The 144,179-nt window shown below is 43.3% G+C and overlaps 2 protein-coding genes and 1 long non-coding RNA gene across 3 annotated transcripts; 1 reads left to right on the plus strand and 2 right to left on the minus strand.

Annotated features, from left to right (window-relative positions):
* Positions 1-24,668: 24,668 nt before the first annotated feature.
* On the plus strand, positions 24,669-115,277 carry PDGFRB (platelet derived growth factor receptor beta). Its single transcript, XM_072145598.1, has 23 exons — positions 24,669-25,138; positions 70,601-70,660; positions 71,552-71,848; positions 74,733-74,999; positions 76,368-76,498; positions 78,059-78,224; positions 78,747-78,936; positions 79,804-79,919; positions 80,563-80,686; positions 81,310-81,530; positions 82,431-82,525; positions 82,663-82,795; positions 96,633-96,737; positions 96,819-96,929; positions 98,332-98,485; positions 98,782-98,945; positions 100,189-100,307; positions 101,603-101,725; positions 104,630-104,741; positions 106,254-106,353; positions 109,822-109,927; positions 110,480-110,709; positions 112,486-115,277. The coding sequence occupies exons 2-23, from the start codon at positions 70,639-70,641 to the stop codon at positions 112,628-112,630; spliced, it is 3,231 nt and encodes a 1,076-aa protein (XP_072001699.1). The 5' UTR covers positions 24,669-25,138; positions 70,601-70,638; the 3' UTR covers positions 112,631-115,277.
* On the minus strand, positions 31,177-36,786 carry LOC140128921 (uncharacterized). Its single transcript, XR_011855188.1, has 3 exons — positions 36,701-36,786; positions 35,898-35,979; positions 31,177-31,313 (listed from the first exon to the last, which is right to left on the minus strand). It is a non-coding gene; the product is annotated as an uncharacterized lncRNA (long non-coding RNA).
* Positions 115,278-137,780: 22,503 nt separating the features above from the next.
* LOC140128922 (uncharacterized) lies at positions 137,781-141,379 on the minus strand. The gene is made up of 2 exons (XM_072150611.1): positions 140,725-141,379; positions 137,781-139,368 (listed from the first exon to the last, which is right to left on the minus strand). Exons 1-2 carry the CDS (start codon positions 141,362-141,364, stop codon positions 138,005-138,007), a joined length of 2,004 nt encoding a protein of 667 aa, XP_072006712.1. The 5' UTR covers positions 141,365-141,379; the 3' UTR covers positions 137,781-138,004.
* Between the last annotated feature and the right edge of the window lie 2,800 nt (positions 141,380-144,179).

Below are 144,179 nucleotides of genomic sequence, written 5' to 3' on the forward strand. Positions count from 1 at the left end.
AAATTCCTTAATACTCGATTCAGATCACAAATATCTTGATGCTTTTCTGGGGTGTCTGTGTAGCTCTTACCACGTAGTTGTACACCAATCATTGGGACTTAATTACTTAGAAGGGGATTGTGTCGCACGCGATTGGATTTGGGCGGGCCGTCGGACGATCCGACTGATTCGGATTGAGCACGGGATTTAACATTCAAATTGTGTCGCATCCAATGCACTTACATGCCCCAGAAAGAAGAAGGTGAACTCCGTAGGACCTGAGCAGGGAAGCGACCCATGCAGGATATCGGGCGCATGATCCTAGTGAATCACGGCACAGTGCATTGTCGTCGGACAATGCACTTTCGGGAACTCAGAGGGACCGGGTAAGTAAACATGCCCCATTGTCTCTAAAATGATGTCTTCTCTTTACCCAAAACTTCCAAAACGGAACTTCTTGTTTCCTTTTCAGTCAGTGGTTACCATGCCTCTAGGGCAGCGGATCAACCCATCTTGGAGTTATGTTTGCTTAGATGTCTCCTTTGACCCCTCTTTGCAATCACTTGTCCTCGCAAGTAATCCGAACCTAAGAAATTTCTTCTGAATCATCCCTTTCCTGAGCATGGAAGCTTCTAAGAACCCTAATTGTCCCTTTATGGCCCATGGCCAATACATCCCTCTACCAACTCTAAGACTTCTCCTGAGTTTCACTAATTATCTGGGATGTGCTACCTAGGACAATTCAGTTAATATATATCCTAAAAATCCATTCGTTTAGTGAGACAAATCCTAATCTCCTTAATGTGTACTATCACTGACCTATCCCTGCGACCCTGATGCCATCATCCAAAATTCAAACCAGCATGTCCACCAGATGGTGACTGGCTCATGCAGCTTCAGATATTTGTGTCACCTGGGGCATTTTACAAGCCCATGTACCCTGTCGCCTTTTCTTCCTAATAGATTAGTGAGGTGAGGGCTGAGGGTAGAAGTGATGGCTATGTTCTTAAGAGCTTATCTTGATTTAAAGGGCACCGGTCATGTGATTTGGGACACTAAACCAGCACTAGATCTACATGGACCCCGAACTACCCTATAAAATCTCGATGACCTTAATGTAGCATTAAGGTCGTCCATCGAGATTTGCATTAAAGGGGTATTACATTAAAGATTTGCATTATAGGGGTGATACATTATTAGCAGAATCCTAGTGAAGTGATAAAGCTTCACTCCAAACTAATATTGTTCCATATGACTGTTATTACTCTCTGTTATTACTCTGTAATGTAATATTATCCGTGGCGTAACTTGAAGCTGATGGGCCCCCGACTATAATGTATGTATATAGAACTAGTCTTCTCATATGAGAAATAGACACCTTATGGGCCCCCTAAACCTCTTGGGCCCGATTGCGACCGCACCCTCTGCACCCCCTCAAGTTATGCCCCTGAATATTATATTTGTATATTTCCCCTATGATGTGTAAAGCTACGGAATATGATGGCGCTACATAAATGATGATTTGTATTATTATAGTAATTTCTTACAAAGTGCTAAACATAGTGCTGACAGCGAGCCAATCCCTGGATAATGGCAGGAAACACACAATGGATAAGTATGGGGAGCTTTGTGTTTCGCTACTACTGTGCTGATGTGAGGGAAACAATATGCACGCTTGGTTTCGTTTTAAAGGTGAAAGTTGTTGTCGTTTATTTTGTGCATGTGACTCATTGATCTGATGTATTAAACTGAACAGCAAATGGATAAACCTTAATTATTTTAAATTTTTACTAATCTGTTCTTATAGAACGTTTAAAAGAAATCTACCACCAAAATCCTCATGATAAACCAGGGGCACTTACTTATAGATCCAGGCACCGGGACTGTGGTAATCTTCTTATAAGAGGTTATCCATGGCCTCCTTCCTTCTAAGATCAACTTTTAAAAGTATGCTAATTATACCCCTCCATAGCTTCATAGGCCGTTACAATGTGCAGGAGCACTTCCCCCCCTCCCACTGTTTGAGATTACAGCAGGCAGAGGGAGGGGGGAAGTTCACAGTGTAACAGCATGTGAAGATACAGCACAGAGAGGCTCTGGTAACACCCTTGAGAGCCCTACTGGCTAACTTGCATAATTTTAAAAGTAGCTTTTAGAAGGATGGAGGCCATGGATAACAAATATAAGAAGAATTACCACAGTCACTATGCCTGGGTCTATGAGTAAGTGCACCTGGTTTATCATGATGGATATCGATGGTAGATTTAGACACTTGTAGCAACCTCCACTTTGTGTAAAATGTCGGTCCTACAGCTATGGCAATATACTGTGTATATACCTTTAATTGTTTTATAATTAATAAAGAAAGGGGCCGGCCTACCAAAGTGAGAGAGTAGCGAAGGATTGTGGGAAGAAGAAGGGAGGAGTTAAGAGTCAGTGTGAGTGGGAGTGGTGTGAGACAGTCTGCAGTGGCAGCCAGAGCGTGTGGATTGAAAGAGCCAGTCAGAAGTCTGCAGTGAGAGGCAGAGGAGTGAACAGCAGCCGCTGAAGCATGTCTCAGAGGAGCTAAGCAGCACAGCAAGCAGAGGTTGTGCCTGTAATAAGCAGAGTGCAGTGCAACTGAGGAACAAGCAAGGAACATATTGAGGAGCATGTGGAGAATCATATTAAGGAGGATAGCTCACCAAAGTGTGAAAGTGTTTATTTGGCGTCGCCATCATCACAAAGCAAGTGACAAACACCTCCTCCTTCATCCATCCCCTGGGAGCCAGCCCTAGTCAGGAAGGGTTCATAACATCACACTGACCTCCAACACCTATCTCCCAGGGCTGAAGTCAGCAACCATTATCCTGACTGGCGTCACCAACATTTCCCTACCAGTACTTTCCTACCCGTCCCTTTACCAGGAGGAGGCCAGTGGCGGCCCTCCATGGTTCCCCGTCAGAACCCTCAGCCTAAGGGGATGGGGCGCCACACAATGCTCCTGTTTTGGTACAAACATAAAAGACAATTCTGTGGCACAAAATAAAAAAAATAAAATATAGAAAGTGTCAAATAAAAGTTACAAACCATTGGAATCCTTTATTTAAAGTAAGAATTGTTAATGTAGTGATCACTGCAGTCCTTAGTAATTAAAGGGGTAAATGAATACAAGTTTAAATTTGCTAAATTAGGAAATGAGAGTCAAGTGGGTGGTCCTATTAGGTATACATAATTACACAGGTAAAGCTGATGATCACTAAGAAGGCTTGCCCACTGTACTAGTAATCCTTACTAATCCTTAAAGGAATTCTACCAAGCGGATCAAAGACTGTAAATCAAGCGCACTGACATACTGGTGTGTGCCCCATCTGGCAGGATCTGCTCTTCTATTAGCTTCTTATGTCCTGATTTTTAGAAAGGTTTTTAAAATTATGCAAATGAGCCTGAAGGGCTTCAGGCCCCATAGGTGTTTATGGAGCCTGGAGCCCCCTAGGCTCATTTGCAGAATTTTTAGAGCCTTTTTTCTTAAAAACAAGGGCACAGGAAGCTTAAAGTAAATCTACCCTTTGATTTCATGCATTATGAACCAAACATACCTTGAGAATGCTGTAGCTACACTGATGCAGAAACATATCTTGTTTTATCCCTTAGCTGAGTGGTTTTGCTGAAAAAATAATTATAAAATTTAGGATAATGAGTCTCTGTCGCTCTTTTGCCTGGCTCAGTGCTTCTCCTCTTACACTGCTCAGGAGAATGATGTAATCCCTGACAGGCAGAAGTAATCAATTGCTGCACCATCCCCCAGCTGCTGTGTATGAGTCATCCAGGTCAGGTTGATTAGTCCTGTCTGGAAAGTGCAGATAGCTAGTGTAATGAATTTATGTACTGCACGAAGCATGCATACTTGAATGTCATCATTGATTTTTCAGCAAAACCACTCAAGACCAAAACCAAACAAGATATGTTTCTGCATCAGTTTAGCTACAGCATTCTCAAGGTAGGTTTGGTTTATAATGCATGAAATAAAATGGTAGATTTCCTTTAAAGAAGAGTAGATCATGACAGAGGGAGCAATGACCAGTATGTCAGTGTGCTTGGTTTACAATCCTTCATGCTGGTGTTAGATGTCTTTACAGGAAATCTACTATAAAAATCCATCATGATAAACCAGGGACACTCATAGATCCAGGCACCGTGACTGTGGTAATCTTCTTATATTTATTATCCAAGGCCTCTCTTCTTATAAAATCAACTTTACTATTATGCTAATAAGCCAGAAGGGCTCTGGGGGTTGTTACCAGAGCTCCAAAGTGATTTCTTTTCACATCAGTTACATTGAGCAGATCATGTCTACTTTGAACATATTTTTTCCACAAATGCCTAAAACTTTTGCACAGGACTCAGTAAAATAGATGTTCTAGTATTATCCACTAATAATATAATAATTATTGTAAAAAAAAAAAATAATAATAATAAATAAAATTATTATAAAAATGATTATATACATTATAAATAATAAATATAGTAAAATAATAATTGATAAACATCATAAATACTGAAAACCAAAAAATAATCAATAATGAATACAATAATAATGAAATAATAATAAAACAAAAAAGGAAATACAAAATGTAATTAAACAGAAAAAAATAATAATAAGCACTTAATTAATAATTCATTGATAATGAATCAATAATTAATATAATAATAATGAAATAATAATAAAACAAAAAGTTAAATACAAAATTAATTAAACAAAAAATAATAATAATGAAATAATAAAACAAAGTTAAATACAAAAATTAATTCAACACAAAAAAAATTATAATAATAAAACAAAAAATTTTATACAAAAATTAATTCAACAAACAATTTTAGGATATGGACTATAAATTCTGCCACTGTATTTGCATGGATTTCAGGATTCTCAGCCTTTCCCTACATCTGTCCTGTTCAGTGTCACAATCCTCTTTCACCTTCTTTATAGGCCTAAGGTTACGTCTGGGTTCCTTCTCTCTAATCTCCCTTCAGAAGAATCTTGTTTTCTGGCTTTGTGAATTCCATGTGTGCTCCTTATCTCTCCCACACTTCTCATCTCCGAAACTCTAAGAAACGCAAGTCCTCAAAGGATGCGGCTGCCACTCTCCTGCCAGGGGTTAACTGTTTTCACCATAAATGAATCCAGATGTGCCAGGAGCGGTGGTGAGAGCGGATGTCACTGTTGTTCTTATTCAGTGTGAAGTTTGCTGCAGAATTATTTAAAAAAAAAAAAGTCTTGGTTCTCATAGATTTTTCGGGAGAAGGTTCTCATGGAAAAGGTCAGAACTGTAGCACTTATAGGTTCCATATCCACTGCCTTTGGGACTTTGCTCTATGGGAAAATACATTATTGGCAACGTTATGCTAAGACTAAAGTGACATTTTTAACTCATCCGGCTAAAGCCGTAGCTTAAAGTTTAATTGGTTCACATGTCTCTGACTTCTATCTACCAGTAATACATCCAACGTGAAGATTTCTGGGGCAGAACGTGAAGCCTCGGAGTCAAGCGGCGGTAACAGTCAGTGGCTTTATACCCCTTATTATATTGCAGCCCTCAGGATCCGGTACCAAAACCACCTCTTCTTTTTCTTATTAGAAATCTTATAAAGTATATTCCCCTCTGAAAAAAATTTTGGGCAACTCTGTGCCTAAAATCATATGGAAAAACCATACGGAGGCTCTCTAAAACAATGGTTTAAAAAAATATTTTATTATGTTTTTTTCTGTTAATTACTTACATTCGTCCTTGGTCAGTTGGTGTCCTGTGGTCGAGCAGCTTCTCCCCATTCGACCCTCCTGCCACTCAATTTTCCAGCTGCCCTCCCAGAAGCCAGAGGGCTCCTTTTCACTGTGAAGTGCCAAGTTAGAGTAGGGAGCAACCCACCAATTTTGCATTTGTGTCTGCCGAGACTGCACACAAGGGCGTCACCACTGATACTTGTGAGATATTTTGGCACAGAAGATGTTTTTTTTTAATACATTAATGGGCAGAGGAAGCAGAGTTTCCCAAGTCACTCTGCTACTACTGGTTTTTGGCTCTTTGTGCAGCCAGTAAATCCAGAGGGGTCACAAGACCTGCTTTGCCCAATAAGTGGCCTTCTCTGACCATAGTACAGCACTTCCTCTGACCACAGGATGTCATTTCTTTTATTGTCCCGAGGTGGGAGATAGCCATTCATTTGCTGAAGGTTGTCCTGTGAACCTCTCAGAACTACTGGCCGTACACTGGTCAGAGGTAACCAGTCATTAGCTGAAATGGTTACTGTGCCCCTCCCAGGACTCCAAGATGAACACAGGGACAAAAGCTAGAAGTACCAGACTGATATAGGAACTGGGGCAAGGGTGGCAGAAAGAAGAATGGCAACTTACCCTGCTCTGTTTCCCCCGCCACTCTGCTGCTACTGGTTTTTGGCTCTATGTGCACCCGTTAAATCCATAGGGGTCACAAGACCTGCCTTGGGGTTGGGGGTAGGCATTCATTAGCTGAAGTGGGTCCTGTGAGCCTTCCAGAACTACCGGCTTTACACAGGTTTTAGGTAGCCACTCAGTAGCTGAAATGGTTCCAGTGCACCTCCCAGAACTACTGGCTGGACACAGGGCCAAAAACTAGAAGTAACAGAGCGATGTAGGAACTGGGGCAGGGGTGGCAGGAAAAAAAGGCCACTTATCCAGCTCTGTTTCCCACATCACTGTGCTGCTTCTGGTTTTTGGCCCTGCATCTAGCAGGTAGATCCAGGGGCATCAAAGAACCTGCTTTGGCCACTTGACAGCTTTCATCTGATCATGGGATGTCACTTCCTTTATTGTCCCCAGATTGGAGGTAGCCACTCATTAGCTGAAGTTGGTTCTCTCACCGTCCCAGAAGTATTGGCTGGACACAGGGCCAAAAACTACAAGTATCAGAGCACGTGGAAACTAAGAACCAGAGCAGGGAAAGTGAGTGTTCTTTTCCATTGCCACCCCAAAACCTCATTCTTTAATGTCACCAAAAAACTTATTACAAATTTTCTTCAAGCTCATAGAACCTGTTAGACTATAACTGAAATTGATTGGTTTATGATGCAAGTACTAATGGTCGAATTTACTAAGAGGTCGTTGCAGTGTGCCGGTGGGGGGAATATTAAGGTCAGCCCACTATACAGCGACAATAAATTCCCTACAATGTTTTATTGAAATGGGTTGCACTTCTAGAACTGAGACTATGATGATATTGAGAACTGGGGACATCTATCCCACAGATGCTGTGAGTGGAGAGAGGCAAAAACACAAGTTTTACTTGACTGGTCTGGAAAAAATACATGCATGTAATTCCACCTCTCTAGTTATAAAAAAAGGACCCCCAACTATTGTTTTCAAATTAGTTGAAGCCCCATATATAAGTTATAACCTGAATTCAGCCCTATCACTGCCCTCCTTCAATGATGCTGTGAGTAGAGGACAGTAGAGCCCAGGACTAAAACTCATAAACCCCCGATGATGAATTGAATTTGGTTCCGTTGATGTGACCATTCCCCATGCTACATTTATTACTACACTTTCTTTAAGATTGCAAGGAAAAGCCATAAAGCACAATATATAAAGAGTCATTTCAAGTCTACCCATGCTACATTTTTCTTCCTTTCATCTCAAGGGAATTGCTATCTAGATGGTCCCTGAGAGGACACATATGCGAGCAATGCACATTAACACCTAACCTGTTGATGTACATGAGCCATTGACGTGATTGATGGCAGAGTCACGAGAAGCCAGAGACATTTCCATCTTGTCAATGAACTATTTAGAGTAGAGTCTATGTAGAAGGACCCGAGGTCAGGACGATAGAGGTCAACCTTCCCATATCTCCACACACCAAGCATGCGCTACATTCACAATAGAATTTTTCTAAAGGCATCCAATATTTTTTGGTTTTTTTTGTGTTCAAAAATTTCCATTCCAAAGTATTGTCTGAGCCAGGGGAGTATTTGTGACGACCATGGCTGGACGGGCTCATGGTGACCCAAGTCTTTTGTCCAGGCCAACACTAAAACACAATTGGGTGGGTTTTGGGCTGAGAGTTTACAAGTTATTGAAGAGGGGTGAGTTTTTTAATTTTTTTTTTTTAGTGCTTTGTTACTAAACAGATGACTAATACTTCTGATGGTGGTTCTGTGGTTATTCACCCCTTCATACTGCATATAGATTTTATAGATACATTACATAGTGAGTAATAATGCCTGGAAAACCACATCCCCCAAATTCCCCTGTGATGTGACCACTGGATGTGATCACGTCGGACAGGTCAATGGTAGGACAACTCATCCTACTCATCCTCCCAAGAAACTTTACTTGTCCTCATTCATGTTCCCCCTAACAAATATCCAAATACATTTTTAAAGACCTCTTGTTACCCAATGCAAATATAACAATATACCCTCACTGGCCACTTTATTAGGTACACCATGCTAGTAAGGGGTTGGACCCCCTTTTGCCTTCAGAACTGCCTCAATTCCTCGTGGCATAGATTCAACAAGGTGCTGGAAGCTCCTCAGAGATTTTGGTCCATATTGACATGATGGCATCACACAGTTGCCGCAGATTTGTCGGCTGCACATCCATGATGCGAATGAGACTGGCAGCAGAAGTCAAGCAAAGTTCTTTGTCAGTCTCATAAAATTAAGCAGAGGGGATCAAGTATACATGCTAATGCCATTCAAACAGGGGATTTGGGACACCCCATTGCCATGATGCTGGTTGTACCCCATTAATGACAACCAATGTCCCTTTATGTGTCCACTAAAACAAATTATGCTAAATAGTGACTGACTACATTGGAAAGTTCATCATGTTCTCTTTCTTGGCCACTGGTAGTGGTCACCTTGACACAATAGGGGAGATTCATTATGCCATCTCTTCTAGTTTTCTTGTGCACAAGTCACATAAATTTCTCCCTTCCCACCAGTTTCCTAAATTTTTCGAATCAAAGCCCACTTTGGCCGTGTCAACGTGGAGAGCTGGGTGGGCAGGGGGTCAGCAGGGGTATATACACCCATCCCTTTAGATTTACTAAAGTCTCTGCTGGCAGAGACTAAAGCAGAAAACTCTACAGATCAAAACAGGTGAAGTGTTCACTCAAACTGGCATTTAAAATGCTATGTAAAAACGATCCGACGGTCCAGCCAGATTCCAAAATGTATTCAAAGTTTATTCAGTTCAATCTTTACACCCACAGTGTAATTGTAATCTCCACCAAGATACAGGAATTACACTGTGGATGTAAAGATTGAACTGAATAAACTTTGAATACATTTTTGAATCTGGCTGGACCATCGGATCATTTTTTACATTGCATTGCCTTTTCAAACGAGGTGGGTTCCGTGCCGGTTCCGAACATAAGAAAGGCTGGAGGTGAGCTGGAATCCTTTTTTCTGCATTTAAAATCCTAGTCTTAAAGGGAATATGTGATCAAGAAGGTAATTTTCACAAGACGACAGGTTCCAATAGCCTAGGACACGTTGATTTCAAAGATGCCTTTTCTGTGCATCAGAATAACTCCCCTGCTTTTTAATTCTTTCTTTATCATTACCTGCTCCCTGCCAGCATTATGGGGTGAGTCCTGGGAAGGGTTTAAGGGGCAGTTCATATGAGAATTGTTTGTGAGAGTGAACTGACATAAGCTGGGGAGGAAGCAGGGGAGAGGCTGAGGGAGGGCGATGAGTGAGGAGGAGAGAGAAGCCATTGAGGAGAAGATGACTCGTACCATTTGAACTGCCAATCCCCGGGTCACACCCCTGCTGGCAGGGAGCAGGTAATGTTAAAGAAACTATTAAGAAGCAGTTCAGTTATTCAGATGCACAGCCTACACTCTGTGTTCTCCTTGAGGTTGAATTTGTCATAAGTGCTTTGAACATGCGGTTAACACAGAGTATTGCTCACTGCCTATTAATAAATTACTGCTAACACATAGGATTACAACTGCACATCCTAATGTAGGCCGCAGCCTCTAACTTTTTCCACTCATCATCAGAATTTCCACTGTCAATACATAGCTCCCAACCGTCCCGATTTTGACGGGACTTTCCCGTTTTTCGTACCTCTGCCCCGCGTCACGGGCAGCTATGAGATTGTCACGGATTCTCCCCCCAGGTCCCGCTTTGTCCCGGCGCTGTGTCCGCATAGTAAATACTTTGAAAGTCTGAACTCACAGTACAGAATGGCTTCTACAGACATCGGGAGGGAATCCTTTTCAGAGAAGTGTTGGGCTTAGCGGAGAGAGCAGGGACCACGTCATCAGCTTCAGATCAGCATCTGTCCATATATGGTCACTGCATCTCCTAGGATTCCCCAGAGCAGACATTGGGCAGGGAATCCTTTTCAGAGAAGTGTCGGCTTAGCAGAGAGAGCAGGGACCACGTCATCAGGTCAGATCAGCATCTGTCCATATATGGTCACTGCATCTCCTAGGGTTCCCCAGAGCAGACATTGGGAGGGAATCCTTTTCAGAGAAGTTTCGGCTTAGCAGAGAGAGCAGGGACCACGTCATCAGGTCAGATCAGTATCTGTCCATATATGGTCACTGCATCTCCTAGGGTTCCCCAGAGCAGACATCGGGCAGGGAATCCTTTTCAGAGAAGTGTCGGCTTAGCTGAGAGAGCAGGGACCACGTCATCAGGTCAGATCAGCATCTGTCCATATATGGTCACTGCATCTCCTAGGGTTCCCCAGAGCAGACATCGGGAGGGAATCCTTTTCAGAGAAGTGTCAGGCTTAGCGGAGAGAGCAGAGACCACGTCATCAGCTTCAGATCTCTATCCATATATGGTCACTGCATCTCCTAGGGTTCCCCAGAGCAGACATCGGGCAGGAAATCCTTTTCAGAGAAGTGTCGGCTTAGCAGAGAGAGCAGGGACCACGTCATCAGGTCAGATCAGTATCTGTCCATATATGGTCTCCAGGGCTTCCCCAGACACAAGCTCTTTATATAATTAAATTACATAAAGTTTTGGCCAGGCTGAGATTCGAACCTGCACCATAGACAGGAGCTTAACTAACTGAGCTATAAGCCCAGTGATACAGAGCTGAGGATTTCTTGTAACTAAGAAGTGTTATCTGCCATGTACACTGTGATACAGACTAATGCACTGATATATAGAGAGTGATCTTCTCAGAGATTATTATTGTAATTATTGAGACTATTATTATTATTATTATTATAAATTTTATTATTTTTATTATTATGGAGATAATTATTAATAATGGTAAAAATAATAATAATCATCTCAATAATAATAATAATAATAATAATAATAATAATAATAATAATAATAATAATAGTCTCAATAATTACAATAATCTGAGAAGATCCCTCCCTATATACCAAGGCAGTATATAGTCATAGTTCTTAGTTACCAAAATTCTCCACCTTGTTAATCACAGAGGTTATAGCTCAGTTGGTTGAGGCACTGTGTTATTATTGTACATGGACACTGCAGGTTCTGGGTTCAAATCCCAATGAGGATAATTTATTTATTTATTTTTTTAAATGATGATTTTTATTATTTTAATATGGCTAAAATTTGGGGCGTGGCCAGGGAGTGATTGGGGGTGTGGCTTAGGGGGATCGCTGCGGCACGCTACGCGTGCCGCCATTTTGTCCCTCTTTCCTTTTCCCAAATGTTGGGAGGTATGCCCATGGCTGAACACTGAGAACTTACATCAAGAAGAACTAGTGTTAGTATATACAGTTCTCCCGCCAGCACCCGGCATACTTGAACAAGTTAGGACCCCAGTATGCTCTGAAGGAGAGGGGAGAGTAGGGGAGCCTTGCAGGACTACAAGTGCTTAGAGGAGAGGAGGTTTAAAGAGGAGATCTGGAGGCCTAGTTCATTCAGGACTACAACTTACAGCATGTCCAGGATGAGAGTGGGAGGCCCTGTTCATGCAGGACTACAACTCTCAGCATGTCCTGGAGGAGGGTGGGGCTGGTTCATGCAGGACTACAACTCCCAGCATATCCTGGAGGTTGGGAACTGGTTCATGCAGGACTACAACTTCCAGCATGTCAAAGATGAGGGTGGGAGGCCTGGTTCATACAGGACTACAACTCCCAGCATGTACTGCATACCTCCCAACTTTTATTGAGGAGAAAGAGGGACAAAATTGCGGCGCGCGTAGCGCGCCGCGGCGATTTTTTTACCCACAGAAGCCACACCCTGGCCACGCCCCCTAACCACACCCGCTGACCACGCCACTGCTTATACCTCCAACGCATCCACTGACACCAATGTATATATAGCAGCAATATACATATATATATATATATGCTGATTAACCCCACTGGCACCAAAGTATATTTATGTATATAATTGGGGGGCATATTCCACTCCCCCTAGACAACGAGCATGTCCCCCCTAGACAACGAGCATATCCCCCCCCCCTAGACAACGAGCATATCCCCCCCCCCTAGACAACGAGCATGTCCCCCCCCAGACAACGAGCATGCCTCCCCCCTAGACAACGAGCATGCCCCCCTCTAGACGAGCATGCCCCCCACTAGACAACGAGCATATCCCCCCCCCTAGACAACGAGCATGTCCCCCCCCAGACAACGAGCATGCCTCCCCCCTAGACAACGAGCATGCCCCCTCCTAGACAACGAGCATGCCCCCCTCTAGACGAGCATGCCCCCCACTAGACGACGAGCATGTCCTCCCCTAGACAACGAGCATATTTCCCCCCTAGACAACGAGCATGTCCCCCCCCCCCCTAGACAACGAGCATGCCCCCCCCCCCCCCCCCCATGGCTGCGTGCCCTTTTTTGTGTGTTTGTGTTATTTGTGTCTTCCAGGACCGTGCCTGCTGTGGACTGCTTCGGATTCGAAGGATTACATCGATGACCGACATTTCTAACAAATAAAATGGTCAACGAGGGTGTGTCTGCGTTCTTTGTTCAATTAAACTTAGATTTGTTAAAAACGGTGTGATTTCTTTTTTTGCGACACTCTTCATAGTTTGCCATAGTAGTGGTGCCGGCTAGATGACGGTGCTCATTACTAAGGGCTGGCCTTAGTGTTTGCTTTAATTTTTTTGGCAAATTCACACTAACGCCCTTACCATTACCCCGCTACCCACCGCCACCAGGGGTGCCGGGAAGAGCTGGGTACAAACCAGTACCTGACCGTCTATAGATGGTCAGGTAGTGGGGCGGCTGCAGGCTGTTATTGTTGCGCTGGAATAGCCCCCTAACAGTGGCCTATCCCAGCGCAGTAATGGCAGGCTGCTGCTGCTTTTTTGTATCTGGCTGATTTGAAAAATAGGGGCACCCCATGCCGTTTTTTCTTCAAATTTTTGACAAAAATATGCGTGGGGTTCCCCCTTTAAAGGGGGCTCCCAGGCTGTTTCCCCCATTTTTACAAAAAAATGGGGTGAAAAACGGCATGGGGTGCCCCCTATTGTTCAAATCAGCCTGATACAAAAAAGCAGCAGCAGCCTGCCATTACTGAGCTGGGATAGGCCACTGTTAGGGGGCTATCCCAGCGCAACAATAACAGCCTGCAGCCGCCCCACTACCTGACCATCTATAGACGGTCAGGTACTGGTTTGTACCCGGCTCTTCCCGGCACCCCTGGTGGCGGTGGGTACCGGGGTAATGGTATGGGCGTTAGTGTGAATTTGCCAAAAAAATTAAGGCAAACACTAAGGCCAGCCCTTAGTAATGAGCACCGTCATCTAGCCGGCACCACTACTACGGCAAACTATGAGTTTGTCGCAAAAAAAGAAATCACACCGTTTTTAACAAATATAAATTTAATTGAACAAAGAACGCAGACACACCCTCGTTGACCATTTTATTTGTTAGAAATGCCAGTCATCGACGTAATCCTTCGCATCCGAAGCAGTCCACAGCAGGCACGGTCCTGGAAGACACAAATAACACACACTGTGGCAGATGCACTGAATTATTGTGACATGTCCCCAAAATGGTATTAATTTAAGTGTCATCTCATACCGCATAAATGACACCTTAAAGAGGACCTGTCACCCAGAAATTCGCCACTAGATGTTACTAAAGTAATCAGCTCCTAGTGCTAAAACAAACGCAGCGGTGTTACACAGAAACCTCTGATAACGCTGATTAACACTGCTGCGCTGTACACTACAAACGCCGGACCGCTCTCAAAGTGGCGTATTCATGAGGGGGTGGGATTGTGGGCATGACACGCGGCAGTCACTGCCGGCCTATGGAACGAGCGGGGCAGTCAGGGGAAGAGGGACCGCCCCCTCATGAATACGTCGGACCCCTTTGAGAGCGGTCTGGCGTTTCTAGGATACAGCGCAGCGGTGTTTGTTAGTGTTATCGGAGGTTTCCGGTAACGCTATCAGTATAGCACCGCTGCGTCTGTCTTAGCACTAGGAGTAGCTTACTTTAGTAACATCGCTGGGCGCGATCACACGGTGCGTATTGCCTGCGTTTTCATTGCGTTTGAAATGCATTACAACAGCTGAGAGGCGATTTAATTACTAATTAAATTACTGTTTACGCTTGTTAACGCATGCGTTGACATTGCGTTTAGAGTGCATTCTGTAAATGGAAACGTTAACAGTAATGTAATTAGGCAAATCGCCTCCTCAGCTGATGTAATGCGTTTCAAACGCAATGAAAACGCAGGACATAACGCACCGTGTGAACGCGCCCTCCTAGTGTTGTTTTTCAGGGTGACAGCTCCTCTTTCCACAGCTCCGCACACCGAAGTATAGAAAAGGTTTTGGTCTCAAAGTATGGCAAAATGAAGAATTTTTTTTCTACAAAAGATTTACATTTTTTAAAAAATCTAAGACACAATAATTCTTTTCAATGTTACCATTTTTAGGACAGTATGGCCTTTTAAACTATTTTTTTACATGTTTTATATTTTTTGCAAGAAGAGTTGTTCTTTTTAGTGTCTTATTTTAGAGTGCAGAACTTTTTTTTTATCACTCTTTAGGAAATTTTTTTTTAAAGGTATTTATTAAAAATGATCTTTTTTCAGAAAGTTTTTTCCTTTTTTTTCCCTGGCGTTTACCGTGCGGGTCCAGTAATGATTCTGTATTATTATACAGATTGTTACGGACACGGCAATACCAAATATGTGGCGTTTTTTTGTGTGTTTGTGTGTTTTATACTTTATTAAGTGTTTTTGTAGGAAAGTGACATTTTAGGGGCTTATATTTTTATGTATTTATTTTTTATTTATTCTAATGTGTAGTGTTCAGTGTTTTTACATGTTTTTACTTTTCCATACTTGAACCAGCGATGCTCTGATACACTGCTCTACAATACTTCTTCATTGTAGAGCAGTGTAAACTGTCTGAGCGTGCAGACTGGCAGGGACATCGGGCAGCTCCGGGGCACATGCCAGTCCTCGGAGCTGCCCAGAAGAGGATCGAATCCCCCGGTAAGCGGCGCGGGGGATCCGATCCATAGCGGGAACCCCCTCACACGCCGCGGTCATGCTTGACCGCGACGTGTAAGGGGTTAACACCCGCGATCGGAGTCGGCTCCGATCGTGGGTGTTAGAGCGCGGTGACATTGCGATTATTGCAGGGCTTGTACGTCACAATGCTGACATACAAGTCCTGATAGATGTCTCCTGTCACACAGCTACAGGTTACTGTGGGGGTCAGGCTGTGTCCTACCTCATCCCATGCTGGACGTCTGCAGCTCCTTTGGGGGGTAAGCACATCACACAAGGTGCTGCTCCCTGCACCTCCACAGCTTCAGGAGAAGGAGCAGAGGAGTGTGCAGGGTCCATGGCCGGGGCACACAGCAGCCGCTCTGCAGGTGACCCCCCCCCCTCCTCCTCACACATCCCTCGGCACAGATCACACAGGGGGAGGAGGGGTGGCCGGGGGAGGATAGGGGCCGTGCTGTGAGCTCATACTTCACAGCAGCCGCTCTGCAGGTGACCACCCCCCCCTCCTCACACATCCCTCGGCACAGCTCACACAGGGGGAGGAGGGGTGGCCGGGGGAGGACAGGGGCCGTGCTGTGAGCGCACACTTCACAGCAGCCGCGTTGTCTCCTCTGTCTCTGCAGCCGATGTGTCCCGGGACCAGGAGACGGGACTCAGTCTCTTGGCCCGGGACAATGCAGAGCAGAGCGTGACATTCTCTTAACCTCCCGGGGCGGCGGGACACGGCTAAAAAACCGTGACAGTCCCGCCGAAAGCGGGACGGTTGGGAGGTATGGTACTGGAGGAGAGGGAAGTCTGGCTCATGCTGGATTACAACTACCAGCATGCCCTGGAGGATATGGGGGGGCTGGTTCCTACAGGACTACAACTCTCAGCATATCCTACAAAACAAGGGGAGGCCTGACTCCTGAAGAACTCCTTTCAGGTTCTGGAAAAGAGGGGCAGAGCATAGGAAAAACTACCCCACTATGCTGCAGGAGCTCTAGTTGGAGCTGAAGTTATGCTGCAAAGCTCTTACCATCACCTAGTATGTGGGCAAGTTGCAGGGCAGGTCTGTGTGCAGCACTTCCTCGCTGACATCCTCCTCCACACATTGTTCTCATCCCAGTGCAGGCTGCAGCTCCAGAGCTCCAGCACATGGTTCGCTGATCTCCTGGAGGCTGTGGCTGGAGGCTGTGGAGGATGCAAAGCGGGAGCCATGGAGGCTTTCTAGTTCTGGGGGATTCAAACCCCTTTACAGCACCAGAACCTGCAGGAAATCACTTTACTAAACTGCTCCTCTCCCAGGCTGTAGTCTGCCTGCTGTGTTGCTCCCATCCCTGAGAGCTGGCGCCAGCACCTGTCCTGCTGCAGCGCACATGAGAAGAAGTGAGAAGTATGAGTGCGGTGGGCCCCCGTGACATTGCAGGGCCCAGGCACTTGCCCAGGTATGCCGGGTGCTGGCGCCGGCCATGACTGGAGGACATTGAGGTCTATAGAGGTATTATGTCCTATAATAATGCTATAGGTTATGTCTGTGTTGTAATTGAGGTGACATCCCAGGACTGGGTTAAGTCCCCTAGGCTGCATTTTACTGAACTTGGATATCGCTATCAATAAGTAGTTTCTAAGACATAATAAAAAAATTTATGAAGCTCTTTTTGGAGGGATTTTTCATACCTCTGTCTTTCCTGCTCTGTAGCCGGTGTCTGCATTCTTTCCTAACTGGTCATCTGACATATTATCCAAAACTTAAGTAAAATCACAGTAATGTTGGGAAAGGTGTCCTCCAGACCTTCTCCAAATGTTCCAGTCCAGTCAGAAGAGACATTTCTGGAAAAACCCATCTTGTAAAATGTTCCTTTATGATAAAGAACACTTCGTTCTTATAGCAAATACAGAGAAACTCCCATCAGTAAGGAAAGATATGCATGTTTTATGCTACTCTTAACATACCAGGATCGCAACCTTCTCCATATGAAACTACAAAAGGTCATAATGTGGAACCTTCTATTTTACTCTTTTTCATGTTTGTGTTGACAACGGACGTTGGTTGTGAACATATCTACATGTTCAACGCTACAAGTCACATGATTAGTCTTGAAAAAGTGTATGTCCACTAGAATGCTTTGTCCACTAATAAGAAATTTTACCAGGGTAAGTACAAGACCCAAATAAGGTCATCCATATGATACTCTGTAGTCAGCAGGAGCTGGCAGCAGGACATGGGACTTCCTGTGTTGACCTGTATCCACTTCCGGCAGATGTCCTCGGCACACCCCTACAACCATCGATATGGGAGAAGTTATCAAGGAGGGGGTGTGTATAGACTAAAGACCGCACAGCATTCTTTATCCACCAGAAGCCACACAATGGGGGTCATTTACTAAGGGCCCGATTCGCGTTTTCCCGACGTGTTACCGGAATATTTCCGATTTGCGCCGATTTTCCCTGAATTGCCCCGGGATTTTGGTGCACGCGATAGGTTTGTGGCGCATCGGCGCTGGCATGCACAAGATGGAAATCTGGGGGTGTGGCCAAACGGTAACCCGACGGATTCGGAAAAAGCGCCGCATTTTTTTTTAAAAAATTGGTTGCACGGGCCATACTCCCATGCACCACGATGAAGACGATGAACTCCGGGGCCACCTGGTGGACATCGGGCGCAGGACCTTCCTGAATCGCCGGAAGACCCGAACGCTCGTCAGAGAAGCCGCCGCTGGAACGCGAATGGACCGGGTAAGTAAATGTGCCCCAATGGGGCACATTTATGAAGAAAAGGGCAAACTGTCAGATCTGACACCAGATCTGACACCCGTTCTCCATGAATCTGGCGCTCCCTGCACTGTCCCGACAGAGTGCACCAACTTTTTTTGGATGCACCTTTAACATGGGGCATGCAATACAATTCTATTGGACTTTGCATGATAAATCTGGCGCATGGTTGGACTGAGCACCGGAACGTCCCCTAATTTGTGTTGCATAATGCCTAGTGCAGCCGCACCATAAAAGGGTTATGTGTGACACAAATGTGGCAAAGACACTTCCTAAATACCTGTACAAGCAGTTTGCACTAAAAAGAATGTGCAAAATCTGACAGAAAACGGGCGCAAAGCCCTTAGTTAATGTGCCCCAATATGTTCAAAGTCCTGCTGCTGGCTGGCCATGTGACCCACAGCTCCAATGGACTACTGAGGTAAGTATTTACCTTTAACAGGGTAAGTATGACATCCGTAACCCTATTAGGTAAAATTTCTCATCAGTGGCCAAACCCTTTAACGATTCTTAGTTTATTGTGGATGGTTTGCACATTCTTTGAGGTCCTTGGGGTTGCACTAAGGTCCTTCTTCTATGTCCTTTGTAATAGGTGAAATAACGCTAACATAAAAGAAAAAAAAACTTTTTTTTTACCTTCTTTTTTTTTAACTTTACCTAAACATCCATGCCAAATCAAATTGATGAGAAAACCGGCACAATTACCATACAACGTCTGGATATTTCATCATGGACACAGAAGGATATCTCCTCATGGAAGAATGAAACAGTAAAACCAGTGAGTATAAAAGTCCGGTGGCATGTGTCCAGATGTGACAGGTGTGGCACTGTTTCTGGAAGGAAGCAGCCATGTTTTCTTAATCTCGTACAACCTCTTCGACACACACCCTATCGGCCGTCACGTGCTTCAATTATTCCAACGCGTTATAACGAAACAATAAGTAAAAGTCCAGAACTGAGAAGAAAAGAAAGTGGAAATGAAGTCTCGTAGAGTAAATGTGAAAGGACTTCATACATGAACAAGAAAAGAATGTAAAATGCACATCAAAATGTTAAAAAACAAAAAAAGTTAAGGACCACGGTGAGAAAACAAACTGTCTAGTCTAACCTTACACCTCTTATTCATTGACTTACTTTTCTGAAACCTTACACAGAAATATGGCCCATCTTACTACAGATAGTGTACCTTTTCCAACCAATAAAAAGTTATTTGCATATTACTTACCCAGAATTCCCAGCAGAGAATGCCTCATCTTCCAGACACTGTACCCCTAAAAAAGTGAACTACAAAGACAATCTCCATTAGAAGAATAAATTCTGACCCTCTCGACCTACGTCACCTAGGCAAACCAGTTTGCTATACTGTACTGCGGAGATAGAATGTCATCAAAACTTTGTTGTCTACAGTTGATATTCTCTTCATTTTGGAAAAGACTAACTGGTTTGGCTATTATCCTATCGAAAGTCAGTCATTGATGCAGAGGGAGCTGCCTTATTTAAGGCATAGTTTTTCCTCCTAAACCATAGAAAACTTATTTCCATATTCCTTACCCAGAATCCCCGCTAGAACATGCTTGGCCTTTGAGACTCCGCACAACTGAAAAGGTGTCTCTGCAAAGAACGAATCCTAGCACATTTATCTTAATAATCATAATTCTTTATTTATATAGCACCTACAGAATACACAGCGCTGCACAAAGCATGTCAAATTGGTCTCTGTCCCCATGGGGCTCACAATCTAATCAACCTACCAGTATGTTTTGGAGTGTGGGAGGAAACCAGAGGACCCAGAGGAAACCCACGCAAACACGGAGTGAACATATAAACTCTTTGCAGTTGTTGACCTGGGTGGGATTAGAACCCAGGACCCCATCACTGCAAGGCAGAAGTACTACCCACTCAGCCACCGTTAGTTTATTGTGCAATGGGTAGTTTTATATGTGTTCTTCTAGCCTCTAGTGTGATTTCCCTGAAATATTCAGGAGGGGATAGGGGTTGCCTTTTTGTTACACCAAAAATATGTTTGTGTATTGGTGGTTAATAGGGATGAGAAGATCCTTTCAGGTTCGGTTTTGCCAAGTTCGAGGGTACCTAAACCCAAACACTCACCCCCAACGGTAACACCCGCAATCAGAGAGCAATGATCCTAAGGCAGCAGTTAAACTGGTGGGAGGGTTAAGCCAGAATCCAAACTTGAGGTTGAAGTTCTGGTATCAATATAGGTTGAATATTCATCACGGACCGAAACAATGTGGCTTCATGTGATTACCAATAAAATATTCTGTAATTTACATAACTTTTTTTTTTGTTTAACTTCCTCTTTATACTCCTCTTCCCTTTTAAAGGAAAACCACCACTTTGGTAGCCATGATATATACTAAATATACTTACGGTTGGGCTTCTCTTCTATATAACAGAACGTGTCTTTATTATGCTTTAGATGCCGGTATTGCTAATTAGCGTCGGTGCTCCTTCCCATACCAATTATCACCTGCTTTGTGCTTTCATTTCCATCCACTCACTCTCATTTCTCTGTCCGAGAGCCAGTGATGTCACCTTTCCGTCTGGAGGTCTTGCGCATGTGCCGTTCTCATCCATATCAAACAGCCACATCAGCCAGCTTGCATGTGCGGGACTTCCCGAGAGCTGGTGATGTCAACCTGCCCTCTGGAGGTCTTGCACATGCGTCGTCCTCATCCATGTCCAGCAGCCACAATAGTCATCTTACATGTGCAGGACTCCCCGAGAGTCATTGATGTCAACCTGCCCTCTGGAGGTTTTGCGCATGCGCCGTCCTCATCCATATCAAGCATCCATATCAGCCAGCTTGCATGCACAGGACTTCCCAAAAGCTGGGTGATGTCATCAGCTCTAGGGCAGAAAGGCGGGAAGAAGTGGGTGTAAATGAAAGTACAAGTGAGGTGTGCATAATTGGGAGGCAAAGGAACGCTGGGCACCTCGTTTTACATGCATAGGAGCCCTCGGTGCTAATTATTATATTTGTAAAAGTCTTTTTTATCCATGATAGCGGCATTTATAATTTTCTGTTATACACAGACCGTCCAGTAAGTATATTTAGTCAATATCATGGCTACCCACGTCGTAGTTTCCCTTTAATTTCTTTATAATTTTGCTGTGTGGCACCTTTCTAATTTGTGCCCATTTATTTGTATATATTTTATATATTTTTAATGTTAAAAAAGGGGGTGACATTAGCCAAAAAAATAAAACAAACAACAAACAAAAAATTAGGAACGGTCAAAGCGTCTCACTGGTGTTTGTTAGAGAGAAATGATACCCGCACATAGTTTTAGCCTTGGTCTTTGTTCTTTATTTAGCACATATCTGAATAACAATGCGACCACGCACCAGTCATGGCACATGCCTGCTATTCTGAGGTTGGTGTAAGCCGTCATTAATCTGTGCCCCTCGTGACAATACAATGGATCGCTCCTCATATAATATACTATTACTCCTCTCCGACATTTGACTCCATGTCATTTACTGTGGATGTGTAAAGCTAATGAGGCCGCAGATACGAGTTCCTGTAAAACCACGGAACAAGTTACCCTCTGTGCCACCCAGAACAATGTGCCACTGAGTCAGCATTGTGATTGTTGAACTCTACTGTACAGAACATATTTTCACCTCAACAAAGCCGCTCTTGTTCCCCAGATGCTAACAAATAAAGCTGCATAATTCCTGAACTTGTCATCTGAACACACTATGGACATTTTCTCAACAGATGACATGACACGCCGATCATTCCAACATCTCAAGTAACCAAGAGGATAAGTATCACCATTATAACATATAGAGTAGATTAGTACAGTAGAGTCAGGACGGCTCTATATATTTTATTCTGTTGATGAACTGGGATCATCAGCCAAATCCAAGAGTCGGTTGGTTGTAGCCTATAAACATAGGATATGGGTCATAATAATTAATAATAATTCCTTTAATTATATAGCGCATTATGTAGTGCTGCATAGAGTTTTGCCAAATCAGTCCCTGTCCCCAATGGGGCTCACAATCTAATCAACCTACCAGTATGTTTTTAAGTGTCGGAGGAAACCGGAGGACCTGGAGGAAATCCAAGCAAACACGGAGAGAACATACAAACTCTATGCAGATGTTGACCTTTGGACTTGAATCCAGGTCCCCAGCACGGCGCGGCTGTAATGCTAACCAATAAGCCACCGTGCTGCCCTTATGTGGGTCATAGACTACTCCAAGCTCTCATGGGTATCTTGTGGTGTTGTAAGTCACAGATTATTGATTCAACTGACCTGGATCAGGTATAGCACAGTATATCAAGCTTTCCGCTTCTGGCCACAAGTTTTTCGTGAACTGCACAAATATCATTCGAGCAATAGTAAGGGAAGCTCAACAATATTGAAATAATGGATAACCCTTTTAAAGCAAACTGGAGGCAGAGAGGAGCTTAATAGTGATGGGAAGTCCGGCTCTTCTTAGGGATCAGGATCATTAGGCTCCTCTCACTAAGAAGAGCCGGCTCTTCTGGCTCCTGAATTGCTACCTATTAAATTTATAATAGGGAGCCTCAGGCCAGTAAGTCACCCACACCACTCCACTTTTAACCCGATTTCAGGTTAAAGGAGGCTTGGTAAGCCAATTAGGGGCGGGGTTACTGTGGGAGTCGACTCTAGTTAAAAAAAAATACATATTCTTTATTGAAACATCTTCTTAAAAAAGTATGCAGGCCGTCAGGTAGAGCAGGAGGGGAGAGAAAAGCTGCACCGCGAGGAGCAGTCCGTTATGTGCTCCACAAGCGCTTATCCACCTCAAATTATAATGCGTCCGCACCTGTCTTTAAGTAGAAGGTGGTGGACTTTACTAGAGTAACCAAAGGACGCTCGGGTACCAGACATTGTAAGCCCACCCCATTCATTTGCGTCATAAGCGCATCATTACCGAGAGAGGAGCCAAAATCGGGGAAACCTGATACAACTATATATCAGAGTTACTCATGCTCATCCCCTCTCAAGCATGTGTGGCTTATAAAAAGTTAAAATGGGAATACAGTATTAGTTATTACAGCAAATAGTTTATTGGTGGGGGGGGAGGTATAAATGGGAAGGGAACATGATATCAAATATGTCAAACATGTCCAATCCTACTTTTGTTGCTTTAAGTTGCTCTAAGTGTTCCCAAATTTTGTGCCCAAAAACAGAACAAGTCATGAGTGTTGGAAAAACCACCAAAATAAGGCCCAAGAGGCGCAGCAAGGTAAAAAAAAAAATTACCTGCCGTTTAAAAGTTGATAATAAATGCCCCCCCCCCCATTGACTTTTTTGACCATGTAGAAATCTATGAAAAAAGTTAAGAATTTGGGAGTATTGTTTCCTTTGTCGTCACACACTCTGGGACTATCCACACAGGGTTGACAGTGACAGTTGCTGTAGTTACTCAACGTTAACTTCTATTTCGAATTTTGAAAAATTAATTAGAAAACTATTATTTTGTAAACCACAATAATTCTCAAAAGAAAACGCCAATTCAAGATCGCTGCAGGTCCTCCTTTATAGGAAATCTACCACGAAGAAGCTACTATCAGAAGTAGATGTGATGGTAAATTCCTCCTGCCTCTGCTCTAATCTGTAATTTAATAATCCCTGAACCTAACTTGACACAAAACTTTATTTTAGTAATGTGTAAATTAACTGCAGAGACTACTGGGGGGTGAAGAAGCCTTAGCTCCCGGTGCCCGGCCAGGATAGTACACGCCCCAGTAGCCTCTGCCATTCATTTACATATCACTAAAATAAAGTTTTTAACAAATTAGTTTGCAGGATTATTAAATTACAGATTAGGGCAGAGACAGGAAGGAGGAATCTGCTGTCAGATCTACTACTGATTATTCCTCATGGTAGGTTTCCTTTAATTGTTGACTATATATAATGACTTCTATTGGGGTATTTTCACACTGGGTGCCAAAGTGTGATAATATGGTGGAGCCCAACATTTCTGAGCACCAAGAAGTCATGTAGAGCCGCTCTAAGGAGAATCTCTCTCTTAGGGGGGACTTGTCACATCCACAAAGGGCTCCAGGTATAATTTAATGACTCCTGTGACCGTAATCCAGGGGATTTGTACTTGTGGTTCCCCGACGGATTACCATTACCTGTTACCATATTTGGAGGGGGGAGGGGGCTTCTAGGGAAAGGGAATATCAATGAGGGTATCATGCATGGATACAGTGATACAGAAGAACTGAAGAGGTGCCCTTTGAAGAAAACTCTTGTTAATTTGTAAAGTCAGAAATAATAAAAGTCCGTCTAATGAAATCATGAGTCAGCAGCTGGCATCACTTGTGGATTTTCTAAACATCCCCTCATATCCTGAGACCAGAAAAAAAAAAGACAGGGATAAATCAGGCAGAATTGAAAACAGACTCTCAGTCACCCTCACACTGAGGGGAGAGCAGGAGGAGGGGGAGGCTCTTAGTTAAAAAAAAAAAAAAAAAAAATCGGAGAAAAGGAAAAGGGAAGAGGGGAGTAAGACAGACCAGCTGAGCGGAGACAGCTCCGGACTTCTCTCTCCTCTCATTGACTTCTCTTCTTCCATCAAAGCATCAACACTTACAGGGAAATCTCTTCATATGACGTAATGACTCTCAAAAACCTTCATTCTGACTCTCTAAAAGAAAGTTTCTGAACTCTCTAAAAGTTTCTGATGCCTCCAGACACCGCTGCTTCATCCATTGTACAAGGCATTTTCTGTTAACGGCTTTGGCAAAAGTTCATTTTTCCTTTTTTTTTTTTTTTTTCTTTCCCGGATCTTTCTTTTATTGAATCCAATGGAAAATTTTGCGAAACATTCCGGCATTTAACTGCAAGACCTCAGAGAGAGAAAAAATCAGACAAGAAAACAGGAAGGAGTATCTGAATGTCTTCTGCAGAGATTTAAAGGAGACACAAGTGCACCGTGCTAGGTAGGTGGATGGGGGTGCATGTGCCTTTAAGAAACTTTTTGGAACTTTTGATGTTTGTCGAGAGTGGATGATTTGCTCCTATCAGAATGAAAAGGAAAGCAGAAGTGCACACGTTTCTCAGTGTCTTGTTTCCTTCAGTCTTGTGTATTTTTGTAGGATCAACGCATCATTTACATGGAATAGAGGACAAGACCATTAAAGGGGCTGCAATGTAAATCCCTTTAATAGAACATTTTATAATTTGTATAGAATTATGGTTAAGATATATAGAGATGCTAGTGACTGTATTTACTTATGTAGGTCATACATATGTGTCCGTGGTACTTGGAGGTGTGTCCTCCCTTAAAGGGGCATTCTCATTGTTGATATTGATGACATATCCATAAGGTATAACATAAACGCATTTACTAAGGACCAATTTTCTGATGGACTTTTCACGTTCTTTTAGGTGCAAACTGCTTGCACAGGTATTTAAGAAGCGTCCACACCGCAACCCTTTTGTGGCGCACCTGCGCTAGCCGCCATGCGACACAAATTAGGGGGCGCTCCGGCTCTGAGCGCCATATTTAACATGCAAATTGTGTCGCACGCCTTATGTTAAAGGTGCACCACAAAAAAGATGGTAAACTCTGTCAGGCCAGTGCAGGTAAGCGACAGATTCATGACATCTGGCACACGTTCTTAATGAATCTGTCGCACCCAGCATTATACTTTTAGTGCAGTTTCCGACAATCAAGTAAATGTGCCCCATTATGACCCACATTTATCAAAACTAGTGCACTCTGCACTATGTGCAGTTTGCCTGTGTGCAGATCAAAACTCCATGAATCTGGCGCATTCACGTTCTCGAGATAGGCTGGGGTCTCATAGGTGGGACTCGCATCTATCACGTATAGCGTGTGACATGTCAAGATGTGAATTCACCTCTACCATAGACCTGAATGGAGAGCGGTCGCGCATGTGCAGATATTCTGGGTGGGCATTTATCATCGCCTTTGAAGCAGAAAACTGTCGGCCTCTCTTGTGCCGTATTTATGAAGTGTCAATAATCCGTCATTAATTCCTTGCACCTCAAACTTAAATCACACAGAAATTTATAGCACATTTCCAGCGCCACCCTGCGCCCAAATTAATAAATGCCCCCCTCTATGTTCAAACATGTGGCGGTAGTTGGTGAACAGATTTCTCAAGATAGGCTGGGATCTCATAGGTGGGACTCAAATCTACCAAGTATTTGTGATATATCAATATGAGAATTCACTTCCACAATACACCTGAATGGAGAGCGGTCACGCATGTGCAGAAACTTTGATTTTTTTAGGGGGCAGCAGATTCCCGTTTTTGCTATAGGCTAGGGTCTCAAAGGTGGGATCCGCATCTATAGTGTATGTGTGACATTTCAAGATGAGAATTCCCCTTTAAGGGAGGACACACCATACACATATTGGGGGAGATTTATCATCAAGTTTCTGAAGTAAATCTGTTCTAGTTGCCCATGGAAACCAATCAGAGCTCAGCTTTAATTTTATAAACAGCTGTGGGAAATTGAAAGCTGAGGTCTGATTGGTTGCGATAGCAAACTAGAACAGGTCTGCTCTAAGAGACTTATGATACATCTCCCCCATTCTCTCATACATGCGAACAAACTTGCAGTTTTGCATCAGTTCCACAGAACAGGGGTAGACCTCCAATTGAAATACTGCTCCGGACTTGGGCACACCAAACTGGTATCAGTGGTAAAATCCCTTTAAGACACATATGTATACATACAAACAAATGTGTATACAGCGTTATATCCCTATAGTTAGGTCTGCATCTAAGGAAACACAATCCCCCTTCTAGCAAAAGACCCTGAGATCCACAGTCGCCGTCCAGATTTCGCCACGAAAACTGGCTGAGGATGATGAACATTTCTAACCCCCTTTAAATTCTCGTCGAACAACACAAGAAAAACGTTGCATTCCTGAGGCTGTGAAGTAACGCAGGCAGGAATGGCCCCGCTCCAGGATTATGTCGCAGATTGTTTGAAAGCTTCAATTTGTCCTTAAAGACACATTATTGCATTTCACAAGTTTTTGGTAATTGTTGCTATGTTTATGTAAAGAAATGCCTGAATGTCTGAGGTAGCGATAGCCCACTGGGGTAGGGGATGCAGCACAGGGGGTTAAACGCTCACAGAGGATCGAAACCTCCAGGGAAATGCTTCACCTGATGATGTGAATTTATTGTTTACATACGAGGTGTTTGCTTTACTGCTAATGCTGTAAAATTGATGATGATTAACAATGAACTTAAAGGGTGGAGAAATGGACCCCTTTAATTAGAGATATAATTGAGAATACCTGACTGTTTTCAATATCTCTGCTTGCTGCTATTCATATGGAATCTTCATTGCTTACTTACAGCAGTTAAAAATAAGTCCTAGTCCTGTGATGATCAATCAGTACTATTATTACTGGTGACAGTGGGTGTTTAAATAATGAATCTGGAACACCCCTTTAATTTCTGGTTTTTACCCTTTTCCATAAAGCGAGGATGAAATCTGCTTTAAATTTTTCAGCAAAATCTGCACTTGGTTCTGATCATGTAGATGTGTCATTTTTAGCAAGTTAAGGGACATCTACCACCAGGATGAAGGATTGTAAACCAAGCACACTGACATACTGGTGTGTGCACCCACTGGTAGGATCTGTTCTTCTTTAAGCTTCCTATACCCTTGTTTTTACAAAAACAAGACTTTAAAAATTTAGCAAATTAGCCCAAGGGGCTCCAGACATCATAGATGTTAAGGGCTCATTTGCATAATTTTTAAAGCCTTTTTTTCTTAAAAACAAGGGCATAGGAAGCTTAAAGTAGAGCAGATCTTACCAGAGGGGGCACACACCAGTAAGTCAGATGTTTTTTCAAGGTTGGAGCTGGCCACCCTGCTTTTCCAGCATCCTGATAGACAACTGTGCATTGGTATAGTAGGAGAGTACATAGATGTGAAACATATCTCTTTCATATGTCCTTTAATTTTCTAACCCATGGAGAGGGAATCATTGTACACCACCCAAAATAGACAGACCTGGAATGGAGCTATTTAATAGTACCTTTTCTATTTCAAAGTTATTTGTCATTTCTGAGAAAATTCAGGAAAAATAACTGTATGCAAATTAGCTTCCCGGTGCACTGGAGGCGGGGCTGTATCTGCTCATTCTTTTGATGCTTTTTTATGCTCCCCATAGTGCAGCTCATTTTTATAATGATTGACATCTTCCATATGAATAAGGTAAAGAGTAGAACAGGTGTAACTGAAACCAAGGCTCCGCCCCCAGTGCACCGAGAAGCTAATTTGCATAAACATTTGCATTATATTTTCTCTGAAAGAACAGATTGATGGAGCACAGGATGTATAAACTTTTACTTGTGGGTTGATTTGACAGATGTATTAGAGTACTAGGAGCCACAAACATATATCCTAAGGGAACTCGATCTAGTCCACATGAACTTTGTTGCTCATAGTTTATGTAAACCTCCCAATTATTACTATTGGCAATGCACTATATTAGCTCTGGGGTAAATGTTAGAAGGGTATATTATTAGTTCATTTAAAAGGGGTTGTACCAAGTATTATCGTTATACCCTATCCACAGACTAGGGGTCAACAAAGCGATCGGTGCTGGACCAAGGCCGTGTTCACACACAGCGTTTGTGTATTTTAAAATACAACTGAAATGCTGCAGGGGAAGGGCTTGCCCGATCACCGATTTGTTTCCATTGAAACGGGAACAAGCTCCACCTGTTTTGCAAAAAAAAAAACCCTCTTATAAAAAGTGCAACACAAATGGTGCGTGTGAATGGTGCCTGACTGCTGGAACCAGCGCCGTTCACGAGAACAGACGGCCCATCCATCACTAAAACATTGGTCCTGTTGATTGAATGAAGCAACAGGTCCTGTATATATAAATAAATCCAATCGGAGCATCAGAAATTTCTTAGCACAGTTCTAGTTCGGACCTGCTGTAGAAAGTGAATGGGAGGGCCAGCGATACCTGAGCACTGTGCTTGGCAATTTCTGACACTCCTGCAGTATAGATTGAAGCTTATGCTTGACCTGACGCTTAATAGGTTAGTGAAAACAGGACCCCTTATCTCATGATCCTTCCAACAGTTAAACCCCCAACTAATGAGGGTCTTATAACCTATCCTGTGAAGAGACGGTAATAATTGTCACAACCCCTTTAAGTTGTTACTCTATAAATACCTACTTATTTTGCATGTGCTTACAGCGGAGCAGACGTCACGCTGCCCCTTTAACGCGATAAACTTTTCAACTCTGGAAGTGACAGTGACAAATAACATGAACCACGGCCTGGGAAACTGAACGAGCCTCCTTGTAAATACCAAGCAACAACCTGCTAATGGTAAATCAACATTTGGGTATGTCATTACTGGACCCGGTGTATCCCAGCAACTGGTCACTACACCTCCGAGAGCCACTCAACTCTGGATAGAGAAAAGGACACCTGCACAAGCAGCAATGTGCAGCGCCTGTGAAAAAAGGAGATTACAGTTAAAGGGGATTTCCATCTAATGTCTAAAATTGCCCATGTTGGAGTAAATCACAATAAGCACAATGGGGGTTACATATGTATCATTGGTTTTACTGGACTTTTTCGCTGTAAAAAAGTCTCAAAGTAGTTGAATTGAGGTTTTTTGAGACTTTTCACTGCTAAAAAGTCTCACAGGACAATATACACCTCTTCATTAATCTGGCGTAAACATAGAACTATTGCAAGTGCAAAAGCCAGATTCGTGACTCATAAAAAGTCTAAGGGGGATATTTATCCGGGTCTCTGCGTCCCGTCAGTAGAGTAGAAGCCCTGAAATAATCGCAAATGCAAACTTATTGCTAGAACTTGCGATTATTTTCCCCAATCCGTCACTGGCATGAAGGGGCGTGAAAGGAGGGCGTGTCCGGGAGTAGGCCGGCGTGGGGCGTTACTGCCCCCCAACGCCTGCGCACTCGCTGCGTCCGGCGAATTTTCACAAGTAATTCTATACATTTTTATTTCTATACAAATAAACGCTGCGCAAGACCCCACTGAAGCCTCTTGATGTATCGGGCTGCACATGAGTGCTGGCGTATGATAGATAAACCCTTTTATATTCACCTCAGTCCCCTGCTGGTGTATGTTATGTGCTGAAACATTTTGAGACATTGGGGGTCATTTACTAAGGGCCCGATTCGCTTTTCCCGACGTGTTACCCGAATATTTCCGATTTGCGCCGATTTTTTCCTGTATTGCCCCGGGATTTTGGCGCACGCGATCGGATTTTGGCGCATCAGCGCCAGCATGCACGCAACGGAAATCGGGGGGCGTGGCCGAACGAAAACCCGACGCATTCGGAAAAAGCGCCGCATTTAAAAAAAAAATGTGTTGCGAAAATTGGACTTACCTTCACCAAGTATAGGCCGGTGAATTTCAGGGCATTCCAGCGGCCCTCGGGGAACTTCAGCGCAGCAGCGACATCTGGTGGACGGCGGAGGAACTACCTTAGTGAATCCCGGCCGGACCCGAATCCACCGCAGAGAACGCGCCGTTGGATCGCGAATGGGCCGGGTAAGTAATTCTGCCCCATTTTATGGAAAAAAAAAAATAGACAATAAGAACATTTATTAAAGGGCCAAAGCCACTTTACTGAATCTGATGGGCACCGGAGCTCTAAAAATAGACATAGAACTGTCCCAAGGAGCCGCCTACTAAGAAAGGCTGTTCAGGACCCTCCTTTATTATCCAGAACAAAAAGTGGCTACATTACAATCATTCAATTTGCTCGAGCTGACATATTTATAAGAAAAAGACAATTATTTACAGCTAGAATTCTTTATATCACCTTTGGTGGTTCTGCAGGAAAATTGTGGACATCATGTGGTCATAGAATTGAATACAGTAGTGTTGGGTAAAAAACAGAACATGGCTTCCCCCAATCCAACATGGCTCCCCCATCAAAATGGGAAATTTATTATCCACGTTGATTTTTTGCCCTACCAAAGTCTCAATTTTGTACATAAACCCGCTTTTACAACAAAAAGTTGTGACATCTTACCATGTTAGGCCACCCCTGGCACCTAGAATAGACAAAGCAGTTTCCAGCAGCATATTCTCATCTCGGCCAGGTTTGGTCACCCCTTTAATAGTTGAAGCACAAATTTGCATGAGTTAAGCTGGAATTACAAATTGTAAGGTTTACAATACGAATTACACACTAGTGACTAAGTAGATCTTAACCCAAATGTTTATGATTATAAACAGAATCAGGTTTCTAGACTAAATAGCGTCTGTGATAAGTCTATGAAGTGTCTGAGAGCGAGTGACATCATCAAGGTAAAAGTTTTTTGAGTCCTGATGATGTCACTGACTATTTTTTATACATTTACAATATAACTAGGAAAGGTAAAGCTTTCATTTTTTTCAAAATAATAATTATTATCTATAAAACCATTATTGATAACAGAATTTTTTTCGTAGTCGGAATTTGCTATTGAAATATAAAAAAAAGTCGGAATTTTTTATTGAAATATAAAAAAACATGTAATAACTTTCTCTAGTAAAATAAGGAAGTTTAAGGGTTAAAAAAAGAACCTCGTTTTTCACTCTCACTTCCCGCTCGTCACATCATCGATGGATCTGATTTTACTTTAATCTAAACGTTTTTAACATATAAGGCCAAAATGACATTCTGCCCAGAAAACTTATTTTCCTGGAACTCTGGAGTTCCCCTGTTTTTTTTTTTTGCAGCCCATTTTATGAGCCAAAGCAATGATTATTTAAAGGTTGTGTCTCTGAAACAGAAACTTTCCCAAATTTCAAAGCTTGATACAAGGCCATCATAAAATTACTCACAACTGTGTCCTCCGAAGGGTATGCATGCTGTAAAATTGGGGAGTTGTACATTGTGTGTATATATATATATATATATATATATATATATATATATATATATATATATATATATATACCTTATAATATATATATATATATATATATATATATACACAGGCAGTCCATGGGTTACGTACAAGATAGGGTCTGTAGGTTTGTTCTTAAGTTGAATTTGTATGTAAGTCGGAACTGTATATTTTACTATTGTAATTTGTTTTAGTCTCTGTGACAATTGGATTTTAAAAATGTTGGGTTGTCATAAGAACCAGGACTAACAATAAAGCTTCATTGTAGACACCTGTGATAACTGTTACAGCTGATTATTGTAGCCAAAGGCTACAATAAACAGCTATAGGTTTGTACTTAAGTTGAACTTGTATGTAAGTTGCAACAGGTATGTTTTATAATTGTAACTCCAGAAAAAAAAATTGTCTGCTGTCATGGGAACAAGGATTATAAATAAAGCTTCATTACAGACACCTTACAGCTGGGACTAAAGTAAAGCATCCAGGGAGCTTCACCACAGTGATCAGAGAGATCCTTCTGTAACTAGGGGTGGTCTGTAAGTCGAGTGTCCTTAAAGGGAAACTGTCATCAGAAATTGGCCTAATAAACTATTACTATTGTCAAGCAGCTAAGCATGTTTCTTTCATAGCCCAGTGTGGTGGCATTATCGAGAAAATCAACTTTGAAGTGAGATGTAAATTGGTTGTATAAAGTGAGGGAGGCTGACAGTTGAACACTGAAGTCAAGCTCTCCCAACCTCTGCACACCTCTTCCTCTGTGATTGACATCATGTGCCAGACTTCAGGAGATCTGATCAATGATAGCCCAGGACACAGGACCATGAATTACAGTGAAGGAGGCGATCTGAGGCAGGGAGAGCTTGACTTCAGTGTTAAACTCTCCGCCTCCTTGACTTCATAAAATCAATTTACATCTCACTTCAAAGCTGATTTTATGGATGATGCCACCACACCAGGCCATGGAAGAAACATCAACTAGAAGCTGCTCAGCTGCTTGACAATATACTGGTAGTGGTTAATTAGGCCATTTTCTGATGACCGGTTCCCTTTAAGTCAGGGACCACCTGTACTTAAATAATATATTAGCTATTAAATCCTATACAGGCGGTCCCCTACTTAAGAACACCCCACTTACAGACAACCCCTAGTTAAAGACGGACCCCTCTGCCCACTGTGACCTCTAGTGAAGCTCTCTGGATGTTACTATAGTCCCAGCTAGCAATGATCAGCTGTAAGGTGTCTGTAATGAAGCTTTATTGATAATCCTTGGTCCTTTTACAGCAAAAAAAATTTGTAACTGCAATTGTCAGTGGGGCCAGAAATTTTTTTTGTCTGGATCTACAAATATAAAATATACAGTTTTGACTTACATACAAATTCAACTTAAGAACAAACCTATGGAACCTATCTTGTACGTAACCCGGGGGACTGGTTGGTTAAAATGAGTTCCTTTTATCTAAATGGGTAAAACTTTGTTGGCAGTCATGTGGATTCTAATTTCATAGGATAATCAAAGAAATATATGTCCCCGGTCTGGTAGAATAGGTTGTGTCCACTGTGTTGAAACCCCCTAAACTATGGGCAACCGAGTAATTGCTTTGGGTGTTATATGGCTAAATATGCCCCTTTTACCATTTTTACCATATGTACTTCCTGGGACCCCAAACAAAGTTGTATCTGGGGGCCCCGTTATGTACAGAGTGACCTAAAATAGAAGGTGGTCAGCCATAGCCTCAAACTGTATCGCTGTTGTGTAGGCACCCGTAAGGATATGGATCACCGTCCCACCTGATCCGTAAGAAATGGCTTCATCTCACCTCTGTGTTTGCTCCCCTATTCACACCTAATCACTTTGATTTCTTGATTGGTAAATCCAACCCAACCCCCATATTGTCACTGTAGATAAGTAATAATCTAAATGTAATGACCACATCTTTTACCAGGGATTTCTGTGTATGCTAACCAGATGTAGCCACTCATCAGCCTTGACATCATGTCTACTCTCCACCCCACCAGACTATTGCTTAAGGGCATCTTTCATTTCTACTTGTCGATTGAAAGGTAGTAATTGCCCCTAACCAGTCAATGGCCCAATCTTGACATATGCCCGTGACCTTCATGAGACCTTCTTCAGGAGGTCACATTTCCTGGCAGGAGGAACATTCTAGAAACAGGAAGTTAGTAATTCATGGGTTAATCGGGTTCACTCTGACTGGTATTTTGGTAGTCACATAATGGGCATAATTGTGCCTAATACTTCAGCAGTGACAGGTCCGCTCTAAGCTGGTAGGACGTCATTCTACTAATATATTGTCACGGCACAGATGGTTTTTGCAGCATAGTCTAGCTAAAAAGTTTGCTAGAAAATTCTCTTACTGATCTTGAGATAAGAGGTTTTAGCCATAACATTGTAGTGGGCATTTACAATAGTGGATTATAAAATGGGCAGTTTAGGTGGACATGGGCCCATAACCAAAACAGGACCAGTGTCTAAAAGAAAATCTTATTCAAGATCCATCATGATAAAACAGGGACACTTACTCATAGATCCAGACACCTTGACTGTGGTAATCTTCTTATATTTATTACCCATGACCTACTTCCTTCTAAAATCAACTTTTAAAATTATGCTAATGAGACAGAAGGCCTCTGGTGAGTGTTTCCAGAGCCCCCTAGTGCTGTAGTTTCACAAGCTGTTATAAAGAGAAGAGCAGGTCTCCCATAGAGATGGGTTGTTCGCGAACGAGCCAGCATGAAGAGCCGATAGCTTACTTAATTCCCCCCCAATCAACCCGACATGTCCCCTTTAACCCGATAAAATCAGATTAAAAGTGGATTTGGTGATTGATTGGCCTGAGGCTCCCTATTATATATTTAATACAGAGCCGTTCAGGATCCAGAAGAGCCGGCTCTTCTTAGTGAGTGGAGCCTAATTATCCAGCTTACTAAGAAGTGCCGGACTTCCCATCACTAGTCTCTCCTCTCCCTGCACTTCCTGCTGCTGCTCGATTATACAGGAAGGCTGCTCATTGTAATAGCCTGCAAAGCTACAGCTGGTAAGCTGGTAAGCCAAGAGCCCGTCTTGCTCAATAGCATACTTTTAAAAGCAGATTTCAGAAGAAAGGAGGTCATGGATAACAAATATAAGGAGATTACCACAGTCACGGTTCCTGGATCTATGAGTACCACAAGTGTCCCTGGTTTATCATGATGGATTTTGATGGTAGATTTCATGTGAGTTAATAAAGAGAGGGTCCTCCATACAAGTGGTTTATAATGGCAATGAAAAAAAAAATCCAAAATATCATCCCTCTTCCCAGATATGAGACCGAAGAGAATGAATTTATATGGTGTTATAGTGCGGTAACCATGTAGAATCCGATAATACGGCATAAGCTAAGAGCACATACCATGATGGATTATGCACAGGTTTCCATCTAATCTTTCGCGGGCAGGAGGGGTGTATGACCAGAATACATATCATGGGCATGAGTCGCATCTTAAGATCCCAGAGTTACTAACATGGATGTGTCATCCCCTGACAGGAGGCAACAATGGACGAGAATTTGCAGTGACTAAGAAAAGCAGCCGTGAAATTGCCCCGGAAACTAATCTTAGCTTTTTGATTGTAAAAGGATAAGAATGTTATCTGTGCGCAGACATCAGATATTCTGGATGTGGAGATAACAGATGTTGAGGTAGAAATAGGACAGTCAGCTCCACTGTCTGTGCACAGTTGTCTCTGGTTTTTGAGGATTTTGGCCAACGTTCAATATTCTACGCTTGTCCCTTCATTGCGATTACCTTCTGCCCGTCCCGAATCCATGACGTGTGCCTGGCACCCGCAGCAGATGAATGAAGTCTCTATCTTCTTCCACAACATGACCTGACCACAGAAGATGAATAAAATGCTTCTGTAATTACTAATCTCTGCTGTCCAACTTAGCGAGGATTAAGGAAAGGATCAACATTAGTGGGGGGGGGGGCAAGGTGGTATCGGCATGGGTGGTAATATGAACGCAGCGTTGTAATGAATGGGACATATGCCGATTTATATAATTAATAGGCTCAAAGCCCTAATACATTTGGAGAATGCTATCAACTCAAACCTTTGATGTCAATTTTCAACAGAATTTTGGGAAAGCCTCCCTACTGTGTACAAAGGGAATAACACAGAGACATATGTGCAGAAAACAGACAGTTCTGACTATGGCTCTTTTCTCTGTGTTAGTTCCGGTGCAGCTGATCAGGGGGTGCCAGATATAAACCCCCCCCACCAATCTTATAACCATGACCTATGTTAAAGGGGTGTTACCCTTTCCACAGGATGGGGCCTAACTTGCTGATCAGTGGGGGTGTTAGTGCTGTGCTTGGCAATCTCCGTCAGCTCCATAGAGATGAACGGGGCAGTCCAACTATGTGCGACCGGCTGCTCCAGTCATCTCGGGGAGCAACAAGAGGTCCGACTGAGGTACCTCGGACCCCATTGGAACACCATTCAAGTGCTCTGTGGGGGTCCCATCACTGAGACCCCACCGATCAGTAAGTTAGGCCCAACTTGTTCTATGGTAAAACCCCTTTAAGGAGAAATCTTCAATATCTATAACCTGGAAAATTCCTTTAAGCCCTCTTTTAGACCCTCCAGCACACAATTGTTTTTTCCTTAGCTGTTATAGCTGCGTCTGTCTCCCAGTTCTGTGTATTGCTATGGGCTCATGCTCACTGCTGGGGAGCCCTCAGCAACATGTCTGATTATGTAAACGTGAGGTAAAACTCAAAGCATGAATTGTTCTTATCCATGTTTGTGGCATACAGTCACATAGAAGTCAATGAGATGCAAAAAACGGATTGACGCGGTAGTACTAGGTTTTCTGGCCATTTTTGTGGTTGGTTGCTGGGGAACAGTCATATAACCTTATGGGCTGGCCTAGGTCATTCACAATAATATAGACTACACACGGATTGTACATGGACCAATTTGTGGACATACAATTGGGACATGGGTAAAATACAGATTACACATGACCCACAAATACAGCCATTACAGCCTCAGATTGCGGACATTGAAAAAAGAAAAAGATTTATGCAAGTAGCCTAAACCTCAACATGTCTATTGGTCCCCATGCCAGACCCCCTAGGTCAAAATAACCTATTAACTCTATTAAATATAAAAATAATCCCCTGCAAAGTCACATGCCAATGAGTAGAGTCACTTTTAGCCTGAGATGAGTCACTTTTAGAGCTTCAGACAACTTTAGACAACTTTATCTTAGCTTCTACAACACCTACCAGAGATACAGGAAGTTAAAGGAAATCTACCACCAGGATCAAGGATTATAAACCAAGTACACTTCCATGCTGGCGTGTGACCTCTCTAGCAGTATGTGCTTTTCTTTAAGCTTCCTATGCCCTTGTTTAAAAAAAAAAGGCTTTAAAAAGTATGCAGATGAGCCTTAGGGGCACCAGGCTCCATTAACACCTATGGAGAACTGATCCCCTCAGGCTCATTTGCATAGTTTTTAGGAAGCTAAAAGAAGGGCAGATTCTGTCAGAGGGAGAACACATCTGCATGTCAGTGTGCTTGGTTTACAATCCTTGATCCTGGTGGTAGATTTCCTTTAAAGACATAGGGGCAGATTTATCAAGCTGTCTAAGGCCCCTTTTGTGCTCGCGAGTGTGATGCGCTGTACTCTCATCACACTCGCAACGTCTGCTGCTCGGATCGCACGGCCCAAATGCTGCAAACCGGAACTGAACTGACATGCTGAGTTCAGTTCCGGTTTGCAGCGTTCGGACCGTGGGATTCAAGTAGCACACGTTGCGGGTGTGATGCAAGTGTAGAAGGGGCCTAAAAGTCAGAATATTCTTAGTTGCCCATGGCAACCAATCACAGCTCCCCTTTAAAATATTCATGAGCACTGGTAAAATGAAAGCTGCGTTTGATAAATCTGCCCCATGGTTGGGAATTTATCTGCAGCTTTCAGAACCAGAACCAGATAGAAAGTGACTCTTCTCCTTCAGCCTCTAAAAGTGACTACTCTCAGGCAAAAGTGATTATTTTTAGCTCAATTGCATATGACTTTGAAGGTGATTTTTTTATAGGTCAATAGGTCAATAGGTCATGCCAGAAAGAATATTTCATAAGCTCCTGAGGGAGGTGTTAGGTTAGTGATAATAAAAGCTGATGAGAGTCTCCCTTTAAGAATGTCTACAATACATTTATTTTCTAAACTTTGTACGGATGACCTACTCTCCTAAAAACAGATTTGGGACCCTGAGTCTCATATACATAGCAGCATGTGGATGGTTTGGTGGTCCTAAATCAGCTTTCAGGTTAGTGCTAGTGTTCTTAAGCAGGGACGTTTAAGGCCATCTAAGGATCTCGTGACTTAGAACTGCGTCCTTAAAATCCAGGGCAAAACAAGCGCTCCTTCATATACATGGCTCCGATACAAATAATAAACATATTCACACATCCAGCAGACAAGTCAGTGCCAATACACACAAACACGGGGAAACGAGACACACGTCTGAAGTAGAGCGTGCAGACAGCCCGATCCTGTCTAATACCTCAGAATCCATCTTGGGCCAAGTGACTACTTGTTTTCATAATGCAAGAACATCGAGTGACTTCTGCCCATGATCCGGATCTTCGGGCTCTTCTTCATGCACTTTTGCTGTATCCATTTTCCGCAAGACGTATCGCCATCTTAATAATGGTGAGATTTCTTGACTGGCACGGCTAAATCGTAACATTCATGTATAAGTTATTTTCCCTGGCGAGACACACTGTCTTATTTGTACTGAAAATATGTTTGCTTGTGGGTTTTTGGGAAACTGGGCCAGGAAAAAGGCAGAACTACCATTGCTTCTTGCCATAGTAACTGAAATCAAGCTGAGTAGGCAAAACCGGAGAGATGCCATCGGAGACTGGGTTGACTCTTCTTAAAGGGGAAGCTAAAACTTTAGTAGCTATAGAGAAGAATTACAAAAATTTTTGTTCCATGGAATGGTCAACCTTTATATGATGTTGTACCAGACCCTTAGAGCAACATGAGGACTTATCATAAGGATGTCCTCAGCTCGGGACCTTGTCTATAAGACAGAATGGAGAGCTCCTCCATAAAATAGATAAAATCTATCATCTGAACATTATCTAAAAGCACTTTTCCTTTGGAGAAATACCTGTCTGGCCATAACCTTTATAACGTTTTATGGAGGTTCTTGGGGAAAAGGTAACGATCGTTCTTAGACGGTCCATAGAAAATTCCTGTGGTTGACTAAAAAATCCCTTTGGTTGACTGTTTTATGTATCTGGAAGATGATGTTGGCATTTGGCTTGAGATATTGAGATTTTGATGATGTATGGGCAACTTTAGGATGAAGATGAATATACAGACTGTCCCCTATTTAAGAACACCCAAATTACAGATGACCCCTAGTTACAAACAGACCTCTGGTAATTGGTAATTTACTGTACTTTAGCCCTTGGCTACAATAAAGAGCTATAACAGTTATTAAAGGTGTCTGTAATGAAGATTTAGTGTTAATCCTGGGTCCTATGACAATCCAACATTTTTAAAATCCAATTGTCACAGAGACCAAAAAAATTTGTCTGGAGCTACAATTATAAAGTATACAGTTCCGACTTACATACAACTTCAACTTAAGAACAAACCTACAGAACCTATGCTGTACATAACCCGGGGACTGTCTGTATGTCCCTTCATTGTGCTACTCAACACATACATCAAGCGTTGACTGCCTATTGGTCATAAGGTAAGAGTCCAGGAGAATTCCTTTACCAGATTTCAGATTTCATGCCCTTCAGTTTTTTTTTGTGAAAGGCTATTTCCATTATGAGGTCAGGGATCACCTTCTGAGTACATCCATAATAGTCTAGCCATCCGGTGAGGTGTCAGAGGGCACCACTTCGTCAAATAGAAATGGATCCAAGAACTAGGGTCAACATTTATCCAAGATTTACAGCATATTCTGTAGCTGAATGTCCTAGATGGGACATTAATCTTCTAGCCAACGTCCATCAAATTCCAATCCAGTCACACTTTGAGCTAATGTTTACTCCACCACATCCTCTACTTGTAAATGCTTGTAAATTTATGCACGTTGTTTTAGTATCAAATGTCTTCTGTCTGAAGTTTTCATGAAGTTCAGAAAAAGTTTGGATTTCAGTATGTAATGATTATACACGACTTAATATTCCTGGCAGGAAAATTATAATTTCACGTTCTGACATTTTCAGCCATGATTTATCATCATCATGAGTAGACCCACGTAGTCCTATTAGGAACATGGAGTGAACATCTACGAGTCACGTGACACAACCCATCCATTTATTACATGTTTGGCCATTTATAAGACCCTTAGCCGCTATAACACTACATATACAACCCTCGTGGATATGGTGCCGCTCACTGTTGCCATATCCTACCCAGACTCTGTTATCGTCTTTAAGAAGACTTTGGCAACGCTTTACGTGAAGGCCACACACTTCGATATCGATAGTGGTCCTGCAATGTGGACTTGATAAACTTCAAACACGCAATGGATGCTGCTTTTACATAAGATCAAAGCCTGTAGTGTTGGATTTCTTCACAGGAGTAAGAAAGTTTAGTCCATCTGGACAAAGCATTAAGACAACTGTTGTCTGGGCACACGCCAAGGCTTAACCCTGCTCTGTCTACATCAAAGTCCTGGGGGTTCATGCTTTGTTTTTTTTTATGGAAAATTTGCAGTTGATGCTATGATGTGGTTCATTACCTGCTGCTAAGTGTGTGACTCAGCAACTACCGTCCTCTCCAGTCTCCATAATGCTTATATAATACGCAATGTGCCATAAAATCTCGGTAATGTGAAGGTAATGAGATACTTTACCTTCATTAAGCATCTGAAATCTCCATGTCCTAATACAAAGCTAACAAAGTTGCAACAGATAAGGTATCTGTGTAGGACATAACACCGTGACAAAGCTACATTGGAGGTGTTGTCTTACTAATTCTTCCCTTTTCTCTATGTTCTATTATGATCCCAAACCCTACGAGCCCTCTTCTATAGACAAATGAATGGTTTTGAAGAGTTTTTCTTATACATAACACAGGATACATCTGTGTATTGTAAGGGTTCTTCTGACAATTAGAACCCCCAGCTATCACAAAAATGGGAACCCACTATTGCCTCTAAGTGTCCCATGCTTGGCCAGTAGTCTATTCATAGAATAGGTGATAAGTATTAATGCAAGTGTTCTTCTGACAATTAGAGCACCCAGTCGTCACCCAGGTGGCACTCCTCCCGTCATCGGGCCTGCAGCTCTGACACTTACAGAGCCTGCCTAAGATTGCTACCCAATCGGCACTCCTCCCACCATGAGGCCTGCAGCTCTGACACTTATAGAGCTTGGCTAATATTGCTGCCAAAGCAGCTTCTGTCTTCTTCAGACCCACGTTCCTGAATCAGGGCTTTGAGCATCCTTTGCAACGCTGCATCCAACCAGCTACCTTGGACATTAGCACATAGGACCTCTACCTCAGCCTGTTACCATTGTTACGTTGAAGCCTTGGAACAATGAGACTGTAAGTTTGATGTTCCACATCCTGACTTTTTGCGTGATCCCTCGCTGCTGCTAACATTACAAGCCTCCCCTCTACCGTCTACATACCTGTCAGGATCAGGGGATCCTATGGGCCACCGCGGGAGATGGAACTAGCCGACAGCTTGGACCGGAATCCAAGTGGCACCTGGTTTTCACCAGAGCCCGCCGCAAAGCGGGTTGGACTTGCTGCGGCAAGATACCACCAGGTCGTTCCCAGGCACGACCAGCCCACGGTGGTACCTTAGCAGAAGACAGTTTCGTAGTCAGGTCCAGGCTCGGGGTCAGGGCAGGCGGCAGAGATGCGAGGTCAAGTCCAAATCCGGGGTCAGCAACGGGAGGTCCAGGCAGGTGGGAAAGGGAACACAGGCACACGGAGGAACTCGGGTAACACGGCTACACAGGACTCGGGAGAGGAGACACACAGGAACGCAGGAATACACAGGAACGCAGGAATACACAGGAAGGCAGGAATAATCACCAGGAAGCTTTCTCTTAGGCTGTGAGGCACAAAGATCCGGCAGGGAACACAGGAAGAGGCAGGATTCTTAAAGGTGAGGTGTTCAGCCAGTGCACCAATTAGCGGTGCGCTGGCCCTTTCAATTTATGGCAGGAGCCGCCCGCACGCCCTAGGAGGCAGGGACGCGTGCGCACGGCAGTCCGGTGAAGAGCAGGAGTCGGGAGAGGTAAGTGAGACCGGGCAGCAGCGGGGGCACACGGAGGAGCACAGATGCACCCGCAATCGGAGACAGGGATCGCGGGAGCACCCGTGACAATACCTACATCATGCATACACCTGGAGTGCTCTAGAGGGAAACCTTCCATAACATTGCGGCCTCCCCCTCTTCTTGTAATCCCATCGCTGGACCTGCCCAATGTGGACGAGGCCTGTTCTACATGTACTAATATTGTTATGATAGTTATAGTGTAACAAGATATTTGTACCTGTGGTTAATACATTAATTATTACATTTTATATTCTGTCATTGTGACAGTGCTTTACATATTTACATCAATATGTGTATTATGCTTATTTTATTATTTATGTTATTACTTAATTAGTTATTAATGAATGAATTTTAAACATAGACTTCCAAATGGTTACATTGGAGCAGTTCCTTTTCTATATTTCTTTTCCATAATTTTCTGTCCCTTATACCGAGGGGATTTGGTCAGCTGGCACCCGTTACTTTTCCTTAAGTATGAGTGATCACGATACATTAAGACATTTTTAGATACTAATTTTGTAAATTTCTAAAGTCAGACGTACTGGTTTAGCATGCTGAATAGCACTCCAACAGTAGAGTTCTACCAGCAATTGCAGTCCCCTATTATCATATAGGTGACCACTGGCAGTGGCGTAACTAGAAGCTGATGGGCCCCAGTTCAAAGTCTGTGCCAGGCCCCCGACTATAATGTATTGTTTATAGTACTAGTCTTCTCATATTGGAAAGTGACACTTTATGGGCCCCATTAGCCTCTTGGGCCCGGTTGCGACCGCACTCTCAAGTTACGCCCCTGACCACTGGGATCCTGTGGATTAGAACTGTGTGAAGCCCCCTTCCAGCAACTGTGAAAATCACACTCCAATCTAATGGTTTTGTAAAGTCGGACGTCCCAGGGGGCGCCAGCGAGTTCCCCTTGACTTTTAACAACAATCCTAAAAGCTTTCTTTGCCGTTTTACGTTGACATGAAAAGTATTCAATGTTCTACCTAGATATTTTCCATTTCTGTGAAAAATATTCCTCCGAATACTTTTGCTGCCATAAAGTTATCTGATATGTCAGATTGTGGGGATTGTGTTTGCAGCTAAAATGTTTGTTACCGAGCAACTTGAGAAAATGCCATAAAAATAGTTTCAGTAATTGCGCAATTAGAGCTCCACAAAGAGCCAGGTAATCCTTTTGTCTTCCATTATCCTGGAACTGAGCTCAAACATGTAAAAATGCTAATTCTGTCTGTCTTTCCATCCCCCAGAATCCCTTGTGTCCTGTTGTAACCATGGCGAGCACAACATCCATTTTATTTTTCCATAAGTAAACACTGAGGTTTTTGGAGACCTGATTCAGGCTTATTTTAGGTGACTTCAGGTCAAATATTTTGGTGTGACGCTATGTTTGGTTTTTAGTGTTGAATTTAAGAGATCTCGTACTTGAACTTGAGGACAAAACAATATTTTAAAATGGTGGAGAATAATAAGTCCAATAGAGAGTATGCGGGGAAATCGCACATGACTTTACAGAGTAGTACATGACCACAAGTAGTAGTCATCCTGGAATAAGAATTGATGACCCTCACACCGTTTTTTCCAAAGTCCAAAGCAGTTGGCTCCATGTTATTTTTAGTGGCTGAAGTTACAGCTTATGTCCACTAGACAGACCATGGAGCTGACTGCTACGTGATCTTCTGCTTATTCTGGGGCAAACAACTGATCAATACAAGGGACGGATATCAGCTCCTTCTGACTAGAATGTATGTTTTTGATTCACTGGGTCATTTGGGTGAGTTACCCATGGCAACCAATGAGAGGTTTGCTTTCATTTTGTAAACCGCTGTGGGGAGATTAAAGATGCGCTCTGATTGGTTGCCATTGGGCAACTAGAACAGTTCTGCTCTGACACTTATGATAAATCTCCCCCAAATTTGTATACAGTAGTGCTCCCAATATGTGTGTGGGGGCCAGGTGACTTTATTTTCTCAACAATCTTAAAGGGAACCTACCACCACGATTCTACCTATAAGGTAGAACGGGTGGTCGATGGATGTATGGGACGTGAGGATAGTCCTTTTTAGAGCTAATCCTCACATCCAGGCTATCTTTTAGAAAACTTTACTAAGCTAATATGAAAATTTTGTTAAACGGCTACTGGAGCGTGGAGAAACCGGACATGAGGCTACACGTGCGCATGTGCAGAACGCCGGCTTCTCAGACAAGGCTGCGCAATTACGCAGAGCTGCGCGCCAAAGATGTCAGAGGAGAAAAGAGGCTACTGGGGAGTGGAGTAGCCGCGACGTGTAGCCTCATGTCCAGCTGCTCCACGCCCCAGTAGCCGCTTAACAAAATTTACATATTAGCCTAATAAAGTTTTCTAAAAGATAGCCGTAACGTGAGGATTAGCTCTAAAAAGGGCTATCCTCACATCCCATACATCCACCTACCACCCGTTCTACCTTTATAGGTAGGATCGTGGTGGTAGGTTCCCTTTAAAGGGGACCTGTAATTTCCGCAAAGTCTGTTTTCATGCCTATTCTCCTCCTAAAATAACAACTTTCACAGCCTTTGTAATGGCTTCTCTGCAGTCCGATTGACTTTGGACTTTGTATATAAGATTGCGGCTGATGGCTGGTTCAAGCAATAGCATTTTTATTTATTAATTTATTTTATTTGTGTATGAACCCTATGATTTGTAAAGCACTACGGAATATGATGGGGCTATATAATTATTTATTATAAACTTTTTATTTTATAAAAAAATTTCACACATTTTTGGAAACGTATATAAAAAAAAAAATCACCTACTTGTCACTATATACATACAATTTCAAGTAGAATAAAACAGAAAAGGCTCACTGCAAGATTTCCATTTTCAGCCGGATCTAATAAGCCTGACCAATCCATCAGTGGTGTAGACTAAAGATAAGCAATCATCCATTATTCCCTTCCATTATTTCACAGAATTTTTCTAAAGATTTTGGCCTCCCGTCGGGCAGGACAGTGAGACACAGCCTGCAACCCAGGACTGTCCCGCTGGATCTGGGACGGTTGGAAGGTATGTATTACCAACCTGAAGGAATTTTTTTTTAAAATAAATCATTAATAAAAGTTTCATAGAACTTTTCAAAAGAATTGGGTTGGATTTTAAAATATTTGATCTGAACCAAAGTTGCTCCAATTGTCCAGGAAATAGGGACGAGTGCACCTGTTCAGATTCGGGTTCGCCCAAGTTCAGTTGAACCCAAACTTGAATGTTCTGCTCACCCCCACTGGTAACACTCACGATCAGTGTTGGCACTGATCAAGGGTGTTATTTTACCGGAATATTGTTGCTCCCTGTGATGTCATCGGGGATTGACAATCTTAGACTAAATGGCTTAGACGGATTTAAGTGGAATCTACAACACAACGAATAGATTCATTTCTAGTGTTGACTTGAGAGGTTGGGAGTGTTGAGAGGTAAAGGGCATTATTTATTTATTTGGGTTTTTGTTGGTAAATGGAGAACCCCTTTAAATATGACAATAATGAAAATGACTATTTTGGAAGTCTAAGTTATTGTGACCTCCCCACTGTCCCCGACACAGAGGCAAATTGAGGACACCGAGCCGTGAAGTGTGCAGAGGTAGCCGTTGAATCAAGACACTGATGCCTGAGGGAGTTCAAAGCTGGTAGGTGGGGTCCACTCCTTGGTATTGATTTAGCACTGAAGCTTCGAGTTACTCCTCAGCTAGAAGGCGGAGCCCTGCCAAGTACAGTCTGAATGCAGCTCCGTGCCAAAGCGATTTATGACTAATAGTGATAGAGCCGGCCTACAAATTTTTTGTTTTAATACACTACATGCAAATATTACACAATGCGGCTACAACCGATGATCTAATTCACAGCGAGAAAGATTAGCCATGTTATTTACCATAAACCTGTGATGTCCCAATGCCAGGAGACAGACTCGTGACTAAATCCGCACTCCCCCACACACAACTCCACATGTTATTTTTGTGTGATTCCTTTCAAGTTGCGGAGCCCCTGTAAACTCTGCAGACTATTCCCTGATGGGCAGTGACCTATCTCTGAGTCTCATTTGTTAGTGATTATGTTCCCAGTAAATCATCCTTGTGGAATGAGTTAGACATTCTATCCAAATGTCTGCGGGAGAAGAAGAGGGTCCTCCCACGCTACAAGATGTTTGCTTTAATTGCTGCAGTAAAGATGATTTTTAATTATGGGACGTGCCTATCTCTGCATCCTGTCACAAATTACAGACCTAAACGTATACCACATGATTATACAAAGAAAGGAAACAATCTGATAGATTGTGGATTATCAGATTTTCTGGATTATCAAATGATTTTCTGTCAACAATATGAAAATTAACTAAAAAATTGGCGCCAAAGATGCAGCTTTATACGTAATAAGAGGCCTTAGGCCCCTCGCGCACTAGCGAGTGCAATGCATCCAACTTGTATCACACTCACAGGGTGTGATGAATGGAACTTCTGTCCCTAAAACTGATAACCGGCACTGAACTGAAATGCTGAGCTCAGTCCCGGTTGTCAGCATTTGGGCCAGACGTTCTAGTCCGCACACGCTGCGAGTCGAGTTATTTGACTCTAAAAGGTTTTTAGGTTTTGATTCAGGAGAATCCCATAATCGCTACATTTACATTCTATATTACCCATACCTCCCAACCTCTCGGTCCAAAAAAGAGGGACAAAAAAAGCGCACTAAAGTTGTTGGTTTTTTTTGCATAATAAACCACGCCCCTTGTCCTATACCTTATCCCACCCACCCCTAGTATGCCCACACAGTATAATAGGTAGAATAATGGCTCTTACACTATATATTCTCACCCTCTACAATGCCCCATTCCTCCTCCCCTCTTATTGTGGTCCCTTTCTATGCTCCCCCTCTTATTATGAACCAGTCTGTGCTCCCCCTCTCCTTTCATTGGTCTCCATTTCTCTTCTCCCCTTCCTTATTATGCCTTATCTGATCCCCCTCTTATTGTGCCTTCCTCTGTGATCCCTTTCTTATTGTGCCCCCGTCCCTGCTCCCCCAATAATTGGGCCCCCACTCTTCTCCTCTTCTTATTGTGTCCCCTCTTTTCTCCTCTTCTTATTGTGCCCACCCCCCTCTGCTCAACCTCATATTGTGCCCCCTCTCTGCTCCTCTTCTTATTGTGTCCCTCTCTCTGCTTCCCTTCTTATTGTGCCCCCTCTCTGCTCCCCTTATTAGTGTGCCCCCTCTCTGCTTCCATTCTTATTGTGCCCCCTCTCTGCTTCCATTCTTATTGTGCCCCCTTCTCTGCTTCCCTTATTATTGTGCCCCTTCTCTGCTTCCCTTCTCATTGTGCCCCCTCTCTGCTCCCCTTATTAGTGTGCCCCCCTCTCTGCTTCCATTCTTATTGCGCCCCCCTCTCTGCTTCCATCATTATTGTGCCCCCTTCTTTGCTTCCCTTGTTATTGTGCCCCCCTCTCTGCCCCCCTTATTAGTGTGCCCTCCTCATTTATTTTTAAATGGCATAACCCCTTTAAAGGAAATCTGCCATCAGAATCCATCATGATAAACCAGGGACATTACTCATAGATCCAGGCCCCGTGACTGTGGTCATCTTCTTATATTTGTTATCCATGGCCTCCTTCCTTCTAAAATCAACTTTTAAAATTATGCTTATGAGAAAGAAGGGCTCTGGGGGGTGTTATCAAAGCCATTCTATGCTCTAGCTTCGCAGGCTTTTACACTGTCTCACCCTTCCCCCTGCTCCCTCAGCACTTCACCCTCCCTCTGCCTGTTGTAATCTCAATGCAACAGTCAAAGTTTTAGCACCCACAAAAGCAATGTAATAGCCAGCTCACCATCCCGGTTCACTTTGCAATCCTCCTGGTGCACGGAGAGAGGGTGTAAGCCTCCCACAAAAATACCAAATCCAAGAAATATCCAGCATGATCACGGAAGATGCATAAAAACTTTGTTTTCTTCATTTCATAGTATGAAAAATTCATGTCACAATTCAAGCAGCATATGGACACCATAATGCAGACCTACGCGTTTCATCTTACGACTTAGTCATGGTCCCATTATGCAGAAACACACATCAACATAGTCGAAGTTTACCTGAGCCCCCAAATTCTCTAGTAACCCTCTGTGTTGCCAAATTCACAGGCTGTTACACTGTGCAAGAGCACTTTCCCCCTCACCCCTGCTCTTTGAGAACTTTTTGCCTGCTGTAAAGGCAGCCTGTAATTGTGCAACACGGAGGGGTTCTGGTAACATCGGGCTCATTAGCATAACATGTTGATTTTAGAAGATAAGATATATAAGAAGATTACCACAGTCACGGTGCCTGGATCTATGAGTAAATGTCCCTGGTTTATCAGGATGGATTTAGATTTTAGACACTATTCCTGTTTTGGTATATAAATAGATTTTTTTTTTAAGAACTGTCCAAATGTCATGACTGGTTAGGAGCTCCCCTTCTCTGAGATCAATACTAATGATGGTATTTAAATAGTCAGGATGGGAGGAGTGGCACTTCCCATGCCAGTCAGTCTCCTGCTGGGCACAACAGCTGCGATCACCAGGCATCTACTGCATCTTGCTGCTAGTTATATTCAATTCAGATTAGGTTAAAAGTCTCCATAAAAAAATGTATTTTCATATTATACGAATATTCTGTAATGGGAGGCAAACCGCAAACTTACCTGGACTCATTAATTACACAGATTTGAACATGGGTCGCTGGCAAGTGATCGAGGTGAGGCAGATTTTCCTGGAATTGCAATCCCATCACCATGAAACCCAACAAAAGAAAGATAACAAAGGAATTTTTCAATAAACCTTCCAATGCACAGTAAAAAAAAAGCATCTAAAAACATCATTTCGCTAGGTTAGGATCAAACTCCCTCCCCAAAATTGCACATACAAAGACTTAGGGTAATCCTCCTACTTTAGTGATGATTAACACGGAATGTAATAGTCTTATAGTGTAAGTATGATTGGTTTGATATTATTCAGCTACTTATTGGTGTTTAAGATCCTGCTGTGACTTGCTGCTGGGATAGAGGGAGAGAGAGCTGATTCATTCACAATATTTTTTTTTCTATGGTCTTTCCTCATCGATATCTGATCAATGGATCTGATATCTGATCAAGCACTCTACACAATTTTGGGCCTTTTGCTATTACAGGCAGTTCCCGGGTTACATACCAGATGGGTTCTTTAGGTTTGTTCTTAAGTTGAATTTGTATGTAAATTGGAATTGTATATTTTATCATTTTAAAAAAAAAAATTTGTCCCAGTGACAATTGGTTTATCTAATTTTTTTGCTGTAATTGGACCAAGGATTATCAATAAAGCTTCATTACAGACACCTTACAGCTGATCTTTACAGTCTCGGACTAAAGTAACATCCAGAGACTTCACCAGAAGTCACAGGGTGTAGAGAGGTCTTTCTGTAACTTGGGGTCGACTGTAAGTTGGATGTCCTGAAGTTGGGGACCGCCAGTACTTTGGTTTAGCCTCCATCGATTTCACTGGAGTCTGATCTGCAGTGACAGTATGCTGCCACTATACAGAGCAGAGAGCCATTTTATTTCAGCTCCGTAATGTCTATGGGACATAAGGCCATTGGCCGTACTGGCCAACAAAAATCTGAGAAGGGGGTGGGGCTCAGGTGCTTGTGCCTAAGTGAACATATTGATGAACTATCCTAAGGGAATACCATCAAAAACGATTCTGGGGCAATTCTTTAAAGGGAAGGGTACCAAGGTGGCTATTTATGAGCACTTGAAGTCTGTAAATTATAAATATACACAGTTTCCAGCAGACCCCCCATTTAAGGGCAGGGTACCCTTTTGGTATCTTCTGACCAGTACTTTAACCATGCTCAACGCCCACATAGGGGCGCATTTTCATCTGGTTTCCCAACGATTTCCGTTTTGCGCCGCATAGTGCCGGGGATTGCGTCGCACGTGATCGGATTTTGGCGCATTGGCGCCAGCTTGCACGCGACACTAATCGGTGGGTGGGCCATCAGACAACCCAACGGATTCGGACTACGTGCAGGATGTAACATTTAGAATTGTGTCGCAAGACACGCACTTACAAGCACTGGGAAGAAGAAGGTGAACTCCGGCAGACCTCAGCGGGGAAGCGACAGATGCAGGAACTTGGGCGCACAATCTTAGTGAATCGCTCCGGACTTCATCTTCGTCGGACCGTCGGAATCGGGGATCGAGACAGGACCAGGTAAGTAAATTTGCCCCATAAATTATAAATATATACTGTTTCCTGCTGGAGCAGTTAGCAGACAGCTCCCTTTTTACTAAAGTGGTCAGAGCAGGTTACTACAGATCCCTGCTCACAGCTCCATTCTCTGTTGATCAGCGGCTTGATCTGTGGATGTGTTAACTGTTTGATCCCCACAGAATCTGATATGAATAACAATCTATAGAAAAGACCATCAATGTTTTTCAATGGAAATCCCCTCTAAATATTTTCCAGATAACAGGGATGAAAATGCGTCGGTCAATGTGTCATAAAAATAAAACTTGTGCGAATGATTCATGGATGATGTTCACTTTGTAACCAATTACATTTCAGCTTTTTTTTTAATTTGAATTGGGTTTTTTTTGGTTTTGATGAAATTTAAGAAAATTTGCTTCTGTCTATGGAAAAATAACTGCCAAATCAGCAAAAGCTAAATGCCAGGAGGATCTAACCCAACATTTCTAGATTTCCTCTAAATTTTTTACACCTCATGCTATACGGTCCACTTACATTATTGAATCACTCTCAGTGACTGCCAGTACCTGCTATGTGACTGCGCCAATTTTCATGGAATTCATTTCCAGGAAAAACTCGTGTGGAAAATTATATATATGTTGAAACCGGGCTTTACGGGTTTTTCTATTTTAGGAATCAGCCGTCAGTCCCTGTGGAATTCTATTTTCCCACAGAAAATGTTAACGCTTTTTTTTTTAAATGTAAATCTTTATTTGTATCTTTTAAACAATCATCTGCAGAGCAAAAGATCAGTGACCCTCTCGAAAAAGTTATTTATATGGCTGGAGACTTGCCAAACAGATGTTTTATTTTAACGCTGTTTAGAAAGGACATTGCCATCGGGCCCCATTTGGATTTTAAAAATGTTGGATTGTCATAAGAATCAGGATTAACAATAAATCTTCATTACAGACACCTGTGATAACTGTTATAGCTGATTATTGTAGTCTAAGGCTAAAGTACAATAAATTACCAATATCCAGAAGTCCGTTTGTAACTAGGAGTCGTATGTAAGTCGAGTGTTCTTAAGTAGGGGACCGCCTGTACAAGTATATAAAAAGGTTCCATCCATAAACAAAACCACAAAGACTGCATCTGGTGTTGCAGGTCAGCCCTATTTAAGAAAAATACAAAAAAATTATTAAAATGGAAAATATATTTAAAATTTATAGGAGTAACCACTTCCGTAGTAATTTAAAGGAATAGTTCATGAGTAGGGTTAAGCAGAGTCAAACTCACAAGTTTTGGGTCCTTGCTGAACATTGCGATTTTGAGTGTTCAGGCTCAACCCCTCGCTAGTAACACCTGCAATCGGTGCTGGCACTGATCCCGGGTGTTGACTGAATGCCGCCAGTGCAGGCACACCACCATTTCTCCTAGGATTGTCACCTAAGTAGGTAACAAGAGGGGGATAAGGTGGCAGTCTGCGTGCAGAATGGTTTGAGTATGACTGGGTGGGAAGGTTCTCACTGACAGAGCAAATGAGTCACTGTCACAGCTTGAAGACAGGCGCACGTGCAACGTTGTGGCACCGACAGCTGTGAGCTGTCATATAATATTGGTTGGGGCCCGGGGGCACGCGCCCCTAAAGTCCTTCCTATAATCTGGCCCTGGGTCCGTTCATCTTATTCAAGAGTGCAAAGAAAAGTGCCCCTCCATGGGCCGACGTATGTCTGTTGAGTCAATGGGGCTAATTTACAACACCAGAGATAGATAACTCATGGCAAATTATGATCACCCCCCCCCCCCATCCCTAGCGGAATTATGAAGAATGATCTTAGTTGCTTGAAAGAATAATTAAAACATTTATCAAAATACACAGTTACAGACCTACTAAATGGAACCGTTTGACTTATTTGTTGTCAATTTATAGATATTTTCTTTACTTCTCCATTCAACCCAGACCCCCATGACCACAGTAAAGTTTACACCCGAGATTTCTTTCTCAATGATGAAAAATGCAAAAATGGTGTGCAAAAATTTGCATTAAAAAAAAGAAAAGAAATATTGTAATATTTGTAGCTCTAATAACAAAAGATTCTCTTCCCCCAGTAATGCTGAGTGTAGAAGTAGAGTGGAGAGACAAGGAGATACAGAGAGCGCTCCTATGGCGTATTACCCTTGATAGATTAAATATCGATGTTGTGGTATTCCACTCACCTTTAGGGGTTGTGCAACAAGGGCACAACTCCTTTTTGAAGCCTGTAATGGTATTCAAAGCCTCTGCCAGATCCCACTGTTCGCTCTCCTGTGGACAGTGTACAGTATTCAAAGGCATCCGATCGGGGTGCGTTGATCCTCTCCTCCAATTTTGGGATGTGAAAAAGGCGCTGGCTTACTTAGAACGGTTTTCTTGAAAAAACTTTTTTTTATTATAGCCATGAAGTGCCATTAAAACAATAAAAGGTTATAAAAATACAAACTGGAATGACGCATTTTGCGCTAGGACTTAGCGCTTCCCTCAGATTCCTTGTAATGCTGAGTGGCTACTGCAGTGGGTTCACTGGTACAAGGGAGAGATTTTGGTAGCATCAATAAGATAATGCCAAGAAACACACCTGAGATGACTCTGCAGTCTCTGGGATGGACCTTGGTCCAGCCATTTGCGGCTGACAAAGTAAAAAGTTGGACATAGTTTAGTGTGTCTAGGTGCAAGTCCCCAATAAATTTAACTGTCTATCCTTCACTAATGAGGGTAATACGGCCGCCATTTGCACTGCTTTCAACAGCAGAGCTGCCCCACCTCCCGATGCTGACCCTGTATTGTAGTGAAGTAAGAGCAGCAACCAGACAGTGTCAGCATCCAGACAGTGTCAGCAGGGCATCTCTCCTTCTGTGAGTGCAGCCAGCGGCCATCTTACCTCCGTTAGTGCCAGGCTCTAGGCAGCTGAGTTGCCCACCTCAGGATGCTGACGCTGTCATGTAGAGAAGCCAGAGCACCAACAGGACAGCGTCAGCATCCGGAGGTGGAGCATACCTCCTACTGTGAGCCTGGCGTGAACAGTAGCCATCTTAGATCTGTTAGCGCCAGCCTCTCAGCACTAGAGTTGCCCTCCTCCGGATGCTGACCCTGTAATGTAGTGAAGTAAGAGCAGCAATCAGGCAGTGTCAGCATCCGGAGGTAGGGCATCTCTACTGCTGAGAGTGTGGCAAAAACAGCTGCAATCTTACCTCCGTTAGCGCCAGGCTCTCAGCTAAAGAGCTGCCCTGTCTCCATACACTGTCAGCTTGCTACGTGTCAGCAGAAATGTCTCCGCATGTCACCTCTGTGTCATAAGTTAGCACAGTCTTCCCAGTAGGTCCCAGGTGATGCAGGATTGACTTCTGTTCTTTGCCCGTTGGTTCTGCAACCCATCTCTACTTTATGAACCAAAACCAACCCTCACACTTAATATCATATGTAGATTAGCTATGTCATTAGTGATCTAACTCCCTTAGCCTCTGCCCTTCCCAAAAATAACTTGGGAGCCATTTCTGCTTTGTCTAAAACACCATGGGGCACATTTACTTAGGGTCTGGGGACTGCATTTCCGTTGGGTTTCCCAACTATTTCTGATTTGTGCCGCATTTAACAGGGTTTTTTGGTGCACGCGATCACATTTTGGAGCAACCACGTCAACTTTCATGTGACAAATGGGGGAGCGTGTCTGTCAGACAACCCGATTGATTTGGACCAAGTGCGGGATTTAAATTTCAAATTGTGTTGCAAGACAATACACTCACAAACACCGGCAAGAAGAAGGTGAACTCCGACGGACCTCAGCTGGGAAGCGACACATGCAGGATATCAGACGCACAATCTTGGTGAATCGTGCCGGACTTCATCCTCGTCGGACAGTCCGGATCTGGGATCGCAACAGGATCGGGTAAGTAAATGTGCCCCCATCTCTCCAGAGAAGAAGGTGGAAGATGTAGATGAGAAGATGTATGTGGAGGGTTAAGAGCATAAGATGATGGATACAGATCCTGGGCTGTGCTGAGGACTGTTTGGAGAATGTTGAAGGTACTTCTTGACCCAGATTTGGTTGAAAAGAGACATCTGGAAAGAGATGAGAAAGGAAATGAAGTTATACACAATATACAAAGAAAAGTATGAAGGAAACATGCAACATTTCTCCAGGGATGGAATATTCCATGGAGCCACACGGATCCCACAAACAGTTTGTTTTCCTCAATTTACAAATGAAACCAAGACTTTTTTTTTTCCATTTTTTTTTCATTCTTGCCACTGTGGGGAATGAAACGCAGCGCGTCCGATAAACAACATGTTAGTTTTCCAGGCAGAATGTAACATATGGTATGCAGGAAATGGTCAGGGAATTGTACAGTACATCTGCAAAACAAGAGGCTGTAATATTACCCCTAACCACTTTCCCATGTCATCCCTCTCGTCTATCTGGGATAATTATTCCAGCATCTAATGCGAGGTCTGTCTGCCATAACGCGCGGGAGATAAACACATCAAAGAGCTCGGGATCTGCCAATAATTTTTCTTCTCTGCCGGAGCCGCAGACTGGAGCCCATGTTCAAAGCCAGCAAAATCTTCAGCAAATCTACCCTCTAAGAAAAACATTGGGTCCGGGCTCTGACATCCCTTCTCATTGGAGAAACTTTTGCAATGAGCTGTGTGCCATCATCTTTTCCCATACTTTTTAGGCTAAATTCACATGGGTGAAGGTTTCATCCTGTTCATAGGTGCCAAAGCATTGTCTTGGTGGGAGCTACTTTATGAAGACATTCAGGATGTTCTGCTACCAATTAGTTGTACCATACTGGAAATACCACTTATATGATAGTTCTGTGAGTCAGAGCTTGGCTCTCTGAATTTTGTATAGCAAACACTTGCTTACACTTGCATACTTGATTACGTTCCCTTTAAAGTTCCTCTTTAAAGGGAGTTGGCAACCACAAAAGCTTCAGGCAGTGTTAGGTGGAAGACGTGTATTCTTTTTTGCATGTTGCAGTAGTAATAAGGCTGTGAAAAAAAATAGATTCCAGGATTGTAGTTGGACTTAGCGCACTCCTGTGTGAGATCTACAGTGAACACAGCACAGTTACTCCCCTCTGCTCTTCAGCAGTTACTCAGGGGAAGAGGCTGTTACCACAGTGTCTCAAGTCCAGCTTCAATACTGGAAAATAAAAGCATTATTCACAGTCCTGCAACCACTACAATAGACACAAAGGTATAATTATACAGATCTCCAGGTCCAATGCTTAACATCAACAGCAGTTTTACATGGTCAAAATTGACAAAATATTCCCTTTAAAGGGGGCCTGGCAGTTAAATTAACCCACACTTACTAAACATACCTTGCTATTATACAGCACTACAACTATCCCTATATTGTTCCTCTCCATGACTGTAAAGTTCTACAGTCTGTTGGTAAAACTGACTCACCACCTATGCAAATCACCCCATGTGAGTCTGATCATCCTTTGATCCGAGTCTGACATATTCATATTTTTTAGGTCAGCTACACCTCCAGTTTCCTTATTAACAAGGGGGCGTGCTTTCTCCCCAGCCAAGTCACACTCAGGTCAGCTACCTTATTCCCTCCACCCTCAGGAATAAGAGAGACGCTGTCTGTGTGTGACTGACTGAAGAGAGTTCCTGAGGGAGGGGGGAATGAGAAAGCTGATTTCTCTTCATCATGTCACACACAGCACACATCTCTCTCATTCCTGGATGTCTATATGGGAAAGGACTGTATTTTACACCTGCAAAGCTTCCATGCCTATTCTCTGCACTGGATTCCCTGTGTATCCATTGGCTGCTTTCACCTAGAAATAGTGCCCCTGGTGTCCATAAGGATGTACTGAAGTGAATAACGCGGGCAATATCACAAATGAACTGTGAGTAGGTGAGGTGCTATTCTAGGAAGAAAGCAGTCATGTTTTCCTTACCTGATTCCCTACTTTTGGGTCTCACATAAGATTTTACATGATAGTAAGTATATATTACCCCAAGGAGCTGTGATTGCTGACAAGTTCTTTTCTATGCGGTTGCATGTGGTCGGCCATTACTATGCAAACTTTTTCCAGGAACACAAATTCTAGAAACAAACTTCCTTGTGTCATTGCGGATTAGGGACAGCAAGCGACTGGGGACACATTGTCCTTCTCGTGTAGGTTACTCCTCCCTTATGTTACATTCTCATCCCCTATATAAATATTTGTATATGATTATTTAAGTTATGTGTATGTTTGTTTTAACTGTTTTCCCTCAATATATGTCATATTACTGTTTGTATAAGACGTCGGCTTTTACATTTACAGACGATGGACTTTTTGGAATGTTGATGATATTTTTCCATTTACAAGGAGATTTAGAAGCTTTTTGTTCAACACTTGGGCCACCAACATGGTAAAAATCCTAAACCCTTTAGGGGTTACTAAAGTGTTTATAATCATATATTGGTTTCTTTGTGTATTGCTATTTTATTTGGACCAGAACTTACGGATTTCGGCACATTTTACATTTTTTGGATTGGTTTAAACATCATATATTGCTAATGTATAGTCATTTAGTGTAAGGATTTATAGTTGAGGCTTTATACATGGGGTGGTTCAGTAGGTCCACCTCCAGTTAGATTTTTTTGTTTTGTGGCCATTGTCCACACATGGTCCTGGGGATGTTGACCAAATTCAAACTTTAGTCTTGAGTTTAACAAATTTGTATTATCCCATTCTTAAAATCTCCAGCACCCATTGTGTTTTCCATTTGTTTTTTTAATAGTATGTTGTTTTTTTATACCTATATAAAGTATGTCAAGATTTTATAATTTGGAGAACCATGGGGAGAGGGTTGAAGACCTGTATTCTCACTGTCCATTCCTTGGTGTGATGTCAACCTGATCATATTGGTTTCCTTCTCTTCTTAGTCTTGGTGTGAGAGAAGTCACAAGATGAAGAATTTAGTGCATGAGATTAGGGCAACGCCAAACTTACCCTTCTTTATACAAACTATAGTGGGTAAGAGTTAATATTCCTTCATAACGCCTTAAGGTAGAGGACTCAAGGATAGACCCCCACGGGTCATGAGAATGGGGGTCTGTGGTAAATTTACACTTCCACCCAATTCACTGGGGCACATTTACTAAGGGTGCGAATCACGTTTTTCCGCTGGGTTTTCCGAATTTTACCGTTTTGCGCCGAATTACCACGGGTTTTTGGCGCACGCGATCGGATTGTGTCGCATCGGTGCCTACTTGCATGCGAGGAAAAACGGGGTGCGTGGCCATCGGAAAACCCGACGTATTCAGAAAAATCGCGCTATTTTTAAAAAAAAAGTGTCGCTTGACACACACTTACATGCACCAGGAATAGGATGGTAAACTCCGGCGGATCTCGGCGGACCTCTACGCAGCAGCGACACCTGGTGGACATCGGGCGCATGACCTTAGTGAATCACCGGAAGACCCGAATCCTTGTCGGAGAACGCGCCGCTGTATCGCGACAGGACCAGGTAAGTAAATGAGCCCCACTATCTTTGGGACTATGGTGCTTGGTTGTCTTCTTCAGTGCCATAGAGATGAATGGAGCAGCAGGATGCATGTGCAACCGGGTCCTCTGTTTGTTGGGGTACAACAGTGGTACAAAGGACTCTCGATCTCATGATCCTTGGGGGTCCACCAATGAGACCTTCACTGACTAAGGCTAGATTCACACTGCTGTTGCCCGCCGTATTGTAGCACGGCGGGCACACCGCAGCACGCAGGGAGAGGAGGAGGAGGTGAGTGCAGCTCACCCCCGCCCTTCTCCATAGGAAAGTAAGGCGCACGGCGCCGTAATACGGGAAAATATATGTCCTATCTTTTTCTGGGGTACGGAGCGGTACGGTGCCACACGTGTGCTGCACTGTACTGCTCCCGTAGGGCGCCGTGCGCCCATTGCCGTCTATGGTGGACGTATATCGGCCGTATATACGTCCCCCATGCGGCAGTGTGAATGTAGCCTAAAAACGTATTTTTTCAGAGATAAGTTATCCCTTATCCACTGGATAGGAAATAACTGCAGGTTAGAAAAGATTCAACCTCTAGGAATATCACTGATCACAAGGGAGGGGATCTTCGGGATTGACACATATAGCCGAACGCATTAAAGGTGAATGATTTAGGGTCCATATTCCAAAACTTTTGTTCACCTAAATAATCCAACAACAAAATGATGTTTATTCCATCTAATTATAAAATAGGAAAAAAGGCGGAAAAAAGAATAAAACCATAATTGGACATAGCATCAGTCACAAACCATTATAAAAAGATTATTGGATTATAACATAAAAGAGAGAAATCTTCTCAAGTGCTGATTATCTCAACTTGAAGCAGTAAAGTTTGACTTTGTCATCCGCTGGCTCCGGTCCAGGAGAATTTCACTAATTAACAAATGTTCCTGCTGTCAGTCGTCTTATCTGTCTGTTCATTTCCATCCTAATTACTCCGAGGAACATTCCCCTGTTGAGTCTCATTTTGTGGATGAGCAGGTGCCAGATTCCTGGAATCCTGTCAATCCTGCAACCTCACTTCTACTGCAAGATGTATGAAGAGATGTGTCTACTGCTCCCGGGATCATCATCTGGAGGTCCTTAGAAGTTGAGGTGACAAATATCCTCAGGTGTCCCATTTGGTAGAACCTCAAACAAAGTAAAGGCCATCCATGACATAGTAGACACCTCCTCTTGTCCTATGTACAATCTGCTCAGCTCCTCCTGCTCTATAACATGCTGCCTGCAAATAGGACATTATGGGGGTCATTTACTAAGGGCCCTATTCGCGTTTTCCCGACTTGTTACCCGAATATTTCCGATTTGCGCCGATTTTCCCTGAATTGCCCCGGGATTTTGGCGCACGCGATCGGATTGTGGCGCATCGGCGCTGCCATGCACGCGACGGAAATAGGGGGGCGTGGCCGAATGAAAACCCGACGGATTCGTAAAAACCGCCACATTTAAAAAAAAAAATTGCTTGCACGCGCCATACTTACATGCACCAGGAAGAGATCAGTGAACTCCGACGCAACTCGGTGGACCTCGGCACAGCAGCGACACCTGGTGGACATCGGGCGCAGGACCTTCATGAATCGCCGGAAGACCCGTATGCTCGTCGGAGAAGCCGCCGCTGGAACGCAAATGGACCGGGTAAGTAAATGTGCCCCAATATGTACAATCTGTTCAGCTCCTCCTGCTCTATAACATGTTGCCTGCAGATAGGACACTATGTACAATCTGTGTAGCTCTTCCTGCTCTATAACATGCTGCCTGCAGATAGGACACTATGTACAATCTGCTCAGCTCCTCCAGCTCTATAACATGCTGCCTGCAGATAGGACACTATGTACAATCTGCTCAGCTCCTCCAGCTCCATAACATGCTGCCTGCAGATAGGACACTATGTACAATCTGCTCAGCTCCTCCTGCTCTATAACATGCTGCCTGCAGATAGGACACTATGTACAATCTGCTCAGCTCCTCCTGCTCTATAACATGCTGCCTGCAGATAGGACACTATGTACAATCTGCTCAGCTCCTCCTGCTCTATAACATGCTGCCTGCAGATAGGACAATGGGGGTCATTTACTAAGGGCCCGAGTCGCGTTTTCCCGACGTGTTACCGAATATTTCCGCTTTGTGCCGATGTTCCCTGAATTGCCCCTGGATTTTGGCGCACGCGATCGGATTGTGGTGCATCGGCGCTGGCATGCACGCGACGGAAATCGGGGGGCGTGGCCGAACGAAAACCCGACGGATTCGGAGAAACCGGCTCCTCCTGCTCTATAACATGCTGACACAGTTTGAACTGCATAGAAGTTTTTAGGGACACCAAGTGAAACTTTGGGAATCTATTTAATTGCACATAAACAGAAGAATAGACATTGTGAAGAATATAGAAGTGTTAGAAATATCATATAATTGGGAAACCAGACTGGAAAAACAAGATTTAGGGAAGATACAATGGTGTGTTAACTCAGTACCAGTGTGGGGGGGTCTCATTTAGATTTTTGCCTTCCATGTTTTTTTGTGTATTTTTGTTAATAAATCCCTTGCATTGTATTTATTTGCTTTGTGATTGTGACGTAAAGTATCTCAGTGATTGACCACAAACCCCATAACTGCTTCTGTTTTTCGCGTCCTTTGTTATCGCAGCTCATTTTCTGGTAAAATCTGAATAATGGGGCAGCCGGTTAAAACAACAGAAAACCAATTTCCGAGAGACAGACTTTAGCAACTCATTTTTCATGTGTATTTTTGTTTGACTAGTGTGACCCTCCCGGGATTACGCTCTGTCTTGGTTTCATATTTAGAGCCTCTGTTTTTTGTCATTGGCTGTTTACATCTCTGGAGACCCCTATGTCCCGGGGTTTGGTGGATGATGTTACTTATCAGGACATATGTAGGGTGGGAGACAGAAACAAAAGTGATGCTAATCTGCCCTCCATGTCATGAGAGACTGGAGACCTCAAGAACGGGATGTTGCAATTACTGGAAGATCCAGCCAAAAAAAATCTGTTTGGATTTAAGGAGATAAAACGGTCCCAGACCACATGGTGCTACGAAGGGGGCAACGACCCAGTAGGGAAAGAGTAAACTGCTGGGAAAAGACGCTGATGACAAATAGTGGAAGTAAATAGGTCTTACTGCACGGAGAAAATTGTAGACTAAATATTCCGGAGAGAGTCCAGGGATTTAGTTATCAGTCTTGTTTCCTGACTATGAATAAACATGAATCAGAAAATGTACTCGGAACATGATGATAGACAGGGGGCATCCTCTACACCTAGAGGAGGGGTGGTTCTACCATCACCATAGACAGAGGGCATCCTCTACACCTAGAGTAGAGGTGGTTCTACCATCACCATAGACAGGGGGCATCCTCTACACCTAGAGGAGGGGTGGTTCTACCATCACCATAGACAGGGGACATCCTCTACACCTAGAGGAGAGGCGGTTCTACCATCACCATAGACAGGGGACATCCTCTACACCTAGAGGAGAGGTGGTTCTACCATCACTATAGACAGGGGGCATCCTCTACACCTAGAGGAGAGGAGGTTCTGCCATCACCATAGACAGGGGGCATCCTCTACACCTAGAGGAGAGACTATTCTACCATCACCATAGACAGGGGGCATCCTCTACACCTAGAGGAGAAGCGGTTCTACCATCACCATAGACAGGGGGCATCCTCTACACCTAGAGGAGAGGAGGTTCTGCCATCACCATAGATAGGGGGCATCCTCCACACCTAGAGGAGAGGAGGTTCTAAAATCACCATAGACAGGGGCATCCTCTACACCTAGAGAAGAGGCTGTTCTGCCATTGCCATAGACAGGGGGCATCCTCTACACCTAGAGGAGAGGAGGGTCTACCATCACCATAGACAGGGGGCATCCTCTACACCTAGAGAAGAGGCTGTTCTGCCATTGCCATAGACAGGGGCCATCCTCTACACCTAGAGGAGAGGAGGTTCTACCATCACCATAGACAGGGGCATCCTCTACACCTAGAGAAGAGGCTGTTCTGCCATTGCCATAGACAGGGGGCATCCTCTACACCTAGAAGAGAGTCGGTTCTGCCATAACCATAGACACGGGGTAACCTACACCTGGAGGAGAGGTGGTTCTACCATCACCATATACAGGGGACATCCTCTACACCTGGAGGAGAGGTGGTTCTACCATCACCATAGACAGGGGGCATCCTCTACACCTAGAGGAGAGGAGGTTCTGCCATCACCATAGATAGGGGGCATCCTCCACACCTAGAGGAGAGGTGGTTCTACCATCACCATAGACAGGGGGCTTCCTCTACACCTAGAGGAGAGGAGGTTCTAAAATCACCATAGACAGGGGCATCCTCTACACCTAGAGAAGAGGCTGTTCTGCCATCGCCATAGACAGGGGGCATCCTCTACACCTAGAGGAGAGGAGGGTCTACCATCACCATAGACAGGGGGCATCCTCTACACCTAGAGAAGAGGCTGTTCTGCCATTGCCATAGACAGGGGGCATCCTCTACACCTAGAGGAGAGGAGGTTCTACCATCACCATAGACAGGGGCATCCTCTACACCTAGAGAAGAGGCTGTTCTGCCATTGCCATAGACAGGGGGCATCCTCTACACCTAGAGGAGAGGAGGTTCTACCATCACCATAGACAGGGGCATCCTCTACACCTAGAGAATAGGCTGTTCTGCCATCACCATAGACAGGGGGCATCCTCTACACCTAGAGGAGAGGTGGTTCTACTATCACCATAGACAGGGGGCATCCTCTACACATAGAAGAGAGTCGGTTCAACCATAACCATAGACACAGGGGAACCTACACCTAGAGAAGAGGCAGTCCTATCATTGCCATAGACAGGAGGCATCCTCTACACCTAGAGGAGAGGCGGGTCTACCATCACCATAGACAGGGGGCATCCTCTACACCCAGAGGAGAGGCGGTTCTACCATAACCATAAAGAGGGGGCATCCTCTACACCTAGAGGAAAGGTGGTTCTACCATCACCATAGACAGGGGCATCTTCTACACCTAGAGTAGAGGTGGTTCTACCATCACCATAGACAGGGGGCATCCTCTACACCTAGAGGAGAGGAGGTTCTACCATCACTATAGACAGGGGGCGTCCTCTACATCTAGAGGAGAGGAGGTTTTACTATTACCATAGACAGGGGGCATCCTCTACACCTAGAGAAGAGGCGATTCTACCATCACCATAGACAGGAGGCATCCTCTACACCTAGAGAAGAGTCGGTTCTTCCATCACCATAGACAGGAGGCATCCTCTACACCTAGAGGAGAGGCAGTTCTACCATCACCAAAGACAGGGGGCATCCTTTACACCTAGAAAAGAGTCGGTTCTTCCATCACCATAGACAGGGGACATCCTCTACACCTAGAGGAAAGGTGGTTCTACCATCACCATAGACAGGGGACATCCTCTACACCTAGAGGAAAGGTGGTTCTACCATCACCATAGACAGGGGGCATCCTCTACACCTAGAGGAAAGGTGGTTCTAACATCACCATAGACAGGGGCATCCTCTACACCTAGAGGAGAGAAGATTCTACCATCACGATAAACAGGGGGCATCCTCTACACCTAGAGGAGAGGCGGTTCTACCATCACCATAGACAGGGGGCATCTTCTACACCTAGAGTAGAGGTGGTTCTACCATCACCATAGACAGGAGGCATCCTCTACACCTAGAGAAGAGTCGGTTCTTCCATCACCATAGACAGGAGGCATCCTCTACACCTAGAGGAGAGGCAGTTCTACCATCACCAAAGACAGGGGGCATCCTTTACACCTAGAAAAGAGTCGGTTCTTCCATCACCATAGACAGGGGACATCCTCTACACCTAGAGGAAAGGTGGTTCTACCATCACCATAGACAGGGGACATCCTCTACACCTAGAGGAAAGGTGGTTCTACCATCACCATAGACAGGGGGCATCCTCTACACCTAGAGGAAAGGTGGTTCTAACATCACCATAGACAGGGGCATCCTCTACACCTAGAGGAGAGAAGATTCTACCATCACGATAAACAGGGGGCATCCTCTACACCTAGAGGAGAGGCGGTTCTACCATCACCATAGACAGGGGGCATCTTCTACACCTAGAGTAGAGGTGGTTCTACCATCACCATAGACAGGAGGCATCCTCTACACCTAGAGAAGAGTCGGTTCTTCCATCACCATAGACAGGAGGCATCCTCTACACCTAGAGGAGAGGCAGTTCTACCATCACCAAAGACAGGGGGCATCCTTTACACCTAGAAAAGAGTCGGTTCTTCCATCACCATAGACAGGGGGCATCCTCTACACCTAGAGGAGAGGCAGTTCTACCATCACCAAAGACAGGGGGCATCCTTTACACCTAGAGAAGAGTCGGTTCTTCCATCACCATAGACAGAGGACATCCTCTACACCTAGAGGAAAGGTGGTTCTACCATCACCATAGACAGGGGACATCCTCTACACCTAGAGGAAAGGTGGTTCTACCATCACCATAGACAGGGGGCATCCTCTACACCTAGAGGAAAGGTGGTTCTAACATCACCATAGACAGGGGCATCCTCTACACCTAGAGGAGAGAAGATTCTACCATCACGATAAACAGGGGGCATCCTCTACACCAGCGGTTCTCAACCTGTGGGTCGGGACCCCAGCGGGGGTCAAACGACCAAAACCGGGGGTCGCCTAAAGCCATCAGAGCCGCAATTTTATTGTGTTTTTACTGCAAGTTGCATGGTTTGGGGTCACCATAACATGAGGAACTGTATTGCGGGGTCACAGCATTAGAAAGGTTGAGAACCACTGCTCTACACCTAGAGGAGAGGTAGTTCTACCATCACCATAGACAGGGGGCATCCTCTACACCTAGAGGAGAGGTGGTTCTACCATCACCATAGACAGGGGGCATCCTCTTTACCTAGAGGAGAGGTGGTTCTAACATCACCATAGACAGGGGGCATCCTCTACACCTAGAGGAGAGGCGGTTCTACCATCACCATAGACAGGGGACATCCTCTACACCTAGAGGAGAGGTGGTTCTACCATCACCATAGACAGGGGGCATCCTCTACACCTAGAGGAGAGGCGGTTCTACCATCACCATATACAGGGGGCATCCTCTACACCTAGAGGAGAGGTGGCTTGACCATCATCATAGACAGGGAATCTTTACTATGCGAGCAGTGGACATCTGATATAATTTAGGTATAATTTCATAGGATGGACTAATATCTTTTTCTAACCTTTCTAAGCCCAGTAGGGGATTATTTCCATGTAAAATGATTGTCAACATAAGACATTCAAATGTTTATATCGTTTGTGCCGCCATAGATATTTATGGCCTGGATCCTGGTCTCCCCTGCCCCATCAATATGAATAGATGTGAATTTTAATGGGTACAATGACTCTTATAATAAAAATAATTCCTTTATGTATATAGCGCACACAGATTACACAGCGCTACACAGAGCTTACCAAATCAGTCTCTGTCCTCATGGGGCTCACAATCTAATCAACCTACCAGTATGTTTTGGATTGTGGGAGGAATCCGGAGGACCTGGAGGAAAGCCACGCAATCACGTAGAGAACATACAAACTATACAGATATTGACCTGGATGTGATTTGAACTTGTAGTGCTAACCACTGAGCCACCGTGCTGACATTCACAGTGCGGATTAAGGGGGACTTTTAAATCCCTTTAAGTCCTGATCCCTTTAAGTCCTAGTGGTCTGATCTCTAGTTATCTGACACTAAGCAAAAGTAAAAGTCTACTTTTAAATCTGTATTCCTTTTTTTGGAATGCTATAACAGGAGAGCATAACATGACTTAAAATATAGGAATTTCGCTGGAGCAATTTTTCAGACAAATTTATTGAAATGTCCTGAATGTCAATTTATTATTAAAGACTCGAAGATGTGAATTTTTCCTTGACAGGACCAATTTTCTTTGTATATTTCAGCAGCCAAAAAAGTGTAAAACAGGGTTAAGAACAGGGTAAATAATCCCAGCAGCTGCCGAGACTTGAAGTTTCGGAGGAGAACACAGAAGTTACTTTCTAGAAGACGACATAATAAAAAATGACAGTGCTGTCACAGGAAGACCAGGGCATGACAGAAATCCCATATTTGGCTCTTTTAAAGAAAGTTATTGTATACATGACATTCCAGGCTGCTGCATGTCATGAATACATAAAAATAAAAGTTACATATTAAGGGGTGCAACTTAGAATAGATACAGGTCCAAACAAAAACGGTCCTGGTCATCAACGATTCAGATCAGGTCCGTTCATTTTTGCGTCTATGAGGGAAATGAGCCTTTGGCTATGTTTTTGGGCTGAAGGGGAAATAGAATTTAGGATTCCACATTGCATAGGTGTTACTTGTCTGATTCTGGACAGCTAAAAGTAACTGGGGCAGATTTACTTACCCGGTCTAGTCACGATCCAGCAGCGCGTTTTCTGACGCTGATTCGGGTTCTGCTGGGATTCACTAAGGTCGCGTGCCCGATGTCCACTAGGTGTCGCTGCTGCGCTGAAGTCCGCCGAAATTCACCTCCTCCGTCTTGGTGTATGTGAGTGCTATTTTTGCGACACAAATTTTTTTAAAAATTCCACGTTTTTTCCGAATCCGTCGGGTTTTCCGACGCCCCCCCCCCCCCATTTCTGTTGCGTGATAGTCGTCGCCGATGCGCCACAATCCGATCGCGTGCGCCAAATCCCGGGGGAATTCGGCGCAAATCGAAAGAAATTTGAGAAACCCGACGGAAAAACGCAATTCGGACCCTTAGTGAATGTGCCCCACTGTGTTCCTCAATGGTCCTGTTGGTTGAAGTCTCCATTCCTGGCTGCCTAGCATGGTTGGGGAGTCACAGTAAATTGAGGCTCTTAGATTATGTTAGGTCTGGTGGACCATTTATAGAGGACATCTACTTGCCTTACAATTAAGGTATTAACCTTGCATCTTGTTATTTCATATTGATATTGACTATTACAATATTGGCAATTACATTGAAACAGTGCTGTCTACAGTTGGGAATCTTATGGAATAGATATATTATTTAGCCTTTAATCCCACATCATGTCCTAAGGCTTCCTGAAAGTCATGCTTGCTTGTAAAAAGGGGCTGCTTTACAAGGTATCAAAAAGAGGCATATTTTTCCTTATCCTATCCTCAAAATCATATTTGCATATTTCCCAGAATTCCCAAGTGGAGCATCAATGGCTGTATGTCTGCACAGATCTTAAAAGGCAAAGTCTCAAAAAGCAGAGCTCTTACTTATCTTCGAGGTAAAGCTTTGAGCATTTTAGTTCATGTAAAATACATGATATTTCAGTCTAACCCAATTGCCGTTTTCTTGAAAATTCGACACAACAGTTCTCTTGGCATCTCCCAATCCCTGATTTGTCCACGAAAATGAAAGATTGGTTATTAGTCTGGTCTACTTCCGCCATAAAGTACCAAATCTCAACACTGAACAAGGTGATTTGAGGTTTGCCCACAGCCGACAGCCTGTCCATAAAAGATTCTGATCTTCTTATGGTCACCTTGCTTCTGGAAACATGAGTAGCTTATTTTCAGTATGTGTTGGTATATTTGCTAGCACAATGTTCATAAAGCAGTAAGTGTATCCATACTCCTCTGCATAATGTCCATCTTCCTCCGCCATCTTACAACTATTTATTCATCTCAAGACAATAGATTCCATTTAAAAGAGAAGGAAATCCTACAATGCAATAAAACTCAGATGTTTTGCCTGTAAAGTATAACATGTCCTATTATTCTAGAATAAAAGTCGTAGACATTCTCTACCTGAGTTGTCTGGCATCTTCATCCATCCTACCTCTTTGTGGTTCCACTTCCTGGTAATTAGTATCTAATCAGTAGGGTCAGATACTTGCGCCCCACACTGGTAAGCTCTTCCAATGCCAGGAGGTCACCTAAAAAAAGTTTATAGCAATGACAGCAAGAAACCGCAGCTGCATGAAAAGCAGTAGTGCAGAAGTTACTCAGCACCACCACTAAACAGTGGCTGGAACCTTCTACTTTTGGCTCCATCTTCTTTATAGAAGGGGACCACCAGATCATTCATGGAGAACCTCTAGTCCCTAACTCAAAGTTCAAACACGGAGAAAACATACAAACTCTTTGCAGGTCCCCAAAGAGCAAGGCTGTAATGCTTACAAGTGAGTCACCGTGCTGCCCCCCCAAAAAAGAAAATTTAAGAAACAAAACCGTTAGGGATGAGCGGACCTGTTCAGGTTTGGATTCTCCAAGTATGGCTGAACCCCTCCGGGAAATATGCTTCTGTTTAGGTATGTTTGCAGGAAGGGGGGGGTTGCATTTCATGCCCACTTATCTCTACTCACCATAATTCTAACCAGAACATACATAGCCCCTATAAAAAGTAATTCAGGCCAAAATTGCATATCCTTCGAGACTACTGTTTTTAACCACTATAATAGCATCAAAACAGCTTCATAGGTTCACCAAGAGCTCCAAAAAGTTTGTTGACTCTTCTCTAGTCTTCACAAAGATGTGGTATTGAGTTCTTGACTACAAAACTGATGAATCAGATTAGCATCACATGATATGATATTCTTGTAGAAATGCTGTATATGATGGAAAAGTTTCCATTCTGGTGAAATATGATCCCAAAACATTGTGGGGCATATTTACTTACTCGGTCCATTCGCGATCCAGCGGCAGGTGATTTGTGTCTTCCGGCGATTCACTAAGGTAGTGCGCCCGATGTCCACCAGGTGTCGCTGCTGCGCTGAAGTCCGTCGGAGTTCACTGAAGTGCACCAAGCTAGCCTGGGTGCAGGTAAGTGCGTGTCAAGCGACACATTTTTTTTTTTTTTAAATACGGCAGTTTTTCCGAATCCGTCGGGTTTTCTGATGGCCATGCCCCCGATTTCCACCACGTGCATGCCGGGGGCCGATGCGCCACAATCCGATCGCATGCGGCAAAAACCCAGGGCAATTCGGGGAAAATCTGCGCAAAACGGTAATATTTGGGTAACCCGACGGAAAAACGCGATTCGGGCCCTTAGTAAATTACCAACTGTGATTCAGTAGGACCTCTGTGTTGGTCTTTTAGAGAGCGAAAGTAAAACCACAATGAAATTCAACAGTAACGCACCACTGATGAAACAGAAGAGAATAGAGACTTGGCTTAAAATCTTGAGTGCACCCAAAAGCCCACCTAATATAACAAAAATCATATAAAACTTCTTGCAAAGAGAATAGCTTCATAGCTCATTTACTTAGGCGCTTTTGTAAAAAAAATTGTTTGATTGGGGGTATTAAAGACAGAAAAGGGGTCTATGACTAAAAGTTGTGAGAGTTGTGTTGGGTTTTGGCTAATCACCTATATAAAATTGAACATTAAAGCTATCTTCAATGGAAAGCAGCCGTGGGACTTGGGACTGCAACTTATTATGGAAAGGTCCAAAATGTATGGATTTAACTGAGAGAAGATGAAGGTGAGGTAGAAAGATTCTACATAAATTTGCTTGTGTTTTTATGATGGAGTCAGTCCCGGAATCTGTTGGTTTTCATGTATCAATATGCCCTACTAAAAGAAAGATAAAACCCATTATTACGTAGGGTAATCAGAACTGTCTACTATAACCCTAAAGTCAGTTTTTACGCCTGATGTTCAATGGTGTCCTACTGGGCAATGTTGGTACAGTGTGGACTTCCCACTGTGATGGGACAACACATGAATGGACATGGTTCTTCTCACAATAGCCGGAGCCTGGTGCATCTTCTGTAAATACCTCCAAGAGTTTTCTTGATTTTTAGTCCCGTTTACAACTTGTTAAATCCCTTTTATACTTCTAGGTTTCATTCCAGTTCCTCAAATATTTGCCCAGAGACTATAAGGGATCATTCTGTGGAGAAAGAACAGTTCTGTTCTGAGGGGGATTGTGTGGGAAAGACATTGAAATAGACCATTGTGTTACGCCAAACGCTCACAACAGGAATGTGTACTGCACAGGGTCTTATATGCTGCCAGAAAATATATAGCGATGCACAATCATGTGAAATAACAGAACCTTATAAGTCCGGGAGATGTAGCCATGAGAGGATCGTAGGGGCCATAAAATGGTGACACATATATGAAATACGGTAGAGCATTTCTTTTTAATCATCTATGTAATTTTCAATCTTCTATATCTTGTATCTATCATCTACATATATATCTTGATTATCTATCTATCCATCATCTTTACATTTAGCAATCTATCATGTCCTCATATATTATTATATACTCTCTGCCTGGTTTTGTAGCCCAGGCTTTACAACGTACGTGTTACATAGTTTTTAGGACTCCTGTGGATCCACATCTAATGATTTCTTTACATTTTCTTCTGTACAGGATAATACGGCTGGAGTCCTTGTCGAGAACCATAGAAGATGTATCTACAACTGTTTACAGGTACTTTATACATAGGTGTCTATCAAGAGCAGATTAAGACGGCCATGGTTCCGGGGCTATATGAAAATTGCGGCCCATTACAAGTCTAATTATTTAAAGGGGTTTTCCCATGAAGAAAAGTTAGGCCCTATCCACGGGGTAGGGCCTAGCTTGCTGATCAGTGGGGGTCACGGTGCCCCCACAGATCGCAAAAACAAGCGGTCCATCATGCTCAGCAATTTCCGATTCATGGTCCAGAACGGTCATGGATAGGGCCTAACTTGCTGATCAGTGGGGCTCCCCCACAGATCTCAAAAACGAGGGGTCCGATGGGGTCCCAGGTACCTCTGTTAAACCCCTCATTGCTCCGTCAGACTAATGGAGCAGATGGCCGTGCATGACCGTTCTGCACCATTAATCTCTATGGAGCTGACGGAAATTGCTGAGCACGATAGACCCCTTGTTTTTGGGATCTGTGGGGGCACTGAGACCTCCACTGACCAGCAAGTTAGGCCCTATCCCTTGGATAGGGCCTAACTTTTCTTCATGGGAATACCCCTTTAATGGCATTTACTTCCTTGATTTGGTACTAAAATTAAGTTACTTGGGAAAGTAGGGGGGGTCCCCTTTGTCTTTTAAGGACCTTTGGATGATCTTCAAAGATCTATACATATGTGTTGAGAGCTGAAGGGATTCATGGTTGGAGGTCCTTCTCTTATCTCTACATGGCAGTATCAAACTTGTTGACTGCGTTCAGGTGGTCATGGGTCCTGGGCGGCCACCCAAACCGCCTATTTTATAATCCACTACTGATCAAGAGATGTTGTTCATTGAAACCCCCGAACACAACCCAACACTATAGATAGATATATAGATACTGATAAACAATATAATTTCCTCTGCTCTGTCTAGGATTGCTAATTCTCTCATGGACGGCCGCGTCGCTGGACATCAGTCAGAGTGAACCTGAGATTGTCCTCGGTCTACACAGCTCTTTTTCGATAAGTTGTTCAGCGGACACAATCATCTCCTGGAAACATGATGACAACTTTATCAATTCAGAGCTGGACTACAGTGACGACAAGTTCACGAATACACTGACCCTACAGAATGTGACAGGGCAGAATACGGGAATGTACACCTGTATGTACAATGAATCACATCAATATGACAGAATGGAGGTCAAATCCGTCTACATTTTTGTACCGGGTAAGAGTGACAACATATTCTTATACAGGAAGTCCCTGGGTTACGCACAAGATAAGGTCCATAGGTTTGTCCTTAAGTTGAATTTGTATGTAAGTCGAAACTGTATATTTTATAATTGTAATTCTAGATAAATTTTTTATTTTTGCCCCAGTGACAATTGGAGTTTCAAAATTTTTTGCTGTAATGACCAAGGATCATCAATAAAGCTTCATTACAGACACCTTACAGCTGATCATTGCAATCTGGGACTATAGTAAAACATCCAGAAAGCTTCACCAGAGGTTATAGTGGGCAGAGGGGTCCGTCTTTAACTATGGGTTGTCTGTAAGGAGGGTGTCCTTAAGTAGGGGACCGCCTGTACATACACTGTACTTATTTACTCTATACTGCATTTATGTTAAATGTGATACCAAAGCATAGTGAATCACTTGGACCTCTGTTTTGGATCCTTGCTATAGTATTAGTTTAGAGAAAGAAAGTTCTGTGTTAGGACAGAAAAAAAAATGTGATGTTAAATACATTTGTGCAATAACTTTATCGCTGCTCATTTGTTATGAGCAGTGGTCCCTAAACTACGGCCCGCGGGCCACATGCGGCCCACGGACCGTTTTCATCCGGCCCCCGCCGCATGAAGCGCTTGGAGCGCCAGCAGCTCCTGCTGAGGAGTGCAGTCGGGCAGGAGCCTCCGTCCGTCCGGACAGGAAGCTCCTGCCCGTCCCTTAATAGTGCTCGATGCGGCCAATGTGTCCGCTCGAGCACTATTATTACAGGTGGAGCGATGTGGCCGGAAGACAACCCCGGCGCACATCGCTCCTTGTACCTGGCTGCGCGGCCGCGTGATGACGTCACCCCTTCCTGACCGACAGCAGCCCGAAGAAAGAAGACGCGGGAGCCGCTGCCAGAGGTGAGTATGGTTTTCATTTTTTTTAACCAGCAGCAGGGTACTATATGAAATGATTAATGATGGAGGGGCAGTATGGACAATAAATGATGGAGGGGCAGTATGGACAATAATAAATGATGGAGGGGCAGTATGGACAATAAATGATGGAGGGGCAGTATGGACAATAAATGATGGAGGGGCAGTATAGACAATAATTAATGATGGAGGGGCAGTATGGACAATAATTAATGATGGAGGGGCAGTATGGACAATAATTAATGATGGAGGGGCAGTATGGGAAAAAAATTAATGATGGAGGTACAGCATAGGAAATAATTACTGGTGGGGGGGCAGTATGGGAAATAATTACTGGTGGGGGGGCAGTATGGGAAATAATTAATGGTGGAGGGGCAGCATAGGAAATAATTAATGATGGAGGGGCAGTATGGGAAATAATTAATGGTGGGGGGCAGCATAGGAAATAATTAATGATGGAGGGGCAGCATAAGAAATAATTAATGAGGGTAGCAGCATAGGAAATAATTAACGAGGGCAGCAGCATAGGAAATAATTAATGGGGGGAGCAGCATAGAAAATAATTCATGGAGAGGGGTCCCCGTATATTTAAGAATTAATTGACTCAATTAATTAATTCATTGGGCCAATATATAAAATAGTTCACAAGTGGGTGCAGTATATTAAATAATTAATTGAGGGGGTGCCCATTGTATTATGGATGCGGTCACATGTACCGCTATTTATTTTTAAACTTTAGTCCGGCCCTCCAACAGTCTGAGAGGGACCGTGAACGGCCCCCTATGTAAAAAGTTTGGGGACCCCTGGTTATGAGTGTATGGTGGCTCAATGGGTCAAAATGCTTGATTCTTTAACATCATTGTTATATTGTGAAAATTTTATAAAAAAATTTCCCAAAAAAACCTTTTTTCTAGAAAATACACAAGAGTTTAAGGAATGGTACCTTTATTTTCTAACCAGAAAAATATATACTCGGGTATAAGCCTAGTTTTTCAGCACAAAAAAAATGTGCTGAAACCCCAAACTAGGCTTATCCTCGAGTAAAAAAAATATAGGTTTTACCAGGTTTTTGTGGTAAAATTATGGGCCTCGGCTTATACTTGGGTCGGCTTATACGCAAGTATATACTGTATATATGTTGCCAGCTTTCAGGGCACACAGGCCCCTTTAACAGGCAATGTACAAATGAAGCACTGAGAGAAAAACATTCAAAAGATCTTTTCTTCTCTCAGTGGTGCATTTGTCACCTTGCCTGATGAAGGGGCCTGAAAGCTTGCATCAAACTAGCACAACAGAGAATCCTAGAATTCTCTGGTGGGCCCAGAATCTACCTCAATACTGCACCTATACAGAGGTACAGAGGAAGACAGCTAAATTAGCAGGTTACTAGGATCTGTTTCACAGTTCTTTAAAAAAATAATTTACCCGTATATACTCGAGTATAAGCCGACCCAAGTATAAGCCGAGGCCCCTAATTTTACCACAAAAACATGGGAAAACCTATTGACTCGAGTATAAGCCAAGGGTGGGAAATGCATTGGTCACAGCCTCCCCAGTGTATAGCCTGTCGGACCCTGCCCCATAGTATATAGCCAGCACCTGCCCCCCACTATATAGCCTGCCAGCCCATATCCCCCAGTATATAGCCAGCCCCCTGCCCCAGTATATAGCCAGCCCCCTGCCACAGTATATAGCCAGCCCCCTGCCCCAGTATATAGCCAGCAGCAGGGGAAGCCAGAAAGGGGAGTTTTGATGTATTTATTTTTACTCGAGTTTAAGCCGAGTTTGGGCTTTCAGCACATTTTTTTGCTTATACTCGAGTATATATGGTAATATGAAAGACTTTTGAACATGTGTATGAGAGACTGAGGGGACCCTTTACTTACTGCACTCCCCTAAAGATAAGCAGGATAAATGAGAGAGAAGATTTCTGAATAATGTCTGTGTTTTATTTTTATCTCACAGATCCTAATATGGTGTTTTTGCCAATTAAAGAAAATGATGAGTTCTTGTTTGTGATAGCAAGGAGTAAAACCACTATTCCCTGTCGGGTAACCAACCCCAATACAACCGTGACTCTTCACGAGAAGGCAAATGATATTGAAATTCCTTACCCCTATGACCACAAGAAGGGGTTCACCGGGCATTACGAAGATACTAATTATTATTGTAAAGCTTCCCTGGATGGGATTGAAGTTAATTCAGAACTTTTTTATATGTATACTGTACAAGGTAACCTATCCATATCTAGGATTCTGAAAATATTGTAACCTGCAGGATCTTACATGTATTCTCCTATTTACTACAACTATTTAGGAAATGTAAAACTATGCTAAACAGGGTTGAGAAAGTGGGAAAGAGTAGTGTTAGATCATACTTTTGTATAGGGCAGATGCAAGATATCTAAAATAACACTTGTAGGAAGGTTGTACACAGTGGCGTGAAAAGACTCCAATGGGTTGAATGCAAACTTTGGATTGGAGTACAGATGCTCGATTTCCCGATTGAGCCTATGTAGAAAAATATATCAATGTATAACAGCAGTTAATATACTAAACCCAAAATTATGTACCAGCTGTAAATATAACACAAATACATCTGCAATGAAAATTCTACAAACAGAAATATATACCAAAAAATAATATATTGAACACATAAATATATATCATAAATGAATATACTATACATATACTGTAAATATTTACCAGCGGTGATTCTACCGTACATATATATCTAGCAGTAATAATTGTACTGCACACAGAGTTGTTCTATTCTCTCTGTGCTAGTCTGGTCCATCTAGTCCATCTTGATCTTCCCTCCTGGTGGACTCCTCACCCATGGCAATTCTTTTCAATAATGCATGGAACAAAGACTTCTCACAGCCATGATGTATACCTGCAAAATGTGTTACCCAGGTGTCTTTAGTATCATACACATCTCCACACCGCACCCCTGAAAATATCACAGTCACTTACAGTATTATGTCCAATGTATAAGAACTATGTCCTAGACTGTGCTTCTAAACAATATACACTCCTCCCCACTGACCACACAAAAGAATACACTCAACTATTATAGTATATTTTTTTTGTTAATATATATTTTATCTTTTGTAGTTGACTATTATATTTCTTATTACCGTATATATTTTTATAGAGATTAGAGCCATTTCCCTATATAACAAATATTTGAATGATAACATGATGGAGTTCTACTGCTACCACTAGAGGGAGCTCTAAAGCTTTTTAAACACTTCTCTATCACGTCTTGGGACATCTGCTTTGCTAAATTTGATCATAGACAGATTTGTGTGCTATACTGAAAGGGTTGGCCAACACATGTAGCCCCTTCAATGTAGCCAAAGGAGCTTCATTTGATGGCAATGCCAGATGATCACATGCCACTGTCTTTAGGCAAATCAGGCCCATTGTACTTGCCAGCTGATTTTTCTACATAAAATGTCCCTACATGACACTATTCAGCACAGAACATAATATAATTACATGATTTTAGAGTTGGATTTGCCATTCTGATTGTTGCTTTTCAGTATATTTTATGCAATGTTTTCTCTTCAGCTTTATGGTTTCTTTTTACTTTTAGTGTCGCCAGACCTCAACATGACAGTCAAAGCCTCAAACAGTATAGTAAGAAAGGGAGAAAATATCACAGTTTTCTGCACAGTTTTTGATAATGAAATTTTAAACTTTACCTGGTACTACCCAGGTATCAAGGTAAGTACAATAACAAGACTTGTCTGTGAAGTGTCCTCATGGTAGATGATTGGTGCATCGGTCTGGTCCTAAGTTATGACACGCTGACTGTCATTTATTTAAAACTGGATAAGGGAGGAAGCTCTGGAAGTCATGGCCAAGCCCACTGTGAACCAACATGCTAATTTGCATATAAATAAATATTACTCAGCCTTCAGGATATTAATAGGCAGAATACAGCACTTGCCAGTGTTATGCTGCTACTTCCAAAGTGGATTATGGGAGTTGACCACTAATAAGATGCCAAACGGGGTCACACATATCATATTTACCCTGATAAAGTACCCTCTGTAGTCTGTATGAGCCAGGGTCATGTGACCAACCGGCAGCAGGACTTCCTGAGTTGTCCCATGTCGTGCTGGCTTCCGGCAGACAAAGGGAACCCAAAACGGTCATTACTGTATGCATGCCCCATCACTACTCCATGATCATGTCAGTGGTTGGAGTGATGTTCATGGATAGGGTGTGCATACAGTAATCTCTGTATGGTCCCCTTTATCTGCCACAAGTCAGCAGGACAAGGGACATCTACAGTCATTTTGCTGTTAGGTCACATGACCCATGGCTCCTGGGGATTACAGAGAAAGTATACCAGGGTAAGTATGATCTAGGTGACCCTGTTTGGGTCTAATACTTACACCGGTAAGTTTTCTTATCAGTGGCCAACCCCTTTAAGTCACAAGATAGATCAATCGTTATGTACAAATCTTTGAATAATTTTTTTTAAATATTTAAGTCTGTAATGATGACAATCAGGTATTTGGTTTACAAAGACAGGGATTCTTTACCGTAAGAGCAGTGACACTATGGGGCACATTTACTTACCCGGTCCATTCGCGATCCAGCGGCGCATTCTCCGACGAGGATTCGGGTCTTTCGGCGATTCACTAAGGCCGTGCACCCGATATCCACTAGGTGTCGCTGCTGCGCCGAGGTCCTCCGGAGTTCCCCATCCTCTTCCTGGTGCATGTAACGGTGGGTCAAGAGACACGTTTTTTTTTAAATAGCGCGATTTTTCTGAATCCTTCAAGTTTTCCGATGGCCACGCCCCCCTGATTTCCATTGCATGGAAACTGTCGCTGATGCGACAAAATGCAATCGCGTGCGTTTCGCCGCAAAACGGAAAAATTCAGAAGACCCGACGGAAAAACGCGATTCGGACCCCTAGTAAATGTGCCCCATTAGGATGTTGTGATGGCTGATAAAATATCCAAGTTCAGGAGGGGCTTGGATGCTGTCTTTGCAAATAATGATATTGGAAGTTATAAACACCAGAATTTTTGTGGAATGGGGCATTGATCCGGAATTCAGATCCAGAATGTAATATTTTGCTTTTCACATAAAGAAACATGCGTCTACTTCATGGGCGGTGGGGATCGGCTTGCTATAACAATGCATAGTTATGGAATTAACTTGATTGACTTGCATATAACCTTTTCATTAGAAAACATAATCCCACAAAAAAAAATTCCCAATCTATTTTATCCATTGAAGGCGTGAATTTTTTTTTTACAATTACAGACCGGTCGGCCATATTTTAATGGAAATAAAATGGAAATTAGTTCTGTGATTTCCCACCTGACCATAACAGAAGCCACAATGGAGGACTCGGGGAACTACACATGTATGGTGGAGGAGAAAATGCTAGGACGCTACGACACACAAAGTGTTTACGTTGAGGTCATAGGTATGAAACATTTTATTACATTTCATAGTTCTATACCAGACCAATGTAGAACCTTCCTAAACATGGTGGACATGTGAAGGTGGAACCATTATAAGTTTCCCTTAATTCATGTAGACCATTTAGTAATTGAACTTATAATTCCTTCTAAAAGTTTTTGGGGAACATTTGTGAAGACTTTCTAGCTATGGTTTGTGAACCTTGGTTAATGTTCTCTCTTCGATGAGGAGAACACCCATCTCCACCATCAACAGCCCAACGATGGCCCATGAAGTTGGTGGACTTCTACATCTGAAGGACAACTCTATTGAGGGAATACATGTGATTTTATTCTTTCCCGTCCTATGCTTGATTTCATTCCACGAAGTTGTATCTTTTCCATCTATATTTTCACATGTCCATAACAAATTGGGGGTCCTGGGTTTTTGAAGACCCTTCTCCTTGCTGTGTCCAATTGACCTGTGGTTTCACTCTTCGATAACTCAAACAGAAACCTGAAGCTCTTGGCATTGTTTCTCCTTTTAGAGAAAGGATTTGTGAACCTTATTGCTGATGATACAGAGCAAACAGCCACATTGCACCAAAGTATAATCCTTGAGGTATACATCGAGGCTTACCCCCCACCCACCATTCAGTGGCTACAAAATGGGGCCTTGCTTACGGGAGACACCAGCAGCCAAATAAATGTCCTAAACAGAAACATTTCAGAAAACAAGTGAGTAATGTTTAATGTTAACCATCTGAATTAGTGTCCCATTATTTCCCTCCTTAATGGAAGAGAATGAGAGAAAGTAACTTGACCGTATTCTGAAAATGAATCTGCTTAGCTGCTCTATAACATGCTGCCTGCAGATAGGACACTATGTACAATCTGCTCTGCTGCACCTGCTCTATAACATGCTGCCTGCAGATAGGGAACTGTCTACAATCTGCTCAGCTCCTCCTGCTCTATAACATGCTGCCTGCAGATAGGGAACTGTCTACAATCTTCTCAGCTCCTCCTGCTCTATAACATGCTGCCTGCAGATAGGGAACTGTCTACAATCTGCTCAGCTCCTCCTGCTCTATAACATGCTGCCTGCAGATAGAACTCTTTGTACAATCTTCTCAGCTCCTCCTGCTCTATAACATGGTGCCGGCAAAAGGCACTCTTTGTACAATCTTCTCAGCACCTCCTGCTCTATAATATGCTTCCTGCAGATAGGACTCTTTTACAATCTGCTCAGCTCCTCTTGCTCTATAACATGCTGCCTGTAAATATGACTACGTGTACAATCTGCCCCAGCTCCTTCTGCTCTATAACATGCTGCCTGTAAATAGGACTATTTGTACAATCTGCTCAGCTCCTTCTGCTCTATAACATGCTGCCTGCAAATAGGACACTATGTACAATGTGCTCGGCTCCTCCTGCTCTATAATATGCTACTTGCAGATAGGACACTGTGTACAATCTGCTCAGCTTCTCCTGCTCCATAACATGCTGCCTGCAGATAGGACTCTTTGTACAATCTGCTCAGCTCATCCTGCTCTATAACATGCTGCCTGCAGGTTAGACACATAATAATATGGAATATATTTCCAGGTATGTCAGTTATTTGCATATTGTGAGAGCGCAAGAAAAAGATGGTGGTAACTACACAATCCAGGTACACAATGAGGACGATGAAAAGATGATTAACTTTGACCTTCAGATAAACGGTGAGTTAGTGAGCCTTATGTCGTCGTTTTTTTCTTCACTACATTGCAAAAAAGATCCTTTTGTATTCTTATGATTTCAATTATTTTCTATAAAAAAAATTTTAGTTGTTGTCAAAATGCAGGCTACGCAATAGGGGAGAATCATTATACCTTTTCTGACAGTTTTCTGGAGGAGAAAGCATATGAATCTTCCCTTTTTGGGCTTCTCCGACCCACACTCTACTTTGGGCATGTCGGGGGTGGAGAACAGGCAGGGAAACACTCCACTACAATCTCTATCCCTCCACTCACCCAACTCACCAAACCAACCCAACCACCACTATAGTCTCCACCAAATCTGACCTGGTCTACAGTTGCGCCCATATCCACTAGAAGCCGCCTAGTGGATATGATCGCAGGACCCCAAGTGGAGAATTTTAAGACTGACGTTCAAAAGACCAGTGTTAATGAGTTCCCCCCAACAATTTTTGTCCTGTTGGTATCCGTAACACTATGAATGGAGGAGCAAGGAGCAAGCTTGACTGCCACACCATTTATACACCTCCTAGATATGGCTGGTCAGACCGAGCTAGAGAAAAACTGATTCTAATTATTGTTTTTTTATGTTTTTACTCCCATAACAAAAGGTTTTGTCCATTTTTAGTTCCAGTTGTTATACAGGAAATTATTGACACTCATCCAGCCAATGGTGGACAACTGGTGACGTGTGTGGGCAGAGGTATGCCGATGCCAAACATCACCTGGTTCTTCTGCAGTGAAATCAAGAAGTAAGTTGTTGTTTTTGCTGCTGCCTTGTAATGTAAGCTGTGCCGTGCCGCAGATCCTCCAGTGAGCACAGGCTGCAACCAGGGCCCTATATATAGACCCTACAAGTCTTAAATTTACTTTCTACATATGGTAATAGAATCTGCGGTTTCAGGACCTTTGGAGAACCTTCAAAAGTCCTGAAATGGCTCTTGTGTACATGTGTCCTTCAAGTTCTTCTGAATATAAAATTTGTTGGGTGGTTTGGTGGCCATGGGCCCTCTAGAAGGCTTGGGACCTGGGCTACCACCCAGACGCCCTACTTTCTGTAACCTAGCACTGTATCTGATAGATACAGCAGAAGACAACCTGTTTTAGAAACTGGTATTTCCTTGGGATGATGAAGGTTTGACCTCCTATTTTATTGGCGGACCTAAGCAACCCCAGCCGGACACTACAGGACATTATGGACAAAATTGAGCTCTATGTTTAGTAAACAGTTTCACAAAATGAAGTCAACTTATGCGTGAAAAATTCGTAACATCGGAAAAAGATCACATGAGCCCCCCCCTTTCTTTCATTTTTTAAAAATAAGCTGGGGAAAGCCTTCTCAGTAATATTTTTTTCCATGTCTTTAAACCATCAGGTGTAGCAGTAAGAGTTGGGACTTGTGGAAACCCCTGGATCACATAACATCACAAATGGATTTTGATATGAACACCACTTATACCCAACCAGAGTATGGAACTTACCAAGTAAAGAGTGTACTACACATCCGGAGTGTGGGGGACTCCCTTTCTGTGCGTTGTGCCGGGGAAAATGACCTTGGAGTTCAACACCACCAAGATGTAACACTCATGCCACACTGTGAGTAGTCTTTTCATAGAAAAAACACAATCGGGGCACATTTACTTACACTGTTCTGTCGCGATCCCCGCTGTGCGTTGTCCAACTATAATGCTTTCTGCCGCGATTCACAAAGATTGTGCGCCGGATATCCTGCATGTGTCGCTTCCCCGCTCAGGTCTGCCAGAGTTCACCTTCCTCTTCCCGATGTATGTAAGTGCAACACAATTTTTAAGTTAAATCCTGTGGTTTGTCCGAATCAGTTGGATCGTCCGACGGCCCTCCCCTCGATTTCTGTCACATGAAAACATGGAAAATCCGATCACGTGCGACACAATCCCCTTCTAAATGCCTGTCCCAGCACCGCAATCCTCGAAAACCTTGAAAAATGGAAATGCGATCTTCGGGACCCTTAGTAAATAAGCCCCATCAAGTTGACTAATGGGGTAGGCCCATCTTAAAGGGTTTGTCTGCTCTCTTTTACCTCATCAGCCAGATATACCATAAAATGGCCGCAGATGGAGGGTCATGTGACCTCTAAATGGTGATTGTGCATGGATAGTTGGAGATCACATGACCCTCCATCTGCGGCCATTTTATGGACAGAAATCTCTGGCTGATAAGGTAAAAGACAGGAGGCTTCACTTTACATATCAAGAAACCAGAGCAGAACTATTACTAGATGTGTATTGGTAAATTACCTCATATCCTGCCCACCTCCACACACACATTACAAAACACATGAGGTAAAGTGGACAACCCTTTTAATCGTAAATCTTTTGCTATTATTGGGTGACAGATCTAAATTTTGTATCATTTACAGTAGCATTGTATGCAAATCACATTATATATTACTATGGAATAAGTATGAATACCGTAAGTATAAAATTAATTTTAATAATTTTTCTGTAAATATTTCAGATTTAACTTTCAAATTGGTGCTAATCGCTGCTGTTCTGGCCCTGGTCGTGTTCTTTGTGATTTTCCTGATAATTCTCATTGTTCTCTGGCGAAAGGTATGTGTCCATGATAAACTTTTTAAAACAAAAATAAAATTAAGAAAGTATTGTTTTTAAAAATAATTTGTATGTTGATGTGTAAATGATAGAAATCATGATAAGTAAGTTACATCTCTATGTTCCTAAATCTTCAGAAACCCCGCTATGAAATTCGGTGGAAGGTGATTGAGTCCGTCAGCCCTGATGGACATGAGTACATCTACGTGGATCCTCTCCAACTACCATATGACTCAAGCTGGGAAATCTCCAGAGACAAACTAGTGCTAGGTAATGGCAGGAACTTACAGAACATGTTGGGTGAAATGGGTACATTCAAAGTGGGAATTTTAAAAAAGGGTTTTTGGAATATGGAAAAACCCCAGGCGACCGGATGGGGAAAAAAAAGATGGCATGCTCCAGATCCCAGTTCCCACGTTACTCTGGTACTTCCAGTTTTAAGGCCTGTATTAAACTGCTAATAACCCTACAGAGGAACTCAAAAATACCCAAAAGGCACTGAAGAAAAAGTTGTAGTGGATACCCCCGGTAGAACCTCCTCTCCTCTAGGTGTAGAGGATTCCCCCTGTCTATGGTGATGGGAGAACCTCCTCTTCTCTAGGTGTAGAGGATGCCCCCTATCTATTGTGATGGTAGAACCTCCTCTCCTCTATGTGTAGAGGATGCCCCCTGTTTATGGTGATGGTAGAGCCACCTCTCCTCTATGTGTAGAGGATGCCCCCTGTCTATGGTGATGGTAGAACCTCCTCTCCTCTAGGTGTAGAGGATGTCCCTGTCTATGGTGATGGTAGAACCACCTCTCCTCTAGGTGTAGGGGATGCCCCCTGTCTATGGTGATGGTAGAGCCCCCTCTCCTCTAGGTGTAGAGGATGCCCCTTGTCTATGGTGATGGTAGAACCTCCTCTCCTCTAGGTATAGAGGATGCCCCCTGTCTATGGTGATGGTAGAACCGCCTCTCCTCTAGGTGTAGAGGATTCCCCCTGTCTATGGTGATGGGAGAACCTCCTCTTCTCTAGGTATAGAGGATGCCCCCTGTCTATGGTGATGGGAGAACCTCCTCTCCTCTAGGTGTAGAGGATTCCCCCTGTCTATGGTGATGGGAGAACCTCCTCTTCTCTAGGTGTAGATGATGCCCCCTATCTATTGTGATGGTAGAACCTCCTCTCCTCTATGTGTAGAGGATGCCCCCTGTTTATGGCGATGGTAGAGCCACCTCTCCTCTATGTGTAGAGGATGCCCCCTGTCTATGGCGATGGTAGAGCCACCTCTCCTCTATGTGTAGAGGATGCCCCCTGTCTATGGTGATGGTAGAACCTCCTCTCCTCTAGGTGTAGAGGATGTCCCTGTCTATGGTGATGGTAGAACCACCTCTCCTCTAGGTGTAGAGGATGCCCCCTGTCTATGGTGATGGTAGAGCCCCCTCTCCTCTAGGTGTAGAGGATGCCCCTTGTCTATGGTGATGGTAGAACCTCCTCTCCTCTAGGTATAGAGGATGCCCCCTGTCTATGGTGATGGTAGAACCACCTCTCCTCTAGGTGTAGAGGATGTCCCCTGTCTATGGTCAATGTAGAACCGCCTCTCCTCTAGGTGTAGAGGATGCCCCCTGTCTATGGTGATGGTAGAATCTCCTCTCCTCTAGGTATAGAGGATGCCCCCTGTCTATGGTGATGGGAGAACCTCCTCTCCTCTAGGTGTAGAGGATTCCCCCTGTCTATGGTGATGGGAGAACCTCCTCTTCTCTAGGTGTAGATGATGCCCCCTATCTATTGTGATGGTAGAACCTCCTCTCCTCTATGTGTAGAGGATGCCCCCTGTTTATGGCGATGGTAGAGCCACCTCTCCTCTATGTGTAGAGGATGCCCCCTGTCTATGGCGATGGTAGAGCCACCTCTCCTCTATGTGTAGAGGATGCCCCCTGTCTATGGCGATGGTAGAGCCACCTCTCCTCTATGTGTAGAGGATGCCCCCTGTCTATGGCGATGGTAGAGCCACCTCTCCTCTATGTGTAGAGGATGCCCCCTGTCTATGGTGATGGTAGGACTGCCTCTCCTCTAGGAGTAGAGGATTCCCCCTGCCTATGGTGATGGGAGAACCTCCTCTTCTCTAGGTGTAGATGATGCCCCCTATCTATTGTGATGGTAGAACCTCCTCTCCTCTATGTGTAGAGGATGCCCCCTGTTTATGGCGATGGTAGAGCCACCTCTCCTCTATGTGTAGAGGATGCCCCCTGTCTATGGCGATGGTAGAGCCACCTCTCCTCTATGTGTAGAGGATGCCCCCTGTCTATGGTGATGGTAGAACCTCCTCTCCTCTAGGTGTAGAGGATGTCCCTGTCTATGGTGATGGTAGAACCACCTCTCCTCTAGGTGTAGAGGATGCCCCCTGTCTATGGTGATGGTAGAGCCCCCTCTCCTCTAGGTGTAGAGGATGCCCCTTGTCTATGGTGATGGTAGAACCTCCTCTCCTCTAGGTATAGAGGATGCCCCCTGTCTATGGTGATGGTAGAACCACCTCTCCTCTAGGTGTAGAGGATGTCCCCTGTCTATGGTCAATGTAGAACCGCCTCTCCTCTAGGTGTAGAGGATGCCCCCTGTCTATGGTGATGGTAGAATCTCCTCTCCTCTAGGTATAGAGGATGCCCCCTGTCTATGGTGATGGGAGAACCTCCTCTCCTCTAGGTGTAGAGGATTCCCCCTGTCTATGGTGATGGGAGAACCTCCTCTTCTCTAGGTGTAGATGATGCCCCCTATCTATTGTGATGGTAGAACCTCCTCTCCTCTATGTGTAGAGGATGCCCCCTGTTTATGGCGATGGTAGAGCCACCTCTCCTCTATGTGTAGAGGATGCCCCCTGTCTATGGCGATGGTAGAGCCACCTCTCCTCTATGTGTAGAGGATGCCCCCTGTCTATGGCGATGGTAGAGCCACCTCTCCTCTATGTGTAGAGGATGCCCCCTGTCTATGGCGATGGTAGAGCCACCTCTCCTCTATGTGTAGAGGATGCCCCCTGTCTATGGTGATGGTAGGACTGCCTCTCCTCTAGGAGTAGAGGATTCCCCCTGCCTATGGTGATGGTAGAACCTCCTCTCCTCTAGGTGTAGAGGATGCCCCCTGTCTATGGTGATGGTAGGACTGCCTCTCCTCTAGGTGTAGAGGATGCCACCTGTCCATTGTGATGGTAGAACCACCTCTCCCCTAGGTGTAGATGATGATGGTTTGTGGAAGATGCCCCCTGTCTATGGTGATGGTAGAACCATCTCTCCTCTAGGTGTAGAGGATGCCCCCTGTCTATGGTGATGGTAGAACCTCCTCTCCTCTAGGTGTAGAGGATGTCCCCTGTCTATGGTGATGGTAGAACCTCCTCTCCTCTAGGTGTAGAGGATGTCCCTGTCTATGGTGATGGTAGAACCACCTCTCCTCTAGGTGTAGAGGATGCCCCCTGTCTATGGTGATGGTAGAGCCCCCTCTCCTCTAGGTATAGAGGATGCCCCCTGTCTATGGTGATGGGAGAACCTCCTCTCCTCTAGGTGTAGAGGATTCCCCCTGTCTATGGTGATGGGAGAACCTCCTCTTCTCTAGGTGTAGAGGATGCCCCCTATCTATTGTGATGGTAGAACCTCCTCTCCTCTATGTGTAGAGGATGCCCCCTGTCTATGGTGATGGTAGAACCTCCTCTCCTCTAGGTGTAGAGGATGCCCCCTGTCTATGGCGATGGTAGAGCCACCTCTCCTCTATGTGTAGAGGATGCCCCCTGTCTATGGTGATGGTAGAACCTCCTCTCCTCTAGGTGTAGAGGATGCCCCCTGTCTATAGTGATGGTAGAATCTCCTCTCCTCTAGGTGTAGAGGATGCCCCCTGTCTATGGTGATGGTAGAACCTCCTCTCCTCTATGTGTAGAGGATGCCCCCTGTCTATGGCGATGGTAGAGCCACCTCTCCTCTATGTGTAGAGGATGCCCCCTGTCTATGGTGATGGTAGAGCCACCTCTCCTCTATGTGTAGAGGATGCCCCCTGTCTATGGCGATGGTAGAGCCACCTCTCCTCTATGTGTAGAGGATGCCCCCTGTCTATGGCGATGGTAGAGCCTCCTCTCCTCTATGTGTAGAGGATGCCCCCTGTCTATGGCGATGGTAGAGCCACCTCTCCTCTATGTGTAGAGGATGCCCCCTGTCTATGGTGATGGTAGGACTGCCTCTCCTCTAGGTGTAGAGGATGCCACCTGTCCATTGTGATGGTAGAACCACCTCTCCCCTAGGTGTAGAGGATGCCCCCTGTCTATGGTGATGGTAGTACTGCCTCTCCTCTAGGTGTAGAGGATGCCCCCTGTCTATGGTGATGGTAGAACCTCCTCTCTTCTAGGTGTAGTGGATGCCCCCTGTCTATGGTGATGGTAAAACCGCCTCACCTCTTGGCGTGGATGGTTCCCCCTGTCCATGGCGATGGTAGAATCCCCTTTCCTCTAGGTGTAGAGGATGCCCCCTTGTCCAGGTCACAGGCCTAGGTATAATAAGATACTAGTACTGCTCTATCAGGTATTTGTTATAATGAGTTCTCCCCTCAGCCGTTTTGTTTAAACTGAATCTATCATTGTATTCTACTCCCCCCATTCCCCTAATAATCTTGGTTGCTTTCAATGGGGTAAAACTATGTCATGAGAATCTATGCCTCTCTTGATACATCTCATTTGCCACATTTTTTTACTTTGCTTTAGCAGCAGCTGCCTGGAATTGCCCACTAAAATGAGGTTTACTGTGTATCAATAGCCTCAAGTTGTTTCTTTATTTGGTAGTGTAATACAACATTAGTGTTTTTGCATGGGTGATATAAAACATATGGAATAATCTCCTACCTATATACACAATAAATGTCAGGGTAGCCAGGCATATGCTTGGTATAGATGTAACTTAAAAATAGAATCTTCTCATATCCTCGCTGCTTCACTGCTATTTATAGCACTGAATGTATGTTATAATCAGTAATCCCCACTTAAAGGGATTGTAAACCTAGCAATGCCTGGAGTGCGGTATTTGTGATGCTCCCTATATGCTGGCCAGACGCTTCAACTGGGATGTGATCGGTATGCAATTATTTCGGCATGTGCATCAGTTTTCTATGAAAAAGGGACGGAAGATTGATAGAATAATGCCCCTTCTTGTGCCTCCCACTGTACAATGCCCCATTTCTATAGCCCTTGCAGTATAATGTCCTTTTTTGTCCAGCTCCCCCTTTCTATAGCTTCCTGATTTATGCCCCACTTAAAATGCCCAAAGTCGACAGATGCTATGACATCATCATGTTGCTCCTGCCTGCCTCTGCCACATACAGCTCCGGCAGGGGCTGTCAGCTCCATGCTCCACTGAAGTATTAAAGGGAACCTGTCATCAGAAATTGGCCTAATAAACCACTACCAGTATGATGCCAAGCAGCTGAACACCTTCCAGATTGTGTTTCTTTCATGCACTGGTGTGGTGGCATCAACCAGAGAATCAACTTTAAAGTGAGATGTAAATTGGTTGTATAAAGTCAAAGAGGTGGAGATTTTAACACTGAAGTCAAGCTCTCTCTTCCTCAGAAAGCCCCCATCACTGTAATTGGGGGTCCTGCATCCAGAGACATCACTAACCAGATCTCCTGAAGTCCCATGTCAGTCACAGAGGAGAAGGCGTTCAGAGCTTGACTTCAGTGTTAAACTCTTCTCCTCCTTGACTTGAATTTACATCTCACTTCAAAGTTGATTTTCTGGATGATGCCACCACACGGGGCCATGAAAGAAACAAAACCTCGAAGGTGTTACGCGGCTTGACAATATTCTGGTAAAAAATTAGACATTCCAATATACTTTCTGCATCAATTCCTCACGGTTTTATAGATCTCTGCTTGCTGTCATTCTATAGAAAGTTTCTATGTTTACTTCCAGTGGACAGAAATCTGACCATGGTCACACAGGTGCACGGCTCGTTATATCACAGAGAGTAATCAGAGCTGTGTGGTATAACGAGCCGTGCACCTGTGTGACCATGGTCAGATTTCTGTCCACTGGAAGGAAATATAAAAGCTTTTGCAACACCCTCGCCGATGCAATGGCGAGGTAGGGTTTGCGAATACGTCCCACCTGCATGTAATCACCTTACACTACATGGTCCTGATAGGACATAGCGGTATTGCAGTGGTGAATCCTGCCTGGCAAGGCAGGAGTTAAGTATTTTGTATAATGCCAGATGCTGTTATCCAATGATATGTGTTACATCCTGTGCTCTGTAAGCTGAGATGTGATTGGAGGAGCAGCCACCACCTGACCAAAGGGAGGTAATAAAACCTCTGGCCAGGAATGTTCTGGAGAACATTAGATGATTATTCTAGTGTGGAATCCTAGGAGAAAGGGAGAAGTCTCTCTCAGGAGAGAGAGGAGAGCACTCTCTCCCAGAAGGGAGAATAGCCCGGTCCTAGTCAGGCCCTCTGGGTCTGTAGGACACAAGCAGAGAGTAGTTAGCTGAGCAGCAGCTCAGAGTCTCTAGCATACCAGACCAGTGCAGGAAGAGCCTAGCCCCTGCCTGAAGTGGAAGATAAGACTAGAGGTAGTGTAGTGAGGAAAGGGGTATCATCCTACCTTCAAGGGTGATACCTGAAGAGATCCAGGACCGAGCTGAAGCATCCTCTAGGACACAGCTGCCTCCCAGCCTGCCCTATACATCCAGGCTGGTGAAATACATCCTGTGGCTCCCTCCAAATACCTCTCCAGTACTCCACCTGTTAAAGGCACGTTTTCTGCAGTTCCTGCCGGTTGCAATAAACGAACTGTAAGTTGTTTCCTTCACCTTCTGCCTCCGTCTGGTCCCTGCTACTACCCCTGCCTCCATCACCGGCACCCTGTCCATCACCCAGAGACTCACACTCGGGACATTAAGGGGTTGCCCCAGGGAGATCCGCTATAGCAGCCTCTCCCTCATCATTTCTTGCCAACACCACCCTGCTGGAGACCTGCCAGGCTGTAGGACAGCCCTCCGGTTCCCCCGTACCAAGCACCGTGACAATAGCGTGCTTAGGCCGCAACTGCCAGCCACTCCGGTACAGCGGGCCCCGGCTGTCTCCAGGCCTCACCTCAAGGGCTAGGCCCCGGTGGGGGATGTTGCAAGTGGCGTCACGAACAGCATTGATACTTCTGTGCCTTATTACGGCATTAAAGACTTTCCTTTACAGGAAAAGAGACCTTTACTACCGTGCTACCCTGAGTAGCCTATCTATCTGTAACGTTATGTTATAAGATGTGTACCCATTGGGCTGCTAAGCCAATGTGATTTTGCTAACCTGTTGCACACTGTCATATCTGCCAGTAGTCTGCATTAACCCTTTTATAGGCTTTTCAGGTTGTAGTGTGGCTGTGTCGGACCGTCTTTTTGTAAAAAACACTGACCGCTACCTGATCCCTCAAACTGAGGTTTGCACGTGGGGGTAGTCCGTAAACTGCGGGTCTTTAGGGGACCGGGGGTGTTACCCAGATAGCACCTGGATGCCACCCATACATGGGTAAGGATACCAGTCAGGAGGTACTTGTGTCGCATATGCTCATGCAATGCAGATAGACACTGTATATAATTGCCGCCAGGGAATAAGCGTTGATAAAACAAATATACAGGCCTTGGTGCAAGGAGTGGATTACAGGACATGACACCACACCTTTCCTACTGTACAGTTCGGTTTAATGGCGTCAGCGACCAACTGTCATACAGCTATATGTTTTTGTCTTAGTCCGACACCAACCCAGGTGCCTGTCTCCAGGACCATGGGCGGTTTGTCCCTACACCTCACATAGCCTGCACTTCCTCGAAGTGCCCTTAGCCCCCTCTGTGCCCAAACCATCGGTAGTCGAGCCAAGGGCGGCTCTTTCAATTGCCCCCGGGGTATGCAACACCCTCGCCGATGCAATGGCGAGGTAGGGTTTGCGAATACGTCCCACCTGCATGTAATCACCTTACACTACATGGTCCTGATAGGACATAGCGGTATTGCAGTGGTGAATCCTGCCTGGCAAGGCAGGAGTTAAGTATTTTGTATAATGCCAGATGCTGTTATCCAATGATATGTGTTACATCCTGTGCTCTGTAAGCTGAGATGTGATTGGAGGAGCAGCCACCACCTGACCAAAGGGAGGTAATAAAACCTCTGGCCAGGAATGTTCTGGAGAACATTAGATGATTATTCTAGTGTGGAATCCTAGGAGAAAGGGAGAAGTCTCTCCCCAGAGAGAGAAGAGAGCACTCTCTCCCAGAAGGGAGAATAGCCCGGTCCTAGTCAGGCCCTCTGGGTCTGTAGGACACAAGCAGAGAGTAGTTAGCTGAGCAGCAGCTCAGAGTCTCTAGCATACCAGACCAGTGCAGGAAGAGCCTAGCCCCTGCCTGAAGTGGAAGATAAGACTAGAGGTAGTGTAGTGAGGAAAAGGGGTATCATTCCTACCTTCAAGGGTGATACCTGAAGAGATCCAGGACCGAGCTGAAGCATCCTCTAGGACAGTGATGGCTAACCTATGGCACTGGTGCCAGAGGTGGCACTCAGAGCCCTTTCTGTGGGCACCCGGGCCATCACCAGAGATGACTCCAGGTATCTTCCTGCAGTCCCAGACAGCCCAGGACTTGCTGTGCACAGAGCTATTTTAAAGTGACTGCTCTACCTGTGACTATTTTCTGCTTTATTGGTGCCTCAGGTGCTGGTATCAATGAAAGCGGTGACAGGGAGTGACAAATTACATTTCTGTGACAAATTAAACCTGTGACAGGGAGTATAAATCACAAATTAAATTTCTGTGTTGGCACTTTGCGATAAATAAGCGGGTCTTTGTTGTAGTTTGGGCACTCGGTCTCTAAAAGGTTTGCCATCACTGCTCTAGGACACAGCTGCCTCCCAGCCTGCCCTATACATCCAGGCTGGTGAAATACATCCTGTGGCTCCCTCCAAATACCTCTCCAGTACTCCACCTGTTAAAGGCACGTTTTCTGCAGTTCCTGCCGGTTGCAATAAACGAACTGTAAGTTGTTTCCTTCACCTTCTGCCTCCGTCTGGTCCCTGCTACTACCCCTGCCTCCATCACCGGCACCCTGTCCATCACCCAGAGACTCACACTCGGGACATTAAGGGGTTGCCCCAGGGAGATCCGCTATAGCAGCCTCTCCCTCATCATTTCTTGCCAACACCACCCTGCTGGAGACCTGCCAGGCTGTAGGACAGCCCTCCGGTTCCCCCGTACCAAGCACCGTGACAATAGCGTGCTTAGGCCGCAACCGCCAGCCACTCCGGTACAGCGGGCCCCGGCTGTCTCCAGGCCTCACCTCAAGGGCTAGGCCCCGGTGGGGGATGTTGCACTTTCTATACAGTAGAATAAGTAGTCTGAAAAGAAATGGAGAGAGAGGGGCGCTCCTATAGTGCAGTGTATAAGTAGTAGTGGTCCGGCCGGGATTTAATAAGGTAGTTCCTCCGCCGTCCACCAGGTGGCGCTGCTTCGCTGAAAAGCATCTGAATTCGCCGGAGTTCACTGGCTCGGGCTGAGTGAAGGTAAGCGCGACCCGAGCGACACATTTTCCGTTCTTAAATGCGGCGGTTTTTCCGAATACGTCGGGTTTTTCGTTCGGCCATGCCCCCGATTTCCGTCGCGCGCATGCCGGCGCCGATGCGCCACAATCCGATCGCGTACGCCAAAATCCCTGAGGAATTCAGGTACAATCGGCGCAAATCGGAAATATTCGGGTAACACGTCGGGAAAACGTGAATCGGGCCCTTAGTTAATGACCCCCGATACATAATAGTTAGGGGACCGGCTACAGATTGTGTATATAGATATAGGGATGGGGTCTAATCTCTCAAATCTTATCCCATACTATTCTTTATCCGTACATGTCACCTAGCGGGAACTGCGATCACCTGACGCCATTTAGCTGTGACAGGATTAGCGGTATATTATACATTCATTTTATATTATACTATCAGAGATAAAGCTGTCAGCACCTCAGATCTCGTAGCCGGTCCTTAGAGACATTACTGCCGGATGCCCGTTATACTTTATCGCCGGTAGATGCAGAGACCTGATACTGGGAATGCAAATCACCTGCTTTGCTTTCGTGAGATGGAAACCGTAAAAATAAACCGCAGCAAGTTATCATCATCACAAGGGGCACGAATTTATGACAGAAACAAATATAGGCAAATGGCGCCCCCTTCTGGCCCTCTGCAATTGACGTGAAGGATAATGGAAGACATTGCTATACACTGCTGCTCTCTTATTCAGCACAGACTATACATCCGGAAACCAATATATCTGTCTTCACACCCTGTCCTCACGTGTCATGGTGCGGTATCAGACCCTTGCGAAATGTTCATTGAAATCTGTAGCTTAATTCACAGAATCACAGATCAGTATTGGCCCTGAGTATTATATTTCACAGGTCTGACTATAGGTGCAAAGTGTTAGAGCTTCTATTTAATGAGACCAGAAGGGGATTCATGAAATGTGCACTGCTATAGAACGAAAGAAGGAAACTGTAGCTAGATAGATAGAGAGATAGATGATAGATAGATAGATAGATAGATAGATAGATAGATAGATAGATAGATAGATAGTAGAGAGATAGTAGATAGATAGATAGATGATAGATAGATAGATAGATAGATAGATAGATAGATAGATAGATAGATAGATAGTAGAGAGATACATACATACATACATAAATAAATAGATCGATAGTAGAGAGATAGATAGATAGATAGATAATAGATAGATAGATACATACATACATACATACATGAATACATAAATAGATAGTAGAGAGATAGATAGATAATATATAGATGATAGAGAGATAGATGATAGATAGATAGATAGATAGATAGATAGATAGATAGATAGATAGATAGATAGATAGATAAATAGTAGAGATAGATGATAGATAGATAGATAGATAGATAGATACATTCATACATACATACATACATACATAAACAGATACATAGTAGATAGATAGATAGATAGATAGATAGACAGATAGATCGATATGAGATAGATAGATAAATAGTAGAGAGATAGATAATATATAGATGATAGATAGATGATAGATAGATAGATAGATAGATAGATAGATAATAAATAGATAATAGAAGATAGATAGATAGATAGATAGATAGATAGATAGATAGATAATAAATAGATAATAGAAGATAGATAGATAGATAGATAGATAATAAATAGATAATAGAAGATAGATAGATAGATAGATAGATAGATAGATAATAAATAGATAATAGAAGATAGATAGATAGATAGATAGATAATAGAAGATAGATAGATAGATAGATAGATAGATAGATAGATAATAAATAGATAATAGAAGATAGATAGATAGATAGATAGATAGATAGATAGATAGATAGATAATAAATAGATAATAGAAGATAGATAGATAGATAGGAGATAGATAGATAGATAGATAGATAGATAGATAGATAGATAGATAATAAATAGATAATAGAAGATAGATAGATAGGAGATAGATAGATAGATAGATAGATAGATAGATAGATAGATAGATAGATAGATAGATAGATAATAAATAGATAATAGAAGATAGATAGATTAGATTCCTAATGCTGCTTTCTCTATTTCAGCTATTATTTGAGGACCTCAAGCGTGCACCCAATCTTCATGCATTATGTGTGTTGCTCGGCTTTCTTTAAGTAGATGCGATTTCGGATAAATAGTGAGGTTACCGAATAGAGAACCCCTTCTAATATCTCAGAAATGTCAAATAAGGATTACTTTATGCCTGTCATTTCCTTTCCATTGCATACTTTATTTTCACCAGTAGATGTCAGTGTTTACTAAGCAACAGCCTCCTCCACTATCCTTTCCACTCTCCTGCAGGGGGCGCTATCTGCTGACACTGAATAAAGTTTGGCTCCACAACGTTGCTATTATTGTATTAAATTTCCATTTCATACTTATTTTTATTGAAATCAGATGATATTCTCAGGATTTGGGGCACGCTGGCAGTTTGTGATTTGGGCCTAGGGCTGTAAGGTGATAATAAATGGGCATTCACAACCTTTACAGCCAATAGTAAGTGACAGCAAGCATAGTTTATCAATCTTTGCTTATTTCAGTCTGGCTCATTGATGATGTCAGATTACATAGAGGTCTATGCAGAGGGCAGGGGGATCAGTTAGATCAATAACTTTTCAACAAGATTTGCATAAATCAATAGTTCAAGGGACCACAAAAAAACTGTAATATATTTGTTTTTCTTCACTTCTCCTCCTAATCCGCTATTCAATTTGTGCTAAATTCTGTCTGGCTAGCAGAAGCTCATAGAGGAGTAATATAACATAGAAGTCTATGCAGAGGGGAGGGGGAGCGATGAGTCACTGCCGCTAGTAACGTTTTAACTTTTCATAAATCAATAGTAACCACAAGAAGATTTCTAATATATCTCTTCTCCCCCATTCCTCATCCTTATCTACTTTTCAGTCCTGCTGATTTTAGTATTTCTAGCAGCTCACTGAGGTGTCACATTACATAGAAGTCTATGCAGAAGGGAGGAGGAGAAGTGAGTCACAGCTGCTAAGACTCCATCCATACCTACTGTAGACATGGTAACTGCTGTAAAATAATGATTATAATTCACATAATGACCATACATGGTGTTGCCTCTTAATCACACACATTCGAATACTAATTGCTGCAAAATTTGTTTAAGGGCAAGGTGTGTGCTGTGAGTGAAGCCTATTGTTTATGGATGTGGTCAGGAAGAAAAACCAGCAGGGTTAGATTTCTGCTTTCTGCCACTTTGTAGTCACGATCATGAGGTGTGATGTAGCAGGAAGACAATGCAAGTTTAGATTGCACAATTGCTACAATTTGCTATGTTGTCTTAACCTAATGGTGTGCACAGATCTACTGTACAGTATATACTGTGGTCTGTAAATATGGTGTTGAGGCTGAACAGGCTACTCTACCATACAACTACATTGGCAAATGGGGATAACCTATGGCATATTATACTGCAATCAGGGTCAGCTCCAGGTTTCAGTAGGCCCCTGGGTGATAGAGCCTCAGTGGGCCCCTTTGCAGTGAACTTGCATGGCGATACTAAAAATTCAGAAACTAAAACAGTCTTCTGTTTCCTAGTTCATCATATCAAACATCCCCCTTATGGTCATTTTATATACAGCCCCTCATGATTATTTTATATACAGCCCCTCTTGGTTATTTTATATACAGCCCCTCTTAGTTATTTTATATACAGCCCCTCGTGGTTATTTTATATACAGCCCCTCATGGTTATTTTATATACAGCCCCCTCATGTTATATTATATACAGCCCCCTCATGGTTATTTTATATACAGCCCCCTCATGGTTATTTTATATACAGCCCCCTCATGGTTATTTTATATACAGCCCCCTCATGGTTATTTTATATACAGCCCCCTCATGGTTATTTTATATACAGCCCCTCATGGTTATTTTATATACAGCCCCTCATGGTTATTTTATATACAGCCCCTCATGGTTATTTTATATACAGCCCCCTCATGGTTATTTTATATACAGCCCCCTCATGGTTATTTTATATACAGCCCCTCATGGTTATTTTATATACAGCCCCTCATGGTTATTCTATATAAGCCCCCCTCTCCCCCTATGGAATCATTAGATACAACCCCCCTCACCCCATGGATTCCTAATGTACAGACTTATGTAGGCCCCCTAGCAGCTCTGGGCCCCGGCACTTGCCCAGGTCCGCCCAGTGCTAGCACCAGCCCTGACTGCCATGCCATGCAAAATGTTGAATAAGCAATGCACCATCCTTTCGGTCTGGGATGAAATAACGCATGGCCAGAGAAAGGGAGCTCAGGATGAACAGATATACATAGATATATACATATCCATACATAGGGAACAGTGCAGTTAGGAGCAGACCCCAGCCACCAATAAGTTATGCAAAATCTGGCAAAACAAAATGACTCAATTCTATAAAAAATTCTAATGATATTAAAAAAAATAACAACTTTATACCCTAACGAAAGAGTAAAGCTGTAATAATTCAGTTTCTTTGATTTCCTTATGCAGGCCGAACACTTGGCTCCGGAGCATTTGGCAGAGTGGTGGAAGCTACAGCTCACGGATTAGGACATGCTCAGTCAACCACAAAAGTAGCAGTAAAGATGCTGAAATGTGAGTTTTAAAGAATTTCTTGGCCAGAGATTTTTGAAACTCTTTCTATAGAATTGTTTGTAAATCTCTGTCGTCTTGCAGCCACCGCTCGGGGAAGCGAGAAACAGGCCCTGATGTCAGAACTGAAGATTATGAGTCACCTTGGTCCACACTTAAATATTGTCAACTTGTTGGCTGCGTGCACCAAAGGAGGTAGGTACAGGTTCACATCTGTCTGCTTTATCAGATAGTAGCAGTTACTGGATTATGAAGGAGTCGTTGCCGTTTTTCGATACAACACAATACAATACAATACAATACAATACAATAGTACTTTATTGATCCCCTGTGGGGGAATTCTTTTGTACTTAGTACAATTGTTATGCAGGATTAACGTTACAGTTACATACATACACTACAAGGGGCACATTCCTTCACGTTGCTAGTTCCTTAGTTGCATACAAACATGATTAAAGGACATTGCGATAAAGCACAATACAGGTTAACATGACCACATTACATTACTTATGAGGGAAAGAATATAGTAGGAAATACACTAGTCACAATAACAAATATGCATAGGCTAGACAGACATGCATAGGGGTTACTACAGTAGCGGTGCCGGTGCGGCCCTATGGTGATTGTGTTGAAACTGTGGTCTGAACGGTTTTAGTTCTCTAATACCCATTGGCTTTAGATAGATGTAAATGTGCCCATCACAGACTCTTTCAGATAGTCCCGCCTCTATTGCACGTGTACACTTATTTGCATATCCATAAAAAGATTATTATATCTGCATTTCTTAGTTGCCTTTGTATCGACATATGTCTGCTCTCACTACAGGTCCCTACAACAAATCACTATTACAGGCGATCCCCTACTTAAGGACACCCGACTTACAGACGACCCCTAGTTAAAGATGGACCCCTCTGCCCACTGTGACCTCTGGTGAAGCTCTCTGAATGCTTCACTATTGTCCCAGGCAATGATCAGCTGTAAAGTGTCTGATCTGTAAAGTGTGATAATTGATTGATTGATGATTGATAATCCCTGGTCCTGCAAAAAACTGCAAAAAAATTTGAATTGGAACTGCAAAAGTGTATTTCTCTGGAACCACAATTATAAAATATACAGTTTTGACTTACATACAAATTCAATTTAAGAACAAACCTATGGAACCTATCTTGTACGTAACCCGGGGACTGTCTGTATTGACTTGGGAGGCTTTTTGGACCTGATCTCAGGATGATGGGGAGCCACACTGAAAGAGAGGATTGTCTTGGAATAGGAAGCTAATGTACCCAATTTGGGTTAAGTCATAGCATAAAGGTAGCTACTACCTACACATAAATGTGCAGCATTGGACTGGCCCACCAGAGAATCAGAGGATCCTCCGGAGGGCCCAGGGTGTAACCTTATAATGGATCCCGGAGGTCCAGCAGAAGACAACATAATTAGCTGGAAAGATGAAGGGTGGATCACTAACTATTTTATATTGTGGGCCAAAGCAACTCCAGTCCAACAGTGGTAGAGTGTGTGCATTCAAGTAAAGAAAGACAAGTAGGAAGTAAAAAATCCATCCACTTATTTTTAATTTTTTGAAAAATTTTCACAGGACCTATTTACATAGTAACAGAATATTGCCGGTATGGAGATCTTGTGGATTATCTGCATAAGAACAAGCATACCTTCCTCCAATACTATGCTGATAAGAGTCGGAAGGAGCATGAGGTCTACAGTAACGCCTCCACCGGGGAGAGAATGTCCCGGTATGAATCTACTTTTATCCTGGCCAAGTCCATATGGATGAGAAAGTTTAGCTAGCAAGGGCGTAACTTGAGGGGGGGAAGAGGGTGCAGTCGCAACTGGGCCCAAGAGGCTTAGGGGGCCCATAAGGTGTAACTTTTGCATATGAGAGAACTAGTAGTATAAACCATTTGTTTTTATTTCTTATTATAGCAGATAAATAAAAAAAAATTGTCTTCTGTTCGTCTTCTAAAATTTTCCTGTTGGTTTCATGTTCCTTAAAATCACAATATTCTGATTCTTCTTCTTCTCTTTTTAGCCACATTTCAGTGTCGGTAGAAAGTGATGGTGGGTACATGGATATGAGCAAAGACGATATTTACTATGTTCCAATGCTCGACCTTAAGGACGAAATCAAATATGCTGAGATAGAACCTTGCAACTACGGAACTACGTATGAACTCGAGAATTACTCCAATTCTGGTCAGTGTTACATCGAAGATAATAATCCAGGATTAGTTTTTTTGCAAAATTTTATAGGACACCAAGAAAGTTTTATAATTTATTTTAGTTGAAGATTTTCCCTTATCTAAGGATTATTTCAAATGGTTGCATCTTCTTATATTGAGCTTCCTAAAGCCCCAACAAGTAGATGTGTCCACCACATTAAAGGACATCTACCATCAGTTTAGTGATGGTAAATGTGTCCTAATAAGAAGTTAGAACATTGGGGCAGATTTATCAAACTGCCTGAAAGTCAGAATATTTCTAGTTGCCCTTGGCAACCAATCCCAGCTCCCCTTTAAAATATTCATGAGCACTGGTAAAATGAAAGCTGAGCTGTGATTGGTTGCCATGGGCAACTAGAAATATTCTGACTTTCAGACAGCTTGGTAAATCTGCCCCATTGTTCCTCAGGACTTCTTTTATTGTAACTCTGCAATTGTAATGCTGCAATCATGGAAATACCCTGGGGTGCTCAGACTTCATCACCCGAGCGCTTAAGGGAGACTCATAGTGCTAGCGGTTGTGCCCAGTCCCGCCCCTTGAGTAGATAGAGCATGGGATTGGAGCAGGGTGATGTAGCCTGCGAGCCCCTGGGTAATTTACATAACTTTTATACCTATATATTTCTGCAATCACAGCATATAGTTATGATAAAAAAAAAGTCCTGAGGAACATCGTTTCTCCGGAACTTCTTATTAGGACACATCTACCATCAGTGAACTGATGTTAGATGTCCTTAAAGGACATCTACCACCAGGATCAAGGATTATAAACCAAGCACACTGACATGATGGTGTGAGCCACCTCTGTCAGGATCTGCTCTTTTTATGATATTTACAAAAAAAAAGCTGTTAAAATGATGCAAATTAGCCTGAGGGGCTCCAGGCTCTATATGTGTAAATGGAGCCCCTCAGGCTCATTTGCATAATGTTTAACCTTTTTTTCTTGAAAACATGGGCATAAGAAGATTAAAGAGGAGAAGAGAAGATCCTGCCAGAGGAGGCCCACACCAGTATGTAAGTGTGCTGGGTTCACAATCTTTCATCCTGGTGGTAGATGGTAAGGTAACACTAGTCATATATTTGAACACCCTCCAGGGGGAGAGCTACTTAGATATTAAAGGGTGATTTACCCTATATGCATATGGATAAAATTCTTTAACGAATGTAGGTTATTTCTTATTGATAAACACCAAATTCCCATTTTTTTATCCCCAAAGCTCCAGAAAGGACCAGTTATTCCACTGTGATAAATGAATCCCCGGTTCTCAGCTTCACTGATTTGGTTGGATTCAGCTACCAAGTTGCCAACGGAATGGACTTTCTTGCATCAAAAAATGTAAGTTAATGTAAAAACAGGGCTCTTCCTGTTGTTACTCACAGTATTTACTTTTTGGTATTTTTTGGCCGAGCATTGTAATATCTTGAACGTTTAATGGACTCTCTGCGATCACAACCAAATTGTTTTACTAAGACAAACCTAAAGGTGGGTTGGTGGACACTGTTTCACATGAATCACTTCATTTCTGAAATATGGTGCAACTTTTTGTGTTTTATCACATCTGGCTTGACACTGTTGAGTAATTCCCTTTCTCCATCGGCCAACGATTTGTATGAAGGCCAAGATATGCAGCTGACTTATACATATAATAATGGGCCATCAGTGGAACGAATCTCAGTCTGAACATAAAGGGGTTTACCAAGTTTGATTGGTATCCCCTTTCCTCAGCATAGGGGATAACAATCTAATCAGTGGGGTCCAACTGCTAGGACCTCCATGAGAAAGGACCCCCATCAATCACTCTGTTTTCACAAACTTATTTAGCGGAAGGTTGAGTAGGTGACCTGATGCTTCATACATTACTACAGGAGCCTTGAAAATTGCCAAATTAGACAGTTAATGAGACCCTTACCAATCCTGTGGATAACAATCAAACTTGGTACACACCTTCAAACAGTATTTATTGGAATCCAACCACTGTAAGAATATAATAATCTAAGTATTTTTCCAAAATATAAGGGTGGCACGGTGGGTAGCACTTCTGCCTTGCATCGCTGGGGTCCTGGGTTCAAATCCCACCCAGGTCAACATCTGCTAAGAGTTTGTATGTTCTCTCTGTGTTTGCGTGGGTTTTCTTCCGGGTTCTCCGGTTTCCTCCCACACTTCAAAACATACTGGTAGGTTGATTAGATTGTGAGCCCCATGGGGACAGGGACCAATTTAGCATGCTTTGTGCTCTATATAAATAAAGAATTATTATTATTTATTATTAAAATATAGTGGCTATTCATCAGGACATGACCATGACATTGTCTGGTCACACGTACTACTTTTTGAGGATTTTTTTTTCTTAAATGAGACAAAAATTTCTTAACTGAGAAAAAATGTCTCAGCTGAGACAAAAAAGTCTCAACAAATCGTACTAGAAACCAGTCATGGTGGTGATAACTAGAGATGAGCGAACCCATTGACAGGGTTTGACTGCCTGTCCCGGACATGTTGCCTGATTGGCGGCTGAATCCGAACCCAGCTTATTTCTAGTGATAACCCCCCACTTCAAGTCTTTAGGCATCAGCACTAATGTTGAGTCTTCTCCATATTAGTTGTGTTTGATAATATGTTTTTATCGGCAGTGCGTTCATCGCGATTTAGCTGCAAGGAACGTATTGATCTGTGAAGGAAAGCTGGTGAAAATTTGTGATTTTGGGTTAGCCAGAGACATTGTGAGAGACTCCAACTACATTTCCAAAGGCAACGTAAGTTTTTATGCTTTTATGCTTATAAACTCATATCTCATTTACATATGTTTTTTCACCCAAACAGTCTTGGATTCATTCATAGTTTGTTTTTGTCTCCCTGATGCTGAGGATGGGCTGGGGCCTTCTACTATATATTAGTGACAGCACTCCGATTTTGTGATTGTCATCCATCAGACAGGTTTTTGTGGCTATACCATAATCTATAATTGTTTTCCATTGAAATTGGAATACTGTTTAAACCCAACAAATCAGAGATTACCATATGGATGACATTTTTTTTTCCCATTTATGCCACTGCTTAGTTATTGAAGAATTTCGTATTAGTTAATGGGACTCTTTCTCTCCACTCTCTGTGGATAGGGCCTAACTTAAATGGTGGGGAAACTCCTTTGAGGGGTTAAATAAATAAACTTCAATATATACGTTGCATTATGGTCGCTTCTACGCCTCCTACACTTCTGAAACTTTCCTAAGCAGAAGTTTATGGTATAAATTGTGCAATTATGGTTTTAAATAAAGGTTTCCGCGTTTCATTGCAACAGAATATTTCGACCAATGTGTTTTCATTAGAATTCGGTATTTTCTACATAAAGATATGTAAATATAATAGTAATCTGATGCTGGGCCTCTAGGCTCTGTTCACATTTGTGTTATAGCTTTCATTTTGAATCCATAGCAGATTCAATAGGGGGGATTTACCATTCACTGGCGTATGGTGCGCTAGTGTATGATTAAACCCCACCCCTCCTGGCACGTCGGATACATGAGGTGGCTCCGGCCTTCAACTCTAAACCAAGCCCTGTCTGGCGAAGAATTGTGCTATAACTCGCCATAGGATACAACTAGTGCTTAGGTTCCACTTCACGCCCTTTACACAAGAAAGAAAATGAGAAAACATACCTATGGACCCCATTAGCCTATAATGTAGCTGGGATCCTATGAAATTTGTCAAGAATAGATATTTTCTTAATATCAAACATGATTGAACAACCCAAAGCGAGACATAGATACCATGGGGGAGATTTAGCAGAAGTGTCTGAGGTAAAACTGACCTAGTTGCCCATGGAAACCAATCGGAGCTTAGATTTAATTTTATAAACAGCTGTTGGAAAATGAAAACTGTTCTCTGATTGGTTTCCATGGGCAACTAGAAGAGTTTTACCTCAGACACTTCTGATACATCTCCCCCATGGTATCTATGTCTCGCCTTGGGTTTTTCAATGATATTTGATGTTAAGAACATACCATATATACTTGAGTAAAAAAATATATATCAAAACTTACCTTTCCGGCTTACCCCGCTGCTGGTTATATACTGGGGCAGGGGGTTGGCTATATACTGGGGCAGGGGGCTGGCTATATACTGGAGCAGGGGGCTGGCTATATACTGGGGGATATGGGCTGGCAGGCTATATACTGGGGGCAGGTGCTGGCTATACACTATGGGGCAGGGTCTGGCAGGCTGTATAAATGGGGAGGCCATGACCAATGCATTTCGCATCCTCGGCTTATACTCGAGTCAATAGGTTTTCCCAGGTTTTGTTGTAAAATTAGGGGCCTCAGCTTATACTTGGGTCGGCTTATATTTGAGTATATACGGTATCTATTCTTGACAAATTTCATAGAATAATTTTTCCACAGACACTTTTGATGAATCTCCCTGTATATATCAGTGATGGTGAACATTTTTGGAGGCCGAGTGCCCACACTGCAGCCTAAAACCCACTTATTTATCACAAAGCAATTTAAATATCAACTCATGGCTCCCTGATGTGCCACAGCTTTCAATCGTATTGTTGTCTTCAGGTGCCTTCACATGGAAGGAGCTCCAATGATAATTCAGGGCTGGATTATCATTGGAGCTCCTTCCATGTGAAGACACCTCGTCCCTGTCCAGAAATCCTCGTCGCTCCTGCAGTACAGGAAGCCCAGGATTTGTTGCTTTAAAATAGCATCGAGAGAGGCACAACCTGGGCTGCCCAGTACTGCAGGAGGAGGCCCTGAGGCACCTGTCTGGTAAACTCTGTCTATGGTTTTGAGTGCCATAGGTTCGCCACCACTTCTATAATGTGTCATTACTACATAGCATATGATTTTGTAGGAGTGAGTGGATAGATTTGACCTTGGTTCTGCAATCCCCTCCCTATACCAGATCTGACCAGACCTTCCCAAGGGTTAGTATTCATTGAGTGCGTTATCTCATGTATTTTCCGATGGCTCAATACTGAAGAGGAAGTTATCACAGACGTTACAGTATCTATAGACATACACTGATCTGACATTGTAGGTTACATCTGGACTTGGATGATCCCGATGATATGACATTGGCCACATTGCTTTTCTTTTTAATATACACAATTGTCTTCTTCTATTCAAGACTATGCACTTTTACAATCAGCAATATATTTATTGATATCACCATTCATTTGATAAATATATATATATATATATATATATATATAAAATTATTATTATTATTTATTTTAATTTATTTCTATTTTACCCTTCTTTCACACAAACTTATGCTACAGCCGGGCGTAGCATATGTTCGGCTGGAGAGGTGAAAGGGTGAGCGCTCCTCACCCCTCCCCTCTACATAGGGAGGCGTGCTGCTGAGCCGTACATATGGGAAAATATTTTTTTTTCCGGGGACGGCATGGTATGAGCCGCCCCACGTATGTGCTCACTGTGCCGTGCCGTAGACAAGGCACTTGTATGGCGGCCGTATACTCGCTGACATTTATGCAACTAGCAATGGCTGCTAATTACGTCGTGTGAAAGGGCCTTACTTACTTACTTTGGAAAACTTTTGCCTCAGTTGAACTTCTGTTATCGACTTCATGTGTAAATGACAACCACTTCAAGTTTTGTAACCCCACAAATGTATTGCCTTTATTTCAGACTTTCCTTCCTCTGAAGTGGATGGCGCCTGAAAGCATTTTTAACAATCTGTACACAACTCTCAGCGATGTCTGGTCATTTGGAATCCTCCTTTGGGAAATCTTCACATTGGGTATGATAATTGTTATTAATACTTTGGAACCTATTAGTGATGTGTAGATTGCAAATGAGACGGCTCTTTCATGTGAAAAATGGGAGTCGGCTTTCTGTGGTGAACCGATGGCTCACTTAATCCCCTAATTTGTTAACCACACCCCATTTAAACTAATAAACTAAGCCATTGGGGCAGATTTACTTACCCGTCCCTGCATGATCCCTGAGGTGCGTTCACCGACTCCTATGCACAGCTGCCGCAATTCACTATGGGCATGCGCCCGATATCCTGCAAGTGTCGCTTCCCCCGCTGAGGTCCACTGGAGTTCACCAAGCATGTAAGTGCTTGATCTTGCGACACAAATTCAAAGTTTTGTCCGAATCTGTCGGATCGTTCGACGGCCCGCCCCCCGATTTCTGTAGCATGAAAGCCGGTGCTGATGTGCCAAAATACGATCACTTCCAACACAATCCCCAGCATGATCCCCTAAAAGTCAGAAAACCCCCACGAAAATGCGGCCGCGGGACTCTTAGCAAATATGCCCCATTGTCTTAATTGGTATTCTGAGCTTTATAAATATATCTGGTTGCTCAACTTGAGACACAGACTACTTGTACAGAAATGACCATCTGGTATATCTCATCTGAGAAGTAAGATTCCTTAAGGAAACTTTGCCATTAAGGCCACCTCTGGAGGCACATGGAGACTTACAGCCATTGATGCTTCACTGGGGGATTCTGGAAAATATGCAAGTCCATATGGAATGGGATGAATACCATAGTGTCACTCAAGAAAGATCAGCAGACAACAATGGATCCTATTAAAGTTAAGTGGGTTTATTGTTGTCAGCTGGTATTTTTGAGTGAAACTTTGCTATTCCTTCCATCAGAGATACCAGACGGTCATTTCTGTAAATTCCAATACGAAAGAGGTCACGGTCCAGACAAATTTTTCCAACTTCACATAACTTTATTTATTTAGTACATCTCCAATAAGAAGTTCCAAAACATGGATAACGTCTACGCCTTTCGAGCATATATATGTTTGTCATGATTAAGAGCGGGGTCTGGAGATGTACTAAATAAATCAAGTTATGTGAAGTTTGAAAAATTTGGCTGGATCGTGACCTCTTTCGTAGAGAAAGGGTCCATCCATGGTCAGTCCTATCCTCTTCAGTAATTGGTGATGAGGAGTTCTGTTTCGAGGAAATTACAGTAAATTGTTTAGAAAGTTAATTGGAATTTGTTTATTTCTTGTTTTGGTGCCACTAAATTATTTCAGTCTCATCCTTTCAGTATGAAGGATACATTTGAATTTCTTGTAACACTCCAAAATATTAATGAATCTGCCCGATCCTAAAATAGCAATAGAGAGTCAAAGATGCTCCTCTAACTGGCTAATAGATGAGGATCCTAAATGGATGGACCCCATATGTCACCAGTCCAGGTCAACTAAGTGTGTTCAGTATGTTATGGATATGATTCACAGTGATATGATATATAACTATAAACATCTGACCTGTCCTCCTAGGTGGAACTCCGTATCCTGAATTACCAATGAATGATCAATTCTATAATGCCATAAAGCGAGGATATAGGATGTCCAAACCATCATATGCATCAGAAGAAGTGTAAGTAAATACATTTCGGTTCTAGGTATCTTGATGGAAATAATTTATTTTTAAATGTCAAACCCCGAACATTGTAGGAAAAGATAGGAAAATATGGGTATATGGTAAAGAGAAAACAACAGCTCCGTACTGGGTTCTTGAGTTAAAACAAAGGCAGCATCTTCAGGCTGTATCCTCCATGTGTTCACATTGGTTTACTAAAGATATTACGATTTGCTATGATGTTCTACGTAGACTGCCAAGGGCCCTGGGCTGTATGAATATTATAGCCCCTACAAGTTTGGAATTCACTTCCTACATATGGTCCTAGAATCAACTTCTTGGAGAACGGAGAATGCTTCCCTTCTGCCTGCCTTCATGGAGGACCTTCAAAAGTCCTGAAATGGCTCTTGTGTACATGTATATTGAGGGCAGAAACTTATTATGAGAATTTCATAGGTGAAGGTCCCTCTGAACATAACAGGTGGTGGGTGGTTTGAGTAGCCATGGGCCACCTAGAAGGCTTGAGCCCTAGGCTACCACCCAAACCACCTGTATTATAATCCACTACTGCCTCTACTGCCTGAGATTATTATGAGTAATCATATCAGTTATCATTGAAGGGACATACAAAGAACATGTGTTAGTCCCCTCCAAAATTCAGAGACCACGTGCCTATCTCAGTGAGCTCCACAAGACCATAATACTCAAGTCTGAAGACTGGAAAATAATGACTTTCTATGATTAGCTGTGAATATCCCTTAAAAGATGGAGTGCCATAAGAACTATAAGTTTTTGTGCTTGAGACAACATTCATAGGCAAATAATAGAGTATTAACCCCCCAGATGCCTTGGTCAGATTTGGCCTTGACACTTGAGAGGTTACGTTCACATTAATTGACACCGAGAATTAAATAGTGTGTAATTCTCACAGCATAATTAATGGTGTAAAAACAAAGCATATAACTAATTGGTGTGCTTCATTTTTAGACCATTCATTATGTGTTTTTTCCCCAATTTTATTCCGTTTGGAATATTTTGTTAGCTTCCCTTCAGATGGTTCAGAGTATTAAATAGAACCATTTGGAAGTTCAAATTTGTCTCACTGAAAACAAACCCTCGTATGTCTCGGAAAAACTGAAACATTTTTAAAAAATTTGGGTTTTGAAAGGTGGCAGTAAAAATTGTCAACAGAAAAACAAAAAAGTGCAGTGCAGGAAGGGGTTAAGAGGTGACCACTAAAGTAAAAAAAAGAACTATATTCCACTAATTATGGAGAAAAATAAGGAGAAGAACCAGAGACAAAGAAGAAGTTATAAACTCTAAAGAGGAAGTCCAGGCAAACTGACCTTCTCACAATGGTGTAAACATTAGGAGACCGTCCTGCCACATGGGGGTGCGAGGTGAGAGGCACAATCTTGGGGTCCCATCTTTTAAAAGAAAGTGCTTTGACATAGGAGAAGACCCTATTGCTTTGAAACTGTGATCTTGGCCCATTTCTGATTTCACTATCTATTAGATGTCCCCATGTATCATTCGCAATGGACATCCGTGCTTTTCCAATGTTTTCTTTTTACATGTATGAATAACATTTTGGAAGATAATTCTGCCTGGGTTTAGACTTTCAAGTAGAACTTACAAGAATGTTACAAAAATCATGGTTCTAGCTCTAAAGATAGAAGCAGGCTACAAGGTCTACAGGGTTGTATATGCTATACAACAGTAGTGGCGAACCTTTTAGAGACCAGGTGCCCAAACTTCAACCAAAATCTAGTTATCTACCATTGAGTGCCAACTTGACAATTTTAACAGCAACGTATTGCTCTCTGTTGTTCCACAACATTCAATCGTATCAGCCCCCTGAGGACACCAATACAGTTGAAAGCAGGAAGGCAAATTCAGACATCATTGTAGCTTCTCTGCAAGGTCTCTCTGTACAGGAAGAATCGTGGGGCCAGTAGTTGGACCTTCAAAAATATTACGGCCCTGTTCACACCTTCTTACTCCTCTTGCAGTTCCAATCAGTCAAGGATACGTCACTTTAAAAGAGTGCTGAGAGCTGCATCTCAATTTTCTAGGACTGCAGAAAAATTTAACTCCTGTCAGGTGAACTTTGTTCTGGGGCAACAGCCTAGGTGCCGTAGGTTCGCCATCACTGCTATACAAGAATATGGGGGTAAATCATTAGTGGGTGGGGGTTCTTTCGCTTATATTGTGATGGAGAGTAGGATCATCAAGTTGCATCTGGTTTCTATAACTTTGGAGAACATAAAGTAAATCTATCATTGAAACCAAGTATGATAGTACCCATGAGGGACATTACTCATAGATCCAGGCACTGTGACTGTGGTAATCTTCTTATATTTGTTATCTATGTCCTCCTTCCTTCTAAAATCAACTTTTGGAATTATGCTAATGAGCCCATAGGGCTACTGGGGCGTTTCCCAGAGCCCCCTTAGTGCTGTAGATTAAAAGGCTGTTACACTATGTACTCCCCCCACCCCCACACTATGGGGCACATTTACCCATCCTGACGTGTTCCCCGAAAGTGCATTGTCCAACCAGAATGCACTGTGCCGTATGATCGTGCGCCCTGCATGTGTCTCTTCCCCGCTCAGGTCCGCCGGAGTGCACCTTCTTCTTCCTGGTGCATGTAAGTGCTTGATCATGCAACACAATTTGAAAGTTAAAACCTGCACTCAGTCGGAATCAGTCGGATCGTCCGACGTCATGCCCCCCCCCCCATGATTTCTGTCACATGAAAGCCAGTGCAGCCTCGCCACAATCCGATCACATGTGACACAATACCCAGTAAAACACCTGTCCCAGCGGCGCAAATCCCAGAAACATCGGAAAATCTGATGAAAGTGTGATGCGCAACCCTTAGTAAATTAGCCCCTATGTGCTGAAACTTCCTCTTCTGCTGTGAGATTACATAAGGCAGAGAGAAGGGGAAGTGCTGAGGGAGCAGAGGGGGGAAGACAGTGTAACAGCCTGTGAAACTACAGCAATAGCTGTCCATTAGAATCATTTTAGAAGTTGATTTTAGAAGGAAGGATAACAAATATAAGAAGATTACCACAGTCACGGTGCCTTGATCTAAAGTGTCCCTGGTTTATCAAGGTATTTGAAATGACATTGATTTCCTTGAATGGTTTATTGACCACACAGAAGTCTGCTGTCTACCTGTTGTGTACTTGTCACCAGCTTTTTCATAGAGAGCACGCATATTGCACTTAGGCTTCATTCAGACGAGCACTCGTCAGTGCGCTGAAGAGACGGAGGGATGAGCGTCGTTCACCTCTCCCCTTTCCATAGGAAATAGCTCCGCGCGGCCATTCTTATGGCCAAAGACAAAGCAGGCTCTATCTTTTTTGTGGTATGGTGAGCACACTTTGTGCCGACCACACCGTACCCAAGCATCATACGGTTCTATGGGGACGTATATATATACTATTTGATGAATAACCAAAATGTACTTTTTTACAGCTATGATATTATGCAGAAATGCTGGGATGAAAAGTTTGAGAAAAGGCCAACTTTCTCCAGCTTAGTGGCCATGACCGGAAATCTTTTAGTTGATGGCTACAAACAGGTATGTACTTTTATAATTTTCCTTTCTTGACTAAACATATTGACGACCTATCATAAGGTTTAGTACCGAAATACTAGATTGGAATAAATCTGGCCAAATCTGATATGTAGTACCCCTGTCTGACCACAAAAAATAGAGCTGACTGCTTCCTGTTGCATTCTCTGAGGTCCAATGATATGTGGGGGCCAGAGTCCACCCCAGCACTGGGCATACCCTGGCAAGTGATGGGGCCCAGGGCTGCTGGGGGGCCCACATAAGGAATCCATAGGGGGTGAGGGGAGCTTTTGGTATGATAAATTAGGGAATATTTTAGGGAACAGGAGACTTCTTAATGCAGCCACATGAATTCATTGCAAAGTGGCCCACTAAGGCTCTGAAACCTGGAGTCGACCTTGGTTGGGGAGCAGATTGTTGGACCTTCACCAATATGATCTTTTATGGATATATTAAGAATATTTTTAGTTCAGGAATCCTCCTTAACTGTTACCAGCTTAACATGCACACAATATGTAAAGGACAAATCATGATTTTTTTTTCTTCTGTGTTTCATAGCGATACAAACAAGTAAATGAAGAATTCTTGCGAAGTGACCATCCTGCCGTGGTTCGCGTGAGGCCGAGGGCTACTAAAATCGATAACCCTGTCTATGAGGGAGCAAGTATTTCCAATATTCTCTACTCTGCTGTGCAACCCAATGACAGCGACTACATTATCCCTCTTCCCGACCCCAAGCCTGAGGACTCTGATAACCTGCAGAATGAGAACTCTGAAAGTCGACCAAGGTAAATGCTTAAAAGTGGCATCTTAGAATAAAACGATGAGATTGAAACAACATGTAAACTTAGAGCCCTCCCCCTTGTCTATTATTATTACCTCTGTACACACCCTCATGACTCATCCTAAGTCTTAGCACAGGTCATTCATGATAGAACCATGATAATAACCCATCATAACTAAAAGGGGTCTGATGGGTGAGAATAGTGTCAGTAATGAAGAAGATCTCATACTGCTGGTAATTTTATTGTACAGTACAACAGAGCTGTAATCTGTTATTAAATCTAATAATGGTAATAAGATGACCCTGATTAACTGCCCCAGTCTACACAGTAAAGCTAATAATATTCATACTAATAATAAATCTGTATTAAGTGCAAGGGTAAGAGTTATATAATTGGCATCAATTGAAACAATAAGAAGCTGCTCACAAGAACTGTAAGGGAGGCTGGGGCAGCCATGAGGGGGGTGGGGGAAAGCCCTTAAGAGTAGTGCTGGCGTTAACTGTTTAAATATCACCAGCAAAGTCACCGGCAGCATTTAGATTGATCTGAGACAGGCGCAACGCTATCTACATGCCGGCGACGCTGCATACTGCCATTTTAAGGAGAATCAATGCTCTCCAATGCATGCACCAGTATGAGTTAACTGTAGGCAGCGACTTTGCCATCACTATTTAATCAGTTAGCACCTGCGTTCGGTTAGCACCGATCATGGTTGTTACTGGTCCGGTACAGTACTAGAACATAGTTTCGATTATCCCAAGTGTGAACTTAAGTGGGTCAACTCATACCTACTTAAGAGTATTTACCCTTCTTGGACTTTCCTTGTCACGGTGGGTGTCCAGTCTACAACACCGACAGTTCCGAAGTGACCTACCATGGTTGAGCCCATTGTGCCAGAGGCTGGAAGACCAGCGCAATGCAAGAGAAGGGTGAATACACTTTCGGAGGTGGGGGGAGGGAAGAGTTTGAAGGTTGACATCACAGGGCTTACTGGGATAACCCTTTTAAGTGAAAACCAGCCTCGCAACCTATTATATTTCATTTATATATGTCCCCCATGATTTGTAAAGCGCTATGAAATATGATGGCGCTATATAAATAAAGATTATTATTATTGTATCTGCTCCAATCCTTAGTGTTAAAATTCAATATATTGGGGCAGATTTACTTACCCGGTCCGTTCGCGATCCAGCGTCGCGTTCTCTGCGATGGATTCGGGTCCGGCCGGGATTCATCAAGGTAGTTCCTCCGACGTCCACCAGGTGGCGCTGCTGCGCTGAAAAGCATCTGAACGCACTCAAGTTCACCGGGCCGGACCAAGTGAAGATAAGCGCGTCCCAAGAGATACTTTTATTGTTTTAAATGCGGCATTTTCCGAATCCGTCGGGTTTTTGCTCGGCCACGCCCCCCGATTTCCGTCGCGTGCATGCCGGCGCCGATACGCCACAATCCGATCGTGTGCGCCAAAATCCCAGGGCAATACAGGGAAAATCGGCGCAAATCGGAAATATTCTGGTAACACTCGGGAAAACGCGAATCGGGCCCTTAGTAAATGACCCCCATTATGTCATCAAAAATCCCTTTCCCATTAGTTACAGTAATATGGATTTGTCATGTTAATTGGTTACAGTTGTTTTTTAGACTGTTTAGTTATTGTGTTTGCATTGGAATGTTTTTATCTTCCTCCCTGATTGGAAGCCACTATCCGGTGCTACAAAAAATGGTGGAACCATATAGACTGAAATCTATTGATTTATATAATTTTTTTTTATTACTCAGCTCTACCCTGCAAGAAGGCAATACTTCCTCTACGATTTCCTGTGACAGTCCTCTAGAGCAGCCAGACCAAGAGATGGAGAGTGAAGCCCACAGTGATGTCCACCAAGCAGATCAAGGGCGTGACGAAGAGGAAAGCTTTCTGTAGAGGTCACCACCAGCGAGGACCTTGCTTCACTTTGGAACATAGAACAATGCACAGAATTGATGTTCTAGTCAACTGGACTTCAATGTTTTTTTTTTGTGAAGACCAAAAATATCTAAAAATTCTGCCAGCTTTGGTAAATCCCAAGCAAGATTTCTATAAATCAGGGGCATATCTATTGTGCACAGAATTAACCAAAAAAGGAACTCTTTATTATGAGATGTAAGTGCAATATGTTAAGGATTCACGTAGAACCATCTGGAGAAGACCAGAAGAAGGCCAACTTTTTCAAGTATTTTCACAAGATGCCTTAACTTGGTGATGTCATCAAAAGACTATGTACACTTATAAGGTTGCACTACTTTAGTCTCTACTTTAGCAGGAGTTGCACATTTGTAGCATTGTGACTGTGTACAGTATCACTAAGGAGACTTCAGGAGACTTCAACAACGTCCTTGCTCCCTGGATCAGACGTAGACTCTATATTTAGAGCGATGGCTACTATATATGTAGCTACATCAAGATGTGGACCAACCATTTGGGCATTTGGCCGTTAGCCAGAAGGGACTTACAACCTCTCAATCAGTTGTATGAAAGTTTAGGGTGTGAGGTCTGCATCCTGATAACCTGGATCGGGCATATGAAATCGATGACCCCATTGACCATCACCGCCCAGGTTATCTAATACGCTTGGTTCACTCGTGAATACATCTATACTCTATGTATAGGTGGAGATTATTTTTTAATTACTCAGCACTATATTTACAATCTAATTTTGGTAATATAATGGTATGGTGACGGCTGGACCGTCCACTAAAAATGAAAAAAAAAAAAAACTCTTTGGCCAGTCTGTGACTGACCGTTTGGGTTGTGTTGTACTATGCCTACATTTTTTTACTTTGCATGGTAACTTTTACTACGTTTTCTTACATTTTATACTTCACTTATACCAAAAAAAATATATTGATGGCATGAAAGTATGCAATTTTTTTTATATAAGAGATATCTATATGGTAACTATAATTTACACTGCCAGTTGTAACGTAACAGCTATCGATTGTAGACAATGCAAACAATGGGGCAAATTTACTTACCCGGTCCATTCGCGTTCCAGCGGCGGCTTCTCCGCTCTGGATTCGGGTCCGGCCGGGATTTAATAAGGTAGTTCTTCCGCCGTCCACCAGGTGGCGCTGCTGCGCTGAAAGTAAACTCATCGCGCCGGAATGCACCGAGCTGGACCAGGTGAAGGTAAGCGGTCCTTATGCGACACATTTTCGGTTTTTAAATGCGGCGGTTTTTCCGAATACGTCGGGTTTTCGTTCGGCCACGCCCCCCGATTTCCGTCGCGCGCATGCCAGCGCCGATGCGCCACAATCCGATCGCGTGCGCCAAAATCCCGGGGCAATTTAAGTACAAGCGGCGCAAAACGGAAATATTCGGGTAACACGTCGGGAAAACGCGAATCGGGCCCTTAATAAATGACCCCCAATATGTCACATACATACTAAGTGGCAGTAATCACTTTATAGCACTAGAACATTTTCACTTTTGCACCAGAACAAAACACCAAGTTTTTTATTTGGAGGGGCCATTTTTTATTTTTTTTTTGCAAAATCTGTTATGTGGCCTCCCATTTTCCTTCATAAGTCTTCTTCTCATACTGCTTAGTATGAGAAAAAACAAACAAACATATTTTTACACTCACACATGTGAGTTATAATCACACATAGTAAATACACACCATATATACGTACATACAGCATATACACTGATATACACATATACACATGTAGAGTGTATACATATCACAAATACACACACATACAGGAAATACATGCATACATACAATAGAATTTACAGACATGCAACATATACACACATACAATATGTACACAACACACACTTACTGCATATACACACCCATTACCCCTGACACTGCGGGCCCCATAGCAGCTGCTTTGGCTGCTACCCCTATAGTTACACCCCTGACTACTTGCATATTGAATATATTTGGCTGCTTTCCTTAAATCTCATATCCGGCTTGTGCGTTCCATTTTCTCAGTTTGGACAATATTTTACTGCACACTTCAAAGCAGGGTATAAATAGCAAGAGATCAAATAAATTCCCGCAACTCTCTCATATGTCATTGCTATGTGTCCTATTCTAATAAATGCGGTGAATGCAACCTAGAATTGTTGAAATTCTAAGTTCTGACTAAGTTCAGTCTGGTAAATCCCACACACTCGGTTCCAACAAACTCGTTCATGTACAATCAGTTGGGTTGGGTTTGTAAAAGTGGCAACCGGTTATTGTGGCCCTCTCTTTAGTATTTTAGGGGGAATCTATACTACATGTTGGTGCATTGTGCGGCAGCGCATGCTTAAACCCCACCCCTCCCGCCGTACAGGATCTATCAGGAGTCTCCGGGTTCCTGATACATGCGGTGGGAGCCAGCGCCGCTGGATGGTTCTACACCACATTATGCCTGGCTTAGAAATGTTCTGTGGCCTTCCCCTAAACGGCCAACTCCACCACCCAGCATGGCCCCCTTCACGCCCTCTTGCTGTGGAGGTTATATAATCACAATTTTGGGGGATGTGCAAGAAATATAAATTTTTTCAAGGCATGTACGCCAAAAAAAAATTGGCGTACATGCCTGTATTAATTCTTTACTCTAAAGAGAACCAGACCCCTCAAAAAAGTTGTCCTTTTAATCCAGCTATATGCTAATTCAAATAATTTTAAATGGTAAGTCGCCACTAAATTGGCACTAATTCAAATATAGACGGTCCCCAATTTAAGAACACTCGACTTACAGACGACCCCTAGTTACAAACGGACCTCTGGATATTGTTAAATTACTGTACTTCAGCCCCAGGCTACAATAATCAGCTGTAACAGTTATCACAGGTGTAATGAAGCTTTATTGTTACTCCAGGTTCTTATGACAACCCAACATTTTCAAAATCCAATTGTCACAGAGACCAAAAAAATTCTGTCTGGGATAACACTGATAAAATATACAATTCCAACTTACATAAAATTCAACTTAAGGACAAACCTACAGAACCTATCTTGTGCGTAACTCGGGGACTGCCTGTAATTCAAATCAACTTAGCTGCGCGGCTGGCCGCTACATCGGTGCAAGATCAAGGAGATCCAGTTCCAGATTTTTGCTGTGATGTGTCATGGTAGGTTAGTGTTGAGGTCACTCAATGACGTGTTGTGGGTATAGTGGCCATCCTTTAGGCTAGTGATTGGCTGGAGCGAGGGGCATCAATGTTGGGTTGGAGGGGCGTAGATAAGTTGTTTTTAATTATTTTTACATAAAGCCGCCTTAAAGCAGTTTTCCAAGGACCCAGACTACTCCTTTAGAAGGTACAGTATATATAATTCCACTGCCTTGTGGTATACATATATACATGAATCATTTTTTATTTTGGAGAAGAATTGTATGTTCCTCCAATGAGTCAGAATTTCTTGCTTTCCGATTTCCTGTAAAACTACATTGTGGAAAAAAAAACATGATCATTTCTCAGCACGGTTTGAAGTAGCCCCTTATAGTTACACAAGAGAACATTTCTATATGCAATTTTGCACCCGGTGGCTAACGCTGAAGAAAATAAGAGCTTTAAAGGTTACCCTGATGTGCACATTGTAGACTTTTAAATGTAATAGGTGGTTGCCCTATTTTTTGAAACGCTGTAGAAAAGTACAGTACAGGCGGTCCCCTACTTAAGAACACCTGACTTACAAACGACCCCTAGTTACAAACGGACCTCTGGATGTTGGTAATTTATTGTACTTTAGTCCTAGGCTACAATGATCAGCTATAACAGTTATCACAGGTGTCTGTAATGAAGCTTTATTGTTAATCCTGATTCTTATGACAACCCAACATTTTTAAAATCCAATTGTCACAGAGACCAAAAAAAAATTGGCTGGGCTTACAATGATAAAGTATACAGTTCCGACTTACATACAAATTCAACTAAAGAACAAACCTACAGACCCTATCTTGTATGTAGCCAGGGGACTGCCTGTAGTTTTCACTTACACAGCAGACCCAGAGCTGAAAAGTTATCTAATCAAGCATCACATAATTAAAGGGAATCTGTCAATGGATTCCGGTCTTCCTTTATTTAAAGGGAACCTGTCATCAGAAATCAGCCTAATAAACCACTAGCAGTATGTTGTCAAGTAGCTGAACAGCTTCTAGATGTTTCTTCATGGCCCATGGTGGTGGCATCATCCATAAAATCAACTTTGAAGTTAGATGTAAATTGGTTTTATGAAGTCAAGGAGGCGGAGAGTTTAACGCGGAAGTCAAGCTTTTCCTACCTTAGAATACCCCATTCATTGTAATTGATGGTCCTGCATCCAGGGAGATCTCCTGAACTCTGGCGCATAATGTCAATCACATGGTAGGAGGTATTCAGAAGATGGAAAAGCTTGACTTCAATGTTAAACGCTCCTCCTCCCTGACTTTTTACATCTAATTACAAAGTTGATTTTCTAGATGATGCCACCAAGCTGGGTCATGAAAGAAACATGATCTAGAAGCTGATCAACTGATTGACAACATACTGCTAGCGGTTTATTAGACCAATTTCTAATGACAGGTTCCCTTTAAGGTTTATGGTCCCACAACAGTGGAGATACAATAAGAAGATCTACACTTTTCAACACTCTGCCGTCTTATGAAATGCATAGAACCTTTTATTGTATCTTTACTATTGTATGACCATAAGTATTGAATAATAGAAAACCTGTTTCATCAACACCTTCTGAAGCATCCTGAATCTCGCTTGGCTTCCATCCTTGGTAACATCAGGACGGCGAAAATGAAATCTTATTCCAGGTCTGCATGTCCTACAAGAGCTCTGGGTGGGTCTTCAACCTGAAGAGCTTTCTGCTCTGTGTGTAAAGCTGCTTCACAACCCCTCCCTCCTGTACTGTTTTGCATGGTTGTTATAGTATTCTGACACTTGCAAAATTTTAACTCAGAACAGAGGGGAGGGGCTGAGGAACATTTCAGTGTGAACAGCAAAAAGCTCTTCAGGCTGAAAGACCTGAAGACCTATCAGGATTTCTATAGTCCTGTGCTAGTATTGTGTCGCAGCTGCACTGTGTCCGTCATGTCACAAAATTCGGTACCTCAAGGGGCATTCCAGTGCCGATTTGGACCATGCGCCACATTTATTATAGTGACTCCACAGAAGTGTGTTGCACACTCTATGTTAAAGTTGCACCAAAAAAAAAAGTTGGTGCATTCTATTGGAGCAGTGCAGGGGGTGCCAGATTCATGAAGATCTGCCGCAACCTGGACTTTGCACTACGATTGATAAATGTGGGCCATTGTTTGTATTTTGAACAACAAGTGACTGCAACCTATGGGGTCACAGCACCTCTATGGGGGTCATTTATCTTTTCTCTGTTCGTTTTGGCTTGTTGTCTGGCTTGTTGTCTTCCTTGGTAATTTATCAATCCCACTTTTTCTTTGTGTTAAATGGGGGGGGTTTGAGACATTTGTTACAAATGTCACACAAATGTCTCAAGTCATTTTATTCCATTTTCTAAGTTTTCCTTAAAGGGGTATTCCCATCTGGTCATCACATTTAATTGAATTCATTTGCTATATGTAAACATTTCTTCAATTGGAAGTTATTAAAAAATTGTTCCTGTGTGAAGATAATTTCTCAAAAATGTAGACACGTTGTCCCTTAGAAACGAGATAGCTTCCTCGGATACGACCACGTCACACTCTGGCAGCAGTGGCCAGACATGCGCTATTGAGCCCTGCCGGACCACCAGGATTCAGCAATCATTACCACTGGACGGCTGTAGGACATGCAGTAACTCCCGGACATTTCATATACAAAAACCTTTTGTTGCAATCTCTCCAGCAGAGGTGGTCGTATCCAAGGAGTCAGTCTTGTTTCTCAGGCACCATATGACTACATTTATGAGAAATTATCTTCACACAGGTACATTTTTTTAATAACATCTAATTGAAGAAATGTTTACAAACCGCAGATTAATGAAATTGAATGTGAATGTCGAGAGGAGAATACCCCTTTAAGTATGGTTTCATTTGGAGTTGTTGGCGACAAAAAGTGTCATTTGCGACATTTATCACATCCGGAATAGAAGTTGTGTCTTAGTGACGAAAAACAAATGTCTGGCGGACATTTCAAAAGGTCCCTAAAAAGGCGCAAAAAATTGTAATGCGCCAAAAAAATGTCTCGAAAAAAACAGGAAGGAAAATAAAGATAAATGACCCCCTATAAGTTCTACTTTGTTAAAAAGGCCATTAAAACAAAACCTAATTTATCATCTATTTTTTATGGTACTACCGTATGGAAGAAAATTTGAGGTTTATATATTTTTGTAGCTATTGTGAAATGTATATGTTTGTCTGTTTTTCAAAGAAAAATTTGTATCATATTCTATTTGGATGATGTATTCTGTCTAAAATACATAATTCACACAATATAAGCAGAAATCATAACAAAAAAACAAAAAAAAAAACAAATATATTCTACATGTTACACGTTATATGTAAATTGTCTGATTCAAGTAAAATGGGCCGAAAAAAAGGAAATGTGGCAATGTGTTAATTTCAGCATCGGATGATGATTGCTCAATTGATACCAAAAACTATTGTGCAATAACCCACAATGTCTGGGGAATATCCTTGTACTATGGTAACTTTATAGGTACCGGTAGATTAAAATTTTTTTTTTTTTAATCATTTTTCACATTTTAAACAAAATCATGTTAACTTTAATTCAAATTAGTGTTTAATGTTTAGTGTTTAATTCTATCACTTTTACAAACCATTTAAAGGGAACCTGTCACATGGATAATCCACTATTGTTGTGGGTGGTATGTTATAGATCAGGAAAATCAGACTGAAATTAAAGGGATTGTCCACTTTCATCAAATACGGTAATTCATGTGGTTTGTGTAAGGAAAAGTTACATTTTTCCAATGTACCTTCTGTATCAATTCCTCATGGTTTTCTGGATCTCTGCTTGCTGTTATTCTATAGGAAGCGTCTATGTTTACTTCAAGTAGATAGAAATCTGTCCATGGTCACACAGGTGCACGGCTCGTTATGTCACACAACTCTGATTACTCTCTGTTATACCAACGAGCCGTGCACCCAGTGTCGGACTGGCCCACCAGAGTTCCAGAGGATCCTCCGCTGGGCCCTTGCTCAACCCAATACTGAACCCCAGAGGTCCATGAGAAAACAACACAATTTGATGGCTGCTAGAGTATATTTCTTGCTGGATAATGAAGAGTGGGCCCCCCAGATTGATTTTCTCTGTTGGGCCTAAGGAAACCCAGTATGACACTATGTGCACCTGTGTGACCATGGTCAGATTTCTATCCAATTGAAGTAAACATAGAAGCTTTCTATAGCAGGACAGCAAGCAGAGATCTAGAAAACTGTGAGTAATTGATACAGAAAGTATATTGGAAAATTGTATAACTTTTCCTCACACAAACAATGTCAATTATTTGCTGAAAGTGGACAACCCCTTTAAATCCTGGGCTATTCTCAGACAGTTCTGCTCAGTAATTGACAAAAACTGTATGCGGTAATAGTATTACAGAGAAGCCAGTCAATCACATAGTAAGACCGCCCACTGGACACTTTCAAGCAGAAAATCTAATATTGATATCAAACTACTCTGTTCCTCTTAATGTATAACATTCTACCTCCAGATTGAACCGAATTTCTAAAGTGATTGGCTCCATTCACTTATTTTTTACTTTTGCAATGCAATCCAATTTCCCTATACACAATCATTTTAATTTAGCAAAAAATCATTCAAATATTGGTATACCTATATATTAGGTAATTATCCAAGATAAAAAATAAAAGATAAATAAAAACAGAATGAATTGCAGCAAATTTTATTCCAATTTTAGCCATGACTTATACGTATCTGAGAGAAACTTTTCTAGATGCACATGGCAACCAATCAGAGCTCAGCTTTCAATTTCCCAAAGCGGTTTAAAAACTGAAAGCTGAGCTCTGATTGGTTGCCATGAGAAACTAAAACTATTTTACCTCAGACACTTCTGATAAATCTCCCCAATGTATATTGAACTGAATAATGTTAATGGCTTCCACATTCAGGAACAAATACAATTAAAAAAATGATATTGGGTAGAATTTGGTAACTTTTAGGGCAAAGTTTTTCTGTTTTAAATGATTTGATCAGTTTTGAAGGAAAAAGTCAAAAATTACCGTAACTAGAAAAAAAAGGTATTAGATATGTAATAAAACAATACCCAGTGGCTGCAGACACATTGGGGGAGATTTATCAGAAGCTTCTGAGGTAAAACCGCTGTCCATGGAAACCAATCAGTGCTCAGCTTTCATTTTATAAACAGCTCTGGGGAAATGAAAGCTGAGCTCTGATTGGTTGCCATGGGCAACTCCAACACTTCAGAACTCAGACATTTCTGAGAAATCTCAGAGAAATGGCTTTTATAAGTTTAGATTTTGCTTCAGTTTTTTTGAGCCACTTCAAAAACTGCAGAAAAGTCTGGATGAAAAAAACTAATTGCGCATCTCCTGCCTAATGGGGCTTGTAATTTGCAGGGGGGAGATGTATCAGGGCTTTTGCACCACTTTTCTGGCATACAAGCCCTGAATTAGGCACATTTCGTGGCGTACCTATAGGCATGGAGGGGTATGAACGGGGCGTTCTCAGGAGCAGATTTGGCCAGCGTGGGATGTTCCAGCACCGTGTCTTCACACTACCTATAAGCTTCAGCAGATTCTGGGGGAGGCTACAGCGCAATTCTACACCAGGCCGGACCAGTTTTGGGGTGCAAACCCCACTGGATATATAAGGAGGCAGGGGTTGGGTTCTCATGTAAAAGGTGGAAAAAGTCAACATAATATTTGCAACATTATTTGCAAGATTCCATATTATTGTACAATCTTTGACTAAGTATAAAGTTTTTTTTCTAACACAAGTCATTTTTTAATTTTTTTTTTAAGCAAATGGTACTTAAATACACATTGGGGCAGATCCCCCAATTACAAGGTCCCGTCGCGATCCCGCGGTACATTGTCCAACGTGGATTCGGGTCCGCCACGATTCACTAAGGTCGTGCGTCCGAGTTCCGCCAGAGTTCACCTGCTTCTTCCCGGTGCATGTGAGTGCTTAATCTTGCAACACAAAACTTTTTTTAAATTCCGCAGTTTGTCCGAATCAGTCGGGTTGTCCGACGGCCACGCCCCCCGATTTCAGTCGGGTGCAAGTTGGCACCGATGCGCCAAAATCCGATCGCATGCACCAAAATCCCGGAGCAATTCGGCGCAAAACTGAAATATTCGGGAAACCCGACGAAAGTGCGGCATTCGGACCCTTAGTAAATGAGCCCCATTGGATTAGATTGGTCCAAGTTTGTTCGACATATCTGTTTAGTTTTGTGTCTGAGTTTTCTCTTTTCTTAGTAAGAAATCCACAATCCACTTACCTTAATGATGCTGTATTCTTGGTATTCATAACCTTTGTATATTCTGTATATGGTCTACAAGGTAACACTGTATTGCCAAATAATAATTTGTGCCCCCCCCCCTTCCCTTGTTGTCACAGTAGCACATTGTATATTGTGTGTATGTCACATCAGGATGCTTGTCACATGCAAGGGAGTTATTCTGTTCCGCAAAGTTTTATAATAAAGTACACATTGTACCAGTGAAGTGCAATGACTTCTAGTTGTATAAAGCAGAATAAAATTGTACATAATGGTTATGTAGGAGCTCATGGGGTTTGTCATCCTTCAGGGAACATAAAGTGCAAAAAATCTTTGGTATGACTTCACTTATTATAAGTTCATGAATTCAGTTGTTTTGAAAAATACAGAATTTTTTTGTCCACGATAATTTTTTCTCAAGTTTTGTGACTTTATGACCTCTTAAAGGACATCTACTATCAGGATGAAGGATTGTAAACCAAGCACACTTACATACTGGTGTGTGCCCCCTCTGGCAGGATCTACTCTTCTTTTACCTTATCATGCCCTGTTTTTTTTAAATGATTTTAAAATTATGCAAATAAGACCAAGGGGCTCCGGGCTCCATAGGTGTAAATAGAGCCTGGAGCTCCTCAGGCTCATTTGCATAATTTTGAAAGCCATTTTTTTCTTGACAACAAGGGCATAACAAGTTTAACGAAGAGCAGATACTGCCAGAGGCGGCACACACCATTATGATAAATCCCCCCAATATGTTTGAGGACTAGAGGGGGTTATATACCAATTTCCAGGATCATCACCTATATTTTTATCAATCTATCTATGATCCTTTGGGCATTTTCTTTGAGGTCAATACAATGCCCTTGTTTGAGATGATAATTATATACACAATCCATCTCAACTGCAACAAAACAACTTTGGCTTCTCTAGTCTACAGATACAGTCTACTCTAGTCTACATACAATTACATCATAAACTTAACCAAGACTTAATTTTTAAAGATTTTATTTAATGATATTCTGCAGCGCTGTACAGGTGTGACCACCATTCATATTCGGGACAATATAGAAGTAAAAGCCAATTAACCTTTCAGTATATTTTTGGGAGTGTGGGAGGAAACTGGAGTACCCAGAGGAAACCCACGCAACAGAGGGAGAACATACAAACTCCATGCAGACCTGGTCTATTTGTCTCCATGGTACTGCAAGGCACCAGGGCTAATCGCTGAGCCTCTGTGCTGCCCTATGACTGATCAGGAGATGTCTCTGTGGAAAATGCAGATCCACCGGTCTTCTGGTTGACTGGTCCATGTGCAGAAGGAAACTGATGGAAATTTTTCAGATCGGGTCTACAAGAACCAGCTTGTTGTTACAGTGGCCACATCCAAACCTCTCGGTTTTGATAGAGGCCGTCCAGCGGCCTGGCCATATCTAACATGGGAAACAAATATTTTATGAAAAACATAAAAAATACACAAATATACGAGCATAATGCAGGAGACCGAAGAAGACAATGCTCAACACTAGCGCCAGTTTGTCCATGGGTGATGTGCTAAGCTTTGATGACCAATCATGATGTTAGCTCGTACCTGGCTTGGCACGCTGAGCACTCGTATATCACTGCATAATGGTTCTCATAGCTGTGATAAGCCATAGGTGGCGGGAGATCCGGGTGAATCTGTGCAGCCTTCTGATAATACGACTCCCACCGCCAGCCATGGCCAAAATCTGTCCAGCATGCAGCATGACACATCTCATGGATCAATATATCATGAAGTCTTTCTGAAGATAGAGGTGAAGTTAGTAAAGACAAACAAGGGGATCCCAAACTATAAGGAGTGTTACTCATGGAATTATATCAATCTGTGAGCACCTCTTACCCCCAAAACTGTCCTCCAAATCTATAGCTTCTCCATGATGTGAGACCTACCTGCAGAATCACAGACTTTATCCACAGTTGGATGATGGCATAGAATTCCCCATTATTCTCCCGGAATCCGATGCGACCAGATGTCCTCCTCAGCCTCTTATTCCAGCTGATATCCATAAGCACAGGAAGCTTCAACACAGACATAACAGATCATCTAGAAGTCTACAAGATCATCTGATCTGCCATTCACCAGGCACATTAAGCGCCCTCTACAGGGCTGGGTATTATAATTCTATACCTGGTTCTCAAAGACGGTTCTGTTATACAGTTTGTATAAACGTCTTATCAGCTCCTGTCTGTACTTAAGGAACTGGGTCACATATCTGGATGCGGGGAAAGAGAGATCCTTCAGGAAACCATTATAGATGGGACCAGTGTCGGACTGGCCCACCAGAGTACCAGAGGATCCTCCGGTGGGCCCTGGCTCAACCCAATACTGAACCCCAGAGGTCCATCAGAAAACACCACAATTTGGAGGCTGCTAGAGTATATTTCCTAGGGAATAATGAAGAGTGGGCCCTCAAATTGATTTCCTCTGGTGGGCCTAAGGAAACCCAGTCCGACACTGTCTACAATTAAAATGAAATTTGGCTAAAAAAATTGTTTTGCACGTTCCAAATGTTCTACTTTTGGGAAAGTTAGTCATGTCACCAAAATATATTGGTAAACAACATTTGCTTTATGTCTGCTTTTACTTGGCATTATTTTTCAAAGATCTTTTCCTTTTTTTCCCCGGATGTTAGGAGGCTTATAACTTTAGGTGCTATTTTTTGACTGACCAATTTAGCTAGAAGTGACTTTATAAGGCCTATATGATAGAATTCCACCCAAATGACACCATTTTAGAAACTGCACCCCTCAAAATATTAAAAACAAGCTTTGGAAAGTTTGTTAACCCTTTGAGTGTTTCATGCGGGTGAAAAATAAATGAAAGGGAAATTTTTAAAAAGTAATTTTTTTTTAACAATTTATTAATTGAACACTTAAATTTCTTCAGTCATATAAAAAGGAAAATGCATCATACAATGTTGGGTGCAATGCCTCCTGAATATGCCAACACCCATTTTGTGACTGTAGACTGCTGTACGGGCATAGGATGGCGCTTGGAATGAAAACAGCGCTGCTCAGTTTTTGGAGGACAAATATGGCTGAATTACTTTTCATCAGGATGCATTTGGAGAGCACTAGTGGTACCAAAACAGAGGAGAACCCCAACAGGTGACACTATTTCTGAAAGCACATCCCTTGCAAGGTGTAATATGTGTATTTGCCCCTACAGGTGTATGATACAATTAGGCCCCAAAAGGGAAACGGGTGAAAGCTTTCCCAAAAAAATGTAATTTTACCCATAATTTTTCTAAGCCACACGGGATAAAAAGATGGAACAACCTCCAAAAATGTGTAAAACATAAAAATCCCCCACATATAAAATGCATATAGCATGATGTTTTTTTGTTTACACAAGTGAAAGAGGGATGTTTGTCTTTTAGAAGGCAAATTTGTGTTTAACAATGTTTTTATTGATCTTTTTCAGGAAAAAATAGTACAATTATTGATAAGCATAAGACAAACAACCCATAGATTACGACACAACCTGTTCTGTTAAATGCTGATACATGAAGAAACCCCCCAAAAGAGTGGACAGGGAGTCGGCAGTAATTTGGCATTGACGGCACTAATCATTTTGCCATTTTTTTCATCTGTCAATCGGTTAATAATCCATTAGTATTGCTAAAGCCAAAAACAAACAGGAGTTGATCCACAACAGACATGATCAGTAAATGGGATGTTTGCATGTCCTCTGTGTTCTGTATCCACTCCTGCTTTTGGCTATCAATCCTGAAGCTTTTCATTCCTTCTGACAGATGAAATGAATGGGAAAACCAAACATAGTGGCAACGTCATAGAGCAGTGGAGGGTAAAATCAGAATTTATGAAAATCACCGGGTGTTCCAGGGAGACAGCGGTCAGTAGCATTAGTAGGCCACAGAGTGGCACAATGACAAATTATGGAGGTGGCAGCAACATCGTAGGCCACAGAGTGGCACAATGGGAGAGTGTGGAGCTGCCGGCAGCAGCAGGAGGACAGAAAGTGGCACAATGACAGAGTCTGGAGTTGGGTGACAATTCCTATCCCTGGTAAAGCTGGTGGGAGGCAGATGGCGCAACTGGCATCAGGCGGGTGGTAGCATCAGAATAGTGGCTGAGGCAGGTAGTTAGAATCCAGACTAGTTTCTCATCGTTTGGGGGAGGCATCATTGCTGATCTAATCTGATGCATAAGGCAGTGGTGTGTCAAAAAAGGTCAATCTCTCCACATTACGGGTGGACAAGCGGGTTCTCCTTGGGGTAACGATGGCCCCCACCCGCTCTGATACCCCACTATTGCCTGGGCAGGACAGCTTCTCTACTGCAAACTCCGCAAGTTACGGCCCTGAAAACTGACAGCCTAGACTTTGAGTTAAAATCATTCAATCAACTATGTTTATTTGACATGAATTTCTTGATATCAACTTTAGCAACAAAAAGGAATTGAAATTTGGGGAATACAGAACCCCAAAAACTGACACCGTGGACTTTGAGCAAAAATCAGTCCATCAACTATGTGGATTTGACGCAGATTTATTGATATCTACTTTAGGAGCAAAAAAGAATTGAAATTTGGGGAATACAGAACCCCAAAAACTGACACTCTGGACTGAGTACAAGCAGCTAGACGCTAGAGACAGCACATACAGTGTGAAATGACGGGATTGCAAATGGCCGTCTGTTTTTATAGGGCTGTGTGACATCACATATGCCTGCCAGTATCTGATTGGCTTACAGGTCTGAACATGTTCTCGGGGGTGTTCCTTTCTTCTTGCCAGAGTTCTCTGCCCCATGTAACACGTTGTGCTCACAAGCATTTTGCTAATAAAGGGGGGGGGGAATTTGTTTCCACGAATCAACGTAAACTTCAGATTCGTGCCAAACCAAAGTTTTCCTGAAATTCGAAAAGAATTCCATTTCATTCGAATAAATTTACCGATCTCTAGTCAGGATGCATTTGGAGAGCCCTACTGGCACAAAACAGAGTGCCTTGATGTCCCCTTTCATCCATGATCCAGAAAGGCCTCTCTGGTTTTTGCTTGCAGTGGCGCACTGTAGAGTACCTCTAGAACTGAGGGATTGGAATAGTGGAACACTGGTATAAAAGTTATCCACATACAGGGGGTAACCCTTATCCAGCAGTTGGTGCATAGTGGGTGTACAGATCGGTCCATCGGAGCTCTCTGGGAGATGGCATAATGCCACCAGATGTTCCCCCTTCTACTGATGATTGGTGCTGTCCTAGTCAACAGCACATATCGTTGTATGTTGCCTCCATTAACCCCTGTGATGCCCATTGTGGTGAATATTGCTGCTATGGATCAACTAGCTGGTCTGGCAATTGGCTAGTCTGGATCAACTAGGCAATAGCAGCAGTTATGGACCAGGGGTCGGCGGAACCCTCTGGACGTGAGGCAAGATGGATAACATTTGCCATGTTGCCCCATTCACTGTGTCTGCGCTGTGTCTTTATTGTTTTAAAACTTTTATTAACAGGTTGACTTGAACAAGCAATCTTCTGAACGCTTGTTCAAGCTCATAGAGAGCTTACACAGTGCAATACAGATGTATTATACTTTGTTATGTAATACACCAGCGTGTGAACAGTTAACACCCGCAATCAGAAGTCGCGGTTGTTACAGCAGGGTGCCAGCTGCAATATGCAGTTGACACGCTCTGTATGTTGCTGTTCCTATCGTGATCGAACGTACTATTACGGTGCGCATCAGGAAGGGGTTAATATAGAATAGAATAGAATGCTTTATTGTCCCCATAGGGGAAATTGATTTTGTCACAACGACAACAACAACACCTCCATTCATGATCACAATTATACATATACAAACAAACAAGTAAGATACTAACATACATATACAAATAGGTAATAAAAATTTTAAAAAACAGTAAAAAAGAAAAAAAAAAAAGCACCATGGTTAAGGATATTAATTACTTGCCCATGTTAACTAATGCAATTACCCTAGGTATAAAAGAGTTTTTAAAACGATTCGTTCTACATTTAATATGCAGAAACCGATCACTAAATGTACTACGTTGACCCATCAGTGTGTTATGTAATGGGTTTTTCTCGTTACATACAATGGACTTAAATTTGGAGAGCATACGTGCACACAAGACTGACTCCCAATCCTCCGTCTTAGTGCCAACAATTGAGTTCACCTTCCTAACCAATTTCTTAAATTTGTTTAAGTCAGTCGTGCGTGCATTGTTTCCCCAACATACCACCGCATAAAATAAAACACTTCCAATTACAGACTGGTAAAAGCATCCTACGGTCCACATCAAAAGACCTAAGCGATCATAAAAAGTACAGTCTCCCGGACGCCTTTTTATACAATTTCTCTGAATTTATATGCCACAATAACTTATCATCCAGATAGACGCCCAGATACTTATAGTTTGTGACGCGTTCCACTGCGACACCCCTAATCTTTGTAGGCTCACCATCAGTATCCCGTTCTTTTCGGAAACTGATTACCATTTCCTTGGTCTTTGATAGATTCAATTCCAAGCCATTTGTGTCGCACCACTCCGAGAACAGGTCAATGGTCGACCAATACAAATCTCCCTCTTTTATGCACCCTATTATCGCAGTGTCATCCCAATACTTCTGCAAGAAACACTCACTTCTATTTTTTTGAAAGTCTGCAGTGTAGATGGTAAATAAAAATGGGGCAAGAACAGTCCCCTGTGGGGCTCCAGTGTTACTCACAACCACATCCGACACCATGTTTCTAATTTTCACCTTCTGCGGTCTTAATGTCAGATAATTAAAGATCCACTGAATTAGGCCAGAACCAACCCCCATTTTACCCAATTTCTGACATAGATGTTTCGGGATAATCCTATTAAAAGCACTCCCAAAGTCGAAGAACATTATCCTAATCTCAGACCCCGGCTCGTCCAGATGCATGTATACCCTGTGGAGCAGGTAAAGAATCGCATCCTCCACACCCAGACGTGGTTGGCATGCGAATTGTAGAGGGTCAAGATACGGTCCAACTACTTCAGCAAGATGTCTCAGAATAAATCGTTCAAACACCTTCATAATTATCGGTGTTAACGCTATCGGGCAGTAGTCATTTGGTTCTCTTGGAGCCCTGACCTTTTGTACCGGAATAATACACGACGTCTTCCATAACGTAGGAACCACAGCAGCTGAAATACTACGATTAAACAGTTCACAGAAAACAGGACCAAGTTCCCAAGAGCACCTTCGGAGGATTTTCGCGCTTACGCAGTCCGGCCCTGACGACTTTCTAACCTTTAGTTTGTTTAGTTCACGTTTTACATCCTCTTCCAAAATTGAGAAACCAACATCTTTATTGGCCATACTTCCCAAACTAAAATCCTCCTCGTCAGTATCCCCATCACAATCGGTACATGGGGTCCCTTCCCCTGTACTAAACCGATTAAAAAAGGAGTTCAAGGCATTCGCATTATCTCTATCCCCTGAAAAACCACCCATCTTTGCTTGCATCCCTGTTATTAGTTTCATACCCTTCCAGACCTCACTGACCTGGTTAGCAGTCAGTTTGCATTTCAGTCTCTCTTTATATCTATTTTTACATTCACGGATCATAACTTTAACCTCCTTCAGTGATTCCCTATACAGGTCCCCATCCTTTACCCGGAATGCTTTATGTTTCTGCTTCAGTAGAACTTGAAGCTCTTTAGTGACCCATGGTTTAGAATTAGGGTATTTCTTGACTGGCACTATAGAACCTACGCAAAAGTTAATGTAATCAGTCACCATATCCACACACATGTTAATGTCCCCTCCAGACTCACTAAAGAACAAGTCCCAGTCCGTTGTTGAAAAGCATGACTGTAATTCACACTCCACTTCCTCAGACCACTCATTGACCTGGAAAGAGCTAATTGGTTTACTGTGTCTCACTGAGTAGTACTTGGGGTATAACAGGGTTAGATTATGGTCAGATCTTCCTAACGGAGGCAGAGTGACTGGACGGTATGCATCTTTAACATTGACCAACAACAGGTCCAGAACATTCTCTCCTCTGGTTGGGTTGGTGACATATTGGCAAAACTTTGGAAATAGTTTTTTCGCGTCCACGTGGTTAAAATCACCCGTGACGATTATCAGACCATCCGAGTACCTAGTTTGCATATCTCCAACCACCGCTTCCAGCTTACAACAATGCTGGCCACGAATCGTTACCTGTCCCTTCGGACACCAGGAATCGTTGGTATATACCATTACACCCCCACCCCGGCCTTTACCACTTAGCCCAGACCTATCCAACCTAAAGAGACTGAACCCTGGCAGGGACACCGATGCATCAGTAATATTTTCATGCAGCCATGTCTCTGAGAAACACATCAAACAACAGTTTGAGCTGTTAATATGAGCTCTAAGGGCTGATGCCAGACTGAGAGGACGCACGCTGAAGAACTCCTGGACCCATCACCTGGCGATGTCCGCTGCTGTCGGACTGAGTCCCGACAGGTACTGGGTCTGCCCCGTCTGCCGACCTTCTCCCTCCTACACCACGTGCCCTGCTGCCGGACACGGATAGCCGCTGCCTCCTGGCCTGGAGGCCCCCATCTGCCACCGCTCCTGAGCTGGTGAAATTATAACCCTGTCGGCCCGGCGAGAGGAAGTGGAGCCCAGCTGCCGCCATCTTCAGCCGGGCTTCCAAGTGGCCGGCACCATCTTTTATTGCAACTTGACTCCATCCTCCACTGTCAGCCACACGTGGCCTCTACTCAGAGGCTCCTCGGGCTTCATCCAATGAAGGAAGTAGGAAAATAACCTGCCTGCGGGCAGTTCTCTGCTTGGGGCCCTATATCCTCTTAGGCCCAGCACAGACAGTTTGATTTCTATACTAGAGCCCTGCCATACATTAACCCTTTCGACTGTGTGGATTTGATTATACTGTAAGCTTCTGGAAGAGAACCAATGGTGCCCTGTAGGCTTTCAGCCACAATTAGCCTGCTGTTATTAACTCTGCTCAGCCCTGATATACACTCCCGCTCCCCTGGTTGCCACCATAGGCAATATGAGGGCAGATAAACAATAAAAAATGGCTTCATGTGCCTCTGTGCCGCGCTCAGATGATGAGTCCATTCCAGATGACCCTCAGTTCCAGTCACTGGAGCCGCTGGATGCTCAGGTGTGCTCCACATCTCAGGCAGCCCTGGCACAAATACAGTCAAATGTTGCTCAAAAATTGCGGGAATTCTCCCGCACATAGCCTTGCTCCCCTCAGGGGCCTCCAGATTCATCCCCCTCTCTGAAAGTTCCCAAAGCCCGCCACAGCCTGCATTTTCGGAGGACATAACCGATTGGACCGCAAGTTTGCTGCGGTACTGGCAGACATTAATCTGTGTCAATCCAAACTAGTTACAAAAGTTGACGAACTGCGGCAGGATTTTGTTTTAGTGAGACATGATGTACATAAGGAGAGAATCATGGAAACTGAGCACAGGGTGTCTGAGGATGTCCAGAGGCCGATGCCAGCGCAAATCGGCAACCTCCAGCGACAAATGGTGGCGGATTACCTGGAAAACCGTATAAGGAGGAACAATATCCGAGCGGTTGGGCTACCTGAAAAAGCTGAGAGACTAGATCCTGTATCCCTTTTTTTATACCTGGCTTAAAAATCTATTGCCGGCGGACACCTTCTCTCCTTTCTTTACAGTTGAAAGGGCTCATCGACCTGGCCCCCTGGGGGGCAACTCTAGACCCTTTTTAGCTCGGCTGCTAAACCCGATTCTTTACCTCACCGACTGAGGCTCTTCATTGGGCAGATGCTGCCCTTTGTGCGGCTCAGGCTGCCAGGGGAACTCCCCCTCCTTAGTAATAAAGGAATGACATCTTCTTTTGGTCCTCATTCTAATAATGTCTCTTGCATGTCTCCAAATAGGTACCATCCCAAGTCTTATGAAGCATCTGAGAGGGAGGAGCGCCACAACCCCCAGACTTTTTCAAGCTTATCCGTGGTGGCGTCTGATAACCACTCAGACGATCATTAACTATTATCCATGTAAGCTTTGCTGTCAGATACCCCATTGGTATAGATTGGGACTTCTATGCCCTATCTATGGGTTGGAAGCGGAATGGTATAAAGAGAGATGTGAAGCCCTGGTTCCGCTCCTACTACAAGCTCTTATTGTAATCCTCCCCAAACCAGGTAAAGACCCCCTCCTCCCTGACTGGGCGGGTAGGATGGACCCTCGGGTTAATAGCCCTGTCAAACTTTTATACAATGCTCCTAGAGCCAGGGTCAGGACCAACCTTAACATTGTCTCCCCCTTCCCCATGGTCAGGGGCACTTGGTATGGATGCCCGTTATCCCCGCTCTTATTTACACTTGCCATCGAACCCCTTGCCATGGCTGTCCACCACTCAGATAACATCAAAGGTATTGCCAGAGATGCCATTATAGAGAAAGTCTCCATGTATGCGGATGATACTCTAGTGTACCTTAAAAATGCTGCCTCCTCCCTCCTATCCCTCCTGTCACTGATTGACCGCTACAGGTCCTTTTCAGGCCTTTGTTTCGATTGGGATAAATCGGTTCTTTTCCCTCTATCGGATAAAGGAACGACCCCCTCCCTGTCCCAGTCCAGGTAGTGTCACATTTCAAATACTTGGGTGTTCAGGTATCTTGCAAGGTTCAGGCCTACACAAAATTGAAACATTGAAAATCACTGATATCCACAACTGAATCTCACTTGAATGCCTGGTCCTCACTCCCCCTATCCTTGTATGGGTGTATTAATATATTTAAAATGATCTTTCTTCCTTAATTCCTGTACATGTTCCATGCCTGCCCAGTATTGCTCCCTAAGAGCTTATTCGAGCGCCTGGATGGCATCCTTACATCCTTTTATTGGCGCTTAAGTCTCGCTCCTGATCTATCCCTATATTACCTCCCTGCCCAGATGGTGTATGCCCAATGGTGGATTGATATTGATAGGAGCAATGCTGCTACTGCTTTAGCGGGGGCTATCACTGGATTATACAAACCTCTTATGAATTTACTATACAGATACAAACCCCCCTCAAAAATAGGGCTCAAGTACTGGTTTGGGAGTCTGGTTCCCCCTCTTTCTCGCCTGGGATCCCTCTGTGGCTTAACCCATGGCTCACCCATTTCCTCTCTGCTGGGTCTGCTGGGGTGAAGTTCTTAGGTCAACTACTGAATGCAAAGGGGTAGTTGCTTTCCTTTACAGAGCTTCGGGAAAGACAAGTCTTACCCGCCATAGCCTCCTTTCAGTACGCACAGTTGTGCCATGTTTTCAGGACCCAGTTTGGCTCTACTAACCTGATAACTAATTTTTCAAAATTGGTAACCTTGTTAGGCACCGCGGACCTCCCTAAGCCGCTCACCCAGGTCTACGGTCTCCTGCAAGCACAGGGCACCAGACCCTTTGAGAAAGCTTTTGAACGCTGGAGGAGTGATATCCCTGGCCTGTCTGATGATGACTGGAGGGAAGTCGAACTCTCCTACTTTGATTCTGTGGTGAGCATGAGGGACTTCCTAATAGAGTCCAAATTTCTCCATCGGGAATATTTCACTCCTGTAACACTATTTCGCATGGGGGTTATGCCTAATGACTTATGCTGGCCTGACACTGGTTCCTTCATGCATTGCGTCTGGGCCTGCCCAAAGGTTATTGTGTTCTGGTCAGATGTCTTGGATTTCTTGAATAGACACTTTGACTTTCCTCGATTAATGTTCCCTAGGGTACTTCTCCTGGGATTCATGAATGAAGCTGTTAACGGCCGCTATGACAAAATTTTCTTCCGGTTCACTCTACACTACGCCCGGAAAGTGGTGATAATGTCCTGGAAATATCAGGACCCCCCCCCGCCCCTGCAATACTTTCACTATCACTTGATGTATGTCAAAAGTAAATGCCCCCAAAAATTAGCTTACTTACCCGGTCCTGTCGCGATCCAGCGGCGCGTTCTCCGACTAGGATTCTGCTCTTCCGGCGATTCACTAAGGTCGTGCGCCCAATGTCCACCAGGTGTCGCTGTTGCGCCGAGGACCACCAGAGTTCACCAGTCTATCCTTGGTGCATGTAAGTTCGTGGTAACCCGTGTTAATTCGGCGCAAATTGCTGCAATATGCAGCAAAGACTTACCAGCTATGGAGAGGGCTCAGACTGTAAGCCCTCTCCATTCACCCGCAGGTGACCCGTGACATGCTATTACGTGACGCGCTATTATTTTTAAACATGCCCCATGTGTTAAGGAGTTAGCGTTAGGGAAATTGAGAAGTTGGAGGTTTGACTTACCGATGCCCCAGCCCTACACACACACAGAAGCAGGACCCTACTTTTTTTTATTTTTTATATATCAAAGCTCACTGAACATTTGTAGAAATTTGGGAAAGACTTGTTGCTAATCTGTGGTAGAAAGTGTAACTTTACTTAGGAGAACACCTGGATGTGAAGCCAATGTTTCCCTTTATTAATATGAGGGACTGGGTTCTCTTTACATCAACATACCAGCGCTTATATTTGTTATGTCACTTTACATGAGAACCCATTCCATGGTACTCAATAATAGGTCCTATATTTAAAAAGAAAATCAGACACACTCTCCATGTATTTTATAATTCTAATTTTTTTTATTCTTTGGAATTTTTATTCTATGGACGCTTGGTGAAAGAAGTAAAGCAGTCCATTTTCAGTATGTTTTGGAGTGTGGGAGGAAACCGGAGGACCCGGAGGAAACCCACGCAAACACGGAGAGAACATACAAACTCTTTGCAGATGTTGATCCTGAGACTTAGTCCCCACCGCTGCAAGGCTGTAGTGCTAACCACTAAGCCACCGTGCTGCCCAAGAGGTCTATGGACGCCTGGTGAAGGGAGCAAAGCTCCACCTTCGAGCAGTCCATTTTCGGAGATTGAAGGTGCTCAAAGCTGTCCTTCAAGAGGTCTATGGACGCATGGTGAAGGGAACAAAGCTCTATCTTCAGGCTGTCCATTTTCGGTGATTGAAGGTGCACAAAGCTATCCTTCAAGGGGTCTATGGACGCCTGGTGAAGGGAGCAAAGCTCTACCTTCAGGCTGTCCATTTTCGGTGATTGAAGGTGCACAAAGCTATCCTTCAAGGGGTCTATGGACGCGTAGTGAAGGGAACAAAGCTCTACCTTCAGGCAGTCCATTTTCGGTGATTGAAGGTGCACAAAGTTATCCTTCAATAGGTCTATGGACGCTTGGTGTTGGCAGCAAAGCTCTTCTTTCAGGCAGTCCATTTTCTGTGATTGAAGGTTCACGAAGCTATCCTTCAAAAGGTCTATGGAAGCCTGGTGAAGGGAGCAAAGCTCTGTAGTCCATTTTAAGCGATTGAAGGTGCACAAAGCTATCCTTCAATAGGTCTATGGACGCTTGGTGTTGGCAGCAAAGCTCTACCTTCAGGCAGTCCATTTTCGGTGATTGAAGGTGCACAAAGCTATCCTTCAAGAGGTCTATGAACGCCTGGTGAAGGGAGCAAAGCTCTACCTTCAGGCATCCATTTTCGGTGATTGAAGGTGCACAAAGCTATCCTTCAAGAAGTCTATGGATGCATAGTGAAGGGAGCAAAGCTCTACCTTCAGGCAGTCCATTTTCGGTGATTGAAGGAGGACAAAGCTATCCTTCAAGAGGTCTATGGACGCCTGGTGAAGGGAGCAAAGCTCTACCTCCAGGCAGTCCATTTTCGGTGATTGAAGGTGCACAAAGCTATCCTTCAAGAGGTCTATGGACGCGTAGTGAAGGGAGCAAGGCTCTACCTTCAGGCAGTCCATTTTCGGTGATTGAAGGTGCACAAAGCTATCCTTCAAGAAGTCTATGGACGCTTGATGTTGGCAGCAAAGTCTACTTTCAGGCAGTCCATTTTCGGTGATTGAAGGTGCACAAAGCTATCCTTCAAGAGGTCTATGGATGCCTGGTGAAGGGAGCAAAGCTTTACCTTCAGGCAGTCCATTTTCGTAGATTGAAGGTGCACAAAGCTATCCTTCAAGAGGTCTATGGGAGCCTGGTGAAGGGAGCAAAGCTCTACCTTCAGGCAGTCCATTTTCGGAGATTGAAGTTTCATGAAGCTATCCTTCAAAAGGTCTATGGAAGCCTGGTGAAGGGAGCAAAGCTCTGTAGTCCATTTTAAGCAATTGAAGGTGCACAAAGCTATCCTTCAATAGGTCTATGAACGCTTGGTGTTGGCAGCAAAGCTCTACCTTCAGGCTGTCCATTTTCGGTGATTGAAGGTGCACAGAGCTATCCTTCAAGAGGTCTATGGACGCATGGTGAAGGGAGCAAAGCTCTACCTTCAGGCAGTCCATTTTCGGTGATTGAAGGTGCACAAAGCTATCCTTCAAGAGGTCTATGGACGCCTGGTGAAGGGAGCAAAGCTCTACCTTCAGGCAGTCCATTTTCGGTGATTGAAGGTGCACAAAGCTATCCTTCAAGAGGTCTATGGACGCCTGGTGAAGGGAGCAAAGCTCTACCTTCAGGCAGTCCATTTTCGGTGATTCAAGGTGCACAAAGCTATCCTTCAAGAGGTCTATGGACGCCTGGTGAAGGAAGCAAAGCTCTACCTTCAGGCAGTCCATTTTTGGTGATTGAAGGTTCACAAAGCTATCTGTCAAAAGGTCTATGGAAGCCTGGTGAAGGGAGCAAAGCTTTGTAGTCCATTTTAAGCTATTGAAGGTGCACAGAGCTATCCTTCAATAGGTCTATGGATGCTTGGTGTTGGCAGCAAAGCTCTACCTTCAGGCAGTCCATTTTCGGTGATTGAAGGTGCACAAAGCTATCCTTCAAGAGGTCTATGGAAGCCTGGTGATGGGAGCAAAGCTCTTCCTTCAGGCAGTCCATTTTCAGTGTTTGAAGGAGGACAAAGCTATCCTTCAAGAGGTCTATGGACGCATGGTGAAGGGAGCAAAGCTCTACCTTCAGGAAGTCCATTTTCTGTGATTGAAGGGGCACAAAGCTATCCTTCAAGAGGTCTATGGACGCATGGTGAAGGGAGCAAAACTCTACCTTCAGGCAATCCATTTTTGGTGATTGAAGGTGCACAAAGCTATCCTTCAAGAGGTCTATGGACACATGGTGAAGGGAGCAAAGCTCTACCTTTAGGAAGTCCATTTTCGGTGATTGAAGGAGGACAAAGCTATCCTTCAAGAGGTCTATGGACGCCTGGTGAAGGGAGCAAAGCTCTACCTCCAAGCAGTCCATTTTCGGTGATTGAAGGTGCACAAAGATGTCCTTCAAGAGGTCTATGGACGCATAGTGAAGGGAGCAAAGCTATACCTTCAGGCAGTCCATTTTCGGTGATTGAAGGTGCACAGAGCTATCCTTCAAGAGGTCTATGGACGCCTGGTGAAGGGAGCAAAGCTCTACCTTCAGGCAGTCCATTTTTGGTGATTGAAGGTGCACAAAGCTATCCTTCAAGAGGTCTATGGACGCATGGTGAAGGGAGCAAAGCTCTACCTTCAGGCAGTCCATTTTCTGTGATTGAAGGGGCACAAAGCTATCCTTCAAGAGGTCTATGGACGCCTGGTGAAGGGAGCAAAGCTCTACCTTCAGGCAGTCCATTTTCGGTGATTCAAGGTGCACAAAGCTATCCTTCAAGAGGTCTAGGGACTCATGGTGAGTGGAGCAAAGCTATACCTTCAGGCTGTCCATTTGAGGTGAGAGACTATGGAAGTCAAGGTGAAGGGAGCTAGGCTCTACATCAGGCGGTCCATTTGCGGTTGGGGAAGTTGCAGATTGCAACCTTCCAGAGGTCCAATCCGGTGGGTAGGAGTGTGGGTTGGAGGATGAGGGTAGGAGTAATGGGTTCTCTACCAGTATTACTCCTTCACCATAGTTCTTACTTTATGCATGAGAATCTGGTGAAGAGCCTGGCCAACCAGTTCCTGGTTCGTCTGACAGGATGATAATTCTTTGACCATGCAGGACACACAAAGCTGAACTCCTTGAATAGCTTCCGATTTTTAGGTTGTATCGGTTGTGGTGGTTCAGCATAGTATATGGTATCCTCAAGATGTAGGTCAGCAGCACCTGTCCTCAGGATGGCTGGTGGTTCCATTCTCCGGGCCTCCACATCTTCCCAGTTAATTTTGGAGAAGAATGGATGTGTCCTGATATCTCTGAATCCCAGTCGTAGGAACTGGTTCTTGCACAACAGTCCTTCTAAGATGCTGACTGCGTCTGGTGTCAGAGATTCTGGGAAAACTGGAGTGTGATTGAGGACGGACATCTCACGTTCTCTTCCATTGCTACCAGGGAAGGGCGTCTTGGCTGTCATCAGTTTATACAGTATCACACCAATTGAAAAGTAGTCAGCTGCACTCGTATGAAGCAAACCATGTACGATTTCTGGGGCTGCATATCCTGGTGTTCCCCTACAGGTTAATGCGGTTCCATTGAATGCACCAGTCACAGCAAGGCCAAAGTCTGCAATTTTGATGTGGCCGTCAGTGGTCAGAAGGATATTAAGTGGCTTCAGGTCACGATGGAGAATTCCTTGGTTATGCAGGAATTGTATTCCACAGACCAGTTCTGCTGTGATAAATGTCGATGTTTCAATATCCAGGGGTGAGTTCTCTTCCAGGAAATGATGCAGGTCCCCTCTGGCAGCCAGCTCCATCACATAATAAACATAGTTCTTAGTGTGAAAGCCGGCCAGGCCATGAATGAGGTACGGGCATTGATGCGATATCTGGAGGACTTGGCGCTCTGCAAAGCAGCAGTTACGTTCTTCTTTGTAATACCGCTTGTTGACGGCTTTAATGGCAACATGCTCTTTGCGGATGATATCTGTCGCCAATAAGACATGTCCGAATCCTCCTTTACCCAAAGCACGGTGGAAGGTGAAACTTAGCAGCGATAGGGGCACTGAAGCAACGGAAGTTCCTGCAGAGGTGCCGTCTTTATCCACAGAGGATTTGGCTGTGGTGGCTTTCTTGTCCTGGCTCATGCTGCTGTGGGATGACCTTTCAGTGCTTGGGAGCTCCTCGGATGGTTGAAGGTCTGGTGAGCTGCGGTGACTGAAAATGTTGTGGCCACTGAGGCTAACAGCTGTTCCTGAGGACCTGTGGAGCTCCTCCGGTGGCATCAGGACTAGAGGGCGGAGGTCAGTGCAGATGTTTTGTACAGATCTGGATTTTGTGGTCATATCTTCACTGGATCCTTTCACGCCATTCTCAACATCTTTGCTAGATGATCTGTTGCCTATAAATGAGCAAATATGTGTATAATGTGATTAGAAAGGGATAAGGTATAGCATATTGATTAATAACTGCATGTGGGCCCGTTTACAGAAAAATAAGTCTAGGATTTACGCAAAAGAACGCTAAAACACCTTGCTCCAGCTTCAGTTGTCAAAGTGGCCTGCAGTATGATTGTCTTTGTTTCCCATAGCAACCAATCCAAGCTCAGCTTTCTTTTATTTTTCAGAAGCAGTTTTTAAATGAAAGCTGAGATGTGATTGGTTGCTATGCGCAACCGGGACATTTGGAATTGAAAATATAAAGCTATATACATAAAGCTTCTGTATGTATATACGTCCGCTAAAGGAATCTGCACCGTCACATTTACAATCACCAAATTCTTAACAGTCGCTCTATGTGATTCACGGAACGTCATAGACTAGGTTTTTAGCCATAATTTCCACCCTGCACTTTCCAAAATACACTTATTACCCACCATATACAGGAGACATTTGGGCTCATTTACTTACCCGGCCCTGTCGCGATCCAGCTTCGCGTTCTCCGATGAGGAATCGGGTCTTCCAGCGATTCACTAAGGTCGTGCGCCCGATGTCCACCAGGTGTTGCTGCTGCGCCGAGGTCCGCCGGAGTTCACCAACCTATTCCTGGTGCATGTGATTGATTTTGCGACACAATTCGTTCTTTAAATTCTGTGGTTTTTCCGAATCCGTCGGGTTTTGCGATCGCCACTCCCCCTGATTTCTTTTGCGTGAAAGCCGACACCGATGCGCCACAATACGATCGAGTGCGCCAAAATCCCGGGGCAATTCGGCGCAAATCTGAAAAATATGGGAAACCCGGCTGAAAAACGTGATTCGGACCCTTAGTAAATGACCGCCATTGTTTGCCGCTGCTGTGGAAATTAGAAACTGAGCCATGATTTGTTGCTATTCTGCCACAGGTCATTAATATGAGCTCAGAGCTTTGATTAGTTACTAGAGGCAATGAGTATAAGACTCTTATGTGTGAGGTAAAGACAGAAAGACGGGCAGGAAGAGTGAGTGACAGAGAGACAGGCAGGGATAGTGAGTGGGAGATAGAGAGCCAGCCAGTGAGAGACAGACAGGAAGAGTGAGTGAGTGAAAGACAGAAATACAGGTAGCAAGAGTGAGTGACAGACAGGGAGAAATAGATGCTTAGAGATACACACACACATATATATATATATATATATATATATATATATATATATATATATATATTTGTTAACTATTTCTATTTTGTTATTGGTAAGAGCAGTTATTTACTATCCCAGGCACTGCCGGAATTTACAGCTAGTGTGATAATAAAGTATTGAAGATTGTCAGCGATTTCCTACCTCTGATGTCCACCATGTGGCTCGGTCCTGGAATCTCACTAGAACAGTCCTCTTTGATGGTGTAGTTTCCTCTCCGGGTGAGACTGGCAATCCATCCCCAGGATTTCTGGAGTTGGGCTAAGAACTTGCTTTTAGCTTTCTTCTTCTTGCCTGTTTGCTCTTCTCCCTCTGGTTCTCCATCCTCATTGATATTGTTCTCCTGTGGTTGTTCACCATGTTGGATGTCCTCCTGTGCATAGTGCTGGTTGTACATCGTGTCCATGCCTTGGAGCTGCTCCTGGATCAGGTCATGTTCTTCCAGGATGGGTTGCTCTACAGGGCAGATGGTAGATGCAGTACAGCACTCGATGCACCCAGCATCCAAGCTTTGAAGCAGTTCCTGGATGTGGTTGAATTCTTCCAGGAAAACTTGTTCTTCAAAGTTGGTTATAGTTGGTGCACTGTAGTAGTCGGTGGATGTGGCATCCAAGTCTTGGATATGCTCCTGGAGCTGGTTGCCTTCTTCCATGATGGCTTGCTCTACAGTGCTGGTGGTAGCTTCTGCATTACAGTGCTCAATGTATCTGGCATCCAAGCATTGGAGCAGCTCCTGGATCTGGTTGTATTCCTCCAAGCTGGCTTGCTCCTCAAGGCTGGTCATGGATGTTGCTGTCTCCATGTCGCCGGTCATAATGACAGGGTGGGTGCCGTGCGCTGCCTTTTATACCCTAGGGGCGGGCTCTGCTGCATGATCTAGCTCCTGATTGGTCGGTTTTGTTGGGTGTGGCCTATTATGCAAATTAGATAACTCTCAACATAGAATTCTCTGTGCTTTGTGATGTCATCACCTGTGGCTGGAGGTTCCGAGTCATTATGACATCATCAACCATATCTGATACAGTATTTATTTACAGACACAGGGGTATGAAACCGTGGAAAACCCCACTAAGGGACCACATTTTGGAATCAAAACCCAGCAAGCAATTCTATTGACCTTTCCTACCGCCACAGTGTTTGGGCCTTGCTTTTACAGCTTTAAGTGTGCCCTCCCTTATATTCTTTGGGTCGGTAAGATCACGGAGACACCAAAAGAATCCCTACGCACATTACCATAGAAAAATAACCCTAACTACAACCGGAGGATCTGAGCACGTTTAGGTGAAGCTACATAAAACAAAGATAGGTCAAATAATAATAAAAAATTAAAAAAGAAAAAATATAAAAAAGAAAAAATAAAAGATAGGAGTACTACAATAGAATTAAATGTTGCACACTCCAAACAGGAAAGAGCACGACATAGTACTCTTAATTATCTTTGTATTTTGCTCTTCATTTGCCTGTTTTACCAGTTGAACTCGAGTAACTTAGAAGAATAACAGGTAGTCATGATGTTATGTACTAGCATATACTATTGCCTTTTGACATCTGGACTTTTTGTCTCCCCGGACTTGCCCATAGTCCATCGAGATCGCCCTTCTGTTTTTCTATTATATTTTTTGTACTTCCCACATCACAATTTTCTTTGTCTTTCACTGCACCATTAATGGTGATGTTTTAATGTTGAATTATGCTAGGACTATATTAACATACAGGCATAACTCTATTCAATTTTCTTATTGACCATGCCTGTATCGATTTATTAATACTTCCGACATGTCTAATAGACATAGCATAATTGTGGTGATCTCAATGCTGTGTTGGCAGTCCGATCAACATTATGTTAACGTTTTGTTCGTTGCTAGGTAGCAAAACAATGAGCGCGTCACTGGGGGTGTTTACCTCTCCGCGGCTCCCGGAAGCTCTGTCTCATGTGTCACATGACCTGCGCACTACCGGAAGTCGTCCCATAAGAGGGGCAGCCCCAGAGATGTGCCTTTGTAGGCTTGAGAAAGCGCCATACAGGCGCGAAACGGCCCGTCGCTTGCCACGGTCTGCACAATGTCCACGTCTGCACTCTGTGTGTCCAAATAAATCCTTCTGCACGAATCCGGTGAGTGCCGCTTTTTTGGTTTTTCTACTATGTGATTTTGCCTTCTCAACTTTTCATTAGCTGAGCACCACCTCAGTGCAGCCTCGATTCCTATTGGAGTAAGGCGAAAAGGGATGAGTGTCCTCAAGGGGTAGTGCAGGGCATCTATCTCAATGTTATATAGGTTTTACTATGTTTGAGTAAATGTTAAAAAAATCTAAAATTTTGTAGAATAATAAATCGTTTCTTGGTGCATTCTGAGGCCAATATATTTTCATACTTTAGTGTAAGCTGTGTAAGGTATCATTTTATTTATGAAAACTACAGGCGGTCCCCTACTTAAGGACACCCGACTTACAGACAACCCATAGTTACAGACAGACCCCACTGACCTCTGGTGAAGTTTTCTGAATGCTTTACTATAGTCCCAGGCTGCAATGATCAGCTGTAAGGTGTCTGTAATGAAGCTTTATTGTTAGTCCCTGGTCCCATTACAGCAAATGTAACTCCAATTGTCACTGGGGCCAAAATTTTTTTGTCTGGATCTACAATCAGTGTCGGACTGGCCCACCAGAGTACCAGAGGATCCTCCGGTGGGCCCTGGCTCAACCCAATACTGAACCCCAGAGGTCCATCAGAAAACACCACAATTTGGAGGCTGCTAGAGTATATTTCCTAGGGAATAATGAAGAGTCAGCCCCCAAATTGATTTCCTCTGGTGGGCCTAAGGAAACCCAGTCCGACACTGGATGGGACTCTCTGATCTCCTGTTAACAAAAACATCAGAGAAAATCACAGATTAATAATATCCACCACATAACATAACAACTGACCAAATAACATGACCAAATAACATGAAAATAGACCAAAAAATTTAATTTATATAGAATTACACTACCTTGCTGTCTCCTTCTCCACAAAACCAAAAGGAGGAGAACTTGGCTCTGAAAAAATAGAAGAAATCTCATCATTTACTTCTATTTTTCATCGATAAAATAAAATAAAATCATACAATGAATTCTTATTTGACTGTATCAGATCATTAGATACCTGATTGTATGAAGAGCAGGTGGGGAGTGGAGCCACCATCCGCATCTTCAAGGCTCCTTGGAGACCTTGAAATCAGTGGATGAGACTGAAATAAAGAAGAAGCGATATATAAAAAATATACATAATACTGACCACAGCGAGACACCCAAAGTCATAGACCGCACTGGAGAGAAGAGAGCGCTCACCTGATGGGTCTCATCACCGCTGCTGTCCTCTGTGTCAGACACACCAAATTTGCAGCATTTATAATTGGCCAATAACTACAAGGAAAAAAAGGAAAAAGATAAGAAACTTTGTACAAATAATGTTTGCCAGGAGTCAGTCTCCTTCTGGGCACTGATGAATAGGTAAACGGGTCACAGAGGAATCCTTAAAATGTAAAGGGGTGTTTCCATCTTGGCAATCCTATTTAATTTAATTCAGTTGCCATGTATAGATTTCTTCAATTGCATGTCAT

Source organism: Engystomops pustulosus, chromosome 4 (genome assembly GCF_040894005.1).
Source record: "Engystomops pustulosus chromosome 4, aEngPut4.maternal, whole genome shotgun sequence".
Lineage (NCBI taxonomy): Eukaryota > Metazoa > Chordata > Amphibia > Anura > Leptodactylidae > Engystomops > Engystomops pustulosus.

Coding starts and splice junctions, on each gene's coding strand:
- PDGFRB (XM_072145598.1), top strand. CDS start 70,639: ATGTATCTACAACTGTTTACAG. Junction 100,308..101,602: donor ACTTTCTTGCATCAAAAAAT/GTAAGTTAATGT, acceptor TTTTATCGGCAG/TGCGTTCATCGCGATTTAGC. Junction 104,742..106,253: donor TTGGGAAATCTTCACATTGG/GTATGATAATTG, acceptor CTGTCCTCCTAG/GTGGAACTCCGTATCCTGAA.
- LOC140128922 (XM_072150611.1), bottom strand. CDS start 141,364: ATGACCAGCCTTGAGGAGCAAGCCAGCTTGGAGGAATACAACCAGATC. Junction 139,369..140,724: donor CCACATGGTGGACATCAGAG/GTAGGAAATCGC, acceptor GCTCATTTATAG/GCAACAGATCATCTAGCAAA.